This window comes from Malus domestica, chromosome 10 (assembly GCF_042453785.1).
Source record: "Malus domestica chromosome 10, GDT2T_hap1".
Taxonomy (NCBI): Eukaryota; Viridiplantae; Streptophyta; class Magnoliopsida; order Rosales; family Rosaceae; genus Malus; species Malus domestica.
The window spans coordinates 30,814,270-30,926,820 of NC_091670.1; the positions used below are offsets into that span (position 1 = coordinate 30,814,270).

General features: G+C 37.2%; 12 protein-coding genes, 7 long non-coding RNA genes and 2 other non-coding genes across 30 annotated transcripts; 9 read left to right on the plus strand and 12 right to left on the minus strand.

Annotated features, from left to right (window-relative positions):
- Positions 1–9,822: 9,822 nt before the first annotated feature.
- Positions 9,823–11,889, minus strand: BHLH10 (transcription factor bHLH3-like). The gene is made up of 2 exons (NM_001300875.1): positions 11,738–11,889; positions 9,823–11,617 (listed from the first exon to the last, which is right to left on the minus strand). Exon 2 carries the CDS (start codon positions 11,414–11,416, stop codon positions 9,908–9,910), a length of 1,509 nt encoding a protein of 502 aa, NP_001287804.1. The 5' UTR covers positions 11,417–11,617; positions 11,738–11,889; the 3' UTR covers positions 9,823–9,907.
- Positions 11,890–14,526: 2,637 nt separating this feature from the next.
- LOC139188486 (uncharacterized) lies at positions 14,527–20,863 on the plus strand. Of its 3 annotated transcripts, none has more exons than XR_011571958.1 (2): positions 14,527–15,397; positions 20,346–20,863. It is a non-coding gene; the product is annotated as an uncharacterized lncRNA (long non-coding RNA). The 3 variants fall into 3 exon arrangements; XR_011571956.1 differs by lacking the exon at positions 20,346–20,863 and adding an exon at positions 16,691–16,957; XR_011571957.1 differs by lacking the exon at positions 20,346–20,863 and adding an exon at positions 16,031–16,666.
- Positions 20,079–20,979, minus strand: LOC139188487 (uncharacterized). The gene is made up of 2 exons (XR_011571959.1): positions 20,839–20,979; positions 20,079–20,568 (listed from the first exon to the last, which is right to left on the minus strand). It is a non-coding gene; the product is annotated as an uncharacterized lncRNA (long non-coding RNA).
- A 2,885-nt stretch (positions 20,980–23,864) lies between these two features.
- On the minus strand, positions 23,865–26,985 carry LOC139188405 (uncharacterized). The gene is made up of 3 exons (XR_011571812.1): positions 26,530–26,985; positions 25,865–25,923; positions 23,865–24,209 (listed from the first exon to the last, which is right to left on the minus strand). It is a non-coding gene; the product is annotated as an uncharacterized lncRNA (long non-coding RNA).
- Positions 26,986–32,140: 5,155 nt separating this feature from the next.
- On the minus strand, positions 32,141–36,473 carry LOC103445691 (uncharacterized). 2 transcript variants are annotated; one of them, XR_011572311.1, is made up of 4 exons: positions 36,333–36,473; positions 33,018–33,155; positions 32,738–32,773; positions 32,141–32,645 (listed from the first exon to the last, which is right to left on the minus strand). It is a non-coding gene; the product is annotated as an uncharacterized lncRNA (long non-coding RNA). The 2 variants fall into 2 exon arrangements; XR_011572310.1 differs by lacking the exon at positions 36,333–36,473 and having other exon boundaries at positions 33,018–33,346.
- A 4,566-nt stretch (positions 36,474–41,039) lies between these two features.
- On the minus strand, positions 41,040–43,028 carry LOC103445692 (cytochrome P450 94A1-like). The gene has a single exon (XM_070806492.1). It carries the CDS (start codon positions 42,687–42,689, stop codon positions 41,169–41,171), a length of 1,521 nt encoding a protein of 506 aa, XP_070662593.1. The 5' UTR covers positions 42,690–43,028; the 3' UTR covers positions 41,040–41,168.
- A 1,532-nt stretch (positions 43,029–44,560) lies between these two features.
- LOC139188847 (uncharacterized) lies at positions 44,561–46,465 on the plus strand. The gene is made up of 4 exons (XR_011572194.1): positions 44,561–44,698; positions 45,270–45,322; positions 45,436–45,488; positions 46,019–46,465. It is a non-coding gene; the product is annotated as an uncharacterized lncRNA (long non-coding RNA).
- Positions 46,466–52,152: 5,687 nt separating this feature from the next.
- Positions 52,153–58,102, plus strand: LOC139188678 (uncharacterized). Its single transcript, XM_070806341.1, has 7 exons — positions 52,153–52,159; positions 52,213–52,276; positions 52,359–52,419; positions 57,063–57,206; positions 57,292–57,348; positions 57,424–57,503; positions 57,888–58,102. The coding sequence occupies exons 1-7, from the start codon at positions 52,153–52,155 to the stop codon at positions 57,961–57,963; spliced, it is 489 nt and encodes a 162-aa protein (XP_070662442.1). The 3' UTR covers positions 57,964–58,102.
- A 197-nt stretch (positions 58,103–58,299) lies between these two features.
- Positions 58,300–60,492, minus strand: LOC103445727 (cytochrome P450 94A1-like). Its single transcript, XM_070806493.1, has one exon. It carries the CDS (start codon positions 60,170–60,172, stop codon positions 58,535–58,537), a length of 1,638 nt encoding a protein of 545 aa, XP_070662594.1. The 5' UTR covers positions 60,173–60,492; the 3' UTR covers positions 58,300–58,534.
- Positions 60,493–61,824: 1,332 nt separating this feature from the next.
- LOC103445694 (probable myosin-binding protein 4) lies at positions 61,825–66,624 on the minus strand. 3 transcript variants are annotated; one of them, XM_029109258.2, is made up of 4 exons: positions 66,420–66,624; positions 64,234–65,615; positions 62,356–64,139; positions 61,825–62,235 (listed from the first exon to the last, which is right to left on the minus strand). In XM_029109258.2, the coding sequence occupies exons 2-3, from the start codon at positions 65,495–65,497 to the stop codon at positions 62,377–62,379; spliced, it is 3,027 nt and encodes a 1,008-aa protein (XP_028965091.2). In that variant the 5' UTR covers positions 65,498–65,615; positions 66,420–66,624; the 3' UTR covers positions 61,825–62,235; positions 62,356–62,376. The 3 variants fall into 3 exon arrangements, with proteins under 3 accessions (XP_028965091.2, XP_070663033.1, XP_070663034.1); XM_070806932.1 differs by lacking the exon at positions 66,420–66,624 and adding an exon at positions 65,755–65,824; XM_070806933.1 differs by having other exon boundaries at positions 62,157–62,229.
- A 1,758-nt stretch (positions 66,625–68,382) lies between these two features.
- On the minus strand, positions 68,383–68,544 carry LOC114819335 (U1 spliceosomal RNA). Its single transcript, XR_003766392.1, has one exon. It is a non-coding gene; the product is annotated as a U1 spliceosomal RNA (small nuclear RNA).
- LOC103445695 (iron-sulfur protein required for NADH dehydrogenase, mitochondrial-like) lies at positions 68,410–72,785 on the plus strand. 2 transcript variants are annotated; one of them, XM_017334730.3, is made up of 8 exons: positions 68,410–68,770; positions 68,890–69,010; positions 69,510–69,632; positions 70,163–70,260; positions 70,810–70,936; positions 71,452–71,537; positions 71,662–71,787; positions 72,333–72,785. In XM_017334730.3, exons 1-8 carry the CDS (start codon positions 68,744–68,746, stop codon positions 72,507–72,509), a joined length of 885 nt encoding a protein of 294 aa, XP_017190219.1. In that variant the 5' UTR covers positions 68,410–68,743; the 3' UTR covers positions 72,510–72,785. The 2 variants fall into 2 exon arrangements, with proteins under 2 accessions (XP_017190219.1, XP_008382928.1); XM_008384706.4 differs by having other exon boundaries at positions 72,348–72,785.
- A 267-nt stretch (positions 72,786–73,052) lies between these two features.
- On the minus strand, positions 73,053–74,987 carry LOC103445729 (uncharacterized). The gene has a single exon (XM_029109259.2). It carries the CDS (start codon positions 74,985–74,987, stop codon positions 73,053–73,055), a length of 1,935 nt encoding a protein of 644 aa, XP_028965092.2.
- Positions 74,988–76,337: 1,350 nt separating this feature from the next.
- On the plus strand, positions 76,338–79,719 carry LOC103445696 (fructokinase-1). Its single transcript, XM_008384707.4, has 5 exons — positions 76,338–76,886; positions 77,335–77,585; positions 77,676–77,967; positions 78,096–78,248; positions 78,736–79,719. The coding sequence occupies exons 1-5, from the start codon at positions 76,497–76,499 to the stop codon at positions 79,120–79,122; spliced, it is 1,473 nt and encodes a 490-aa protein (XP_008382929.1). The 5' UTR covers positions 76,338–76,496; the 3' UTR covers positions 79,123–79,719.
- A 1,924-nt stretch (positions 79,720–81,643) lies between these two features.
- On the plus strand, positions 81,644–84,984 carry LOC103445697 (uncharacterized). Of its 2 annotated transcripts, none has more exons than XM_008384710.4 (3): positions 81,644–81,728; positions 81,947–81,993; positions 82,365–84,984. In XM_008384710.4, the coding sequence occupies exon 3, from the start codon at positions 82,446–82,448 to the stop codon at positions 84,744–84,746; it is 2,301 nt and encodes a 766-aa protein (XP_008382932.1). In that variant the 5' UTR covers positions 81,644–81,728; positions 81,947–81,993; positions 82,365–82,445; the 3' UTR covers positions 84,747–84,984. The 2 variants fall into 2 exon arrangements, with proteins under 2 accessions (XP_008382932.1, XP_008382933.1); XM_008384711.4 differs by having other exon boundaries at positions 81,646–81,728; positions 81,947–82,117.
- A 2,821-nt stretch (positions 84,985–87,805) lies between these two features.
- On the plus strand, positions 87,806–89,214 carry LOC139188427 (uncharacterized). Its single transcript, XR_011571838.1, has 2 exons — positions 87,806–88,163; positions 88,937–89,214. It is a non-coding gene; the product is annotated as an uncharacterized lncRNA (long non-coding RNA).
- On the plus strand, positions 87,887–87,983 carry MIR166C (microRNA MIR166c). The gene has a single exon (NR_120885.1). It is a non-coding gene; the product is annotated as a microRNA MIR166c (primary transcript).
- A 2,085-nt stretch (positions 89,215–91,299) lies between the features above and the next one.
- LOC103445698 (calmodulin calcium-dependent NAD kinase) lies at positions 91,300–94,950 on the plus strand. Of its 3 annotated transcripts, XM_008384713.4 has the most exons (9): positions 91,300–91,436; positions 91,566–91,733; positions 91,833–92,056; positions 92,204–92,265; positions 92,389–92,610; positions 92,860–92,989; positions 93,469–93,791; positions 93,907–94,051; positions 94,379–94,950. In XM_008384713.4, exons 1-9 carry the CDS (start codon positions 91,427–91,429, stop codon positions 94,616–94,618), a joined length of 1,524 nt encoding a protein of 507 aa, XP_008382935.3. In that variant the 5' UTR covers positions 91,300–91,426; the 3' UTR covers positions 94,619–94,950. The 3 variants fall into 3 exon arrangements, with proteins under 3 accessions (XP_008382935.3, XP_070661866.1, XP_070661867.1); XM_070805765.1 differs by having other exon boundaries at positions 91,427–91,733; positions 94,379–94,840; XM_070805766.1 differs by lacking the exon at positions 91,300–91,436 and having other exon boundaries at positions 91,513–91,729; positions 94,379–94,840.
- Positions 91,338–94,382, minus strand: LOC139188428 (uncharacterized). Its single transcript, XR_011571839.1, has 4 exons — positions 94,188–94,382; positions 93,149–94,102; positions 92,371–93,062; positions 91,338–92,036 (listed from the first exon to the last, which is right to left on the minus strand). It is a non-coding gene; the product is annotated as an uncharacterized lncRNA (long non-coding RNA).
- A 2,182-nt stretch (positions 94,951–97,132) lies between the features above and the next one.
- Positions 97,133–98,551, minus strand: LOC103445699 (histone H1). Its single transcript, XM_008384714.4, has 2 exons — positions 98,217–98,551; positions 97,133–98,097 (listed from the first exon to the last, which is right to left on the minus strand). Exons 1-2 carry the CDS (start codon positions 98,406–98,408, stop codon positions 97,399–97,401), a joined length of 891 nt encoding a protein of 296 aa, XP_008382936.1. The 5' UTR covers positions 98,409–98,551; the 3' UTR covers positions 97,133–97,398.
- Positions 98,552–105,387: 6,836 nt separating this feature from the next.
- Positions 105,388–106,158, minus strand: LOC103445730 (uncharacterized). Its single transcript, XM_008384753.1, has one exon. It carries the CDS (start codon positions 106,156–106,158, stop codon positions 105,388–105,390), a length of 771 nt encoding a protein of 256 aa, XP_008382975.1.
- Positions 106,159–112,551: the final 6,393 nt, after the last annotated feature.

Below are 112,551 nucleotides of genomic sequence, written 5' to 3' on the forward strand. Positions count from 1 at the left end.
CATCTATAAGTATTTAATGTGCATATACTTATATATAGAGAATTACGCACAATAAAGAATAGATGATAATATATGACATTTCTCTTAATATGGGAACTTAATAATAATTATCAGTGATAAATAGCATTTTTATTGTTTATGGCAATCACTATATAACCTACACACACAAAACTCAATAATTATCACAAACTAATTAGTATCCGAAAATTACAATTAAATGTCAACAAACTAGACTCAATTTTTAATCTTACACAAGGTTTTATTCTAAAAGTGATCTTTTTCAAGGATTGAAATTTTCTGTTCATGTAAAGAAATATTTTACTCTCTTAAGTTGAGCTATAAATTTGTTTACTTATTCTAGTATATTTTGTAATCAAGTAGCTCTTGTCGAGTTTTACTTGCTATTTTCTTGCATTGCAATTTGGAAGTGAGATTGGAGCTTGGCATGCAGGTAAAGGCGTGTGCAATGCCTTTGAAGTTTGAACGTTGACTGTTTTGAAGTCTTAGTTGTAGCAATTGTATTGGTGTGTGCTAACCTTTTACGCGACACGGATGCATTGACACACGCAAATTGAATCATATTGCGATGACTCAAGTGTTATTTGACTTGAAATGTTTCCAAGCATGTTAATTAATTAACACGTGTCTAACATAGAGCTTAATATTGAATAAGAATAAGTCATGATGTCTAGAACGGGTGTCTTTTTTTCTAAAAAATTATTGTTTGTGATATTTAAACTCATAATCTCCTCCCGCAAAATGGAAATTTGGTGCCACTAACCCAAACAATAATGAGCAAACGAAGTGCATTAAAATATTATTGTAAGGAAAATTAAGAGAAGGTGATGTACTTAGTGATAAGTGACACATGGCAATATTTCAATGGTAGCTAACATGTCAGAATTATACGGTTGGAGATGGGTGTAATTGGTTGTGGTTAGTTAGAATCTGGAGGTTTTGGTTTGTTAGATAGATAAGGAAGGGTAGTTTCGTAAGTAAAGGTGTAGGATGGTTATAAAAGCATTGTAAACACTATACATACATTCATTCAATACAATCAGAGTTTTTCTCTCTATTTCTCAAACACTTTTCTTCTTTTCTCCTTTCGAATCCTTTTCTTCTTTTTTCATAGCTATGAATAGCTGGAGATACATATGTTATCATGGTATCAAGAGCCGTCGATCTGCTGTGGGTATGAGAAGCTGAAGGTTTTGCAGTTTTGGATCTGAGTACATGTCAATTTCAGGTGATATGTTTCATTTGGTGAATTTCTGGTTGAAGTTTTAGGGCACAAAGCCATTCTTTTTTTGCATCTTGATGAAGTTTTAAGGCACGAAGCCATTCCTTTTTGCATCTTGTTGAAGTTTTAGGGCACGAAGCCATTTTCTTGTTGAATTGATGAATTGTTGAGGCACGAAGCCATTTTCTTGTTAGATTGTTAGGGCGCGAAGTCATTTTTCTTGCTGAAGGTGTGAATCTTGTTGAATTTGTTTTGAGGCGTGAAGCTATTTCGATTGTTCTTGAATACGAAGTCATTCTCTGGTGTTCTGCAATTCTTAGGTTTTAATTGGTGTTATCTCTATGCAATACTTTGATCTGTGAACCATGACTGTTCCTGGTGTGAAAATCACTTTTCTTCTTTTCTTTTTTCGAATCTTTTTCTTCTTTTTCATAGCTATGAATAGCTGGAGATACATATGTTATCATGGTATCAGAGTCGTCGATCTGTTGTGGGTATGAGAAGCTGAAGGTTTTGCAGTTTTGGATCTGAGTACATGTCGATCTCAGGTGATATGTTTCATTTGGTGAATTTCTGGTTGAAGTTTTAGGGCACAAAGTCATTCTTTTTTTGCATCTTGATGAAGTTTTAAGGCACGAAGCCATTCCTTTTTGCATCTTGTTGAAGTTTTAGGGCACGAAGTCATTTTCTTGTTGAATTGATGAATTGTTGAGGCACGAAGCCATTTTCTTGTTAGATTGTTAGGGCGCGAAGTCATTTTTCTAGCTGAAGGTACGAATCTTGTTGAATTTGTTTTGAGGCACGAAACTATTTCAATTGTTCTTGAGTACGAAGTCATTCTCTGGTGTTCTGCAATTCTTAGGTTTTAATTGGTGTTATCTTTGTGCAATACTTTGATCTATGAACCATGACTGTTCCTGGTGTGAAAATTGAAGGAGTTTTGGGGATGTTGACGATTAAATTGAATGATCGAAATTTTTCTAAATGGGCTTTTCAGTTCAAATCAGTTTTGAAAGGGTATAAGTTGTTTGATCACTTTGATGGGTCTGCTGTGTGTCCTTCAAAATATGTTGTTCATCCGGAAAATGGGTTACTACAACAATTACTGAAGCTTTCTTGGAGTGGGAATCTGTTGATATGGCATTGTTAAGTTTACTTCTTGCTACCTTGTCTGATAAAGCAATTGAGCATGTTATTGGATGCAGAACTGCACATGATGCTTGGTCTAACTTACAAGATAGGTATGCATCAGTTTCCAAAGCTAGAGTTAATACTCTCAAGACTGAATTTCAGACTTTGCAGAAAGGAGGTGATTCCATAGATCAATTCCTGTCAAAACTTAAGGTCATTAAAGAACAATTACTTAATGTTGGAGATATTGTTTCGAATAATGATTTTGTCTTAGCTGCTTTATCTGGGTTACCTATAGAATATTCTACCATCAGGACAGTGATTCTTACTCATGATACTTCTATTACTTTGAGAGAATTTCGTGAGCAGTTGTTATGTGCTGAAAGAGAAGCTGAGTCTCTTTTGACTACTCTGCCTCATAATTTCACGGGTTTGTATATGCAAGGATCATCACAAAGTTCATCTCAGGGGTCTACTAGTAACTCTAGAGGGATTCCATGTACGACTGGTGGTGTTTTAACTCAAATGCCAAGTGGGTCTTCATCATTTGGAATGCAAGCTTCTGGTTTTCCCCAAGGCACTATTTCAAATAGTGGTTCTTTGCCATTTACACCAGTTTCAATACCGGCTTCTTCTACTATGCCACTGTTGTATCCTCAAGTTCCTGGACATCAGTTTCCTTCCTTATCAGCTTGTTTCTCGGGCTATTCTGAGTTTCCGAATGCATATGGTTTTGTGGGAAATGTTGCTACACCAAGGCAATTTTCTAATACCAATGGTGGTCCGCGGTTTTTCAAGTTTAATCATAATGGAACTGGGAATGGTAATTTTCGATCCTCACAAGGTGGGAATAATACAAGTCATGTCAGAGGTCAATCTTTTGGTACCAGGTAGAATAATGGCAACTGGAATTCTTGGTCGGGTAACACTGAAACAAGGTCACATGTTGTTCCCGAGTGTCAGATTTGCTTTAAAAGAGGTCATACCGCTCCAAATTGCTGGAAAAGGTCTCCAACTCCTAACTCGAGTGGTACAGTAGTTGAATGCCAAATCTATAGGAAGAAGGGTCACAGTGCTTTGGACTGCTATCATCGGACCAATTTTGCTTATCAAGGCAGTGTACCATCAGAGTCTCTCACTGCAATGCAAGCACAAGTCCAGCCAACTTACTTGCCAAGTGATTCTTGGATTGTGGACACAGGTGCATCACATCACATGACTACAGATGTGAATACTCTTCAGCAAGTCAATGCATACGAGGGTACTGATCGAATTACAATTGGCAATGGGGAAGGTTTGCCTATTCATCACGTTGGATTTGCAAAATTGCACATATTACCTCATTCTTTAATTCTGCGAAATGTTACCTCATTCTTTAATTCTGCGAAATGTGTTACATGTGCCTACTATTGCAGTAAATCTGTTATCAGTTAAACAACTTTGTAAAGATAATTCCTATTGGTATGTGATGAGAATGATTTCTTTGTGCAGGACAAGGTAACCAAGGCTGTGCTGTACCAAGGAATGAGCAATGATGGAGAGTTGTTTAAGATTCCTACCAAGTTGATTACAGACGCTGTAGTGGAATCTTAGAACAAACTCACTGGTTTACTTGGTCAGAAAGTCAAGCATGTGGTTTGGCATCAACGGTGTGGACATCCGAGTAATGAAATGTTGTCTACAATGTTAAAGCTATCTCAGATAACTAGTAATGCAGCTGATACACAACATATGTGTTCTTTTTGTATTTCAGGAAAGATGACTCGATTACCTTTTGTAGATAAGATAGACAAATCTATATTTCCCTTTCAAAAGATTCATTCTGACCTTTGGGGGCCTTCACCTACAAAATCCATTGAAGGTTTCAGATATTAAGTCAGCTTTGTAGATGACTTTTCTCAATATGTTTGGATATTCCCATTAGTTAATCAATCAGAAGTCTTTGATGTCTTTCACAAGTTTTATAGTGTTGTATCTACTCAGTTTAATGTTGGTATTAAGTATAATCAAACTGATGGAGGAGGAGAGTATATGAGTAAGAGATTTCAAAATTTTTTGTCTCAAAAGGGTATCATTCATTAAGTTTCATGTCCATATACCCCTCAGCAAAATGGAGTTGCTAAGAGGAAACATAGACATATTGTAGAAACAGCCATAACACTCATGACGGTTGCTGGTTTGTCTCAAGAGTTGTGCTTTCATGCATGTGCTCATTCTTTTTTTTTAATCAACAGGATGCCATGTAAGATTTTAAGTTTGAATTCTCCATATCAGATGTTATTTGGTGTTGCTCCTAGGCTACAAGAATTGAAAGTCTTTGGTAGTGCAGTCTATCCATATATTAAACCATAGCAGTGTTATGTGTTTTTTTTGGCTATGCGCATGGATACAAAGGGGTTATATGCTATCATCCACAGTCTAGAAAGTTGATTATTTCTAGACATGTTATTCACAATGAGGATGTGTTTCCTTGCAAGATCAAATATGCAATTTTCACAGATCAATCTCAAGGTTTGTCTTATACTCAGGAAGCTCATAGTCATAGATCATATGCACCATTTGTTCTTCCAGTCCTTTCTTCAAATGCTACCATCACATCCGATACTGTGACTATGTCTCCTAGTACTGAGGTGCAACTTTCTGGTTCTGAGTCTACTATTCCAGTGGTCCCGTCACACTTTCAGGGTTCCAGCACTACATTTGATAGCTCTACATCATCTCCACAATCTGAAACAACTTTCCTAGCTCCACAAACAGCCTATGTGTTACCTGTCCTTCATCATGCACAATTGGAGGTAATTCTTCCCTTTGATCCATCTACTCTTGATAATATCTCACACTGTAATACTCACCCTCACAGGATGCAAACCAGGTTGCAAACTGGTGCTATTTCTCGAAATGACTACTCTAGTTATATTGCATATTTTCCTGAATTGTTCACTTTGAGACTGGATGATATGGATACATGTCACAATGGTTTTTCTCTTATGGCTCATATTACTGATAGTGCTGAATCAACATCATTTCGAACTGCTGCAACAAACACACACTGGCAGAATGCAATGCAAGAGGAGTATGATGCCCTTCAAAATCAAGGAACTTGGAACTTAGTGCCTCCACCTACTCACATGGCAGTTATTGGAAGTAAGTGGGTGTACAAACTAAAGAAGAATCCAGATGGTTCGATTTCAAGATATAAGGCGCGTTTGGTGGCTTAGGGGTATTCTCAAGAACATGGTTTGGATTATTTTGAAACTTTTAGTCATGTGGTTCGCCATACTACAGTGAGACTCATTCTTTCCCTTGCAGCCCAACACAAGTGGGAATTGAGACAACTTGATATTAAAAATGCATTTTTGCATGGTGACTTGGAAGAGGAGGTCTATATGCATCAACCCCAAGGATTTATTGATCCTCAGTATCCTAATCTCGTTTGCAAGTTGGTTAAGTCTCTTTATGGCCTTAAACAGGCACCTCGCGCATGGAATGCCAAGTTCACTGGATATCTACCTGCTATGGAGTTCATCATGTCACAATCTGATACTAGTCTGTTTGTGAAATATGATGGTGTGGATGTTATTGCTTTATTACTCTATGTTGATGATATCATTCTAACTGGTTCTAATCCAACAAAGATTCAAGCAGCTATTACAGAATTGGGGGATGTGTTTAATCTCAAAGATATGGGCAGATTATCGTTTTTTTTTTTTTTTTTTTTTTTTTTTTTTGCTGCAGATTACATACAAATCAAATGGAGATATTTTTCTCAGTCAAACTAAATATGCCAAAGATTTGCTTCACAAGGCAGGCATGGATAATTGTAAATCTGTGAATACACCATGTCGACCTCATTCTCAATTTCGTGATTCAGAGGGCATTCCCTTGTCTGATCTAACAATCTATCGCAGTATAGTCGGAGCTTTACAATACCTTACATTCACATGACCTAATTTGGCATATGTTGTTAATACTGCGTGTCAATATATGCATACTCCCACTTAAGTGCACTATGATCTAGTCAAAAGGATTTTACGCTATGTGCAGGGTTCGTTTGAATATGGACTCACTTATTCATCCTCCAGTAATCCGTCTCTTGTTGCCTTCTCAAATTCTGATTGGGCAGCTGATCCCAATACCAGGAGATCCGTTACTGGCTTTGTTGTCTATCTTGGTTATAATCCAATCTCATGGCAGTCTAAGAAGTAAGCTTCTGTTTCCCGAAGTTCAACTGAAGCTGAGTATAAGTCTCTTGCTCATTGTGCTGCTGATATTACATGGATTCGGAATCTATTGAAGGATTTGCATCAGTTTTTGCCTGACCCTCCTCTCATACATTGTGATAACTTGTCTGCTCTTGCTCTATGTTCCAATCCTGTATTTCACACCAGAATCAAACACCTTGATACTGATTTCCACTTTGTTCGGGAAAAAGTTCAGCAGAAGTACATACTGGTTCAATATGTACCCACTGAGGAGCAGACAGCTGATATTTTAACCAAAGGTTTACATAGTCCAGTGTTTTTCAAACATTGTTGCAATCTTAGGCTTCGAACCCCAGCCAAGATTGAGGGGGGATGATAAGTGACACATGGCAGTATTTCAATGGTAGCTGACATGTCAGAATTATACGGTTGGAGATGGGTGTAATAGGTTGTGGTTAGTTAGAATCTGGAGGTTTTGGTTTGTTAGATAGATAAGGAAGGGTAGTTTCGTAAGTAAAGGTGTGTGATGGTTATAAAAGCATTGTAAACACTATACATACATTCATTCAATACAATCAGAGTTTTTCTCTCTATTTCTCAAACGCTTTTCTTCTTTTCTTCTTTCGAATCCTTTTCTTCCTTTTCATAGCTATGAATAGCTGGAGATACATATGTTATCACTGAGTAACACATACACCAAAATTTTGGTAGAAATGAGTTAATTCGACCCTTAAGGAAACATTGAAATAAGAATTGAGGAATAGTTTGGAACTTTGGATCAAATGACATCACTGATGACAACTTGTTATCATGCATTAGTTTCAAATCTTCAAGAGTTTGAATCACCATCAGGACTTTTTCTGTTAATATAAAGTATTAAGATGTTCCCTTATTTATTGAAAAGTTGAGATTTGTTCATCCATCATTTGGCAAGATCAGATTTTTACCATCGTTATGATTCACTCAAATTCAATTATTTTTGCACTACTTATATAACATGGATTCATGGATGAGGGTAGAATTATTTCCGGGTGGATTCAGATAAAATGTATAGAATGAATGCAAATATGGACGTAGCTAAGTTAGTTAAAGATGTGTGCTATTTCATCTGTATCTAAATTTGAATTTTTCTCCCATAGTTTATATGAATTTAGTGTAAACTATATAAAAAAAATAGAAAGATTTCAATTAATATAAAACAAAATCTTTGAAGTTATAATAGTCTCATGGGTTAATCAAACCTTTTTGGACAATTGACACGGTTGTCGCCAAGCAACAAAAATAATGAAAAAATTGGGTTAATACACATGAACTGCTCTGCAGAGATGCTAATCCAGCTAAACAATATGAACATTTTGAACTAATTAAGATCTATTGTTCCCTCCCATGTTTGAGTCTCAATCAAGGTTCTAAAAGAAGTTAGGCGCTAGTTAAACGGCAGGCTGAGGCCTAGTACCTAGTGCCTAGGTGGGGCGGGGGCCTAGAAAAATTTAAGTAAATTTATTATATATTATATAGATAAGTGTTTGTTTATACTTTTATTGGGATACATACTGCAAAATAAAATGACATATAGATTATAAAGTATTAGAACATAATAAAAATATAGGGAACAAACATATAATATGTGTTCATTGAAGTATTCAACAAGTCTCTTACAATTTATTGAACAATATAAAATGTGAAAAGAAAGTTATTTATTTTCTGTCTAAGTGAGAGTTGTAACCTAGGCAAGTCGGGATGGACTAGGCAGTATAGGCAGGAACCTAAGCAGGTTAAGGCGTCATTTCTTAATTTTCAAACGCCTAAGAATTAATCTAAGCCATGACTAGACGGTGCTCGGCACTAGGTGGGGATTTTTGGAACAGTGGTCTCAGTAGCACTGGCCGGAAACGCAAATTCTTGGTATTAGCAGGGTGAGGAATGGCATGGCCAAGAAGGCTTCATGCAGCAGACAGTGGTAAAGCTACATTCATCTCATTCAGGTGCAAATACCCGAGCTCCGCCCGGGGATGTGGGTGCAGGGATTAGGGCCAGTGGGGGAGAGGTCGACCCCTATGGAGGGACTGAAACACAAGAACACCACCGTGGTTCTTAGCCCATTGCTCTGCCTTCAATTGCCTCATTTCTCCAAGTTGTAGACAAGAAAACAGAACAAGAACAACACAAAGAGTTGAGAACAAAGTCCTCCTATAACAGAATCTCATCTCTGATACCCAAATGGAACTTTAGGGTTCGTCTGGTAACATTTTACAGACGGATTTTCAAGGAAAATTGCCTTGGAAAGTGAAAAATGAGTTTTCACAATAGTTTGTAAAGCTCTCTTTAAATTTCAAATATCGTGCCCTTGACTAGTGCCTAAGCTGTTATACTAATTCTGAGCTTGAAATTGACTTGGGCTAACCATGGCACCGCGGTCCATTTGGAATGAATCAATACACACTAACTTGGGCGCCAACAGTCGCATAATGTGTACTTTGAGTGCAAAGCAATTGTTTAAGGTTCATAGTAGTCTACGAGAAAGACGTGAAACGTGATGAGTATTATACTCAGATAGGGACATATCATATAACAGTTGTGACGTGCAAGAATCCGCCTTGAGTTACAAGGCATATAGAACAGAAGAATTAAAAAGTAAATTGTTTTATGGTTGATGCAAGCCCTGAGGAAAGCATAATGCAAAGAGTCAAATTCAACAATATTTTTAACACAGTTGGCGAATATGTGTCACACATGAGCTGGTTTTAATAGACCGAAAACAAATTCCCTTTTTCTTGATTTTGATCGAGTCCTTTATGAGTCTTGACTTGCAGAGAAGCCATGACCAAAGGTTCCCAGCCTCCCCAGTAACAAGGAGTACATATTTATCAGTCAAACTCAACTCCGTTTAAAAACTGGAGTTTGAATAGCAAATCGGATGACGTGCGAAAAACTTAGGTGCAACCAGGATATATCCACATCAGCCTGCAGCACTCATCACGTGACCAAGTCACGCGTACGAATCTCCCCTTAATAGAGAGCTGCCTAGGGGCCAATTCATCTAAACATGCATGCATAAACTTTAAAACAGCAACTCGGAAGCCTTTCAAAGAAAGCCAGGTAGTGAGATAAACTCATAACATAGGTTCAGTGGATCTTCCGAACATGTTCAAAATTAACATGAGATCCTTTGCATATATTAACGAAACAACTTCATTCAATAACCTGAATCTGAAGTTATATAACAAATCATTAATGCAACATAATCAGTTAGTCGATAAGAAAACCCACGTTTTTATCAGGCAGATGCATACAGATACAAGTAATAACTTACAAGAGCAACTTTACAGTCGGATCATTTTGAAAGAAAGGCCACCAGCTTCTCCCTTAACTTCTCAGCATCACCACCTTGAGTTTGAATGGAGAATGTATGAATAACCTTATCATTGTCTGTTATGGAAACATTAGACTCTTGAGGTACAATTTTATGTTCCCTTAGTGTTCGGATGACATCAGAAACCGGGTGAGAATCCAATGGGAAGTTCATCCTGACAACTGCATCCCCGTGGCGTTCCTGAAAATCAATCTCTGGAACCGGCAACTGCTTTCCCTTGTTGTTAACCATCTGCTTTTCAGTTTCAATGACTCTGATCTTCGTCTGGAGATCGGTGATATGGGTAATGGCATCACCAAGAAGAGAGGCTTTATCCATCTTCGATATGTTAGGAACAACAGCTCTTAGTGCATAGAACCTCTGGTTAAGCTTCTCGCGCCTCTGCCGCTCTGCTTCCACATGATTCAATGGTTCTTCTCTCCCATTGGAAGGCTTTCTCCCTCTCTTTCTGGGTTTTTGCTCATCCACTTGTGTCGATGACTCATCCTTAAGCAGCTCCGAACTTGAAACCCTTGTCTGGGTATTGAATCCATCAACCATCATCTGGTTCATTTGAGGAAACAGTTTTACTTCACCACCCTCACTTCGAAATCCATTTGAAGTACCCACTGATTGTAATTCAAATGACTCTGAAGGAAATACAAAATCTTCTTCTATTTTTGGGGTAAAGGAAACGTTAACGGATTGTGATTTTGGACCCCCGAGACTTAGTTCACGTCCAAATATCATTGGAAATGCCTTTGGCTGAATAGGACTAGATTCCCAAAATGCACTTCTAACCATATCCACATAACTTTGTTCTTCCAGAGTTGATTTGACTGAACCAAGTTCCACAACTCCTGATTTCATTGGTACAAACACCACAGTCTGAAACCCAGCCAATCTTGCTAAAAATGATCTCGACTGGTAATGATGTAAACAACTACCTGCATCTGAAACCCAAATTGATTTTCTGGAGTTATACGACTCTGCAGGACCACAGTGTGAAATCGAATCAAGTTGAAATGCATAACACATTGAAGTGAGATAAAACATCTCCACATCTGACACCCCATCCAACCTCCTTGCATAATTATCCGCATTCAAACCACCAAAACATGCATGGAGCTTCTCAACCACCAGCTTCTTCACCTCTTCTTTATTCTGCACTGCCTCCAAACTACTATCCCGACTAGAATTCGCGTCCCCAGCTCCACCATCCTTGGGATCCCTGCAATGCCCATCACCCCAACTCAAGGCAGATCCACCAGATTTCGAGCCAACAGCCTGCCAGAAAATGGCATAATTCCAATTCGACCCGTTGACAAGCTGGCACAGCCCCTGCTGCACACCCAATTTACCCGGCGGCCTAATCAAATCTGACAAAACATTTTCGGAAGCCAGTGAGATCAAGAACCGGCACGCTTCGGTGCCTAGTACTGACTCAACCATGACCTTGTCTTCTTCATTCACCCAAAATTTCTCACCCATCTTAACCTCTCTTCTCCTTCCACAACTAGCTCAAACAACACAAAACTGCTCAAACTAGAGAAATTCACAATACGGCTCTCAAATTTCTTACTCCCACTACAGAAATTCGCAATCTTTTCGCAAAACTTGACGACCGGATCAAGCTACCACCCGAATCACAATTAAAGTTCCGAACTTTGAACACATGTCAGGGAATCATGTCTACACAAATACAACATCTTTGATCAAATATGTCCAAATAAAATTACCCACCTCCTAAAAATGTTCTTAAACCACAAAAACAACGATGAAACTCGAACAAGTTGAGAAATTTAGACTTACCCAATTGGCAGATCCTGAGGATACTTCATATTCATACACAAAGACCATGAATTTACTGCTTAATTAAAGCTGATAGAGTTTTTGGAAGCACAAAATTGGCTCACAAAAATGTCCAAAATCCAGGCAGAGACTTGATGAAACTTGAATTTTCATTCATAAGCCTCCAATGGGAAAAGATAAGGGTTTGACACAAAGTCATGGCAATTACAGAAACGGAAACCTAGCAAGCTCAGCAAACGGAAACGTGACGGAGATAAGGATAATGGGCCTCGTACACCTAATGGGCCGACCCAAAGAACTGGAACCCAAATAGCCTCCTTTTTATCTTTTAAGTTATTAATTTTTTAATACACATATCTCATCATTTGTATAATGACTCGTGATGTAACAGTTCACACTGAAGAATTTCTCTAAATGCACAAAGCCTAAATGTAGAGACTCAAAATCCAATAAAATATATGTATACAACAAAAATATACATACACGGCCAAGAATAAAAATATATAAACGATAAACATGTGCATGAACCTTTTCCAAGTATGCTCGCTTAGAGCATCTGGGGGCTTTATCCTCCATGATGCTACAACATTTCAAGCCTTAGCAAGAAATTTCATCCCCAATAAGCCGAAAAATGGGGCTAGATCCACCACTGGGACTAGCAACTTCCTTTATTGGATAGCATAAAATCGGGCTACATCTAACCTAAAAAAATAGTGGGTCCCACAAAAAAGTAGCAACTTATGTGGGCAAAATTCTATCATTCTCCCTCCATTTGCAAATACACTTATACTATCCTTTTATTATTTTTTTTAATTTTTTTTCTTACTTATTTTCTTGCAATTTGGCTAATTAATGATTGATTTCAAATTGATTTAACATTCATGGGCATTGATGGGTGAAATTTTCAAATATTTTTTTTCAAAATTGTATGATACTAATTTACCAATTGGTGCTAGGTACATTGTTGTGTTATACGTTAAAATTAAATTATTTTAGAGAGCGAAGTATGAGTTTGTTTCTTTCAATGGATGAGTTTGAGATAAGAAAATATGATCCAACAAACGATTCATTAGTGATGAAATCTAACTTTGTCACAATTTAAACTTTTTAGGTTGAAGAGTTCATAAAAAATTAAATTAAATTAAATTAAAAAACATCACTTAATCAAATTACTACATAAATAAATATATATAGCTCCATATAAAGCCCGAAATATATAGTCCCTTATTGGGAGATATTCTTTTATAAAGCTCCAAAGATTCATTGGAACTCTAAAATGGGATATATCTACCACTTTTCCAATCCCATATAGAGTCCCCCACTGGAGATGCTCTTACAACTATATATATATGAAATCTTTAAAGGATTGGATTCCCATTTTTTATAAAAATGGGGATTAGTTGTGAGGTCTACACCAAATTACATGTTATATATATACATATTTACACCAAATTATGCACGTTTCGTCGCTTTCTTGTGATTTTCTTAGAGCAGGTGCTTGAGATGATCTATGATGAGCTTTACTCGTTGATTATAATCAGTTGCAATTACCGTTGCCGCCTCCCACCTTTGGCTTGCATGGATTGGGGCCGGGGGTTGGCACCGACTCTCTAGCTTGTGGTAGAAACGCCGTTTTTGGACCAAAGGTCTTGGGCTTCATCATGCCGCCCGGGGGTCGAGCAGCAGCTGCAACATGATCAGACGGAAATTTGGCTGTGAAAATGATCAAGAGAATAAGCATCATGACTAGCTTCATAGCGTGCATGGTTTATATGGTGACTGAAAAATGCTGTCGAATTACTGCTTTCTCTATATGGAAATATGAAAGATAAGATGCGTGGGATAAGCTTTTATAGAGAGATTATTGAGCTAAGCAACACGGCACCGGAACATGAATTTCCCGTGAATTTCAGCTGCAAACTCTTAGGAAAAGGGGGGCTGAGCTGCATGAAATTTACTCATCACAAAAGAACATTATACCATATATATTAATGAAAAGAGGAATCAGTAGAGATCAAATTTGCATCAAGATGCATAATCATGATAGGCCCTTGTCAGGCATCCGACTTAGCGCTTTTAGAACCTTAGTATTATCTAATTTAGTAAACTTCTAAATTTATGCAGTACCGTAATTAATGGTGTTCATCTAGGATTTTTATGTGGAAGCTCAACATTGTTTTCCAGAGCTAAGAAACGCGGCACCGGAACATGAATTTCCCGGGAATTTCAGCTGCAAACTCCTAGGAAAAGGGGGGCTGAGCTGCATGCAAGTTACTTACAAAAGAACATTACCAGATATATTAATGAAGAGATGAATCAGTAGAGATTATATTTGCATCAAGATGCATAATCATGATAGACCTTTGCCAACCATCCGACTTAGCGCTTTTAGAACTTTAGTATTATCTAATTTAGTAAACTTCTAAATTTATGCAGTACAGTAATTAATGGTATTCATCTAGGATTTTTATGTGGGAGCTTAACATTGTTTTCCATTGATAGGGACATTAGATTAGTTAATCGTAATCATGCAATTAAGTAAACTAAATTTTAATTAAGTAGTGGCAAGTCAGGGAAAATCACTTAACATACGACAGCAGTGGATCCACCTTCTCTGCATTAAAATTACAAAGGTGCGTACGTGCTAGTTACGTTTTGTTTTAGGAATTTACTCTTTCAAATACAGTTTAATGTAAAGCTAATATGCTTAACGACAAAGCTAATTTATATATTTTATATATACTAAAACCCACTGTTCTAGGGCAGTGTGCGGACCAAAATACCCCTGCTTCTTTTTTGTTATTTCAACTTTGCCCTTCAACATTTTTGTCCGGTTCCTTTTCTTTCCTGCTTTCTGCAGTGATTCCTTTTCACTGCTTTTGGTCCAATTTTTTTCCCACTTCTTTTGCTTCGCTTCTTCCGTAGCCGTTTGCTCTCTCCTCTCTTCGCCTCTGCTGGTCTCAAAGTGGATAGTTTTGTGGTGAGTTCTTCTAATCTTGCATCTACAAGTTTTTTATGCAACTGTATGGATTGTGTTCTGTTCAATTTTAGATGTTTGAAGCTTTTAATTTTTTTTGGGTTCAATTTTAAATGGGTTGTTGCTTTCAGAGTTTTTGTTTGATGATAGAGATGGGGTTTTTGGGGAGAAACTTTTAATCCGTGAGTTTTTTTAGTTAGGTTGTTTAAGAGTTACATTCATGGGAATTCTTTTGTTCTTCTTTTTTCCTGCATCTGGAAAATGCCACATGATGTGAGTTTATAATTAAATAAGAATATCAAAATGGGTTTTCTGTGCAAATTTTCTTTTTCTGATTTTATAGAACCGAAGAGGATGTTAACAATAACATTATTGTATGATATGTGATCTAAAGTTCTTTGGTGAGTTATTTGGTTTTCTTGCCACATGGGATTTTAATATATATTTTTTTCGTGGTTTATGCGTGGTTCTCTGATGTGTTTTGATTTTTTATTTCAAGAAAAGTTAACGATACGATCAAACGTTTACTGGTAAATTTTCTATTTTTCTGATTGTGTGTGATTTAATTTTTTTAAAGCTTTGGGTGTACTTTTCTGAACTGCTTTGATTTTTAGTTGCAGCAAATGTTGTTGCTCGAATTTTCCAGTTTTTATCTGCAGCTTTGCAAGCTCTTTATCAACAAGGTATATAATTTTTATTCTTTTTCCTGAATCTTTTGTTGGATGGAATCGTTTTTTAGTTTTTGGTGAGTTCGTCTAATCTCGCATCTGGTACTGTGTTTTTTCCGACTGTAGAGATTGTATTTTGTTGAATTTTAAATGGTAGAAGCTTCTTGGGTTCAATTTAAATGGGTTGTTATCAACTATTGAATTGCTTTCGAAGCTATTTGGCTACTCCCTTAACGCCCTTTTTCCTTTTCTTTTCAACTTCTTCGATTTGCAGCCCCCTTCTTTTTTTTTCCTTTTCCAGATTTAGCTTTTTTCCCCTATATTGTATCTTTTGGCTAATTTTGTGGGTCTTGGTCAGTGCTGTGGGTATTGGTGAATTTCTAGCATGTTTATGCATGCAGTTTTTGTTATAATGTATGGATTGTGTTTTGTTCAATTTTAAATGTCAGAAGCTTTTAATTTTTTTTGGGTTCAATTTTAAATGGGTTGTTGTCAACCATTGAATTTCTTTTGGAGTATTCATTTGACAAGAGAGATGGGGGGGGGTTCTTTTGGGTGAAACTTTTGATCCGTGAGATTTTTAGTTAGGTTGTGTTGTGGGTTTTCGCAAATTTCTATCGTGTTTATGCATGCATTTTTTGGTTATAGATTTGGAAGAACATAGCATTACAGGGTGTTGAGGGTTTGCTGGCGGGAGGAAGTAGCAGCATTAAGATTTTGCAGGTGAGATATTAGGGTGAGAGAATAACGGGACAAAGAGCATCGAAGAAACATTTGGGATTAGGGGTAGCAAAACAGGGGAAAAGAATATGACAGAGGAAATGGACTCTTAATTTTTTTCTTAACTGGTTTGGGATTTTGCTTGCCTTTGGGGTCGTTGTTGGCGTCAAGCCATTTGGTGGTGTCAAGTGGTGTCTGTTTTTTCATAACTTTTATTACTAATTTTTATGTCATTTGCGATTTTGTGTCCTGGGATTTCTGAATTTTATTGTTCATTGTCAGTTTTTTAAATTTTTTTTGTCTTCATTTGTTTGTTTAATATGTTGTGTTTGTGCTGGGACGCAGCGCTAAAGGCCTTTCTTTAATCATGCACTATGGGCGACTTAGAAATCCTTAATACATTTATCTGTGCAGACTGTTTCACCTGTTTCTTATTTCGTTGAGTTTAGATTGTGTGAGAGGTTTTATGTGTTGCAATAGAATAACATGTTAGTAAAGAAATCACAAACTTTTAGAAAAAGTGATTAAGGCAATTGAAAGAAAAGTTCACCATATTCCTAATCAGCACCACTCTCCTGGAATATGCAGGGAAAAAGTGGAAGGTCTTCAGATTGATCACGGCCTCCAACTTTTTCCTAGGACTTTCAACCTCCGTCGTTCTCAATCTGTATACATATATCATCACAAGATAAGGCGCAAACCGCACTTTATCGCAATGACATAATACAATTATGTTTATACATAAGGTCGTCTTTGATATTTCGAGGATATGTGTGAATTTAATAAAAGGTCCCTCCGTATTTAAGAAATAATAATTTTTTAAAATAATATATTAATATAAAATTCAACAATCAACATTCAAATTTAATTTAAATTAGCATCTCATTCTTATTAACTGAATAATTTTCAATTGCCATGAAATTATGATTTTGAGTTCATCCATGAAAAAAATAAAATAAAAAACATAACTAAAAGAGAGATACAGAAATACACTTGTATTTTTGGAAGAAACTAATACAAAAGTTAGTTTTTTATTGCTAGAGAAAAGTAAAGATAGTAATACACAAGTATTTTTATTACTAGAGAAAAGTGAAAAATTAATATATTAAGTATAAGCTTCACTTAAAAAAAAGTATAGGCTGCACTTAATTAGTTGTAACATGGATAAAATCATATGATGATGATTTTTCTCAAACACTTTTTTATTAGAAAATTTATACTCATATGTAAAATATAGGGGGATGAAAAACTTTTGGGGCCCTATGCTACTGCATCTTTTACACAATCGCAACATCGCCTCAGCTAGCATCTAGGCGTACTTAGGCAAGGGGCTAACCGATTTTTGTTAATTTTAATTCAATTTGTTATGTAATGTATAAAGCAACACATAATTGCCTTCGCTTCATTTGAGGAAAAAGAGGAATGTGCAGGGAAAAAGAGGAATGTGCAGGGAAAAAGTGGAAGGTCTGAGATTCATCATTGCCTCCAACTTTTTATTTTCGACTTTTGTTTAGTGGTTTGAAAAAATGCAATTTTGCTTCTCTATTCCGACTAGAATTCGCGCCCCCGGCTCCACCTCCCTTGGTGTCTCAACAATGCCTCAGTGCCTAGTACAAACTGAACCATGACCTTATCTTCTTCATTCACCCAATATTTCTCACCCTTCTTAACTTCTCTTCTTCCACAACTAGCTCAAACAACACAAAACAGCTAAAACTAGAGAAATTCACAATACAACTCTCAAATTTCTTACTCTACTACAGAGATTCGCAATCTTTTCCCAAAACTTGACGACCGGATCAAGCTACCACCCGAATCACAATTAAAGATGTGAACTTGAACACATCTCAGGGAATCATGTCTACACAAATATAACATCTTTGATCAAATATCTCCAACTAAAATTACCCACTTCCTAAAAATGTTTTTAAGCCACAAAAAACAACGATGAAACTCGAAAGAGTTGAGAAATTTACTTACCTAATTGGCAGATCCTGAGGATACTTCATATTCATATTTAGACTATGAATTCACTGCTTAACTAAAGTTGATGGAGTTTCTGGAAGCACAAAATTCTCACCAAAAAGTCCAAAATCCAGACAGAGACTTGATGAAACTTGAATATTCATTCATAAGCTTCCGATGGGAAAAGACAAAGGTTTAACACAAACTCATGGCAATTACGCCACTTAGTACTGGTTTAATGGTATTCATCGTTACTTGTAAGTGAGAAGTTTTATGTTTGATTCTCGTCAAAATCTTAATACAAACTCATGGCAATTACGCCACTTAGTATTACAATCTAGTGATATTCCTCTTCACTTGTAAGTGAGAGGTTTTAAGATCGATTCTCGTTAAAGATATTTGAACCACATTATTGTTAGTCCATTGTAAAGCTTAGCCAACCTCTCTTTCCGTGGTGTAAATAATATCGTTTGTTTAAAAAAAAAAAACCGCTCATGTCAATTACAAAAACGAAAACCTAGATAGCTCAGCAAACGGAAATGTGACGGAGATAAGGATAGTGGGGAAAAAAAACCTCATGTCAACCTAGACTGCTCAGCAAACGGAAGCGTGAGGAAGATAAGGATAATGGGCCTTCTACACCCAATGTGCCGACCCAAAGAACTGGGAACCCAAATAGCCTCCAAGCCCATCGACAAAATATAGTGTAGGACCCGTTAAAAAGTTAGTGATGATTGATGAACATTTTCCCCCTTTTTAGAGGAAAACTAATGAAAATGACTTGAAAACTTTAAGTTTTAATCAAAATGACAAAATGGTGCTGTAAGAAAATAGTACCATGAGTGACTTTTTAGAGTAAAAATGTCTTTTTCATTAAAAGTGAAAATACCCGAGAGTGTTTAATACTCCCTTTTTTTAGTCGTTGAATTTATTTATTTATTCGGAGTTTTTGTCTTTGTATTGAGTAAATCAAAGATAATTAAAGGATAAAAAATACAAAACAAGAAAACAGGCGAAATTGGATCTATTCCAGACGTTAGTGTTTGGAACCTAGGGATCTATTCCAGTCACAAAAAAGGGAGATCAGATCAGTGAAAGAAGAAAAACACGAAGAGATCGAAGGCACGCACAAATTGACAGCAATGGTTAAATGTCAGTTTGGAAATTCATTTTGGTTTTTTATATTAGTACCCCACAAAATGTTGAATGCACTCCACATTAAAATTTAATATTAAATAATTTATTTACCCTACTATACAAAGGCAATTTTGACCTTTTTAGGTTAAAAGAAAAAAAAAATTCTAAATACACTCCAAATCACTTTTAATGTATTATTTATCTTCTTCAATTATCAAAATCCCTCCGACCTTCCATTGTTGAACAAAACCCTAACCAATGAAATTAAAAACATGTTGATTGAGAAAAATTATTTTTGACGAATGAAACACGAAATCGATGTTTTGGAAGCCTCACATAAGGTAAGACTTCATATTTTTTATTGTTTTAGTGATTTTGACGACATCGATAATTATTTAATCTTATTTTTGCTACGTTATTCAAGCTTCTATATTTGTATTCATCTTTTAGGGATCACAGAGATTACATGAAGAATTAAACAACTAAAATTACCATCAAATATTAAAAAAAGACGACATGGGTTTTAATGGTGGAATTGAAAACAACTCACATATGCTTTAAATTTCAGGCGGCATCTTTTGTCAAAATTCCAGTCAGCATTTTTTGTCCAAATTAAAAGCTTTATAAGATTTGAGAAATATGGGGAGTATAGAAAATATGAGGTGCATGTAGAAAATGTAAGGTGTATATTGAGAATGTGAGGTGTGAGGGTATTATGAGGAAGTATGTGCGGTGTATTAAGATAATTTTTCATTTGAAAAAGCAAATGTATGGTGTATTAAGTATGTGGAGTTTATTCAACAATTTGTGGAGTGTTAATATAATAAAGCTTCATTTTTTTTCAATATAAAACTTAATTATAATGGTCAAGATGTAGCAAAATAAGCAAATGCATAGAATCTAATTGTAGAGGGTCCGAATCCAATAAAATACATATATACGACCAATATATACAAACACGGCCAAGAATGAAAAAATATAAATATTGACAAAAAAAAAATATAAATGATCAATCTGTGCATGAACCTTTTCCAAGTCTGTCTGCTGAGAACTATACATATATATCTGTGTGTGTGTGTGTGTGTGTAGTTACACCAAATTATGCACGTTTCATTGCTTTCTGGTGATTTTATTAGAGCAGGTGCTTGAGACGATCGACGATGAGCTTCCACTCGTTGATTATACTCGGTTGCAATGGCCGTTGACGCGCCCCGCCCTAGGGGTGCATGGATTGGGGCTGCCGGTGGGTGGCACTGGACCTGTAGCTTGTGGTAGGAACGCCGTCTTTGGACCAAAAGTCTTGGGCTTCATGATGCCGCCCAGAGGTCGAGCAGAAGCTGCTACATGATCAGACGGAAATTTGGCTGCGAAAATGATCAAGAGAATAAGCATCATTAGCTTCATAGCGTGCATGGTTTTATATGGTGACTGAAAAATGGGGTCGAAACTGCTTTCTCTATATGGAAATATGGATAAGATGTGTGCGATAAGCTTAATTTATACTGAACAGGAATTTCATCAGCTTCGAAACTCCTAGGAAAAGGGGGGTGAGCTGCATGAAAGTTACACAAACCATATTTATTACCAATTACTAGGATTATGTATCTAATTATGGTGATGGACATGTGCTGAACCTTAATCCAAAGCGGTTGCTAGATAGAGTTTTCTTGCCACTTTCGACATTGGAGAGTAAACTAAGGCAGCTCAGCCGCGTACACTTTTAGATGCTTCCTCTGGAAATGCAAAGCAATGAGAAAAAATGGAGAAGAGAAATACGGAAAATATATTCATTTCGTTTCTAAACTTTGTGTTTCTGCAGATACGAGGAAAATATATAGGAGAAAAGAAATAAAGTTAACATTAAAATAGTTTTAGGTTTTAAATAGTTTTCATTTTGTACACTTCCTTATATTTCTCACACCATATTTCCTCCGTACTTTATATTCTTTATTGCCTTCATGTATTTCTCCTAATTTTATTTTAACGTAAAAATTAAAAATCAAAATTAAAAACGAAATGTATTTCTTGCTCAACTTGATACCAAAGTCAATACACGTGAAACATATATATATAAATATCAAAGTTAATGTTCTTTGACAGAAACATTGGTGGTTTTCAGTTTTTTATCAAGTTCTCAACATTAATATTTGGGTTTTTATCACAAATGGTCCCTAAAATTGGCCTACCCCATCAAAATTGTCCCTAAAATAGAAAATCAATCAATGTGGTCATTCCGTCACAATTCTGTAAAAAATTCAGCTATGTGCTGATTGTGGAGCCAAAAAATAATCAAGAGGCGACATGTGGATTTTTAGGTGAAGAGAACAAAATTACCCTCGAGACACACCGGGTTTTCTACACGCGAGCAGCGGAGAATCATCCATCAACCGAGTCAAGAGTGCCCAAAATAGTAACAAGTTCAAATTTATCTCATCCATCTTTACTCTATATCCTTTACAAGGAAATCATTCCATAACCTTCAAAACCTTCCGTATAAATTAAATTAATTAGGCTAATTAATCCATTAATCACCAAATTAATCACCATTACACCCCAATGCTCTATAAATAGGGCTCCATTTTCTTTGAAAGACTAATTCCATACTCTTGCAAAACTCCAAAAACTCTCTAAACATTTTTCTCTCTAAATTCTAATTTTGACATCGGAGGTTCTTCGGCCAAAGCCCCCCCATTTCATCATGGGTGCGTGAGACTTTTGGCCTTGACCCGAAAGTGTAAATTGTTTTGTAGGTGCAATATTGTTCAAGATCAAGAAGGAAGAAATTTGCATCCACATTGATGTGGCACTTAAACGGGTCCCACAAATTAAATTAAATATTATTATGTGAATTAAAATACTAAATAAAAAAATATTAAAAAAAAGAAGAAGAAGATGAAGATGATTAAACACTGTTCATCATCTTCTTCCCGGGAAAAAGTTTAAGGTTTAATTTTTTAAGTTCTTGAAATTTCTTGTTCTTAAATTCTTGAAATTCCCTCCTATTTAGCTTGAAAGTGTTTTTCCATCTGGGGTTTTTCTGGGTTCTTGAAAAATTTCTCAAATTCTTGACTCCGGTAGATTTTTTGTGAAGAAGATGGAGTCGAATTGAAGGCGAGTTAGATTTTCGTGTTAGCTTTAGGTGAAGAAGATGGTTTAGATTTTTGGGTTCTTGAAAATTTCCTGAGATTCTTGAACTCTATCCATGGGATTGTTCCAGTATTCGATTCTATGGCGCCGAAACCGACTAGAAGGTCGTCGAGGGATAGCCACACGAAGGTGGAAGATGGGGTGGGAGAATCCGATGCCCACCACTTGTGCGGCCAGGATTTTTCAACTGACCCGGGAACTCGGCCACAAGTCTGACGGTGACACTCTAAAGATACCCACAACTTCATGGGATGGGAAGGGGTGCGTTAGGGGCTGTAATGGGAGGGGTGGGCGGGGAAGAATATGATGAACAATGTTCAATAATCTTCTTCTTCTTCTTCTTCTTTTTATTTTTTAAGTTTTCAATTATGAAAAATAAAAATTGTGTTTTATTATTTAAGCATTGTTAATTCACATAATAATAGTTAATTAATTTTTTGTGGGACCCATTTATGTGCCACATTAGTACATAACAGAATTTTTGACAAAATTGTGATGGAATGACCACATTAATTTTCGACACCCATTTTCAAGGACTACATTGTATTTCTATGTGAAATTGAAAATCGATCAATATAGTCCTTGAAAATGGGTGTCGAAAATCAATGTGGTCCTCCATCACAATTCTGTTAAAAATTCTGTTATGTACTGATGTGACACATAAATGGGTTCCATAAATTTAATTAAATATTATTATGTGAATTAACAATACTTAAATAATAAAATATAATTTTTATTTTTCATAATTGAAAACTTAAAAAATAAAAAAAGAAGAAAAGAAGCAGAAGGTTATTGAACAATGTTCATCATATTCTTCCCCGCCCACCCCTCCCATTACAACCCCCAACGCACCCCTTCCCATCCCATGAAGTTCTGGGTATCTTTAGAGTGTCGCCGTCGGACTTGTGGCTAAGTTCCTGGGTCAGTTGAAAAATCCTGGCCGCACAAGTGGTGGGCATCAGATCTTCTCACCCCATCCTTCCACCTTCGTGTGGCCATCCCTCGACGACCTTCTAGTTGGTTTCGGCGCCATAGAATCGAATACCGGAACAATCCCATGGATAGAGTTCAAGAATCTCATGAAATTTTCAAGAACCTAGAAATCTAACCCATCTTCTTCACCTAAAACTAACATGAAAATCTAACTTGCCTTCAATTTGACTCCATCTTCTTCACCAAAAATCTGTCGGAGTCAAGAATCTGAGAAATTTTTCAAGAACCCAGAAAAATCCCAGATGGAAAAACACTAAATCAAGCTAAATACGAGGAAATTTCAAGAATTTAAGAACAAGAAATTTCAAGAACTTAAAAAAATTAAACCTTAAAAAGTTAAACTTTTTCCCAGGAAGAAGATGATAAACAATGTTTAATCATCTTCTTCTTCTTCTTCTTTTTTTAAATATTTTTTTATTTAGCATTTTAATTCACATAATAATATTTAATTTAATTTGTGGGACCCATTTAAGTGCCACATCAACACATTACTGAATTTTTTACGGAATTGTGACGGAATGACCACATTGATTTATTTTCTATTGCAGGGACAAGTTTGATGGGGTAGGCTGACACACTCCAACCCGGGATGTCCACTAGGACTCCGAATCGAGCTGTGTTGGCCGACACCTGGAAGATGACGAAGCCATAAAGTATGATGATGTGGAAAAATGTGAATAAATTTAAACCTAAAAGTGCCTAAATACAAGAGTGTGCCGTGAGTGGAAATGAACTCATTTCACACGTGACGTCAGAGCATAAGTAAAGTACAGTAAAGTGGATTGAAAATCATACCATCGAAGGTAATCTCCAATACCAAGACTTGCCACGAATCCTTGTCAATACAAAAGCTCTGCTACTAGACCTGGAGGGATAAAAACAAGAGTGAGTGAGCTAGAAAAATAAGGCTTTAATAAAAACCTTCTAAACAATATAATCCCTCACCGTAACACCTATTTAGCTTCCAGAAAATTATACTACGGATAAACATGAAATCAAAAGTATACTAGCATTAAATCCAGAAGTATACCACATCACAGTATCTCATTAGCAATATAAACTATCAAGTGCTTAATAACCCATACTAGCACATCAGTTGGAGTCACTTATGGTGACCTGTACGATTACAACTATATCTCATCAATCAATGCTAGCCCATAAGTCGGAGTCACCTCTTGTGACCTGTACGACTTGTCCATATCTCATCATATATGCTAGCTCATAAGTCAAAGTCACCTCTTGTGACCTGTACGACTGAATCTATATCTCATCACATATGCTAGCTCATAAGTCGAAGTACCTCTTGTGACCTGTACGACTTATCCATATCTCATCACATATGCTAGCTTATAAGTCGGAGTCACCTCTTGTGACCTGTACGACTAAATCTATATCTCATCACATATGCTAGCTCATAAGTCGGAGTCACCTCTTGTGACCTGTACGACTTATCCATATCTCAACATATGCTAGCTCATAAGTCAGAGTCACCTCTTATGACCTATACGACTTGTCCATATCTCATCACATATGCTAGCTCATAAGTCGAAGTCACCTCTTATGACCTGTACGACTGAATCTATAGCTCAATAAGTATACCTGCATATGAGTCGAAACCACCTAAAGTGGTATGTACGACAGGACTAGGTGTAAATAAATATGGTTAAGTGCTACGATCATGTGAAGACTGTGCAAATAATTGCCGGTCACCTATGAGTCAGAACCACCTAAAATGGTCTGTACGACAGAACTGTGCACCTACCTTGGATCTAAGGTGAGCGTAAGGTGCGAGATGTGAACATTACGTGAAGGACTGTGCCCTGGCCACGGGCGAGAGCACTAACACCGAGGTGCAGGTTTATGAGCTCTCAATGCATCTCAACATAACATGTACGACTCATTGGCAACCTGTACGACAGTGTCGGAGTTGCCTATTAACATAAATATAGTCATGCCATAACTCGATCCTTTCGAGTAACACCATAAACTCACCTGAACTTACATGTGCGTTCGGCGTTCCTTTTCGCACTTCAAAACATTTACAGTAATTAAGTGCAGGTAGTATACATATGAATATGTTATGATGCAACCTAATACTCAGTCATGTCATAGCATATTAAAATATATACATATATATAACATGGCGAAAAATGCATAATCCGTAACGCCCCACTCCTGAATTATATATTTTCGGGGATAATTGTCGCGGGGGGGGGGGGGGGGAAGCCCAACTAAATACTAGTTTAATTTACTATCATTACTTATGATTCTTTACTTCAATTTCTCAATTCCTCACACATTGCTTAATTCCCCAAACAAGGCTTTTGACTCGATTATTTAATCTCATTTATTGTATGGCTGCATCTAACATCTTGTTAGACTGCCTACGTACCCTAAACAGAGATCAAGCCAATCGTAGTTCACATTAATTATTTGTAGGTAACATGCATAAATTAATTTAGAAGCGTTTGTGGAGCTATCACTTATATACATATGACAAAAAAGAAAAAAACCACTCACCTGAGGTCCGCACTGCGACTCCCTAGCACGCATACAGAGACATCACGAACCATCGTTGCCTAGAACAATTATCAAATCACATCTCAGAGTTTATTACCGATAGAGTACATAATTTACATAAAACACATCCCTACGTAATTCAATTCGGAAGATCTGCATCACGGATTTCCGATCCGTTACTTCCAAGGATACACATTATGTTTCTAGAACAACTTCCTAATGTTTCATTACGATCCATCAGTTAGATGTCCGCCAATTGCAATTTCAAGTGACGGTTAACGTTTTATTTCACGAACTTACAATTCCAATTTAGGAAGATCCGTATATTGAATTCTCAATCTGTAAATTCCTATGATCTTCAAATATTATGTACTATAACATATTAAAGTTTGGTGACGATCCAACGGTTGGATCGTCAATTCATGTTTTTACCAAGTAACATATCATAAAGAATTTAAGTTCAAACGATCAACCAATGTCATACTAACATCAAAACTGAACTCAAGACATCTAATTTAGCCTTAAAATAGCATCAACGGCCCCTTGGCCACGTGTCGCCGTGGGTGGCGGTCGATCGTCCCGACTCATCGGAAAAATCAACTATTTCTAAAAATTCTCAAACTTCACAGAAATGAAGATCTCATTGATTGGAACAACTTTTATACCTGCCATGAAGTCCAAAAGTGGACAGAAGATGGTCAATTTTTCCCACAAGGCCGGCGGGTGCCTAAAGCTTTCCAACGTCGATTCGTCGTCTACAGTGGTCCAATGAGGTCAAGGTTGGTTGGAATTTTCTCCTGGGATGATGGGATACAAAGCCCAAGTGGTGGCACCAGCCATTGCTTTGCCAATTCGTTGAAAATTTGAAAAAGAGTAGCCGGACACGGTTTTGACGCGTCGGATTTCGTGGCTTCGCCCCACCACATGTGGTGGTTTATAAAGGTGGTTCTTGGTTAGGTTTTGTAGAGGGGAATGTGAGCTTCAAGATGGTGGTGGAGGCGTCGAAAAACTCCACCGGAGTTGGCCGGAATTGGCCTTGAAAAATGGGAGCTCGCGGTAGGTGTGGGTCGACAAGAAGGCTGCTTTCCCTCTTCTTCTTTTTTTTTTCTTTTCTTTCCTGATTTCAGATTGGGCTCCTCAACCCAAATTCCGATTGGTCACTTATATCCCTTCCTCACCTCAGATTGGTTACCATTCCCACATGGTGGGTGTTCAAAATTATTTAACAAAAAAAAAAAAGTAACTAATTTCAAACGTCTGTAACTATACCGTTATAATCCAGACTCATAAACGGTTTTCACCTATGCATTCGTAGTGATGAGTAATACTTAAATACGTTAAAAGAATAAGTCCTACATCTCTTAAACCGATGGTCAACGGAAGTCAAAGTCCTTGCCTCTTGGGCATTTTCGTAAATTCACGCTTTTAAAGTTAATAAAAACTTAAAATTAGGGACGGGTTGTCACATAGGCCAATTTTAGAGATCATTTGTGATAAAAAACCCTAATATTAATGTTGAGGACTTGATAAAAAAAAACTGAAAACCACCGATGTTTCTGTCAAAGAACATTGACTTTGATATATATTTCACGTGTATTGACTTTGGTATAAAGTTAAGCAAGAAATACATTTCATTTCTAATTTTGATTTTTAATTTTTACGTTAAAATAAAATAAGGAGAAATACATGAAGGCAATGAAGAATATAAAATACGGAGGAAATATGGTGTGAGAAATATAAGGAAGTGTACAAAATGAAAACTATTTAAAACCTAAAACTATTTTAATGTTCACTTTATTTCTCTTCTCCTATATATTTTCCTCGTATCTGCAGAAACACAAAGTTTAGAAACGAAATGAATATATTTTCCTTGTTTCTCTTCTCCATTTTTTCTCATTGCTTTGCATTTTCAGAGGAAGCATCTAAAAGTGTACGCGGCTGAGCTGCCTTAGTTTACTCTCCAATGTCGAAAGTGGCAAGAAAACTCTATCAAGCTACCGCTTTGGATTAAGGTTAAGCACATGTCCATCACCATAATTAGATACATAATCCTAGTAATTGGTAATAAATATGGTTTGTGTAACTTTCATGCAGCTCACCCCCCTTTTCCTAGGAGTTTCGAAGCTGATGAAATTCCTGTTCAGTATAAATTAAGCTTATCGCACACATCTTATCCATATTTCCATATAGATAAAGCAGTTTCGACACCATTTTTCAGTCACCATATAAAACCATGCACGCTATGAAGCTAATGATGCTTATTCTATTGATCATTTTCGCAGCCAAATTTCCGTTTGATCATGTAGCAGCTTCTGCTCGACCTCTGGGCGGCATCATGAAGCCCAAGACTTTTGGTCCAAAGACGGCGTTCCTACCACAAGCTACAGGTCCAGTGCCACCCACCGGCAGCCCCAATCCATGCATCCCTAGGGCGGGACGCGTCAACGGCCATTGCAACCGAGTATAATCAACGAGTGGAAGCTCATCGTCGATCATCTCAAGCACCTGCTCTAAGAAAATCACCAGAAAGCAATGAAACGTGCATAATTTGGTGTACCTACACACACAGAGAGATATATATATATGTGTAGTTCTAAGCAGACAGACTTGGAAAAGGTTCATGCACAGGTTTATCATTTTTATTTTTTCTTTTTATTTTGTCAATATTTATATTTTTTCATTCTTGGCCGTGTTTGTATATTTTGGTCGTATACATGTATTTTATTGGATTCGGACCCTCTACGTTTATATTATATGCATTTACTTATTTTGCTACATCTTGACCATTATAATTAAGTTTTATATTGAAAAATGAAGGCTTATTGTATTAACATTCCACAAATTGTTGAATAAACCCCACATACTTAATACACCATACATTTGCTTTTTCAAATGAAAAATTATCTTAATACACCCCACATACTTCCCCATAATACCCTCACACCTCACATTCTCAATATACACTTTACATTTTCTACATGCACCCCATATTTTCTATACACCCCATATTTCTCAAATCTTATAAAGCTTTTAATTTGGACAAAAAATGCCGACTGGAATTTTGACAAAAGATACCGCCTAGGATTTAAAGCATATGTGAGTTGTTTTCAATTCCACCATTAAAACCTATGTCGTCTTTTTTTTTAATATCTTGTGGTAATTTTAGTTGTTTAATTCTTCATATAATCCATGTGATCCCTAAAAGATGAATACAAATATAGAAGCTTGAATAACGAAGCAAAAACAAGATTAAATAATTATCGATGTTGTCAAAATCACTAAAACAATAAAAAAATATGAAGTCTTACCTTATGTGAAGCTTCCAAAACATCGATTTCGTGTTTCATTCGTCAAAAATAATTTTTCTCAATCAACACGTTTGTAATTTCATTGGTTAGAGTTTTGTTCAACAATGGAAGGTAGGAGGGATTTTGATAGTTGAAGAAGATAAATAATACATTAAAAGTGATTTGGAGTGTATTTAGAAATATTTTTTTTTTCTTTTAACCTAACAAGGTCAAAATTGCCTTTGTTTAGTAGAGTAAATAAATTATTTAATATTAAATTTTAATGTGGTGTGCGTTCAACATTTTGTGGGATGCTAATATAAAAAACCAAAATGAATTTCCAAACTGACATTTAACTGTTGCCGTCAGTTTGTGCATGCCTTCGATCTCTTCGCGTTTTTCTTCTTTCGCTGATCTGATCTCCTTTTTTGTGACCGGCTAACTTAAGTTTTTGGTCCTCGAGTGACATGTTTATGTATTTTTTGTTTTTGTTTAATTGGTACTTTATTTCTGATGGATGGTGAATTTCAGAATTGGATCCACTCAACTTCGGACCTTAGTGTTCGGAGTCTGAAGTTAAAAAATCTGGACCATACAAATTGAATTTGATAGTTCTTATAAACTCATTTCGCTAACTCAACTCATACAAACCAAGGATTCTAATTTATTTTCCACAAATGAAGGCCCATAATTTTTTATCCTTAGGTTCCAAACACTAACGTCCGGAATAGATCCAATTTCGCTTGTTTTCTTGTTTTGCATTTTTTTATCCTTTAATTATCTTTGATTTACTCAATACAAAGACAAAAACTCCGAATAGATAAATAAATAAATTCAAAGACTAAAAAAAGGGAGTGTTAAACACCCCCAGGTACTGTTCACTTTTAACGAAAAAGACATTTTTACTTTAAAAAGTCACTCATGGTACTATTTTCTTACAACATTTTTTTGTCATTTTGATTAAAACTTAAAGTTTTCAAGCTATTTTCATTAGTTTTCCTCTAAAAAATGGGAAAATGCTCATCAATCATCACTAACTTGTTAACGGGTCCTACACTATAGTTTGTCAATGGGCTTGGAGGCTATTTGGGTTCCCAGTTCTTTGGGTCAGCCCATTGGGTGTAGAAGGCCCATTATCCTTATCTCCCTCACGTTTCCGTTTGCTGAGTTGTCTACGTTTCCATTTCTATAATTGACATGAGGTTTTTTTTTCCCATTTTTTTTCCCATTATCCTTATCTCTGTCACGTTTCCGTTTGCTGAGCTATCTAGGTTTTCGTTTATGTAATTGACATGAGTTTTTTTTCTTTTTTTGAACAAACGATATTATTTACACCACGGAAAGAGAGGTTGGCTGAGCCTCACAATGGACTAACAATAATGTGGTTTAAATGTCTTTGACGAGAATCGATCTTAAGACCTCTCACTTACAAGTGAAGAGGAATATCACTAGATTGTAATACTAAGTGGCGTAATTGCCATGAGTTTGTATTAAGATTTTGATGAGAATCAAACATAAAACTTCTCACTTACAAGTAAAGAGGAATACCATTAGACCAGTACTAAGTGGTGTAATTGCCATGAGTTTGCGTTAAACCTTTGTCTTTTCCCATCAGAGGCTTATGAATAAATATTCAAGTTTCATTAAGTCTCTGTCTGGATTTTGGACTTTTTTGTGAGAATTTTGTGCTTCCAGAAACTCTATCAGCTTTAGTTAAGCAGTGAATTCATAGTCTAAATATGAATATGAAGTATCCTTAGGATCTGCCAATTGGGTAAGTAAATTTCTCAACTTTTTCAAAATTCATCTTTGTTATTGTGGCTTAAAAACATTTTTAGGAAGTGGGTAATTTTAGTTGGAGATATTTGATCAAAGATGTTATATTTGTGTAGACATGATTCCCTGAGATGTGTTCAAGTTCACATCTTTAATTGTGATTTGGGTGGTAGCTTGATATGGTCGTCAAGTTTTGCGAATGATTGCGAATCTCTGTAGTGGAGTAAGAAATTTGAGAGATGTATTGTGAATTTCTCTAGTTTTAGCGGTTTTGTGTTGTTTGAGCTAGTTGTGGAAGAAGAGAAGTTAAGAAATGTGAGAAATATTGGGTGAATGAAGAAGATAAGGTCATGGTTGAGTCTATACTAGGCACTGAGGCATTGTAGAGACACCAAGGGTGGTGGAGCTGGGGATGCGAATTCTAGTCGGAATAGAGAAGTAAAACTGCATTTTTCAAACCACTGAACAAAAGTCGAAAAGAAAAAGTTTGAGGCAATGATGAATCTCAGACCTTCCACTTTTTCCCTACATATTCCACTTTTTCCTCAAATGAAGCGAAGACAATTATGTGTTGCTTTAGATATTCTTATATTTCTTAAGTAATTACTAAAAATGAATAGGATATCATTATTATGCTACGTGATGACACACATATTCTTATATAAGTCGTTCTCCTAGGCATAATAAGATGACTACGCTACGTGATGACACGCATGCGTACTTGCTCACGTGCTTATTTCTTATTAGAACTTAGGCAAACATTTGACGAGATTGTTGACAATTGAAATGTTAACTAAGCATTGATTAACGTACTTATTTTCTATTGATGACACATCAAATAATTTGCTTATTTAATTTAAAAATTAGTCTATCTAAAGTCATTATTCCAGCACAAATATGAATAAAACTCTTAAACATTTGCTATTAAAAACTAACGTGTCAATCTGTGTTAATTAAATCCCTAATTACAATTGGTATGTAGAGTACAATGCCCAGGTTCTTAAATCCCTAATTACAGGTGGTGGACCTTATTCAACGACAACGTCGAAGAAGAAGTGGTCGTATCCTATCACCAAGGGCTGGTAGTAAACAAATTTTTGGTTAGAAAGAAATCAAACTTCAAACCAACTCCACCCTACTCACATTAAAAATGTGAACTAAAAATAGAAAAACGAACTGGTTATCAGACAAATCCTTAAACTGCCCAAGAAAAGAACGGAAAAAAAATTCAAATTACCAGAAAACAGAAATGAGATGTTCTACAAAATCATAATTTCATCATTCTTTCTTCAACTCAAGTAATTGGAACTGCACAGCCTAGCCCATACTGCAATTCCATGAATCATGAGCTCCAGGACCAGAAAATCCTCCTTATCTAATGTTGAACATTCTATACCTAACCCGAATTGGCACACCCATAATTATGTACTCACTCACTCCTCTAACTGCGTCAACTCTCCTATTCGCACAACCATATGAACAGATGATCCACCACCTGCTCAAACGACGCCAATGCATTCACGCTCTTCCCCATTTTATTTGCTCCGAATTACGTCAGTCCAGCCAGTTGCCCCATGTATTTCATCACATCCCTGATGCAGATCATGTGCCGACAGTCATTGTTCATCCCATGTTGTTGTATCGTATGCAGACTGGCGTCCCTTCAATCCCAAGCATCCTCTGCACTTCCAGAATGTCATTTCTTGCCAATTGGAAAACTATTCGCAACCAAACTCAGAAATTAGGAGCCTTCGAGAATATAACAAACAAACGAAAAACTTAACTTTGAGAATATTAGTTTAAGTGGTACCTGAATCAGAAGCACAAAGTAAGAAAATAGAGAGACCTATACCAAAATTAGAAGCACATAGCCAAATTGGTAAATATTAGTTTATAGATTTACAAAATATAAAGAGACCCAATTCCAGAACCAGAAGCACATAGCCAAGAAACTAAAAAGAAAAAAAAAACTCGATGGACTGTGTGAAGAAATAAGTCAACCCAGACACATAACCACATAAAGTAATCCAAAAAAACCCAAAAGTCACACAAATTAGTCAAATTCTTTTTGGCAGAAAAGAAGAACATACAGTGGGAAACTTGTTGCTGGTGTAGCAAATAAGCATACAGGCCTTCCCCACAGCCCCATGTCCCAGAGTCACACACTTGATGAACCTTGAAGAACTTCAAGCCATTGGAAACTAAGAAAATACTCAGAGAGCCAAAATCTACATAGAAAACGAAAAGACAAGATGGGTTGTGGTTGGGTTGTTGGGATATGCACAAACAGAATGATCCGATAAAACTACAGGATGCAGGATAAGATTCAAAACATATTAAACCAAAAACCAGTAGGATAAAACTACAGGCTGCATGATAAGATAAACTACAGGCTGCAGGAGAGTTTCGGTTCCATCTGGAGTGGTTTTCTTTTCTTTTTTTATTATTATTTTTGTGTTTTTTTATGGTGAAAAGATTAGAGTGCGATGCAGTAGTTATAAGAAGATCAATCTAAAGGGTGACAATGAATTTTAAAGTGTGGGTGTTTTCATCCGGTGGTCCAGAATGTTCATGGTTAAGATAGGCACATATGCGGAGCATTTCGCTTTTTGTAGATAATTTATGGATGCTGTGATATTATCATTTTGACCCTATTTCTGTGAGCAGTTATAAGTTAGCTTTGTGTGTGAAGTGAGGATATTCTTGGTATTTCAGATTGTTTTACCATTTTGTCCTTTTCACTTTATATATATAGAAGAATGGGTACATTATAAATAAATTAGGACACAAATAAAAGATTAAAAAAATTATGAGTACAAATGAAATTTTAAAAAATATGGGTGTAAAAAGAAATTAATGCATGGGTACAAATTATAACTAAAAATAAAATACTACAAATTTAAAAAAAAAAGTTGCAAATTAAAAGTGGGTACAAACTAAAAATATAAATATATGATACAAAGTTTAGCCATAAAACATAAAAATACCATATGTAATTTTTCTATCACTGATTAATTATATAATGTCACTTGACATTAAACACATGGGCACAAATACAAATAAAACTTTAAAAAATATGGGCACAAAAGAAATTAATATATGGGTACAAATTAAAACTGAAAAGAAAATTGGTACAAATTAAAAAAGGTTTCCAAATTAAAAATGGGGACAAACTAAAAATAAAAATATATGATAAAAAATTTAGCCATAAATATAAATATACTAATTGTCACATTTTTAACACTAAATGAATATTTTTAGGTAAAAATATTTTATTATTAAAATAATTAATGATGTTATTAATACCCAAGAACCTTAATAAAAAATTGAAAATGAATAAGGTTTTAATCAATGCAGTAGCAAAGTTTATTGTGTATGATTAATTGAAAGAGAGTTTGATCAAATATACAGAAAAGTAGCAGTGTAAAATTCTCCTTTTTTATTCTTAACAATTCTCACTCTGTAAACTCTAAAACAACACAAGAACAATACTTGCTAGACGTTTATGCAAATTTGATGATTGGTGGGTGCACAACAAGGTTTCACTAGGTTTTATGATTTGAAGATGAAGATGTATATTCTGGTTATGGGTTGATTTAGATGAAGGGGGGGTGGGTTGGTGGGGACGGGAAAGACAGGAAGGAGGTCTTGGGGTGTGCTTGAGTAAATAAAGTTTCTTTTTATTCAATTTTAATTAACTACCTAATTAATTATGTAGTAATTTAATTTTTAATTAAACTTAATAAGGAAAGTCTTTTATTATTTTGGTTTAACACATGGCAAGTAATGAATGGCATTATAGTACCATTTAGCATAGTCCAATGACAAGCCAACTCCTTAATTTTTAATTCTTCCCCTTAATGCAGATGCTATTTATTATCGATGGAAAAAAATGTTGAACTTCCACCTAAAACCCTAGAAGAATACCATTAATTACTGTACTGCATTAATTTGGTGATGCCCGGGTTTTGCTATTTTGTTTGGTTGACATTTTATATAAATTTCACCCTCAATGTACAATAATAGGCCAACTCAGTTTGCTTTTACTTATAACTACTAAAAATAAGCTTACTAAATTAGATAATATTAAGGTTCTAAAAGACGTTAGGTGCTAACCTGATGGCAAACAAAGATGTAGATGGAGTCTAAGAGATTTTTTTTAATTTTGTATCGGGTTACATAAATTGTAAAATAGAATGACATATAGATTATAAAGTATGAAACATATTAAAAATATGGGGAACAAATATATAATAAACGTTCATCCAAATATCCAACAAGTCTCTTACAATTTATTAAAAATGAAAATACAAAATAAAAGTTATGTAACTTCTCTCTAAGTCAAAGTTGTGGCCTAGGCGAGCTAAGCAAGTGCCTAGTCACGCCCTTCTTAATTTTCCAAGGTATTAGGGATAATCGGAGAGATAGTCAGCCGTCTAATTTTTAGGAGGGGCCTAAGGGGAGATTTTAGAACAGTAGATAATACTTTGTTTCTCATGGAAGGCAAAAGTTGCATCTTTTGAATAATGTATATCTACTGTGTAAACTTCATTATTAAACATGTTTTAACTTTTTAATCTTCATTTGAATCATTCATAAAAAAAAAATCATTCAAATCAGATCATTAGTTATCCATATGTATAAGTTAATCTTCATTAGAAGTTCACCCATACAAAAAATCATTCGAATCAAATCATTTAGTTATTCATATGTATAAAACAAATCGACGATGTAAGTATCATATAATCTATTCATGATTAACCATTTCTTTATTTGATACATTTGAATGATTTAATGGCCTCCGATTCGAATAAAATTTTGTAAGAATGATCTTGAAATGAACTAAAAAGCTGAATGGTTCCGATTATAAAATTATATGACGAAAATACGTTATTTACAAAATGTAGAATATGTGTATTCTCTATGAAAGGAACACTAGTATAATCTAATGGAAAAGGATCTGGATCCCGTGATATTGGTTGTTCATCGTACATTGTGCGGTCAGTTTTCGTTAGATACTATTTATATTTAAGTTTAATTTTTAAATTTTAAATTTCAAATGATTTCTAACCGTACAATGTACGATGAACGGCTACAATCAAGGAATTCCTAGGAAAACGATCCATGGGAAGTAATTTCCTAACAAAGTTATGTCAACAAGGGATCATCGCTTTATGAGCGTGCCGTATAGTCATAAGAGAGTGTATATACTACCAATTGCAAGTAGGTTATGTTGAAGAATGAAAAATTTAACGACTTGAGTTACAAACTTCTTTTAAATCAAAATCAAATTTATCGGTTGTAAAGTTGTAGCAATTTATTCATGAACATTAAAGTGGAAGACCATCACGTAGGGTCGTGGCAGATAATTAGTGAATATTAATTATAACATGTGCTAACCCTACCTCCTAACCAACACGAGGAACCCTAGTGACGACGCCGCGTTGATTAACCCAGACCCAGACCCTATCGCACCTCCAGTCCTTGGTGGTTGCAGACCCTTCCAGTAGCACGATTGCACGAACACCGTGATTCTCTTGCTCTATCTTTGCCGCCACAGCTTCCCCATTTTCTCCCACCACCTCCGGCCATGACTTCTTACCTACACCTACACACACACACACACAGACATATAAAAAAATTATTTAATTAATAAATAACCCACGATGAAATACCAGTAATCCGACTTTATATAGTTTTACCTGGACACTGTGCCATTCTAGCTTCTTTCTCACACACAGATATATTTTGTGTTATCAAACTACTATGGATTGGTATTTATAGATCGATCTGGCATGAAGTTTGGTTTCTAAAAGTTTCAGGCATGCACGCAGTCGAGTCAATGTATGCCGATACATTTGAATTCTGACCATCGCTAGCTGCTCGAACAAGATCTAGATGTCAATCACTTGTGCAAGCCAAGTCCATATGTCTTTCTTCCGTGCATGTGTAATGTTGTTGTCATTTGTGCGTGTTGCCACATGCTTGCTCATCCAAAATCAAATCAAAGTTATCAAACTGATATATTTATCTAATTTGAGCGGTTCCGTTTGGATTCTTCCCCATCATTTATTTGGACTTTATAGCTCAAAGAAGTAAACTTTACGCGACGGAACCTTAAATTTAGTCGTGCAAAGGTTGTCATATTACGCTTCAAATTTTTTCTGGCGCGAAAATTTTATCCACGAATGTATATTTGTCCGCCGAACATTATTCATTGAGCACAAACCTCTGAAGAAACTAAAACGTTGATCTTTTTTGCCCGTTGAACGTCTAAATTCCATCAAGTAAAGTTTATTTGCCCGATAGAATTTCGTCCGTTGGACAAACTTTCGTCAAATATATAATAATTTATGGTAGTAAGAGTGGTTTGGGGTGGAGATTGAGCTAGAACAGTCAAATCCATCCCAAATAATAGCATCTCAATTACAGCCCAATAGACACAATCCTTGGGTTCTAATTTCTGTAGGCCCGTGCCCTTCTCCTCCCTTCCAAATGCCAGATTCATTTCCATCTAATTCACCTAGTCCGGAATTCAGATCGTTAAAATTTGATCCAACGGTTAAAAAGAAATAGTCCATTTGAAAATGATAATAATTGTAATCGTTGAATCAAATTTCAACGATCCGGATCTCGAATTAGATGGATTAGGTGGAAAAGAATCCGAAGATGATCCCTTTCCCCTCCCAAAAACCCTGACTCTGCAAGCCTACTGGCCGTTGGCCCCTAGTTCTGGCTTGAGGTCGGTGGGTAGCCTGCCTTCCACCCTCTCGAGAATCCTAGCCCTCTTCCGTCTCTGCATCCTTCCACTTCCAACATCTTCCCCTATGATTGCTTCCCTTTTTTCCTTCCGACCCCTCTTTACTCTGTTTTCTTTGCTTTCCCCTTTTCCCTTCGACTCCTCCCTCCCTTTTCCTACTTTATTTGACTAGAGCATATCCATTATTTGACCTTTAATTTGTAATTTTCTTGAGTTTTGTCTCTATCTCCCTGAGCTCGTCTCATGTCTAGATTTTTATGTCCCTTTTTACCTCTAGATGTTTATACCTGTCGTCAATCCTCCACCCCCGACCTCTGCTACTTGACATATTGCTTGTCTCTTTTGGCAACTCACTTTAGTGTTGAGTGGTTCTTAAAGTGCATTTAGCACTGTTTGGTAAGATTATGAAAGCGCTTTTTGCCCAGATGGCTTCCTCACCCTCCGTTCATCCAGTTTGTACGTGATTTCTTCTTGATGGTGGTGACTGATCGATGATGGCGGCACTGTTGGCATTGAGGAGTCTGCATTCTTCCAGATTTGGAGTTTTGTTGTTGTGGGCTTGCGCTTTTCAGGATCTTCGATTGTATTTACTTTTGGACTAGCTTGTATTTGTACTGCCTTTGAAACTTCTATTTCTTATGTTACTTTTTAAATGAATGAAAGTTATCTGTTTGGCAAAAAAAAAAAAAACACATAATTCTTGGGTTTCCTTTGCCACGAAGTGTTACTATCTACATCAATGTTATAAATTTACTTGAATTCAATATTTAATAGTATACTTTAGATTTATAAAATATTAATTTTGTTGTTCATCTATATATGAAGACATATGGAACATTTCATCCTCTGTACAATTGAATCTCAACTAAATTTCTTGTTCCACTGCCTTTTCCATAAGCAAAGGATTTCGAAATCGAAAGTTTAAAATAGTATTCTCTGAACAGCTCTCCTCGGCCGTTGGATCGGGTGAAGCCCTCTTGTTATATTCTTGGCTATAGCCTATAGGGAGAAGATGGTGCTGTTTTCTTGGACTCCGAATTTCTTTCATCAAGATTATCGGATCAAGTGATCCGGACTTTTCAAATATTTTTAAATGACAAAAAATTATCACTTTCAGTTTTTTTGTTACTCATCATTTGCCTTGGAATTTAAATAGCTGGTCTTCCATCTTTATCAATCTGCTAAAAAAAAAAAAAAAACCAAATGCTTTGAAGATTGAAGACTAAGTTGCCTTGGAATTTAAATGGCTTGTCTTCCATCCTAATCAATTTGCTAAAAAAACAACCCAATGCTTTGATGATTGAAGGCTAATTTGTTTTACTTTAATTTGTTGACTCTCTCTTCCCCCTGAAAATTATGTCACCTCCTAAAACATATATGAGATCAACCTAAAAAGACTATGTAACATGTGCAATAAACTTGAATATAAACTCCATTATGCATTAACGTTCAACAATTAGAGAATATTAAATTTAAAAGGAATTAAAGAGATGAAAAAATAAAAAAGAATTGATTAGCATGGCTCACCTAAATCAAACCCGCATAAGAAATTAAAAGACCCAAAACAATGTAGAGCGAATTTTGAGTTTGAGAGAGTAAAGTGACGAGTTTTGAGTTACACAGAGCAAAGTGAGATTAAAATCGAGTTTAAAAAAGCATAGCTAAAAATAAGCCAATAATTAAGGAGAAATGTATTTCACGATTTGTTGCATGAGCGAAGCTGGCCATTAAGCAAACCAAGCTGCCCGTCGTCTTGCTCACTACTCTCTTACCAGCTCCACTGAAGTCTCTTGGTTTGAAGAGCCTTCAAACATATTACTTGATGTTTTTTTCTAAAGATTGTAATCCTTAAGTGGCTGGTTTCTTTCCTAACCAACTTACCTGCTATTATCTCTTTGGCTTTTGAAATATATCGTTGTTTTTGAAAAAAAAAAAATATATATATATATATACACACACACTAAAACCCGGTGAATGGGTATTGTTCATTAACAGTGCCCATCCGGTTTTACCCCTCATTTTATTCATGGTTTTTGCTGGGATTGTGCAATAAATTGTCTATTTTGCCCCCGTTTCATTTTTGTTTGAAGCTGTTGCTCTCCGTTTGAAAGGTGCTTTTTGGTGTTTTTGGTTGAGCTTTGGCCATTTTTTCTTTTCCTCTACTTTTCTTCTCTATGTTTTTCCGTCTATCTTTTGCGTTTCTCTGTGTGTCTTGCTGTTTTCATTGCGATCCGATCGTTTAGAAGGGTGGTTGGCCTGTTTTTTCCCGCTGTTTTCCGCGGAGGAATCGCAACGGTTTGGGTGCGTTGGTTGCTGTGTGCCGTTATTTTGTGCTTGGTTGGTAAGACATTTTTTTAATTAATTGTTGTAAAATTCGATTCCTGCTAAGTTTTTTCTTTATTTTTTCCTATTTTGTGTGTGGATCTTTTGTCTAATTTTGTTTTTGGTTGCAAGAAACGTTTATCTTCCAACTTTAGGGTTTTGTTGTGGGAGTTGAAATTTTTTTCATTTATTGATATCATAGTTTGCCATCGTTTGTCCGATTCATTCATGTAAAGTATTACTGCTAATTAATTACAATTGTATTAACATTTTGTTTTAGTTGTAACCTTTTCTTTTCTTTTTTTTCCCTTGATGATCCAAATTGTTTTATTTGCAGTGACTACTTCAAGGAAAATGTGCTCTTATGGGATATTCTATGTTCAAGTAATTATACAAATGAAGCACTGGGATGACTGTCAATAGGGAATACTAGACATACTAGACTAGCCATTTTTGTATGTGAATGACAAGGCATTTGACAATTTCTTTTCTGTAAGTTACACAAACTTAGACAGCTTTGTAAAAATATTTGCTCCATTTTCTACTTAATGTTTATCTTAGTCTTTGGTTATTTATATGTTACAAATAGAGAACTTTAACGAAAAGCTTATGGTACTGTTTACTTTAACTAAAAATTATATTTTTACATTAAAAAGTCAATCCTGATATTATTCACTTTACCTTTTATTTTTTTGTCCTTATCGTTAAAACTAAAAGTTTTCAAATCTTTTTTATTAGTTTTACTTTAAAAATATAGCCTATAGTTATATTTTCGCTCCCGCATCAACGGGCGGATAAAATTTACTAGTATATACTGAAGACCTCTAATAAAAGTGAAATTTAAAAGAAATAATTTCATCACTCTTTTCTCTCTTTATACACTCCTATCTATTTCGAGAGATTTTTCAATATGTTTGGAACACGGAATGAAACATCGCATATCATTATACAATTCGAAAAATATTTCAAAAAAAAGTTTTACACTAATTATATAATAACATGTGGTATTCCGCTTTATGTTACGGCACAGTGAAAAATTCCTCCTTTATTTGTTGCATGAATACTTGCAACAGGCTTCGACTTAAATTACGTACGTACTCATTACAATACACAAACAGTACGTACTCGTTACAATACACACACATTGACACATACATACTTAAACTCTCTCCAAAACGGTGACCGGAAGTCCGCCTTTCATCTTCGCGGTAAGGTAGGACAACAGCTCCGGCTGTGCCCCGCCCTCCCTCTCCCGCGGTACCACCTTAAACCGCTTCAAAACCGCGCTCACGACCCTCTTCATCTGCAAAAACGCCATCTCCCTTCCCAAACAAATCCTGGGCCCCGCTTGAAAAACAGGATAGCTATACGTGTCCCTCCCAACAAACTTCCACTTGTGAGCCCCCCTCTCCTCTCTCTCCAGCCACCTCTCCGGCCTGTAATCCGCCCAGTCCTCCCCCCAGATCTCCTCCATGCGCCCCATCGCGTACACGTGGTACATCACACTCATCCCCTTCTTCACCTTCGTGCCGTCCGGCAAAACGTCGTCGTTTGCCGCTTGTTTGCTGTCGGTGGGAACCGGCGGGTACAGCCTCATGCTCTCGCACAGCGCCGCGTGGGTGTACACCATCTCCTTCACCTCGTCGTAACCTCCTCCCGCTGCCGACTCAGACGACGCCGCTTCGTTGATCTCCCTCAAGATCTCGTTTTCCACACATGGGTTCTGCGAGAGAAGCCAGAAGAACCAGGTTAGAGCCGCCGACGTGGTGTCCCGGCCTGCGAGGGTGAAGCTGATGACGATGTCGGTGACGAACTTTTCGTCGGTGTGGCCAGAGCTCAAGAACCGGGAGAGCAGATCTACAGATTCCAACACCTTCGCCTCGTTCAGATCCCGCTTCTTTTCTCTGACAATGGTTTTCGCGAACTCGCGGACTTCCGATACGACGGCACGGAGGCGCTTTTCGGACCCGATTCCGAGAGCCCTTTTGAGTTTCCATACTGGGTGCAGCAATCTGAGCCTGTCGCTGCTGATTTGCACGGCTTCGTCGAAAGCCACTGCGAATTTGGCTTCGGGCAGAGAGGGCAGGAGGTAATCCGGGTCGTACCCGAAAGCAATTCGACAGATGTTGTCGAAACCGAAGCGCTGAAGAATGTCTTGGAAGTCCAGGACTGAACTGCTGGCGGCGGAGGCGGAGAGAATTGGAATAAGGCGGTCGGAAAGCTCGGTGTCGACCACCTGTTCGACAAATTTACGCAGAGACTTGGTGTTGAACTCGTGGCTGGAGACTTGGCGCTGGAACTTCCAGTTATCTCCATCGGCGTTGAAAATGCCGTCGCCGAAGAGGTCGGCGAGGGTGGTGCGGAAGGTCTCGCCTTTTTGGTAGTTGGGGAAGTTGGTCTTCAGGATGTGCTGGACAACGGTGGGATTGGCGGTGACGACGAAGCGGCGGCCGAGAGAGTGGTGGAGAGTGAAGGTGTTTGATGGGGAGGTGCGGAGGAGGTCGGTGAACCACGGCAGTCTGCGGCGGTGGTTTTTGTAGAGAGATGGGAATGTGCCGATTATTGGGTATGATTTGGGGAGCTTGCTTGTTTTGGGGTTCGGGTCCGATGAAAACCTGAAGAGGAAGAAAAGGATGGGAAGGAGGAGGAGGAAGGCGAAGGTTAAGAGCTCAAGAAACATGGCTGGCCGATATAACGCAGAAAAATGGAAAGGTTAAAGCTGTCGGACAATTTGCAGTGGTTGATGTAGTGCTGCTGATTTGCGGATGATTTGGCAGCAAGATTTGGGGGTCCATTTATAATGTCTGAGTTTGTTTTGTTTAAAGCAAACTATCATACTAATCACTTTTCACTGGAAATTTACAAAAAAATATGGTCTTGTATGAACAGTTTTTAGTGTACTTTTCAATGAGTCAAGTCACTGGCACGCAGAAATCAACGTGGAGCAGATTCTCTGCTCTTTCACTTTTCGTGTCTTTTTGTTTGTGTGGTCACGTTTAAGTCAGGTCAATATTTTATATTACTATTTCTTTTTATCTTATTATCTTTATAATATAAAATGTTGACGTGATTTAACTGTGACCACACAAAACAGGAGCGCACGGGAAGTAAGAGGACAAAGAATCTGCCTCCTAAATCGTTCACAATTAAACGACAATCGATAGTGATTAGTGATATTAGTACGTAAGCGAGGTCGTCAGAGCACCCGCAGGTACATGGATGGTGAGTCTTCGGTCTTGGATTTATAGAATATACTAAAAGTGGAAATAGATGAAATGGATTTGCTCTTCCAAGGTATGGTCTTGATAATTAACCCCTAAAGATCCCAATAAATAATTCCCAATTGAAAATTTTGGAGAAACACCATCACCCACAGTCGTTGATGGTCTCGAGAGAATATTCTGCTCTCATTTGGGTGGGTTCTATCGGAGATAATGAAGGAGTACAAAGGTGTGGCAGCCTTTTGAGGTAAAAATATTTTTCTCTTTATTTTGTTATTTATTTAAGGACAAACTTGGAAGAAGCTTAGTGGAAAAAATTTAATAAACTTTTTTCAAGCAAATTGAACTTAAACGTTGGATAAGATCTGAAATGACGTCTATTTGCAAACATAATGAAACACGATAACGACATTATCTATATACTAAAACCCGGTGGAAAAATACTGTTCACGAGCAGTGTAATGTCTTAAATGCCCCTTGATGTCTTCTTTGTTTTCCATTGTCTTACCTGCTTGGTATAGTTAACTGACTGAAATGCCCCTTATGTTAGTCTTTGCAATGTGCTACTTTCCATTTTGTACAGTAATTCATCGGGTCTGCCGTTTCTATCCACCTGTCCATCATCTGTGGTTCTTTGGTTTTTTTAAACTCACGCACATTTTTTAATCATTTTTTCCCTAACAACCAATTTCTTTGTAACTTTTTATGTTTTTTTGTGCCACAAATCATGTGCCGGTTTAACTTCCGACATTATCTTTTTGGTCCAAAAACCAATTTGTTTATCCACAGGGTAAAACAGGACCAGGGTTCGCTCCCGAGCTAAGGATGAAGATCCTCTTCATCAATGAGTGTAGATCGTTGGATGAAAATTTAATGGCTACAAACAGGTGATCTCTTTAAAGTTATAATAATTATAACCGTTGGCTTTTCATCTAACGATCCACATCCCTTGACGAGGAGAATCCTCATTCTTAACTCAGGAGAGGATACTGGTCCGGTAAAACACTCGGTTAGTATTTATTAACAGTAAAATGTCAGAAGTGTTTGAAAGTGGATTGTCTTTCCTTTGCATGTTATTATTTTATTATTATCTATATGAAACCCCAAACGCTCGGTTACTGTTTATTAACAGTAAAATGTCAGAAATGACCTTCGTTTTTGCCTCTTTTCTGCAGTGAAAAGACGGTAATGCCCCTATTTTGCCTGGTATCTTCTTTATTCCTTCTCCATGCCGTTTCAGTGATTTTTTTTACCTAGCCCACGTGTCGGTCATCGTGAGGTTTGGCTTTTAGTTTATACCCACTTTGCTTTTTGTTCAGTTTCCCATATACCAAATTCTGCATTTCTATCGTTTTGCAAGCTGTGCGTTGTCCTTTCCCTCTTTCCATTCTCGCCTTCGGTCGTCCCTTTCAAATCTCGCTTTGTGTCCGTTTCAGCTCTTTGTTTCCTCACTCAACACCGTATCAGTGTAAGGGTTTTCGACTTTTGATTTTTCTTTTGTTTGAAATTGAGAAGTTTGATTTTGATAGATTCGAAAGAATACAAAAGTTAAATCTTTATTTGGGTGAATTTTTAAACCCAGTTTCTCTTATGGATTTTCATGGTTGGTTAAATTGAATTTGGAGGTTTTTATGTGGTCTCAGATGGAAACAATTATACAAGGGATGCAAGATATAAACGGGGTGGAATGATTTCTGTTAATTTTTTTTTTTTTTTGAAATCATTTTGGGGTTTTGTTTGGTTTTGCTAATTACGGGCTGTTGAACCCCGTAATTTGTCTACACGATATTTTGTTTGGATTAAATTTTAGGTTGTCCAAATTATAAGCTATGTTTTATTCTCATATATCAATTTGGTTGGCTCTTATGTTTATGATGGTTCTGATTCTGATATAGCAGTTCGATTAAATTTTAGGTTCTCCAAATTATAAGCTGCGTTTTATTTTGATATACCAATGTGGTTGCCTCTTATGTTTGTATCAATTTGGTTGCCTCTTATGTTTATGAAGGTTCTGATATAGCAATTTGATTAAATTTTAGGTGGCTGACAAGTGTTGCACTGCTCCAGATTCCTTTTGTTTAAAACCTCTCAGGTCTTACAAGTTCTTACTGGTTATTTTTCCCTTCTTTTTTAGCGTGCGTTTTTAATTTTTAATTTTTAATTTTTTGGTTTGTGTTGTTTGATTTAGTTCTTGTTTATTTTCAGGAAGCGGTGATTGTCGTCCTGCGCTCTAGCAACTATAAAGAACACAGCTTTAGGTACACTTACTCTCCGATGAAAATCTCAAGTTTAAGTCTTAATTGATTTTTGAGTGAAGTGTTTTATGGTTTTGTTGATTTGGCTGGTATTTTTTCATTTGTTTGATTAAAATTTAATTTGGGTTATTGGGTATTTCTTGATTTGAATGATTTCTAACTATTGTTTCTCCCAGTTTATGATATGGATAACTGTAGTTGGATAATAGTATGAGCTCAGTTATATTCTTTGAACCAATGACTGCTATTCAATTTTTTTTTTCTGTGTCTTTTTGAACTTTCATAAGTCATTTAATTTTTCTTAATCAATATTTTGTTTTAAGTCTTTACTCCTGCATAGTTACCAAATTTTGATTTAAGTTAGGTTATCTTTCCTTATTTATCTACATTACTTACACAAGATAGTATTGTTATATAACTGATATCTGAGAAATTAATATTTTTACTTATTGAATCATTTATTTTAAGACTGGCGATAACAATTTTTTAACTCATACAAGTTATGTTTGGTTTAACTCATACAAGTTTTCCAGGACGACGAGTAGTTACTGATCCAGAACTTTTATCCCTGGTCTTCTTTGAACCATCCCTGCGAGGTATACGACTACGGCTTGAAAAACGTGGCAAAGGAATATTAGGTTTGGAAGCAGATGATTTTCGTTGTAGTCCTCGAGCATTTTCTCTAGGTATATAAGGCCTACTGCAACAAGAGCATGGATGGCGTCGGGTGTGTTCTGGGTTTGAAACCAGAAGCCCATGGCTCCGGCATATGGTCTCGTGGCTCGTGGCTCGGCCACACGGGCTGCAGGCCTGGGCGAGCGGCTCGAGTTGCGGCTCAAGGTCATCGGTTCGAAGAAACCTAGTGTTTTCCCATTTCTGTATTTTTTTTCTTTATTTTTTTTCAATTAATTCAAAGCATATATAATTTGAATGAATGAACCTATATTGATGCAATTCATGGTAATATCAAATTCACATAATTCAACAATTATGTATATAATACATACACAATTTATGTAGAATCAAAAATTTCAAAAACGTAAAGTTGAGTCATATATTATGGTGAATGTTCATGCTACCAGGGTTGCAAAAATATCGAGATAAAAGTTGTTGTTTTGGAAGAACCTGATTGTGTGATGATATGGATGAACTGGTTTGATGCAGAAAGCTTCCACGTCAGATTTAGATTACTAGGCGCAGCGGTAGGAACGTGTTGATAACGTGTTGTGGCCTATTTTATCTAACTAAGGGGAAGGGGCCGACGGCAAAGAGAGAAGAGAGAGATGTGTTTGTAGAATTGTAGGGGAATGTGTGTGTAGATGATGTGTTATTTTCCCTACGCAGTGCCTTTATTTATAGTAATAAGAGGGAGAATAATCTCTTCATCCCCAAGGAATACAAGTCCATATAGGAAATAATAACTAGAATCAAATCTAAGGGAAAATTAGGTTTACATCGTTCTTTTTGTTACTCCATTGATTCAAATCCTATTCATTTTTAATTTTTTATCAAGGTCTTTAGGTATTAATAATATCATTAATTATTTGAATAATAAAATATTTTTATTTTTAAATATATTCCTTTAGTGTTAAAAATGTTACAATTAGTATATTTATATTTATGGCTAAATTTTTTATCATATATTTTTATTTTTAATTTGTACCTATTTATAATTTGCAAATATTTTTTAATTTGTACCAATTTTCTTTTCATTTTTAATTTGTACCTATATATTAGTTTCTTTTTGTGCCCATATTTTTTAAAGTTTTATTTGTGTTTGTACCCATGTGTATACCGTCACGTGACATTGTATATTTAATAAATGATAGAAAAATTACATATAGTATATTTATGTTTTATGCCTAAACTTTGTATCATATAATTATATTTTTAGTTTGTACCCACTTTTAATTTGCAACATTTTTTTTTTAAATTTGTAGTATTTTCTTTTTAGTTTTATTTTGTACCCATGTATTAATTTCTTTTAGATCCTATATTTTTTTTTAAATTCATTTGTACTCATAATTTTTTAATCTTTTATCTGTATCCTAATTTATTTATAATGCACCCATTCTTCTTTATTAATGTACCACTTTTTTATATGTGAAATGTACCAATTTTTTTTAACACTATGGATACATTCTTTTGCCATTTATTATTTCTTATTTTTACATAGTTTTTATCCATTTATTCAATCAAAATGTTTGAATTTTTTAATTATAACCGTTTCTAATAGTATTATAATGAGAGATTTTAAATTTATAGGATTATAAATCTCATAAAATATCAAACAATTCATGTCAAAACTATAAAAATATTAATAGTAATAGTAATATAATGAGGTGTACAAAGTCAATGAACTTTGATCAAACTTTGAATACTATTAAGGTTTTAATCAAAGAATGTTAAGAATTAGGGACCGCATCTAAAGTATCCCCAAATCTAAACTATGATTTACACAATCACAATTAAACTAGAAAAGTTTACAACAAAGTCATAATTTTTAGACAATTTGAGGAAATAAAAACTTACTTTTGCAACTCCCTTATAATTTGCTGGAAATTGTTTTCACTAGTTTGCTGGGCCACACGTTCTGCAGACACTATATTTGTTTATAGAGGTATTTGTTGATTTGCCTTCTGAATTTGTTTGCAGTTGCCAATTTTCCCCTTGAACTTGAATTTTAGCCGATTACTCCCTTGAGCTTTAATAAATAGTCAATTCCCCCTAGCGTTAGATTTTATAAAACTTTCCTTTAGTTTTTCATCCATCCAAATTTTTATCATTTTTTCCCTCATACAATTGTCATATATTGTTTCCGTGATCAAGATGGATGGAAAATTGGATGAATTTTTTTAAAATCTAACAATAGGAGAAGATTGGCTATTTATAAAACTTCAAGGGGGTAATCAGCTAAAATTATAGTTCAAGGGGGAAATTGCCTAATTATAAAAGTTCAAGGGGATAATCAACTAAAATTAAAATTCAAGAAAAAATTAGAAGCTCCATACAAATTCAGAGAATAAATCTACAAATATGCCTTGTTTATATATCTCTACTAGTAGAATGTCATAACTCCACTTTGGATCACAAGATTTCACCAAAAATAAGTGGACATACATAAAAGCCTCTCAAACCAAAACAATCTAAAATTGGCCGAAAAAAATCTATGACAAAATGAAGAGATAATTTTGTCAAGAAACAAAATTTTAAAATTCATTTTATTGAAAAAAATTAGGGAGCGGTTGAGCAGAGTAGAAATTATGGGATGGTTATCCACGTTGCAACTGAAAGAAAACTTACTATTCCAATTTTGTAAAACTGGTGTAAAAACAAAATTGTAGCTCCACCCGCATTTTTCAAAACACTGAACAAAAGTCGAAAAGAAAAGTTGGAGGCAATGATGAATCTCAGACCTTCCACTTTTTTCCCTTGCATGTTCCAGGAGAGTGGTACTTGAGATAGGTACAAACCTTCACATTTTACTTGGTTTTCTAATCCTAATCAGGATAATGGTGAGCTCTTCTTTCAATTGCCTTGATTACTTTTCCAAAAGTTTATGATTTCTTTTCTAATATGTTATTCTACTACAACACTTAAAACCTCTCATGCAATCTAAATTCAAGCAAAATAAGAAATAGGCGAAACAGTATGTATAAATAAATATATTAAGGATTTGTAAGTTGCGTGTAGTGCGTGATTAAAGAAAGGCCTTTCACACTGCGGGTAGAGAAAGACTAGTACGTGTGTGTGTATATATATATATTTCTTTTTCTTTTTCTTTGAAAAATATATAGAAGGGAGAAGTTAGAGAGAAATGTGAAAAGAGAGAGGGATTGAGAGAGAAAACGTGGGAAGGGAGAGAGATTTATATTTATATTTTTTATTTTTAAATTAGAGGTACACTATGATGGCATATGGTTGAAGGTGTTGTGGCCTATATTCTACAAAGGGGTGCGGCAAAGGGAAGAGAGAAAGATGGAGAATAGACTTGAGGAATTGTGTGTTAATTCCTCAATCCTTGTGCATTTATTTATAGTAATAAGGAGGAGAAAAACTTGCTCTTCAAGTAATACAAAGTTTATTAGGAAAGATCTTCTAGATCCCAAAGGATTCCTATTTTATCTCTACTTAGGATTTACATAATCACATTAATAATAACATATGTCACAACATTCCCCATTGAGTGTGCAAATACTCAAGTAGATGGTGCATCAGATCTTCAGGCAAATGTAGAAGCAGTTGATGAAGTCGTCTCGTCTAGTCGGCACAAGTAACGAATGCAAGTCTCAAAACAAACGAAAGAATGCATGGGTAGTAAAACCCACAAAACCTCGCTATGGCAAAACCTAAGGTGGGAGAAAAACCCATAGGCTAAGGAGAAAAATGAGAAGTTGCATTAAGTCAAAACTATACATCTTCGAGACACAAGTAGAATGTACATAAGGGTATAACAAACTCAGGATGGGTGCCTCGTTAAAACCTAGTCAGGTAGCAAAAATCAAGTGGGAAAAATGCTCCTAATCGTAGGAAAAATAGTACATTAAGGTCAAGTGAGTATACTTCTGGATACTTTCCCTGAGTTTGACAAAACTTCCAAATCACATTACAAGCATCGCAAATGAGAAAGCTACGCATACCAATTCCTTGGGCAAGTTTCTGGAAGGTAGACTTTGGCAGTGACGTCGTGTAGAGGTCGGCAAGGTTGTTTGGGATCGGACTGCTTGACTTCATTCTTCTGATGCTCATGCTGATGTAGACACAATACGCTTGGCGTTGACTTGTTAGTATGTATCATAATCTGGTCGATACATACAACGTTGTCTTTATGCATCGTTATTGGGATTTAACGATAAATGAAAAACACTGGGATTTTGAATATGCTCAACAAGAGTTCTCGACCATATCTCTCACGTGATGAGATACAATGAGTCTTGGAACGATTCAAAGTTTTCGCAACAAAAATGTCTATCTGGTTTACCTCCAAGATATTGTGGTGTTCCTTAATGATAAAGACTTAACCATTCGGGAACATACCTTGTGCGGTCAAACAGATGGTCTAATTGAGCGAATCCCATAGGGTAGGCATCATTTCGAAGATCAAGGGGGTGTGATCTATTCTGAGATGCATAGGGATAGATAAGCCCAAATCCATAGTAACGGAAAAACGTCTTTAACACCAAATTTGGTGGTGGCGTGTAGGCGCAGTGATATTTTCTGCCAAAAGATTATTAGCACATAAGATGTTTGATCTAGTGCATTGAGCTAAGTACAACAAATGCCAATTATACTTAGATATGGTTGCATCACGTTCCAATATGGAACTTTGTGCTCCATACCCTTCGTAAAGGTCTCATTTGCATCTAGCGTATAGATGATCAGGGTATACTCGGACATAACACCTTTTGGGTCTAGTTCGATTGGTGGACCAGAATACCATTAGAACTAGCTCGAAACTTTAGGTCGAGGTAATGTCGAGTTTTCCCATGATCATTCATCTTAAAGTCTGACTTTAGGTGCAAGTCAGTTTTCTCAACTCTAGCAATTTTGAATTTTGTACACGCAGGGGCATATATCCCTAACTAATCAAATATTCACTTAGACGGGTATACCTCATCCGCCCGGATAGTTCTGCATATGCAAAGTGAAGGCCTCATCAGAACCGAGAGGGTGTTCTTATGGTCTAGAACTATTTGAATCAGTACATGTAAATCTTTTGGAAACTCCATGTAGTTTTTGTATCAAGATCCCAGAGATACTACAACCACGTTTGTAATGCTGCAATTAATCACATGGCGTATGAGAGAAACCTTGCGCTACAAGGCGTCATATCGCACTATTTCATTCATCTCATTCATCATCAATTGATTTTTCTAGTTGACCAATCAATTATACGTTAACAGTAATCAACAGAACGCAGTTCGTTATCGTCGCTTTTCATTTATGTCGATAGTTACCATATAAACAAAAACATCATCTATGATAATCTCATTCCAATTCCATATCTCATCCAAACTTAGTATACTGGACCAAGAACTTCAGGTCTCGGAAGTAATCCAGATTTAATCTCATGAGATGAAAAGGATTGAGACAACAATCGAGGGGCAGATTCATTCGTGCCACATTCCTCCACTTTTAAGGAAGTGAATCCTCGAACTGAGTGATCTGCCATGCTTCTAGTGTATAACAGATTGATTAGCTAGCAGCCAATGTACGAGGGTCAGCCACAGTAGTGGCGTTCCTACTTTCGGGATGAAGATCCGTCATACATTTGGTACACATATTTACAGGCACATTTGCAGCTGGTATATGTGATCTCATCACTTGTTCTTAGATCAGAAGAAGTGTCTGGTTATACTCTAACGATCTAGATTGGGATCGAAATGAGACATAATGAGGACGTCCACGATAATTCGCGTCATTCTTTAGGAATGTTGACGTTCTTATCTCCCCCTAATGATGGGAAGACTATCTTATAAAAGTGACAATCCGCAAAACAAACGATATAGAGATCGCCTGTCAAAAGGTTCTAAGTAACAAATATTAGAAGGAGAATCATAACCGACATAAATTCTCATCCTTCCTTGAGGACCCATTTTTTCTTTTATACGTAAGGGCGGCTCAAAATGGCACATAGACCGCACAACCATACACGTGCAAATACGATATGTCAGGTTCGTATTTGGTAACCAACTAACACTCACTTTATATGGTTGGGTCGTGACAGGCCTTAGGCAGACCAACATAGTTGCTTGCAATATTGCATGGCCCCAAGAGAGATCGGGAACTTGGTACGTATGACCAATCGATCGCGCAATCATTTAAAGGCGTTTAATGAATGCTTCTGCTGGGTCTTTTTGGGTATGAACATAGGGTACTTGATGTTCAACTTCAAAACCCAACTGACATGCAATATCCATCGAAAGGTTTAGATGTAAATTCTCCAACTTATTTAATCAAATAGATTTGATTAGATAATCAGGGTAGTGAGCCCTGAGCTTGTTAATCTGAGCCACCAGTGTGGAGAATGCAGCTTGTGGACAACAGCCACATATGTGACCAACGTGTAGAAGCATCAACCAATACCATAAAGTATATAAAGGGGTGTGATATCCACACACCCCTTTTTACTTCTCTCACACCCTTTTAATTTTCGGCCGTCGGATCGGATGAATTAAAGAAGATCAAAGGATAGAAATTAACAAGGGGTGTGTGAGAAGTAAAAAGAGGTGTGTGGATAGCACACCCCTATATAAATGGTCCGCAAGGTGGTTGAATCAGTCCACAAATGTCCCTTTTTGAATCATTTGTAGAAAAAAATAGAGGGTGCTAAGGCATGATACGCTTCCAGGTATGATGTCATTACTTTTGGTAAAATGATGCCTAAAAATGGTCATCACGGATCATCCTAGATATCCCAAACGTACATCCATAGCAAAAATTCCTTAGGAATCGCGGGCTTCTAGCCGGCCACATAATGGCTTGAATGGGTGTAATTCACTCGTTAAACGTTTCATCTTCTTTAGAATATGCTTCTGGCTATATTCGTAGGAAGTGCAATATGGTAATATGCCAAGGAATTTTACTCCATTTTCTACATTGGTTTCAATATGGTATAATATTTTCGAATATCCTTAAAGCTCAAAAAGGCGTTTTTTTTGGAACGAAGTGAGTATAAGCTTCCCTTTATGGCAAAATTAGTATCATTGGACAATATAAGACAGTGTCATGCCTTATTCGAGAATAATAATGACATCCAAACACCAATCTTAAATATGAGAACAAAATAAATTATTCACAAAGTAAATCAAATATACAAGGGGATTCAACCAATATGGCCTTCCATGTCAAATTTCGCTCTTCCAAATGTGTTAGGCGGAGCAAAATTAGTCTCACATATTGACTACGGGAATAGTACTCCTCAACAACATTGGTAAAGGTACAGAAAAATGCATAATCAATGATCTATTTTGTCAAAACGGAGTTAGATTCTGTAGGGTTGAGGTTCAAGAATACTATCCCTTATTCTTGAAGTTTGAGGTGTCAAGAATCATGCTTAAGGCATGATACCACCTCTTGGCAGACCCAGATTCTATCATTTATTGTAAAACAAACTCGAAATGGGATTGTGAGAGAGAGACAGACCCAAACTTGGGTTCAGTAGGCTCCAGCCAAAACTGGATGAGTCTGTTCGGTAGGCCTCTGCCGAAGCAGAGCAGTACCATTCGATGTACCTCTGTCGAAGCATAGCATGCCATTTGGTGCATTCTTGCCGAATCAAGGCATCACTATTCGATAGACTCCAACCGAAGCTGGATCTATACCGTTCGGTAGTTCCCAGCCGAATTGTTAGGGTACCATTCTCTTACAGGTGTGGTAGTAATCAGATCCGAGAATTTGATAAACTTCCGCTCTCTATACTGCTACTTCAGGAGCAATTTAGATATAGAAGGACAACAAAGATTTTCTTCCAGTTAAAATTTGATCGGATATAAACTTCAGAATTGTTCCAATTCATGGATGTAAAGGTTTCAATCATGTTTTGCTTCGAGCAAGAATTCATCTTTTGAAATGGTCCATAGCGAGTCAAAGAGCCATGGAGTCCTCAGCAGTGAGGTACTTCCATTTGATATGCTTCAGGCATAAGTCTTCGAATAAAAATTATGGCGGAGGCTTATCCAGCTCTTTCACACCATAACTAGCTACAATGATTTTGCAACTAGTAGTAGTCACGCAGGGTGTCACGTCTTGTATCCACATAAAGTAGTTTCTTATTCGAAACTTCCAAATCAGTGAAATCAAACTTGTTACGGTTCGACAATACGCTGAATGGCAGAAATAAGAATGTGATTGGTGTTTTAGGAAATAAAATTTCCATAAACATCAAAGTTAGAACATTCAGGTTCTAAGACATTGTTTGGTTTAAACGGATTTAAGCATTGAGAACTTCGGGTCTCAACATGAGTGTTGCGCATTAAGAAACTTCAAGTTTATATGGCACTTTTCCAAAACTTCGGGTTCGGAAGTATGAATGTCAAGTTCATAATACCTGCAAACAAACGCAATATATACAAAAATATGTAACAAGAAAATATGCAAATATGTATAGAATTTATAATTTAATTATTTGGACTTTGGGCCAAAATTAAAAGTTGGGCGAAAATTTTTAAAAACCCATAAGGCCTAAAAAACAGGCAATATAATTGGTTGCCCACGGGGGCTATAAAAACAGAAAAAAAAGGTAGGCCCAAGCCCAATATTAGATGAGGGCCTAGCGGCCCAAGCCTTAAACCAAGGCTGGAATTAAAAATGGGCCGAGCCAGGGCACTAAGCCCGTATACATAGTTGGGCTACTAGCGCAGGCCCAGATGGCTAAGGCCCAAAATAGGGCGCCAATCAGGTGCATCGCAACGCATATAGGGACACCACAGCTCGAACTGGTGTCGCGGGTTGGGCTGGGTTATGTGTGATGGGCTACGATCTGTAAGTTCGGATAAATCTCTCCAAAGGGCTAAGAAATCAAAGCTCAAAGGGCTAATGATGTGGACCAAAGGCAGTCAAGCCCAAGTGGGCTCGGGTAAAGACCAAAAACAGCCCAGCTTTGCTGGGTGAGGTCGTTGAAGTTGAGACCAGCGCCGCCACTTCAGGTGGTCATGTTCTTAGTGAATTTTTGGTCGGGGGAAGTTCGGGTTCGAACTGGAACTCTATTATGAACGGAGAAATTTAATTTCTCAACGTTGGGTGAAAACCATGGGGATTTTGAATTGAAACCCTAACAATCTTGATGAAATTCGACGGGAATTTCAATAATCATCATCGGAGAGGATGAATTTGTCCCAAAAAACACTTCAGGTGGTGAGTCCTAATGGAAATCGACATTGGTACCATGACTCGTCTACAGGTGAGGGTAGGTTTTGGGGACGATGCCATGGACAGCGTTGTTTGGTTTTCATGGAGAAAGGGAGCTGCTGGCTCTTCGGCTCAGTCACGCAGGCTGCAGGCTTGGTGAGCGAAAATGCCAGGTCATGGGTTCGAAGAACCCGGGTTGCGTTTCCAATTTTTTTTTTTAATTCAATGCATATACAAGTGCATATAATTATTCATATTAATATCACAATATCAATTCACACAATTTAACATGATTATGATTATAATGCATACACAATTTATGTAGAATCTAAAACTCGAAAAACATAAAGTTGAGTCATGCATTATGGTGAATGTTCATGCTATCAGGGCTGCAACAATATCGAGATAAAAATCATTGTTTTGAAAGAACTTGATTGCGTGATGATATTGATGAACTGGTTTGATGCAGAAAATTGTTTCTTCAATTTAAACTTTCCATCTTCAAAAACTTGTATCATGTTCAAGAAAAAAATAAATTGAATCAATAAAAGTATATGAATTCAAGAAAATTAAAATTTAATCAATTAAAAATAATTGAAACATAATACTCCCTTGATTAAAGACGAATAAATTCTCTTTAAATTATTCTTAGCACAGCGTGAATAGTGTGTTGATAACGTGTTATGGTCTATATTCTACAAAGGGGTGAGGCAAAGGGAAGAGAGAAAGATGGAGAATAGGCTTGAGGAATTGTGTGTTAATTCCCTAGTCCTTGTGCCGTTGTTTATAGTAATAAGGAGGAGAGAAACTTGCTCTCCAAGTAATACAAAGTCTATTAGGAAAGATCTTCTAGATCCCAAATGATTCATATTTTATCTCTACTTAGGATTTACACAATCACATATTGATAAGAATATATGTCACAACAGAAGGAAGAAAAAAAAAGGCAAAATTAAGTTTGTACAAAATTAAATTACTACCCATTATTTTACTTTGTGATATAAGACCAAATTTTCTTTTCACCCTTTTCTAATTGATAAAGAGAATTTTATTAATAGCTAGTTTAGATTATAAAAGAATGGAAATAACTTCCACACAATCATCTTCTCTCCAATATACATCTTTGTTAGTGTGTTTTTTTTTTTTTTTTTTGAATTAGGTAAATCAAGAAAATTAAACAAACAAATGTGTGCAAAAAGATAAATTAAAAAATGAGCAAAAAAAAAGTGTGTAATAAAGCAACAAGTTGAACCTTGCTGTTGATAAAAGAAAATTGTAACAATCATCTCTCAAGTTTAACCCAATTAGAAGAATAGTCATTCAACTAAAAATTCATGATTATCAATTCCCTTAACTCATCAAAACGTGCAGTAAACTTTACGTGATGGAACCTTAAATTTCGTCATACATATTACACTCCAAATTTTTTCTGGCGCGAAAATTTTACTGACAAATGTATATTTGTCCGCCGAACATTGTTCATTTGGGCACAAACCTTTGAAGAAACTAAAACATTGATCTTTTTTGCCCATCGAACTTGTAAATTCCATTAGGTAAAGTTTATTTACCAGATAGAATTTCGTCTGTTGGACAAACTTTCGTCAAATATATAATAATTTATGGTAGTAAGAGAGGTTTGGGGTGGAGATTGAGCTAGAACAGTCAAATCCATCCCAAATAATAGCATCTCAATTATAGCTCAATAGACACAATCCTTGGGTTCTATAGGCCCGTGCCCTCTCCTCCCTCCTAAAGGAAAGGGATCTTCTTAAGAAGGGTTGGAGCAGAAAAGTTGTTTCTAGGCTAAAAGCTAAATTGTTCAGGCTAAAAAATTTGGCTTTTAGCCCAACGGTTGGAGATGGTCTTAAGAAGGTAAAATTTTATTTTCTTCTTTTCTTGATGGATATGCTTTTGTTTGTAGGTTGATCATGTTGTTTCATTTTGTGAAACAATGTAGCCTTTGTCAATCAAATGTTTTGCTGAAACATCCAATAAGAAGAATAAAATAACTATGGTAAGAAGCAACCTAATTTCAAAAATTTTATGTGATTTAGTTTTTAAATTATAATCTTCTAAAAACCTTTTGTAGATTGCAGAGCCATTGGAGAGAGGACTTGCTGAGGACATTGAGAATGTATATAAGCTACAATGTTCGTTTCTGCAATGCAGGTTGAGTATAATTTCCTAGATTTCATTTATGCCTTCCATCGTGTTAAGTCGGTTAAATGTACTATTTGGTTTTTGGGGTTGAATAGTGCGATCTGAATCTGGGGTTTAAAATTTTTGTAGCCTTGAGTTGAACTTGATCCAGAGCTAATGCAAATGGATTTTTATTATTCCTATATATAAATGATGGCTGTTGAAATTTTTTTTCATTTATTGATATCATAGTTTGCCATCATCTATCCGATTCATTCATGTAAAGTATTACTGCTAATTAATTACAACTGTATTTTTTTTTTCCAAAATTAATTACAATTGTATTAACATTTTGTTTCAGTTGTAACCTTTTCTTTTTTTTTTCCTTGATGATCCAAATTGTTTTATTTGCAGTGACTGCTTCAAGAAAAATGTGCTCTTATGGGATATTCTATGTTCAGGTAATTATACAAATGAAGCAGTGGGATGATTGTCAATGGGGAATACTAGACTAGCCGTTTTTGTATATCAATGACAAGGCATTTGACAATGTCTTTTTTGTAAGTTACATAAACTTAGACAGCTTTGTAAAAATATTTGCTCCATTTTCTACTTAATGTTTATCTTAGTCTTTGGTTATTTATATTGTTAAAAATATAATCTATAGTTATATTTTCGCTCCCGCAACAACTGCGGGTAAAATTTATTAGTATATACTAAAGACCTCTAATAAAAGTGAAATTTAAAAGAAATAATTTCAACATTCTTTTCTCTCTATATACACTCCTCTCTATTTCGAGAGATTTTTCAATGTACTCGGAACACGAAATGAAACATCACATATCATTATATAATTGGAAGAATATTTAAAAAAAAAGTTTTACACCAATTATGTAATAACATGTGGTATTCCGCTCTATGTTACGGCACAATGAAAAATTCCTCCTCTATTTGTTGCATGAATACTTACAACAGGCTTCGACTTAAATTACGTACGTACTCATTACAATACACACACAGTACGTACTCGTTACAATACACACACATTGACACATACATACTTAAGCCCTCTCCAAAACGGTGACCGGAAGTCCGCCTTTCATCTTCGCGGTGAGATAGGACAACAGCTCCGGCTGTGCCCCGCCCTCCCTCTCCCGCGGTACCACCTTAAACCGCTTCAAAACCGCGCTCACCACCCTCTTCATCTGCAAAAACGCCATCTCCTTCCCCAAACAGATCCTGGGCCCCGCTTGAAAAACCGGATAGCTATACGTGTCCCTCCCAACAAACTTAAACTTGTGGGCCCCCCTCTCCTCTCTCTCCAGCCACCTCTCCGGCCTGTACTCCGCCCAGTCCGCCCCCCAGATCTCCTCCATGCGCCCCATCGCGTACACGTGGTACATCACACTCATCCCCTTCTTCACCTTCGTGCCGTCCGGCAAAACGTCGTCGTTTGCCGCTTGTTTGCTGTCGGTGGGAACCGGTGGGTACAGCCTCATGCTCTCGCACAGCGCCGCGTGGGTGTACACCATCTCCTTCACCTCGTCGTAACCTCCTCCCGCTGCCGACTCAGACGACGCCGCTTCGTTGATCTCCCTCAAGATCTCGTTTTCCACACGTGGGTTCTGCGAGAGAAGCCAGAAGAACCAGGTTAGAGCCGCCGACGTGGTGTCCCGGCCTGCGAGGGTGAAGCTGATGACAATGTCGGTGACGAACTTTTCGTCGGTGTGGCCAGAGCTCAAGAACCGGGAGAGCAGATCTACAGATTCCAACGCCTTCGCCTCGCTCAGATCCCGCTTCTTTTCTTTGACAATGGTTTTCGCGAACTCGCGGACTTCCGATACGACGGCACGAAGGCGCTTTTCAGACCCGATTCCGAGAGCCCTTTTGAGTTTCCATACTGGGTGCGGCAATGTGAACCTGTCGCTGCTGATTTGCACGGCTTCGTCGAAAGCCACTGCGAATTTGGCTTCGGGCAGAGAGGGCAGGAGGTAATCCGGGTCGTACCCGAAAGCAATTCGACAGATGTTGTCGAAACCGAAGCGCTGAAGAATGTCTTGGAAGTCCAGGACTGAACTGCTGGCGGCGGAGGCGGAGAGAATTGGAATAAGGCGGTCGGAGAGCTCGGTGTCGACCACCTGTTCGACAAATTTACGCAGAGACTTGGTGTTGAACTCGTGGCTGGAGACTTGGCGCTGGAACTTCCAGTTATCTCCATCGGCGTTGAAAATGCCGTCGCCAAGGAGGTCGGCGAGGGTGGTGCGGAAGGTCTCGCCTTTTTGGTAGTTGGGGAAGTTGGTCTTCAGGATGTGCTGGACAACGGAGGGATTGGCGGTGACGACGAAGCGTCGGCCGAGAGAGTGGTGGAGAGTGAAGGTGTTTGATGGGGAGGTGCGGAGGAGGTCGGTGAACCACGGCAGTCTGCGGCGGTGGTTTTTGTAGAGAGATGGGAATGTGCCGATTATTGGGTATGATTTGGGGAGCTTGCTTGTTTTGGGGTTCGGGTCCGATGAAAACCTGAAGAGGAAGAAAAGGATGGGAAGGAGGAGGAGGAAGGCGAAGGTTAAGAGCTCAAGAAACATGGCTGGCCGATATAACGCAGAAAAATGGAAAGGGTTTAAAGGTGTCGGACAATTTGCAGTGGTTGTTGTAGTGCTGCTGATTTGCGGATGATTTGGCAGCAAGATTTGGGGTTCCATTTATAATGTCTGAGTTTGTTTTGTTTAAAGCAAATTATCAGACTAATCACTTTTCACTGGAAATTTACAGAAAAACATATGGTCTTGTATGAACAGTTTTTAGTGTACTTTTCAATGAGTCAAGTCAATGGCAAGCATAAATCGTTCACAATTAAATGACAATCGATGGTGATTAGGGATATTAGTACGTAAGCGAGGTCGTCAGAGCAGCCGCAGGTACATGGATGGTGAGTCTTCAGTCTTGGATATACCAAAAGTGGAAGTAGATGAAATGGATTTGCTCTTCCAAGGTATGGTCTTGATAATTAACCCCCAAAGATCCCAACAAATAATTCCCAATTGAAAATTTTGGAGAAACACCGTCCGTCACCCACAGTTGTTGATGCTCTCGAGAGAATATTCTGCTCTCATTGGGTGGGTTCTTCTACCGGAGATAATGAAGGAGTACAAAGGTGTGCTAGCCTTTTGAGGTCAAAATACTTTTCTTTTTTTTTTCTTATTTATTTAAGGGTATGCTTAGAAGCTAAGTGGAAAAAGTTTAATCAACTTTTTTCACGCAAATTAATCTTAAACGTTAGATAAGATCTGAAATAACGTCTATTTGCAAACAGAATAAAACACGGTAACCACATTTGTAATATTGAAACCACGATGACCAAAGTCTTTTTCTAACCTAATTGTCGCATTATATTTGGGTCAGTAGGTCTTACCAAAAATTCCAACACCAAAGTACCCAAATCGGAAAAAGAAAAACACTAATTACTCTTATCTCCACAATTTGTCCATAGTATAAATTATGCAATTATTTAAGGGCGTTTTAACGAAAATTTCGCGATACTGTTCACATTAACGAAAAATCACATTTTACACTAAAAAGTCAAATCTGGTACTATTCACTTTACCTTTTATTTTATCCTTATCCCTAAAACTCAAAGTTTTTAAATCTTTTTCTTTAATTTTCTTTTTATTTAAGTGGTGGACCTAGAAAATGGAAGACGACGTAAGCAAAACCGTCACCCAAAAAGACAATGAATGGTGCATGTACGGAGGCTTCAAGGGTAAATCTACGCGCACGGCACGGCAGAATGGCTTGTTGAAAACCAAGATCCAAGGGTCCCAGCTCTAGGATGACTCTATAGCCTTCCCGGAAGTGGGAAGCAGATAGAAATCAGAGGAAATCCAATTTCAATGTTTATGTGCATTCACACCCCACAAAAGCTTTGTTCATACTACTCGAATCGATTTATTAGTTTGATTGTCTAGTTATTCACAATCGTATAACGACACGTTACCAGATTAGCTGGATCGTCTAATTATTCACTATCGTATATCGACACAGTTACCAATTATTAATACATTGTTGATATTATTGATATTATCACTTTGTTATCAAAATCGTACATGATAAGTAATTAATAATGTGACATCAATTTTATGATCACGTGAACACCTACATGACCAGAGAGGGAGGCATATAGACATGATGCGCACATGTAAAGTTACTCCATTGCATCCTAGTTGGTGTTAAATGACGAGGTAGTTAGAGAGACGTGTTGTACACGCTTGGCATGTAAGTTCCTCTCATCTTTTATCATCCATAGCAAGAAATTTCTAACGAGGAATATGCAGGTACCTGAACAATTTGGGAAAACTGTGGAGAAAACTTCTCGAAACTTACTAGAAAAGATCTGCTTGAATTTACAATGGAAGTGGTTTGGCTAAAAATGGAGCCTTAACCTTGACAACAAGAAATAGCAGCTACACAAAAATGCTAATTTTACAGCCTTATCAATAAATTTGAACTTAAAAATACCTGCCACTACTCCAAACAAAAACAATGGGGAAAATCGGCCCCAACAGAGGAAAAAGAAGGCCGATGGAAAATTGTGCGCTTGCGAGATGATAACGCTATGTCCTGGTATAGACGTTTTTTCGGTTTTTCCTTCCAAGAGTTTTGGCCGGCTGGTACCTGTACATGAAATCATTTTGATTGTTTACGATTGTGGGTGACTGAAGGAATGCAACTGATTTCTACACTTTTGCACCAAAATGCTCGACTGTACCTGACAAAAAGAATGCATGAATGGTAAAGCAAATGTTGGAAAACACATTAAGCAGACGAAAAAGGGAGGGAAACTTGAACAGAGCTAAAGCACATTTTAGTCCTCGGATAACATACGTACCGTGGAAATCTCCATTCGAAGTTAGGGAGCGGACGGATTTCTGAAAGCTGCGCCAATTTTTCGCAGTTCTCGCAGCTCCTGAGCTATCTCTTGAACAAACTGTAGCCCTTCCTGTCCATTTTGAAGAGAGTAAAGCATGTGCTCAAGAAAATCGTGATCAGTCTCGAGCGCCTCCAACCTGTCGTTAAGGTCTGACATTTCGTTTTCCAGAACATCCAATTCAGAATCTTTTTTGTCTTCACGGTCTAAACTATCGCAATGAATTGGTCCCTCTTGTGGAGCAGCGCTTCCGTTAGATATATGTAAATCGTTTGGCATCTGCACAACTTCCTCTTCAATCTGACCATTTAATAAAAGCCTAAATTTTTTAGGCGTCTCTACTTGATTCGGTTCATCATCTGTATGCTTTCTAGAATGCCCACCATCAGGCATGTTGGCGGAAGCCCCATTGCAGGAAATTTCGGAAAGCTTCCTCTCCAAGCTCTTCAAACAATTTGAAATGTACAATTTTTCATCTTCAAATTCCAAAAGTGTTGTCTCAGAAAAAAGGCGTTCATTGCTAGCTTTAGGTACCTCAGTAACTGTTGAGTTACCAGTAGCTTCGACATCACTTTTTACGCAGGGAACAACGGCTTCAGGTACCACAGTACTCTCCACTGTGTCAATCTTTCCCTTCAAATCATAACTTTTTACCGGCAATGCCGGCATTGGCATACTCTCCATTGTCGATTCATCTGGGATATCGAACTTAGAAAATTCTAGCTCTGCTTCCAAGTCCTGTATTTCTTTCTCCTTTTCAACCAGGAGATCATTGGCTTTTTCGAGTGCATCTACATCAAACTCAGCCTGCTCTTCCATCATTCTTAAATACTGAAGGGCCTCCATATGGATTGCAGCTTTCTCTTCCTGTAGCTTTGTGATCATGGCCATTGCCTGATTTGCAGCAATTTCAGCGGCATTCCTTTCTTCGTCTAATTCCCTAAACAACTCCTTTATGCACTTTCTATAATAATCAACCTGTCGTTTTAACCGATCGACAATACTTTCACCTTCAATTTCACTGACATATCCTTCATCCAGAGATTCAAGACCAGATTCTACTGACCATGATGTTTTAAGCCCTGGATTTGGATTAGAATTGGAAGCATCAGTTGCCTGTTTTTCATCACCACCACCACATACCCCTGAAATTGTATTATTTGATGATGAATTACTCTTCCGAGCAGAAGACTTTGAAGCATCAGGTACGGGCTTTTCGTCACCAACGCCACGTGCCGCTGAAATTGTGCCATTCAATGATAAATTTCTCCCCTGAGCAGAAGATTTGGAAGCATCACTAATCGGCTTTTCATCACCAACACCATGTACCCCTGAAATTGTACTATTTGACGATAAATTACTCTCCTGAGCAGACGATTTGGAAGCATCAGTTACCGGATTTTCATCACCAACACCAAGTACCCCTGAAACTGTATTATTTGATGATAAATTTCTCTCCTGAGCTGAACAATTTTGTGAGTCCGTTGGTTTCACTTCCCCATCAACTCTATCAGGTACCTTCACTGTAGGTTGTTCTTTAATAGAATTGGATGTATCTCCTTCCTTACCAATGCCTGCTGACTCAGACACAGCATTTACATTAATATGATTTGGCTTCGTAAGAGGCGGATCATTGATGATAGGATCGGTTTTAATAGGTGCTCCATCTGTTGCACTTATAGACTTCAAAAGTTCATCATTCTTACTGATGGGTGCATCTCCAAAGTCGCTTGTCCCAGTAAAACCTGTTCAATAATTTCAAAAAAGGATCAATGTAATAAGTAAAAACTCATAGAACTCATATTAACTGGAATCTGAAAAGCGGAAAGTTGAGCTTACAAGTTTCAGCAACATTAAATGATGGAGGGATATCATCTAGTGAAATAAGCTCAGGGAATGCATAAGGGATGGAATTCTGACTCGCTTGCTGCCAGTTAAGCTCACCCAAGCCATTCTTTGAAGCAACATTCGAGCCTAAGAATTTTATATCAGACCTCGTGCTACCATCTGGCTGCACACTTGGATCAGAAAGTCTAGGCTTGTGGTCGGTGGTAACGTTGCTCTGCTTTGCTGGATTCAAACCATTTAGCGGTGCTTTGAATGGTTTTTCTGAAGTATATTGAGCTACTAAAGCTTCCTTCTTATGCTCCTGATTTCCAATGATTATGCTGCTACCACCGTCTTCATCAGAAAATGGAATCTCAGAATCGGTATCAGAACTAATCTTCAACTCAGTGTATCCTACATGAGACAAGGGATCCCAGCCAAGTTTTCCAGCACGACGAGCGGATTCAGTATCGGAATTAATCCTCAACTCAGAGTATCCTACATGTGGCAAGGGATCCCGGCCAAATTTACCAGGACGAAGAGTGGAGTCAGTATCAGAACTAATCCTCAACTTGCGTCCTCTATGTGGCAAGGGATCCCAGCCAAGTTTTCCAGGATGACGAGTAGTTACTGATCCAGAAATTTTATCCCTGGTCTTCTTTGAACCATCCCTGCGAGGTATACGACTACGGCTTGAAAAACGTGGCAAAGGAATATTAGGTTTGGAAGCAGATGATTTTCGTTGTAGTCCTCGAGCATTTTCTCTAGGTATATAAGGCCTACTGCAACAAGAGCATGGCCTTACACCCACAGAACTATGAACAAACTTTCTGTTCTGCATGGACCTCCTAAAACCGGAACTTCCAATATCAGAATCCGACTTGCCAGCCGAAAACATGTGCTTTTCGGGGTTTGACTTGCCCTTTTTGGCATATGACACGATGCAATCTTCACACATTCCATTGCCATCATGCTTACCATAAATTTGACAAGACAACCATGACGAGAACTCAGATATGTGGTTGCTGCAAAGTAGATCCTGATAAAGTTGAGGTTTTGGTTTTTCACTGCCTATAACATGTTCAAACCTGGAGCAAAAGATGCAAGGCTTTTGCAACTTGCAATATTCTGCAAATTTAGTAAGCAGATAGGATAATAGTCCATCGACAAGCAGAAGAAAGATCAAAACCCACTCACATGCTGCAGATGTTAGAATGTTTACAAAACCCTCTAAGTTCTTATGCACATGTACAGATGAATTTCCCTTTGCTGCCATCTGCCTACCAATTGCTCTACAATCTCATGACCTTCCAGTTACAAAAACTCGAGGAGATCACCAGTCGATCAAGGTAATAGCAGCTCCTATCCACCCAAATCAGAATTAAGCATCCCATCTTCAATCACCACCCCAAGCAAAGAAACCAATGAAGCAATTAGGAACATCAAAATAAAAATAATTGAATCACAGAACTGCAGTTAAGCTAGAAACTATACCAGATGAAATTAAAAACATTAAATAAACTCAATGCATACAGATGTGAGTTAGGCAGTGTGTATGTACTTTAGCACCCGAGTTCAAATCCCCCTCCCCAAAAATCAGAGTAGTTCAGAATACCGCATTGTACGAAAATAAATAAGCAAATAAACCATACCTAATTGTGCATCACCAACCATGACAGAAGCTAGCTACTAACAAGAAGTACCAGAAGACAATCAAACATTAAACTCTTAACCATCCCAACTGTTCTAAATAATGACAAATCAACAAACAACGATATACCTTAAATAAAACGAAACGAAACTCACCTAACATAATTAATGTGAGAAACCCAGATAGAGTTCAAGAACACCAATTCTGTGTGAATAAAAAACAAAGCAACAAACTTTGCTGCAAATTCTAATGGTTCAAGCATATGGAAGGTTACCCAGCATATTAATTTCTTCTAAAATTCTATAAAATTAAGGAACTTCAAACAAAACAAACCACAAAAAAAGGATCACGAAAAGGGCATCATCCAATCCATCACAATGTGCATTGCGATTTCAGAAAACAAATTAATCCCAGATTAGTGTTATTCTAAACAGAAATAAATTTTACATCTTTCATGCATTTCTCGGGTTTAACTCATGAAAAATGTAATGGTAAACAAGATAAACACAAAAAGGAAAGGGAAAGAGGTAGAGAATGTGGGTGGTACCTGGAAAATGGAGCTTATGGAAGATCAAAAGGTGAAAGGGGAAGAAATGCAACTAGGGAATAAAAACTTAATGGCAAAAAAAAAGGAAAATGAAAATCTTGGGGGAATTACGAGCAGGTCCTTGCGTGGGAAAGACATTGACCGTTCAAACCAACCGCTTGAAGATTTGTTTGGATGCCAAGAAAAGCGAAGCTCCAAGCTTTAGCTGGCTCATGAATTAACACGTAATAAAATCTGGTTAATTATACATACACTCACGAGGTTTTTTGTATTTTCACAAAACGCCCTCAGATTTTCAACATATCACAAACGTCTTCTTCTGTTTTAAAATCATTTCACAAAACTTATTAGGATTCCGTTAATTTTATGCTGACATAACATAAAATAATTTTAAAAATGATAAAATTAACCTTGTATATTCCACCGGTAGCCAAACACCCCAATGACTAATATTTATTTTTCTCCCCAAGTAAGATTTTGGAAATGTTGAAAACTGGGTGCCGCTTGGGATCTTGCCAACCCAGTGATTGCGTGAGAGGTTCAAGAACGCAAGGAAATGGAGTTTTGAGAATTCTGGTGGAATCTGCGCTCTCAGGTTGTTCACTGAGAGATCGAAAGACTCGAGGTTTCGCAAGTTACTCAATGATGATGGGATTTCATCAGTGAAAGCATTGTTGAAGAAGTCGAGGATATATAACCATCTGATTTCTCCGATATCCACCGGTATTTGTCCGTAAAATTTGTCGCCTGAGAAGTCAACCGCGGTGAGGGTTTTTTATTTAGGTGTATGTGTAATTAACCTTAATTAAATCATAGAACGTGGCAATAAAAAAATGTTTGCAATAAGTTTTATTTTTTATTTTTTGATATAAGTGATATTGGGAGTTGTAGTTAATACTTTGGCGTCGAAAATGTTAACTAAAATTTCTCATTCAAGTAACGGATTTAGCATTGAAGGGATTCTCTGATCAATTTAGAGACCAGTAAGGAAGTGTCACCCAACTATAATTTTAAGTGTTATGTTCTTTTATTTTTCTTTGAACAAAAAGAGTTCTCTTTAAAACAAGTTTAAAGTAAAATAATATTAGTTTGTTATTTAACATTGCCAAAAAATTTATTTCACTACAACTTTAATTAATAAAAAAAAAAGAGAAAAAAGAATTTGGTGTTTCATGAAGAAAGGATGGGTTGTTATTATATACTTGTGATATGGAGAGATGCATTGCTGGGGGCACGAATGGGTTCACCTCTCAGAATGTGTGTGTTGACAGCTGCTCTCACACGAAAGATTTTTTTAATGTGTTTAGAATACGAGCACATACGTCATCTGTCATTATATAAATGGAAAAACACTTAAAAAAAATTTCTCAATTTGTATAAATAACATATGACGTACCAGTTACCACCATATAGTCCAATCACATTGAAAAAAATCTCTTCTCTCGCACATCCAATGGGGGCTCTTTCTTTCCCTTTACTAAATTACTAATACCAATTTCATTGTAATTAGTGAGTTAGTAATTATGCACAATCACAAATGCTTGTAACAACGTAATGTGAATTAGGTCGTTTTCAAGAAGTTATTCTTATCTACTTGTAAATTAACTTTTTAAAAAGGAAATTGTTAATTGTTATGGACAGTTGAAGAAAAGTAATACTAATTGTAGATTGGGTTGTTTTATTGAAACACAACTAGCACAATTACGCCACTTAATATACCGTCTAATGATATTTTTCCGTACTATCCCACACTAGGAAAACAAACACAAGCCCATCTCAATATGCCACTTAATATATAACCGTCTAGTGGTATTCTAATGGTATTTTAACGTTCAATCCCACGCTAGGAAAACAAACACAAGCCAATCTCAATACGTAGCACCCACGGCCTAAATTAGTCTAACAGATTTACAGTGAACACCCCAAGTTTGGTGGGTAGAGTAAAAAGTTGAACTCGGAATTGGAAGGGGCCGCGCGAACGCAGGCCCCCACTGGCACAAATTATGACGTTGGCTCTCCCACTATGGGGAGACCATAGGCGGGCACCCCTCCTGAGTGCAATGGAGGTCACCAACCCAGGCCATGGGCCTTCTTGATCACCCATTGACCCCGTCCAGGTAAGTATGGAGAACGTTCCCTCCCCCTCCACTTTTCTACTCTCTCTTCTCTCCCCACACTCCTTCCCTCCGTCGATGTGGGACTCCATCCAATCTTCCAAGTTCCAACAACAACAACCGACTCAAGATCTAAATTCTAACCCCCTTAAAAAAAACACTAAACACAAAATCTTACAGTCTACCATTTGCTGAAGAAGCTTGGAATTGATGAAGGGGCTGCTCAAATCCTTCACTGTGAGTCTTCTGCTTTGTGGGCATTTCGAAAGTCGTCTGCTTTTTTTGTTTTTGTTTTGGAGTTTATTGAAGGAGCTGATTGTGCTGTGTGATTGAATGAATTGTGTGCGTATGCATAGAGGGTTGGAGGAGGTGTTAGGGGTTATAGCGCGGCGAGGAAGGACCTTCGGATTGAGGGGGTTAAGCATGCCATAGCTGTTGCTTCTGGTAAAGGTGGTGTCGGCAAGTCCACCACTGCAGGTACCATTTTGTTTCTTCACATTTTTCGAGTTTTTACCAATATGGTTTTCGTTTAAGTGTTGATATCTAAAAATGGTTGAACGTTGTGGAGTTTTTGAGCATTTTAGTTTTCTGGGTTATGCGAAAATTGTGTAAAGAGGCATCCTTTTTTGTGATTACAGTGGTCTCCAGTAGGGTAAGTTTTCGGATTGCGGTGAGCTGAAGACTACGTTCCTGAACTTCTTTGATTATTTTCAGCTGTTTTGGTTAATTTTGTCATTAAATGTTGAAGAAAACAATGGATTTTTAACCTTATTGTGTGCTGGAGTTGTGAGGTAGTTATAAGCGATTCCAATTTTAGATTGTAGAATAAACATCAAAGTTTAGAATTTTCCATCTCACTGATTTCGCATTTTGAATATTTTATTGTTGCAAATGAAATCTAATCTAATGATGTTCAAAATAGTGACTTTCTGATTGCTTATTCAAAATAACATATGCATAATGGTGGGAATTGCAGTTAATCTGGCTGTTGCACTTGCTAACAAGTGCCAAATGAAGGTTGGCTTGCTTGATGCTGATATATACGGACCAAATGTTCCTATAATGATGAAGCTTGATAGAAAGCCAGAAGTGACTGAAGGTATATGTTAAGTTAATTTTCTGCAGATTTCACTAAAGAGATGTAGAATTTATTTGGTTAATTTTAAGGTTTGTTCTAAACAGAGATAAACTGGTAACTAAACTTTCCAATCAGTTTGAGTGTCTCGATTCCTGTACGATTCTTTGCACTTCATGTTTTAAGCAATATTACCTCTTCATTTTGCTAAACAGTCCTTCCGAAGCAATATGAGAATTTAGGTTTTCAAATTTTGTGATCAAACACGATATAAGGTATAAACTTCTGTGTGTCATTTCATAGTCAAGTCCACTTGTGGACTCTGCAGAAGACAAGTCCTATAAACAAGTATCCCTTTACATGCTTCACACAGACACACTAGATAATGACTTCATAATTCTGCGTCTTCTGTTACATCTTGTATCATCTCTATTGTGAAGGCAACCTATATAAACTCAGACATGCACAAACGCCAGACATATACTCTCCTTACTATTTACTGATTCCATAATGCTAGACTGGAGAATATTAACATTATGGTCATCTTCTACCAGATAAAAAAATGATTCCAATCGAGAGCTATGGAGTCAAGTGTATGTCAATGGGACTTCTTGTGGATAAGGATGCTCCGCTTGTTTGGAGAGGTCCCATGGTATAACTTTGATATTATAAGTTTTATTGCTTAATTGTTTATTTAATTTCATGTTCCTTGTATAGTTTGATTCTTGGCGCTAACTACTAACAGTTAGTGCTGGTATGCAGACTACATCATTACTTTTTAAGAGATTTCATTTCCAACTACTGGTATAATTGTCCTCATTATCATGAAAGAATGCAAATTAGTTAACTGAAGTGAGGTTCCTATTGAAATTTAACCAAGCTGGTACTTTTCTTGTGTTTGTGTGCGTGTGGACGAGTCTTCATATATAAACATATATATCACTTATTTATTAATTGTTAAATATTTGGTTGCTATGAGTTTGAAATTATTGTGCTGGGGTTTAAGAAATTTTGTTATTATTGAGAGAAAGTAACAAAACACCCAGAAGTAATAGAAAGTTTGAAGAAATTAGAAAGGCCAGGGTAAAGATAGCATCAACATCACTAATTCAAGTCGGATAGCATCAACATCGCTTGTGGTAAGAATAATGTGCTGTTTCCATTTGTTTTTTCTCATGATTTTTTGGTTTAATTCTTGCAGGTATCTAGCGCTCTTGAAAAAATGACTAGGGGCGCTGACTGGGGAAATCTTGATATTCTTGTGGTAGATATGCCTCCTGGCACTGGTGATGCTCATATAACTGTATCCCAAAGGCTGCAATTATCAGGTAGTTGAAGAACATAACCACAAAATGCTTTGTATTTATGTTCAAATTTCCCGCATTTGGTTTGGGTAGTATCTTCTTTGATAGCTGAGGTTCGTATCTCGTGCCTCAGAATCTTGTGCAATCTTCGATCTATGTTAAATGCATTTAGCAAACTATCAAAGTACCACAATCATTTCTCCCACCTTCAGCCTCTAAATGGCCTGTAATGTTTCAGCATGGTTGTTCAACTTGGTCTAATCATTAAAACTGGAGGACTGATATGGTTCATTCATTAAACTGTACAATAGGCGCAACTGGTGGATTTCATATAAGGAATTTATATGTAAAACATAATGCTAGTATAGTTATAGATATTAAATATCAAAATTTTCTGGTTTCTGAAGACATGCAGATTAGTGCCCCTAGACCCCCTCCCCCAGAACATCCGAGTAATATTCCAGCTTTACCTTTCCAATATTAACTTGGTTTCACAACTATCATTTGGTTTTCCATAACCATGACTGGTTTGTTGGTAGGTGCATTGATTGTTTCAACGCCTCAAGATGTAGCATTAATGGATGCCCGTAGAGGAATTAACATGTTCTCTAAAGTTGAAGTTCCCGTATGATTTTATTATTCTTCAGAACCCATATCATCTTTGGACATGTTTGCATTGGCATTGTAAGTTTGTGGAGATCATCAGTGACATAATTGTTAAGATAATTAAATTTGAATTGCTGTTGTAGATTTTGGGAATTGTAGAGAACATGAGCTATTTTAAGTGTCCGCACTGTGCCGAATGTTCCTTCATTTTCGGGAAAGGAGGATCTCGTAAGACAGCAACTGAGATGGATTTGGAATTTGTTGGCGAGGTATGATTTGTTAGTTTCATCTGTTTCGTAGTTTACTGTAATATCCGTAAATTCCTTTGAGGTTGCATCAGTTTGGGTCTCGATTCTTATCTTTTATCTCCTTCCTCTCCATCTCTCTTCTCTTTCACACAGAGTCATTTATTTTCATTAGAGTAGGAGGGTAGAAATTTTAGATCTCCATAGTATTGAGACTCCTCTTGTCACTTTCCATAATCTCTGCTGAAGGCATTATGTTTTGCTGCAAACCAGATTTCTGTTCTTGCAAAGATACCATGAATGCCAATCTGCATAACATACATACCTCATGTTAGTTTAATGGAACCCGTATTTGATATAATTTCAACTTGTAGTTTATGAGTGCCGTGGTGTGTCGCGCACACGCCATTTGAAGGAGCTTTCATGACCTTTTTTGTTTTCATTTTTTCTCCATTTGATCCTATATTTAAACAAATTCACGTAATTGGATTTTTTTTTTTTTTTTTTTTATGTACCCCAATAAGCTGAGATGAGTTGCACCTATGTTAATTAATCTCTCTTGATCAAAGTGCTTAATGTTTCAGATACCGTTAGAAATGGGGATCAGAGAAGGCTCCGACAATGGTGTCCCAATAGTAATATCAGCTCCTGATTCTGATGTCTCGAAAGCATATGTGGACGTGGCTCGGAAAGTTGTAGAAAGATTGTCGAAGGAAGAACAATCCCGTCCACATATATGCCTCTGATTTTGTGTTGTCCAATTTCAGCAAATGAATGGAGTCTCTGCTGTACCTTCTGCACTAATGGCAGATTCCCTTGTTCATGCCTTTGTAATCTTTCCTCAGCATTGTCACAGAGTACTATTAGTCCGTCGGACGAGTACCGCGGCAGTATAAAGTCGAAACAAAAGAACAAATTATCAGAAAACTCTTTATAGTATCGGATTATAATTTATTAGAACATATTCCGATCATCTGAAACTTGTAGTGAGCAGAGCTATTGGAAATTCAAGTTTTGAAGCACTTTCCATCTCTTAACATCATTGAAGGCAGGGCCGGTCCTGTGGGTGCCCAGTGCGAAAGTTCAAAATGTGCCCTTTTTAATACAAAAACATATGTTAAAAAAAAATATTTAACGAGGGCTGGAACCCAGTCGAAGCTGGGGGGCTAGGCCCTCACGCCCAAATTATATTACCTGAGAAAATATACAACGGGAGGACATAGTACCTAAACCCCGACAATCAAAAGTACAATCATATACAACCACTCCTAGCAAATCTCCTTCAAATTTCAACCTTTAAGAAATTGTCTTCTAGTATTTTTTGAAGCAAAATCATCAATTATATCATCATACTCCAAGTCTTCAATCTCATCCTTTTCAATGCATAAGATTGCTAATCCATTTAGCCTATCTTGAGTCATAGTGGTCCTCAAATAAGATTTTAATAATTTCAATTTTGAAAAACTTCTTTCTGCAGATGCCACAGTCATAGGTACAGTCAACATTACACGATAAGCAATCAAGACATTAGGACACATGTCAATTTCTTTGACAAAGTTTGCTATTTCCATGGATGTCCAAGGGTTATTAGAGAGAAATGATTTTTCAGGTAACATCATTTGCAAAACCTGTAATTCGGAACATAAGTCGGCTCCATCTACATCCATGGTATTTCCATGTTTCAAATGTGCTTCAAGATTCATACAATTTTGTTTTAACTCTTGATCATCCAATGAAATTAACTTCGATGCATCAAACAAGAAGCCAAAAATATATTCAAAAGCCTTTAACTGTTCAAACCTGTGTTTCAGTTGAGAAAGAGCAATATCCACTATAACAAGAAAATAATCTGTTCTAAATGATTCTTCAGCAGACTGTTGTTCCCTCTCATTACCATCAACTTCATCATGATGTCTTTTTCTAGGTCTATGACGTTTAGTTTGAAAAACAGGGTCAATTTCTGAATCAAGTGCAATTTCTTTAGCATCACTCATGGCAGAAGCAAAACCAGTTTCTCTATAGTTTTCGAAAAACATAACAAGTGATTCCAATGCCTTTACAGCAACATCAAGACGCATGTCTTCAGATTGTAATTTTGTACTCACCATGTTAATCTTCAACAAAATGTCATACCAAATAACCAAACTTAATACAAAATCAAAACTTGAAAGTTCTCCTGATGCTAAACATTCTGCATCCCTACTCAATTGGGGATTTTCAGTAATTTCCACCAATTGAAACAAAGCATTTCTAACCTGGGCTACTTGGGACTTAATCGCTTTAACACTTTCAATGTGACTTTCCCATCGAGTAGTTGACAATGACTTCAAAGTTAAACCATCAATATGTTCAAGCAAAATATTCCAACGCTTTGTAGAGTTGGAAAACACTGTATATATGCATTGACACGCTCCAAAAAAAGATTTTGCTTTAAGACATGAACTTGCCATATCACAAACTATTAAATTAAGACAATGAGAACCACATGGCATGTAAAAAGCTCTGGGATTTATGTCTAGCAATCTTTTCTGGACACCTTGGTGTTTCCCTCTCATGTTAGATCCATTATCATAACCTTGTCCTCTCACATTATCAATATCAAGATCAAGAGACTTTAGGACATCTTGCAACTCATTAAAAAGTCCTAATCCTGATGTATCTTCTACACTTAAAAACTCCATGAAATACTCCCTTATATTTATTGACCTACTTGACAAGTCAACACATCTCAAAATTAAAGTCATCTGTTCCACATGACTTGCATCAGGAGTACAATCAAGAATGACAGAAAAAAATTTGGCTTCTTTGACTTTTTTAATGATTGCGGTTTTGACTTTTGAAGCTAAAGTAGCTATCAACTCATTTTGAATTTTATGGCTCAAATAGTGATGATGAATCTCTTTATTCTCAATGAGTCGAAAATGCTCTTGCATTATTGGATCAAACTCTGCAATCATTTCAAGTAAACCTAAGAAGTTGCCATTAGAGTCTTCATAAGGTCTTTCATTTGTTCCACGAAATGCTAAATTATGTATGGCAAGACATTTCACAACAGCAATAATTCTAAGCATCACTTGTTTCCAATGATTTGTCTGTTTCTTGATTCGCATTTGAAATTCTTTGTCAATTGTCTGATTTTTTGTCAATCTACTTTCGGCAATTTCGTTATCCTTTGCCTTTTTTTTCCTTTTCATATTACCAGAGAGTTGTTTCCTAAAAGACATGGCTTTGATAATTTGTTTGCAAAAATTACCTACACATGATATAACAAAAATTTCCTATTAAAATTATCATTGCAAGTCTAACACATATTATATATTATAAAAACACTAACATCTATACATCAATTAATCAAGAATTCAATTCATCAACAACAACAATTCTATACATCAATTATCATATAATTCTATGTCACTTGCAAAATTTAATTTAAATTATGAATTAATAATTCAAATTTTAAAAATTAGTTTATCAAATTACCTCAAAAGTTACTCGGGTTGGTGAATGCACAATGGCAACCGGCAGCAAGGATTGTGGCTGAGAAAGACAAAGACCTGTGGTGGGCACTGGGCATGTATCTGACTGTGTGTCGGAGTTGGAAGGTTGGAATAAGCAGTGCTGACTGATGGCAGTGAGGAAAAATAACAAACGGCTGGGAAACAAAGGGGGGGAATTGGGAAAAAGGAATTAGGGTTAGGTGGGAGGGGGGACCGGGGAGGTCCCTTTACATTATTATTATTATATATATTTTGGTTAGGTGGGAGGGGGGGGGACCGGGGAGGTCCCTTTACATTATTATTATTATATATAATTTTTTTTTTTTAGGCTAAAACCTGTCGGTTCAATTATATATATATATATATATATATATATTTTTTTTAATCCTGAAACTTGGGCATTTTCCTTTATTGTCAAATTTGGGCCTCTTGCCCTCCATTCTTTATTTTTGGGCTCTGGACAAATTTTTTTTTTATACCTAATTATTTGGATTTTTTTTTTGGTGCCCCTTTAAATTTTGGGCCCTGGACAATGGCCCTGGTTGCACTGGGCCTGGGCCGGCCCTGATTGAAGGAAGAAACATTTCATTGCACTCAGAATTCAAGCTGGTATATTAGCGCGTGCCCTAAAAGGGGAGGGACACTAAAAAGCATATCATCTCTCTACTTATATTATTACATTTGATATAAGGGCTTGTATTTCAAGCTACTGTATGAGGAGCAAGGAGGGGTATCCAGTTTTTGACTTGTGTCTCCAACCCATCATTTTCATCATGATGGAATAAGTTTCATTTTCTCAGATGAATGGTAGAGTTCAATTCAAAGGAACATGTAGAAGAATATGCATCTTCCACATGCACCTCTTATAGTGGCACCTATCGCTTTCTAAACCACTATTATTAGGATAGGGATTCTTTTCGGATTTCTTCCACCAAATCCACCAAGTTTGAGAATCCGAACCATTGAAATTTGATCTAACGGTTATAAATAAGGAGCTCCTTTAAACGTTATAATAATTGTAGTTGTTAAATCAAATTTTAACCGTCTTGATCTCCGAACTTAATGGATTTGATGGAAATGATCCGGAGATCCTTTTCCAAAATAAAGCTAGAAGAACAAGTCAAACCCACTTGACTGCATCCAAATCATTTTCAATGTTTCCGCCATTTTCCCACCATCTCTCAGTTCTTCGCTTCCCCGTCCACTCATAATCTCTCTCTCTCTCTCTCTCTCTGAATGCATCACTGCACCGTAACCCTGAAACCCCCAATTCCACACCATGTATCCTCCTCTCACTCCCACTTGATTTTTCCCCCCAGCCCTGGGCTGACCAAATCCCAATCCCACCCCATCTTCGCGCCAATATACATTCGCGCTCATTCCGTCTCCAACCGCACCGCCAGAGGGCTCGATGTCTCCGTCTCCAAACACTCCCCAAACTCCAGCACCCCAAATGGCTCCGTACACGATTGGAAGCCGAAGAGCGTCGGCGTTAAAGACGTAGATGTCGCCACTCTCGGCAATCTCTGCGTGGATATCGTGCTCAATGTGCCCAAATTGCCACCGCCCGATGTCCACGACCGCAAATCTTACATGGACCGGTTGTCCGCCTCGCCGCCGGATAAGGTTTGGTCCTCTCGCAGCCTCTGACTATGCCGAAAAAATTCGTTCTGTAATTTAATTTCTTGAATTCTGTGCATTTTCTTTACAATTAAAAATTGGACCCATTTGATATTTTGCTGTAGAAGTGAAGTAAAAGAGTTGAATTTGTGACAGTGACTGCTAATTTCATCTCTCTAGCGCAATTTGGAGTATTTTATTTGTTGGGATTCTTTAATTTCAGGTTGCAATGTGATCAAGTTTATAACTTTCGACCCATTACAATGGTTATGGTTTTTGCTTCTTAATACTTTCGTTTCGTCGTAATTTGAGTTTTTAGTTTTTCCTTTTGTTGATGTTGTTTTTCATTGTGTAGTAGTTTCTATGAAGAAAAGTGTAAGGTGCTTCCAATATTATATGATAAGCATCTCTGCCGATAAGTTTTCCAAATTTGATTATATGGTTTGAAATGTAGCAATACTGGGAAGCTGGTGGAAACTGCAATATGGCCATAGCAGCTGCAAGATTAGGACTTAAGTGCACCGCAATTGGGCACGTGGGTAACGAAGTATATGGACAGTTCCTTTTAGATGTCCTTCAAGATGAAGGAATTAGCATGGTTGGAATGAGTGACAACAATACCAATGTTGACAGTTCTAGTGCATCGTATGAAACACTTTTATGCTGGGTACTCGTTGATCCATTGCAAAGACATGGTTTTTGCAGGTAAATGTTTTCCACTTTTTGCTTTTCTTGTAGTAATTCCATCTTCTTTGTAAAGAATGGCAATTTGAATCGACCTGGTTTGTTTATCAGCCGAGCTGATTTCAGTAAGGAGCCTGCATTCAGTTGGATGAGCAAATTATCTGGACAAGTAAAGACAGCTATAAAACAGTCAAAGATTCTGTTCTGCAATGGTTATGGCTTTGATGAGCTCTCTCCTGGTGTAATAGCCGCAGCTGTAGAGTATGCCGTTGACGTTGGTACAGCAATTTTCTTCGACCCTGGACCACGTGGAAAAAGCCTTTCTGCTGGTACAACAGAAGAACGAGAAGCACTTAACCTGTTGTTGAGGATGAGTGATGTTCTTCTCCTAACGTCTGATGAGGTTGGATATATTGTTAACCACGATTCATCTTTCTTCTAGTTTATTCCATCTTATCGTGTGCAAAGTTTTCCTTTTGTCTTGCTGCTTTCAACCATCTAATACATTGTGATGATATTAATGATTTCCAGGCTGAGTCATTGACGAGCATTAAAAACCCAATATTAGCAGGGCAGGAGCTGCTCAAGCAAGGGGTGCACACAAAATGGGTGATTGTCAAAATGGGTCCAAGGGGTTCAATTCTAATAACTAGGTCAAGTATTTCTTTTGCACCAGCTTTCGAGGTATCATTTTCTAACTTTACATTTTCTTATGACATTGCCGTGAACTTGTAGCTTACTTGTTTATGAAATCATACTGGTACATGTTTATTAATTCTTGCTAGATATTTTTGTTCTACATCTAACTTTGGATCAAATTCAGTACATCTTGCTTGTTGTTTGCCGTCATGCACACCGTTTCACGCCAAAATCATATTTGTTATATTTAAGTTTTAAGCACAACATTAGACAAAAAAAAAGTTATCAAAAGTGTTGTACGTGCTCAAGATATGTCTGTTTGCTCTGTGTGCTCGTGCTTGTGTATGTTTGTTGTAGCTTGAACCTTCCTACAAATAAGAGTATTAGGTAGATCATATCTTTTGGCCAGAAGTAATTCTGCATCATAGAAGTGCCTTCATATTCTGTTGTATCCTGTTTGAATTCAAGTTCCAGCTCTCTTTATTGGCTGATACACCGATGAAACCTTAGTTCTTGTGCTGAAATGTGACAGGTAAATGTTGTAGATACTGTTGGATGTGGAGATAGTTTCGTGGCTGCTATTGCATATGGTTTTATCCACAACATGCCGATGGTTAACACATTAGCAATTGCAAATGCAGTAGGTGCAGCAACTGCCACAGGTTGTGGTGCTGGTAGGAATGTGGCAACCTTGGAGAAAGTAATAGAACTTATAAGGGCATCTAATCTCAAGGAGGATGACAAATTTTGGAATGAGTTAATTGATGAAAATTTGGGTGTCGAGGAAATTACGTCCCTCTCAAATTTGGTCATCAATGGAAGTGATAACCAGTTAAATTGTGTGTCCTTGCAGAAGGTGGTATCCGAATTGCTTCCTAAGCTCAAATCTGCACAGTTAGAAAGAAAAGTATCTTTTTGATAGATCGTAACAATAGTAGGTTTTTAGAAATTGGAGTTATTTGATTCTCTGGGTTTAATTACACCCTTGGGGTTCTTCTTCTTCTATGAAATTGAGTACTTTCGGGGAAAACATCAGTTTTGAGCAGGAGTCAGGTGAGCTTGCATAGCTTGAAGTTCATCTATTGGATTTAGTGAAATATTGTAGGTGACGGTATCGATTTGGTGCGTCTAATATATGCTTTGGCAATTGGCATGAGATCGCTTTTCTTTCCAGCTTTCTGCAAACATATTTTTTACTCTCCTGCGCGAAGATGTTTCATTCTTTGCACCTTTTCAACAGATTGTTCGGGAAGTTATTTAACACGCTCTTTTTCTCCTCTTGCACTTTCTTGTATGTTTCTGGCCCTTGGATTGAATGAATCAAAAGGGAATCAGGAGACAAAATAAACACGAGTATGCAAAAGGGAAAAAAGGGTGTGGCGATATCATTTCCCATTTGTTATTGATGAGGCATCTTTATTGGTGCTTTTTAGCCTGATATGTGGTGTAAACAAAGAAAAAGTGAATCTTATATGTTATGGTTTTTTGAAATTGCAATTCTAGAAATTGATTGTCACTTTGGCTCTTCTTTATTCATACCACTTCTTCACCATGTCTTTTTATGCATATCCTTTTTAAACGAGAAAAATCAGACCAAATTAATTACGAAAAGTGATTTTTGCACTTCCTTTTATACTTGGTGTACTTCCCCTCTTTTGTTCTAACGATTCAGTAGAATGGCGAGACATAATTGAGATGGGTGCATAACGTAAAAGATGATTGCGAAAATCACTCTCCATAAATAACTTTACCCTTCCCCTCGGTTTTTAAGTGGCAATGCTATAACCCTACGACCATAAACACATACTATATAGGATTTAGCATGGCCGATTGAACAAGACAGATGAAGGTTTGGCTAGGTGGACACGCTACCGTGCCGAACTTTTTTAACTCGAACTAGAATTGCCGTCCATGTCATTGAACTCAAATGAAATGAGTTGAACACATATTTATATTGATCAACTGACTAAATTCTCGTTTAAAAATAATATTTTTAATATTTGATTTTGCAAATTTAAATTAAAATTTTGATCCATTTAATTTTATTCTTCAAAAAATGTTATTAATAATGTACGATGAATGACATTGACTCATCGAGTGTAGTAAAAATTAAAAAAAATGGATTTGATAGGTTTTTTATGTGGGAAAAAAAGTAAATTACCAAAAAAGCCGAGGAGAAGAAGAGAGAACTACACAAGTGCCCTGACTCTCTCCTCATTTGTAACTGCCCCTATTGGTCGTAGCCCTCATCTTCCACCAAACAACGCTCATACCACTCCTCCATCACCTCTTTTACTTTTATGCCCTCCTACGGTCCCACCCCCCAACTCAATTATTTCTCAAACTCTCTCCATCTTATGTGGGTGAAATGAAGGCCCCCACACAAAATAAAAACTAATAAAAACACTTTTTTTTTTCTTGATATTTTAATATTTATTTTTATGTGGTATTTTTTTCTTTTGAGATAATGTTTTTCAAAAACACTTTTAGTTTATCACTCCTCTCTATTTATGGTCGTCAGATTAAATAAATCAAATGAAATAAGAGACATGATTAAACATGAAAGTATGAAAAGTTAAAAAGGTATGTGATTATCATCTCTCTTTCTTTTAAATAAAATGAAGATGTTTTAGTTTGAATATTGTACTATGGCACTAAGATTTATGTGGATTTTGCGATTGAATGTTATTGCATTTTTGTAGTTGTAGGTTCACCTGCAATTTGTAATAAATTTAAGACATTCTTTTATAGTAGTAGCGTTTACATGAACTTTCTAGTAGACTGAGTTATCACATTCTATAATAGTAAAGTTTACGCGAATTTTATAATGGACCGAGTTATCACATTTTTTTTTATCCTATTTCTTTAAAAGAAAGCGAAGATTTTATAGTAATGGTACAAAAAAAAATCTAACATTTTTTATAGTAAAAAGATTTACGTGAACTTTGTAATAGATAAAATTATCACATTGTTTAACAACAAGAGAATTTATGCAAACTTTGTAATCAACTAAATTATCAAGTTCTTTTATAGTAGTAGATTTTACGTGAATTTTCTAACAAACCAAATTATCAAAATTCTTTTATAACAGTAAGTTTTACGTAAATCTTGTAATATAACATTTATTTTTCTATAATAGTAAAATTTACGTGAACTCTAAATTATAAAGGTTTAGTGAACTCTAATGACCAAATTATCACTTGTCTCTTCATATCTACTTGTTCTTCTAATTAATTAATTGTTAATTCTAGTTTTTTTCCTTCATCACAAATAAAATTCAAAATCCAAAACAGGAAAACCCAAAAATTTAAATGATATTTCAGCTACATTTCTCAAAAGATAAATGAAAAGAGAAATGGGGGCAATATCGGAATACCAAAAAGTTGGACGGGAAAGGAAAAGAGGATGACATAAATACCCTCCAAATTGGCTAACCCTAGAAATTGCCGAAGTCCAGTCGCTGCCCTCGGTTTGCCCCTGCAAAATTTCTGTGCCTTCCCCTTCTCTACCCTTCTTCCCTCTCAGGTTTCTCTCTCCCCCACCTTCCAAACTCGAACACTTCTCTCTCTCTCTCTCTCTCTCTGCTCTTCCTTTTCTTGGTTTTCTTAGAAACAATTATTTATTTATTTTCTTTTATTAAACTGTATTAGATGCAATCTCTACTGATTTTTCGTCCATCTCTGAAGTTTCTTGATTGATATTTTTTTAATTTTGATTAATTTTTTTGTTGTGATTTTTTGCAGGTTCAGTTTGTAACTTCTGCTTGAGCTTCTGGGCAGACTTTGATTCTGTAAGTTCCGACGCACTTCAGCTTTGTTTTTCGCTGTAAATTATCTGTTTGGTTGCTGAGAAAATATCAGAAGCTTTAGGATTTGTGAGTTTGAAGCAGCCTAATTAGAGTATAACGTAGCATGGTAAGTTTCATACTTCAGTGTAAAGCCTTTTTTAGCTTATTCGTTAGGAATTCCTGCACCAGCGGGTACTGTGTGCTGATCTCAATCTGCACTTACTGTAATTTTACTGATTCCCGAATGAGTTTACATCAAAAAATTGTATTTCGTAATGAAATGGTGCTCTAAATTGGACTGTATGTCCGTTCTTTTGGGATCAATGGTAAAAAGAACATAAATTTGATCCAAATGTGCATTCTTTGTGACACAGGTCTACTCAGAAACGCAAATTGAGTTCTGTTTTAAGTTCTGTGTTTGATTGTATTGGTGGGGGTTGGTTTTTGGACCTGTAATGGCGGACCATAGTTTGGTTCTTGGGCAGAATGGTGATCTGCCATTGAGGCAGAATTCACATCCGGGACGGGGGCTGAATCACAATCTGGTTCCGGGTCAAAGTCATGGCCTTGCATTGAGGCATGCCCCTGATCAGGATTTGGAATTAGGGCATGGTAGCCATGATGATAAGCAGGGTTTTAGACATCCCCATGATCATGGATTAGCTTTCGATCAGACAAATGAACAAGAGATAGCCCTTCAACATAGGCGCATACAAAATCTTGAAGAAGAAGGTTTGGAGTTGGAGCAAGATATTGGTGTTGAAACTGATCAGGAGAATGTTGATGTCAATGAAAATGACAATGACCTTGCTCTTACTGTGGCAACTCATGAGTTGGGTTTATCAGATAATCATGCATTGTCATCGGTGGAGGGCCATGATCTTCACGAAAATTTGGATTTAGCAATGGATCAAAATCAGGAGATGGGTATTGTGCCTGACTCAGACATGAGTTTGCAGCAATCCCAGCTTTTAGATACTCCTCCTGTCCTTCAGTATCGATCTCATGCTATGACAACTAATCACCAGCTGGCTGTTGGGCAAGAGTTTCCTGATGTTCAGAGCTGTCGAAGGGCACTGAGAGATGCTGCTATTGCCCTTCGCTTTGAGATGCAGACTGTCAAGTCTGACAAAACTCGTTTCACTGCCAAGTGCGCAACAGAAGGATGCGCTTGGCGAATTCATGCTGCAAAGCTGCCTGGTGTCCCTACTTTCACAATAAGGACCATCCATGAGGAACACACCTGTGGTGGAATCACCCATCTTGGTCATCAACAAGCCTCTGTCCAGTGGGTTGCAGATTCTGTGGAACAACGTTTGAGGGAAAATCCTAATTACAAGCCAAAAGAGATACTAGAAGAGATTCACCGAGTTCATGGCATTGCATTATCGTATAAGCAGGCATGGAGGGGAAAGGAACGCCTCATGGCAGCTGTTCGTGGATCCTTTGAAGAAGATTATCGACTCCTTCCTCAATACTGTGACCAGATCAGAAGAACCAATCCTGGAAGTATTGCACAGGTTTATGGGAGTCCTGATGATAGTTCCTTCCAACGCCTATTTGTTTCATTACATGCATCTATATACGGGTTTCTGAATGCCTGTCGACCTCTTCTTGGGCTTGATAGGACTCATCTGAAAAGTAAGTATCTTGGGACTTTGCTTTTTGCTACTGGGTTTGATGGAGATGGAGCTCTGTTTCCATTAGCGTTTGGGGTGGTTGACGAAGAGAATGATGAAAATTGGATGTGGTTTCTCTCTGAGCTGCGTGTCCTGCTTGAAAATTATGCAGAGTACATGCCTAGGCTTACCATTTTGTCTGATAGACAGAAGGGCATTGTTGATGGGGTGGAACTAAACTTCCCGACTGCTTTTCATGGGTTTTGTATGCGCTATTTAAGTGACAGTTTACGGAAGGAATTTAATAATCCTCTGCTTGTTAACCTTTTCTGGGAGGCTGCTTATGCTCTTACTGGCATTGGGTTTGAACAAAAACTTATTGAGATTGAAGCTATATCACAGGAAGCAGCCCATTGGATTAAACAAATTTCTCCTCGCCTGTGGGCAACAGCATATTTTGAGGGGACAAGGTTTGGGCAGTTGACTGCTAATATGGTTGAATCGATAAATTCTTGGATAGTAGAAGCATCTGGGCTTCCAATAATTCAGATGATGGAGTGTATCAGACGGCATCTGATGACTTGGTTCAACGAGCGTCGTGAAATGAGCATGCAATGGACGGGCATACTTGTTCCTTCTGCCGAAAAGTGTGTTTTAGATGCAGTTGCGCTTGCTCGTACTTACAATGTGATTCGTGCAAATGAAGCCGAATTTGAAGTTAGAACCCATGAAGGATCAGTCACGGTGGATATTCGTACCCGTTGTTGTTCATGCCGTGGATGGCAGCTATGTGGGCTGCCATGTTCTCATGCTGCAGCAGCCCTCGAGTCATGCAGGCAACTTGTATATCGGTTCACAGAGAGTTGCTTCACAGTGGCAAATTATCGGAAAGCCTACTCAGAGACGATTCATCCAATTCCAGATAGAACTCTGTGGAAGGAGATAGCTGGATTCCCAAATGAAGGTAACCCGGAGATGTGGATGGTTATTAACCCGCCAAAGTCGCTTCGACCACCTGGACGACCAAGGAAAAGGCGAATTCGCACAGAAGATGGTAGTCGCACGAAACGAGTTGTGCATTGCAGCCGCTGTAATCAGACCGGACACTTCCGAACAACTTGTGCTGCCCCCATATAGTCGCCAATACCCAAGCTCATACTGTGCAAAGAAGATATAGGCTTTTCTCTGTTAGTAGTGTCTTGATTTGTATCTTTGCGTGTTCATAGGCCTTCATTAGACACAGGATCTTCCCGTAGGCTTTTTATTTCGGATAGTCGATGTCCAGTTGATGCTTCAGTCACATATTTCGATCGTTAATTAGCAACGTAATCAGTTAATTAAACATTCTTAATCAATTAGTTCTATGAGCTTCTAATTTTTGTTTGTCTTTTATTTCTTTCCATGGTGTTTTTGGTTTTGGTATTCTGAGATTAAATCCTTTTTTTTTCTATTTTTTTTAGCAAGCGATATTATCAACACTAAAAGGATGAGGAAGTGGGTTAAGCTTCACAATAGGCTAGTAATAATGTTGTTCATGTTTCGAATTCTTTTGAAGTCAGCTCAAGACACGAGTTCTAAACCCTAAATCATAAGCCTTGTTTAGAATGACAACTCTAAACCATGAGTGGTTAACTCTAGTTAAACCCTAAATGACAACACCAAACCCTACAACCTTTGTGCTTCAAAAAAAAACCTAGTAAGTTGGTCTATTTATTTTCAGTGGATTGATCCTTGTTCAATGTTTGTATCTTTTCCAGTATGTGTATTATACCAAACTTGCAGACATTATCCTCCATATAACAAAGTTGAGACAAAACTTAAAGCCAAATACTTTGAGGTAGTCCAATCTGCATGCAAGTCAAATATCTCAGCTAGATATTTGTTTGCTTCATGTTTTTTACTGCTTATGCGAATTTCTAACAAAATTAAGCATCGTAAAATATATTTCCAAAGCATTTTTCAAAGCTTCTTTATGGCGCCCATAAATCTTTTCTACGCCTTCCCTCCTACAGTCCTACTCCTAGTTTCTTTTATAATTTTTTTTGGTTAAATAGCTTAAAAATCAATAAAAAAAAACACTTAAAAGATTCAATAAATAGTAAGACCCTTTTTTAAATCTAAAATATTTTCCTCACTACATCATTTTGTGTTCTTTCTCTTTGACATAAACCATTAAAGCTTATAGAAAATTTCAAATTCAATATAAATACTTACAGAAAGTTCAATAAAAAATCGCTTTTAAACTGTAAGACCGCTTTTGAAAATTTAATAAAAAATAAGTAAGGAAAATTTCAACATAAAGCCTTAAATCTCATGTAGATGAATTCATGTATTTTATGTCTAACCCCAAGAAATTCTGCAACAAAATGAAAACGGAAAAAATGCCTACTTTGTGAGATTGTGTTTAGGTTTTCAAATACCAAGATGAAAGTTGGCACCACTTTTTGAGGAGAACATGCTCGAAATGTGGGAACAGAATGGCTACTCAGGAAAAGGGACTTTGACTTGTCATAAATCTTTCAAATATGCATATGGTATAGAGGTAATGATTCCATTAGCTTCTGGTATTAAACTTGATTGTGATTTTTTATTTTTATCTTTCTGTTACACGATAATATGACGGCTGTTACAATCAGCGTTCTGCATTTATTATACTCTAGAGTTACTTGCTTAGTTTTTGCGCTAAACAAGTCGGTCGGGAAAAAAAATAAACTTAACTTTTATTATTTGTAACCGTTGAAACATGAGATGTTGAAGAAAGTCGTCTAGGTCTAGGGACTATAGTGCTCGCCCTGATCAATCATAGAGTATTTAAAAAATCATGTAGGGCCTAATTGGAAAGTTGATTTTGATTCCAAAATATCTACTAAGGACTTTATTAATTTGTAGTCAATCAAAAATTATCTTAATAATTTGTATACACATTCTTCTCTTTTCCATAGCACATAGATGTGTGGGCTAAGTTTGACTCGAATATGAAATTAAAACTGTTTTTTTATGAACGAATCGATTCCAAATAAAACTCTTTGAGGAATATCAAGATTTCATACATTGAAAATTATTTTCAAAGATGCAAAATTAGGAAAATTTTAAAACTAGACTCCGAGTTAAGAATAATTATATTCTAAATTGGTTAAAAAGGCTGCCACAAAATTTCCTTCTTGATATTATATATGCAACTGATTGACAAAAGAACTTTTGAATATCTCTAACTTGTGACAAAATAGACCAAAAATATATATGAAATTGAAACATGGATAGGAGATCTTAAACTTATTATCATCAAGTCAAGACAAAAATAAAATAAAATTGGGGAGTGCATTATGCATAATAATGCACTTTATATTCCACTTTTCTTTTGTCCCTTTTTCCTTTCTGCTTTAAAATTTGTTGGTTGGTTGTCTGTAAATAGCTTTAACATACCAATCTGTGTTAAGCTTGGGATTTAAGCTTGGCATAAATCACATATGCATGCCATCATTGATAACTGAAGGTTCTCCACCTTCCGTCACCGTCCCTTTACCCAAGTGGCAAGCAAAAGGCATATCCTTTGCTTGTAAGCTGCAATCAACACCAAGGTCAAGATCCTTGCATGAAAGCAACACACCCTCCTCAAACTATTCATCACTTCATCAATTATTAATCAGTCTCAATAGACCCGGTTACAAACTTTTAATCACAATATATAGAATTGGAGGGACATCAATTTAACAGACAATAAGAGTACTAAATCGTGGTGTTTGTATTTGTTTTATTTGTGCATATTTCCACTATTTTAGGTATTGGTGCAGGTTTTACATAAGTTGATTGTTAAAAAGCAACTACAAAGTCTGGACCATATACAATTATACATTGGCCTTAGCAAAGGTTTAGGGCAGAAAGCTTTTGAAAGTAGAGGGTAGCTTGTTCCTTAATCTATTTTTAAGTACCTAAAGAAGCTATTTAAGTTGACTTTAAAACTACTAACTAATATATTTTCTTGAGGAGAGAAAAAGAAAATCTTGACAATTTCCTTTTACTTTGGATGTTTATTATTACAATTTGATATCCACAAAGAACCTTTGGCCAGCTATGTGTGCAATTGAAAGCAAGTTTAGCAGTATTAGTGTAGAAGGTGGACTCCATGTGTCATGTGACATGGGGAAAGAATCTTGTTTTCATCCTTACGTATATAAGGACCCCATGAAAATATAATGCATGGCCATATAAAATCTCTCTCTCTCTCTCTGTATGCCATCTCTCTCTCCTCTCCTCTCCTCTCTCTCTCTCTTAAGAACAGTTGTGGGGAATGTTGTCTGGTTCGAGATCTTTCAATAAAACTTGAAGATCGTTATCATCTGAATGATCTCGGACCAGGCTTCATTCCCCTCAACTTGGAGGAATATACAGAGTCTAGAAACATATCATGCATTAAAATGCAACGAAGAATTATACAGGTACATCAATTTGTTGTTTTAGTACACTACTGCCTAATGATTCCTGTTATGTGCAGAGAAGCTGGCTGCAGATTTTCAATCGTGGCCGGAATCGGCAACGGGAGCAACCCAGCATCAGGTCGGTAATGATATATAGTTTAATTCTTTCTTTTTCATGCTTAAATGTTGACAAAGATGTTTAGTGCCGATGCGAACTGCAAATTAAAGCTTTCCTTCTGTCCTTTTCGTTTGTTTATTTCTTTGATGTTCTGATAAAGGATATAAAGATCTCTCTCTTCCATGCCAAACTATACCTTACAAGATAAGTGAACCCTAAATTGGAAGAAAGACTTGTATGAAACTGAGACGTTATGTGAGAAAGTTAAAACGTATAATGACGCTGATAAACTTGATATATTGACACTTTGGTGGCCTCATTTCATATAAGTATATGCTCAGATTTACGTGTGAAGTTCATAATTTCAGATCTGCTAAATATAGATAACTATATAGCTTCTCAATTGGCTGCTTGATATTATTTTACTTTGTGAGATGAAAAAATTAAAAATAAATCATGTCCAAAAGAAAAATAATGCAATTGAAAGTGGAGCATGAAGTATGCTGATATGAGAAGAATACAATATCAAGAGTTATAAGTGTGGGTTCTAATTTTCATGTTGAAAGTAAAAGCTAGGTTGTAAAATAGGAATCAAAGTACTTATTTGTTTTGTGGGGCTTTTGATTGGACTTCAGAGGGATAAAAGAACCTATTTGGGGGGTTGAAATGAAAGATTGCAGGGAGAGAAATGGAGAGGGGGTGCCAGCTGCCTACCAGTGCGATCTTTGTCTGCTTATGTGTATTATATTCTCATGCATATGCTATCCTGACTCTTTTTTCATGCAACATTGTAGGGTATTGTCTAATTTTCAACAAATTATGGCACGATTTGGATGGTGGGATTTCTTGTTTTTGGAGAACTGGTACCTTCAAAATACGGTAAAATTGTTTGCTAACTGTTACAAAGTTTTTTAGAGAGAGAGAGAGAGAGAGAGAGAGAGAGAGAGAGAGGGGAGGGAAGAGAGTGTCTGGTCTCTTTTAGTTGACATCCATCAATCTAAATTCATTTGGCAATGTGGTTTCCTTCAGAAACAGAAACTAATTGTATGTTTGTGCATGTTTTCAACCGTCATGGTGGGTATCCAATTCTCCTCAAGAATGAACAGCCGATGGTACAACTAAAAATAAAACCATAAAAAAAAGGTCGTACCCAGTGCACAAGGCTCCCGCTTTACGCAGGGTCTGGGAAATGTGAATGTCGGCTAGCCTTACCCCCATTTTATGGAGAGGCTGCTCCCCAAGTCTCGAACCTGAGATCTACCGCTCATAGGCGAAACTAAAAATAAAACCATATTCTACAAATTTCTTTAGTTTTGTAAGTAAAGCATGTGGAAAGCTGATGAATGTGACAACTGCAAAAGTTGAAGTATTGTATAAGTATGCAGACTTGGGCGTAGCCAAGTTAGCTAGAGGCTAGAGCACCCAAGCTCGAATCTCCTTCTTCGCTAATACGTTAGAATATGGTTCAAATAAAGAAAAAGTATTCAACAAGTAAAAATATATACAGAAACATTCATAGACATACCCTTCACAATATGACCCTCATAGCACAACTAGTAAGGCCAGACTCTCAAACCATTTCAGTTCGGCTTTTTGACATGGGGGTAGATGTTTTTTCGTTCTATAAATAAATGGAAAATATTTTGAGGTCATAAAAAAGAAAGAGAACAAAAGGCTCGTAAAGTATCGCAGCAGAAAATTTTAGTGAATAATTTGCAGTTCTTTTATTGAATTCTCAACATGAACATTTGACAGAATTTAAGGTTTTCATGAAGTACAAACAAGTTTAATATCTGTATTACAAAACTATGGAGGAGAACGGGGGGCGGACTGATTACAACACACTCTTTGATCATGTTCTCTCATACTTTGACGAAAGATTAACGCTGAAGCGACGTTCATAGAATAGTACCTTTCAGAGGTAAACTTCTCTTCTTCTTTGACACCATGTCATAATCTGCGAGACCAGGAGAAAAATGCAACTTTGACATGCATGCACAAGCACGCTGCACTAGGTCTTGTTTCTTTGCAACCTTGATTCAGGTGAGTCACACGCGCACTGCAGTTGAATGCATCTTCAATCCTTTACTCCATCGATGTGATCTCCTCTTGTACAGAGCCCCGTCACCCCACCACTGAAGATTTTGTTTTGAATACAGTACAGATCAGCCATTTAAGACCATAGCAATGCACCTTCACATTTTGTAACTTAGAAGATAGCATCAAAAAATTCGAAAAACCTTGTTCTTTGGAAGATCTATCTCATGTCTGATATTGTATGGTTTCACTCTGCAAGAACTCCAAATCATTCTCTTGAATTAAGAGTCCTTATGTGTTTCCATGCCCCTTCGAGACCCTGAAAAATGAACAACTTCCTTTTCTTAGGAACACATACAAGACCTTTACCATACTATTGAAGCGGGGTTGGTGCCCACCATAGCCCAAAGTTGACTCCCTCCGTTCTTGATACGAGCTGAATCAATAAGAATTGTAATAATATCACGATCTCACTGAAAAATTTCTTACTTGCAAATTGTGTGAGAAATAAATGCTTCGCTACTTTAAAATAAGAAATAAATTTAATCGGCATTCTTAAGACATGCATTATGATATTATTTGTCAACAAAAATTCGTTAAATTTAACATAAAATGCATAAATAGATTAACATGCCTGCCTTTTGTGTGAAAAGCATTAATATACATAATGGATCACAAGCGTTATAGAAAAAAAAAGTGTACGCTTTTTTTTTTTTTTTTTTGGCTTTTGACAAGCCTAATACTCTATATCATTTCTAACTTATGACAGAAAATTTGAACTCAAATGCAATAAATTTTGAACTGAACTGATGTAATTCACCTAGGCAAAGAAAGTGAATGTTTTTTTTTTTTTTTTTTTTTTTTGCTAATAAAGAAAGTGAATGTTGGAAATTCTTAAAAGTGGGGAAATTATAATTGCTAAAAAATACTTTAGTTTATAAAAGTGTTTAATGAAATAATTAGATTAGTTGGCCTTTGCCATGTTATATATTTGGTTAGTTCCATTAATAATATTATTATTAATTGACTAACAACGTTCTCTCAAAGATAATATCGACGTGTGTAACCACTCAATAGCAACAAACTATCACGATTAACATGCAACGACAAAAAGCATAACCAAATCCCAAATTTTCCTTCATCTTTTTAACAATCAAATGAACAAAAACAAAAATATATAAGCAAAAATAAATAAAAATATTCATTCATTCTTCAAATCTGAGCAATTTTCCTGGAATTTGTAAGACATGCAGAAAGGTAAGAATTATCATGCAACAAAGCTAGTCAGCCTCTTGATATTGGCCTTTTCCGTCGCTCTTTGCTTCCATCCTTCATGCAAAAACCTATCTCATTTTTCGTTCCTCATCACCTCTCCATTTTCTTCAGATCACACCTTCACTCAGATCCTTGTAGCCTCCTCAATCGGCATCATCATTGCCGCCGCGCTGCATTACCGCCTCCGAAAGCACAAGGATCAGAAGGTCATCCCCCGCCTCAAGGTTTCCGACTCGAACCGCGTTCATCACAAGCTCGAGAGGTTCCCCCACTATGTAGGTAATGATAACATGATCATCCGCTTATTTTCCGTGGCCTTTGTGATCTGCAAGGTGTTTGTGATTGAATATTTTTGGCTTTGTGTTGTTGTGGATGCAGCTAGGCAGCTGGGATTCAAAGACAGAAGAGAATGTCCACAGCTCTGCAAGCTAGCCACTGAATACATTAGAAAGTTTGAGGGGTTTGAGGAAGATATCTACAACTTCTTTTCCAGTGAACCGGATGCGGATTCTCTGTTTGTGAAGCTCGTCGAGGAGTTTGAGAGATGCATCCTCAGTTATTTTGCATTTCACTGGAGCCAAGCTGATATGATGATTACTCAGGTGATTAAGATCAAAAACAAAATATATGGATGATAATGTGATAGTGTTCATGATGCATTTTTTTCCATAATTTAACCATACAATGTTGAATTCCGGTGATTTATTTCTCCGTGGAACTGAAAGTAACAACAATTTATAAAATTTCAGATCTTGAGTTGTGATGCTGAGCCCAAAAAGAAGCTCAAAAACATTGTCATGGCGGCAACCAGGTGGGAAATTTAATTCTTTTTGGTAGGGTATGCGTGTGCGTGCGTGTGTTAGTAAGACATGGAAATTGATATGCAAATATTGAAGTTTATAGGAATACTAATTACCTGCAATTTGTGATACAGAGAACAGAGATTCGAGAGAGTGACGAAAAATTTGAAGGTGGCTAGAGTTTTCACTAACTTAGTGGAGGAGATGAAGGCGATGGGACTCGCACAGCCGGATGACTCAACGTGCACAGAGGTGATGGCTCCGGTGGCTCATGCTGACAGAAGTCCGGTCCTCCTGCTCATGGGAGGTGGAATGGGAGCAGGAAAGAGCACTGTGTTAAAGGACATTCTCAAAGAGTAAGTATATTTGAATGCAAAATCTATATAAACCAACTTCTTTTGGAAAACTGTTGGGTTTCTAACCTTATTCCACATGCGGATCATCTTCATTTCTAAAATTTTGATTTACCAACCACATTATGAATCGGGAAATCAGAAGCGAAACTTTATTTTCTTACCGGCTGAGGAGTAATTTCCAAATTAATGAACACGAAAAATAAAGTGGAGAGAAGCTAACATGGTATTTTTGGATGAAATGCGTTACAGACCATTCTGGCACGGAGCAGCGGGGAATGCTGTAGTGATTGAGGCAGACGCCTTCAAAGAATCAGATGTCATATACAGAGCTCTCAGCTCCAGAGGCCATCATGACGACATGCTTCAAACCGCTGAACTGGTATATATCAACTCTTTCTTCTCTTTCTCTCTAACTTCAAGAGCAGCATCATCACACTTTTCCCGGAAGTTCCCTGCAAATAGCGTAGACTTGACCCGTAAAATTGACGTATAGAAGTATTCGCTGCACATAGCTTTTTTATAGCCCGAGTTATATTACCTGAAGGGGCATCTGATTACAGTGCATCTCTATCCTTGATCTGGATGAAGAAGTTGATCCTTCACGACACGAATCTAAACAGGTAGTACTTCTCTTAACCACACTGACGTAGGAGGATCTCCAGCCATTGCCAGAATCCTTAGGACAGATGATTATATGAGGCCTTAAAACTTTCGATACGAAGCTACCTTCAAAACTCAGAACGCTACCCACCTATCTTCTCTACTTTCAGCGTCTGTTTCCTGTCTCTATTACAATGCTGCAGTGGAACTTTAGATGCACAGAATTTACTCAAAAACTGATAAAATAGCGTTAAACAGGTACACCAATCATCTACGGACGCAGCATCATCCCTCCTCGTCACAGCGCTTAATGAAGGGCGGGATGTCATCATGGATGGCACACTCTCTTGGGTACCATTTGTTGTGCAGACGGTAACAATGGCCAGAAATGTTCATCGCCGTCGTTACCGCATGGGGCCTGGTTACAGGGTGAATGAGGATGGAACTGTCACTGAAAACTATTGGGAACGACTTGACGATGAAGAACCAGAACAAGTAGGAGGCAGAAAGAGAAAACCGTACAGGATAGAGCTTGTTGGAGTCATGTGTGATGCTTATCTAGCTGTTATAAGAGGCATCAGGTAACATTACATGTCAAAGATATCCTATTTTTCTTAATTCTTGTTCTTTTCGCTCTCAAATTTGTGGCAAGAAAAAACATTGATGCATGAAATTGGGCATTCTCAATGACAACAGGAGAGCTATCATGGTTAGAAGAGCGGTGCGAGTAAACTCACAATTGAAATCCCACAAGAGATTTGCTAATGCATTTCTAACATATTGCCAACTGGTTGACAACGCGAGACTATATTGCACGAATGTACTGGAAGGCCCGCCTAAGGTACGCCTGCTACCCTTCTTTTCGTTTATCTTCCTTTCCAATAAGAAAAACCTGCAGACCTTCACATAAGCAAGCTCAATAAGGACGGACTTTCTTGGTCAAAGCTCGGATACGTAACATAATAGTACAAACTTACAGTTTCCTTTGATGGCTTTGATTTCCACATCTCCTAGCCTCGGAAATCATAGCCGTTGCACCCTGAACCCCGAAACACGTCTGATGAAGTCCGGGCGTCCATCTGAATTCAAGATGTATAGAATGAATTTACTAGTCAATGATGGATATAAAGCACGCTTATAGCAATCTAAGATAATGATTTTTGTGAAGTTGATAGGATGGAAAGACAAAGACAAAACATTGCTCGTGGATCCAGATGAAATCGATTGCTTAAAAAGGGTGGGCAGGCTAAATGACACAGCGAATTCCATATACGAACTTTACAAGCGCCCTAACCCAGCTTATGAAACCGGGTCAGTCTGGAAGGACATTGTCTTATCACCTTCAAGATTAAACATTCAAAAGGAGCTGAAGTACTCCATTCAGAAAGTCGAAAGATTGAAACAATAAGCCAACGGTCCCAGCCAGGTAGCATTTTAAACTTCTTATCTTCACAGCTCACAAGACGGGAGGAGACATAGCAAAGGATCGGAGTTTTCCATATTTGCAACCAGCAAGTATTTGTCAGTGTTGTAGCAAAGACGAGGAGCTTTCTTGTCTGTGTTGTATCAAAAATGAGGAGCTTACTCCTAACGTTTATATATATAGAAGGTGAAGATTTGCAGGTCAAAATTCGGATTTATCTTCACAGATGATCATAGGCATATATATGAGATTGACAATGTCTGATTTCCTTGTTGTATGAACTTCATTAGGCCAGTTTAGAAAAGATATTTCCTTTTTCCTTGTGTTTTCTGTTCTGATAAACCTAAACTTACCCTTAACATAAACATACGGTGTAATCGAAATGAATTAATGACTTTGAATTCAGATGTTCCAGGATGTACTTGAGTAGTGAAATTTTTTTGTTATTCAACAGAGAAGAGTGGTAGCGAAGAAACTATAAGAATTAAATGAGTTGTGTATTTTTCCGGTAAAAACGAGTTAAGAAATGAACATTCATACAGTTATATCCAATATAATCTATAACAACGCAACTGTGAAATCAACACCTGCCTTAAATAAATCTATAGATCCACAGCTAATTGGCAAATAAATTCGACTCCAGATGGTAACCTAGAGTTTCTTAAAAGACACTGTTCGACCCTAAATGGCAGATGCATTGAGGAGGGCATTAGAATATAACCAAAACTACATAGCCATAGCGTAAGGAGAAAGAAATAATCCGACCAAAAACATTCGTATCTTCTAAACCAGTATTTAATGCTACTTTTTGTGATTCTTTCTACTATCAGAAGTCATAGGAACAATGATTTTCGAAGCTAAAACAATGCATCTGATGCATCAATTGAAAATTCAACGTACAGATGACAAAAACGAGTACCTGCCTGATATCAGCCTGCTACATTCAATGTTTAACCTGCATTTGAGACTGAAAACCTGCACTCCATTAGGTAGAAAAAATAAAAATAAAGAGAGAGCGCTCTCAAGCCAAGTTCAACAGTAAACATGGTTAAACCTTAAGGGAAACAATGGTAAAAGACATGCCTGCATGTGTCTCTACTCCCTGGTCGTCGACTCATCAGCAATAACTCCTTTATTTTGGTTGGCATTGTTGTTTCACAAGTCCAATGAATTGTTTCACACATCTCTTGGGTAGCTTGTGAACAAAACCCTCCACCAAACAGGCAACATAAGAACTTCTCCATAAGTTCATCCAACAATAGTAGAACCGAATGCCAAACCTCTATGTTATCTCTCTTCTCCAGTTGTCCAAATCTTACTTCCACCAAACAATTTTGTAAATTACACAACCCAGGACCTAGTTATCAAGAGTTTGTTGTAGTTGAAAACTAGTGTGATGCATGAATAACCAAAGTTGTGGAAGAAACAACAGGTTCCTCGACAGGACAATTTCTTTCACGGTCTCAATTATGATGGGCGAGCAAACAGAAGAAGGGAAGTGCGTATTTTTCATGGCATTAAAATCGCAAGTATATCAATCTAACCAGAACGCTGAAAATGGAATTGATAACAAAAAAAGGAAACACGAACCAGAAAAAGCAACTGCATATGAATGAGGAAAGAAATTCTGAATGAACATGGAGATTGGAACAGAGTTTAGAGAAACAAATTACCAGCAACCGAACGTATAACTGAAATGGAAACTGCCTGGGAGATTCATGTCTAGGTCTCAATCTCTTTAATTTATCACCTCCATGGTCTAGAAAGCAAGGTAATGCTTTAGCTCAAAGCAAACACATTTCATGTTTCGCGCATCTCAACTTCTTCTTGCATGAAGAATCATCATGGATAAGGAGGCCATGTTTTCTGTAACTCAGTTGTTCCATGAGTTGAAACTCTGTCGCACCTGGTTTCTTCAACTCCCAACCGCTTAAATTGTGTGTTTCGCCTAAACAACTCGGGTATGGTTTCAGTAACTCAGTTGTTCCATTGTACAGTATGATCTTACTCAACAGATCATTCAATGTTGGTATCCCAACAACCATCTCATGTTATGATAAACATCTTGTGTGTCTATGACCATGACATAGCACTGACTCCGAACCCTACTTATTGGCGTCATTCATCTCCAAATCTCGGACATATATCAAAAGATTTCTCTTGCCCAAATTCGTTTCTACGATCTTATCAAGCACTTCACATGTCTACACTCGCGCTATTTGCTTCCATGTAAAACTAAGAAACAAGATTTCATAGGATGAGTATAGCCTCCTTAACCGGGCACTTCAATTGTTCAGTATCCCACCCAACTCCATTAAAGCAATGTAATCCCACTCTTAAAAACACGCCAAACATAAGCTATGCATTCAACATCCAATCCAAAACCAAACAATTTTTTTCTACACAAGCAATATTCGACAAGTTGAGATTCAAGTCTATGCAAACAGATGTTACTCACGCCATTGGAGTATACACACAACAATGCTAAAATGCGCAGGCTGGAACACGATAACTCTTCATCTTCTCTATTTCAACTCAAATGTACTCAAATTTGTTACAATCCATTCCCAAACTGTGTCCCCCACAAAACCCTAGACAAACACAAATAAAATAACAGATCCATTTTCCGGCAGAAAATTACTCGAAAAAGGAAAATTAAAATAAAATCCGGATTATATATTCTTCCTTTTTAAACTGCAACGACGAAGAGATTTACAAGACTACCCCTACGGACCCACTAGACTCTCTTCCTCTCTAAACTCTCTTCACTTTCTTCCCTTGCGAGCTGGAGCTTTCTTCGCCGGCGACTTCACGCTTCGTGGCTTAACGCTCCGGGCCGGAGCTTTCTTTGGCGTCGCCGCTTTCTTCGGGGCAGGGCGGGCGGTCGGAGCCTTCCTTCCGGGTGATGACCTCGTCAGTGTCCTCGCCGCCTTCGCTGGCTTCTCCTTTGCCTTCGGCTTCGGAGCAGCCGCCTTGGGCTTGGCAGCGGCAGCTTTTGGCTTGGCGGCGGGGGCTTTAGGCTTGGCAGCAGGCTTAGGCTTTGCCGGAGCAGCCGCTTTGGGCTTCGGAGCAGCAGCTTTTGGCTTAGCCGCGGGTTTTGCCTTCGGTTTCGCCTTAGGCTTGGCGGCAGCAGCCTTTGGCTTTGCCGGAGCTTTGGCAGCTGGTTTTTTCCCTCCCTTAGGCTTGGCAGCAACAGCTTTTGCCTTCGGCTTAGCGGCGGCCGCCGGCTTCTTCTTCTTCACCGGAGATGCAGGCTTCGGCACCGAGGACCTCACAGGCGGGAGCTTGAAGGAGTTTTTGACCTTGACGATCTTATTAGAACTCACAAGCTTCTTCAAATGGAAGAGCAGAAGCTTCTTGAAGTTGGGCGGCAGCTGCTTTTGCTTATCCTCGATGAACTTAGTGATCGCGTACTGGCTCGAACCAGTCCTCTCCTTCAACGTCACAATCGCGTCCTTAACCATCTGCAGACAACAAAATCGAACCGGAAAAATAAGATCGGAAACCCTAAATCTCGAAACATGCAGAACACGAATCGAGAAATTGAGAATTCAAATTTTCGAATCCGAGAAAATGCGTTTACCTCTTCGTACGGAGGGTGAGCTGGAGCGCTTCTAGGCTTCCTCGGAGCAGGCGCCTTCTTCGCCTTGGGCTCCTTGGCCTTGCCGGTCTTGGCCGGCGGTTTTTCGGCCGCCGTCTCGGTGGTGGCCGGCTCGGGAGGAGGATTCTCGACCGTCTCGGTCACGACGACCACGGTGGCTTCTTCGGTCGCCATGAACAATTCGAATTTTAGGGTTAGGGTTTGAAAATAAAGGGGAAAGGGAAGAGGACTGGAATTTGAAAGAGGGGAGGGAGATCTGGACCGACCGGCAATGTACGTGTGTGTGGAATTCACAGGTAATTTCGTTGTGTGGGAAGATGACGGAAATTGGACTCTTTAAATAGTCAAGTGCCTGAGGGACGATATCCGAAAGCTGGGCGCTGATTGGTCGTCAGGACCAGCACGCGGATCGCTGCCTTTCAGAAATTTGAATGTGGGCCTTTGGATGAACCGTTGTGGACGGTTGTGGATGCTCTGGGTGGGAGAGGTGTAGATGGCTGGGTTAGGAAAATGAGGTGTTCATTCTTGGCTTGGGTGTGCTTTTGTGCTCAATTAATTTGATCATATCTTGATATTAACTTGATGGATTTCATTGAAATTTTTTTTCACCTTGTAGGAAATTATCTAAGCTTTCCAACGAGTATTTTTTCCTTTTTTTCCGAGTACGGGTTCGGGATTTATTGGAGTTTGAAGCCACAATGGTCAAGATTAGGGTTTTTAGTGATGTTATTGTCGTCTCGAGCGATTTTCAGAGAATGCTCGGAACCTAACCCGGATTTTTTTACCTCATCCGATACAAACGTAGTTAAGGAATGCGTCAGTTCAAGAATCACAGAAATCCGACTAGATTCGGGTATAGAAATGTGGATGGGAACGCAAATGAAGTTGCACAAAACTTTTGCTCATTGTGCAAAGGTGTGACATATTACATGTGGTATGTATCCTATCTGTAAAACATCAAATGACCTAACAAATTAGCACTAAATCTTCACATCCTATGACATCAAAAGTGATCTTGGAACATAAATCCAAGTGAAATCCAAATCCGATGGTCATTGGGTTGATTTAGAATTAAGTATATATGTTCCTTTAGCATGTAGAACATTGACACATATGCCACTTGCAACTTATGTAACTTGACATGATAGACTTCTTGCTCATCCTTTATATACCTTCAAAATTAAGGACAATACTGTATTTTTACTCCATATGAAAGCAAAATTTCATGTAAAAGATGCAGTGGATTAACAATAGTTCTTAAGTTTTTGCTTAACTCACTCATTGGTTTGCTAACTGCACCTATCAAAAGGGTTTACATACCCAGAAGTTGCTTGCAGCTTTTGCAACATCTTATATATTTTCCAGAACTTCTTAGATATGCTGCATCAAAACATGTAACACAATTGAATTCACATGTAAAATAACAAACAAATGTACAAAAAACACCAGCTTTCAACTTAAATTTGTGAAAGTTACTAGCTGGTTCCCTTATTTCATGCACCGGTCGAAATCATTTGGTGGCTCGATCGAATTTTGCAGTTTCTTGCTAACTAATACACATACAGATTGTGATGCTATCTAAGTCAATCTTGTCCTCCCATTGCATATAGTAAGAATCTCCTAAGCCCCTCTAACACAGTTCTCTAACCCCTTCTTTCTTAAACAACTAATTACATAAATAAGCACACATATAATATGTGTGTACATCCAAATTCCTCTTTCTCCGTCACTCTAATTTCTCCCCTAATCTCTTTCTCTTAATTGATTATAGTTTTTCTTAATTGTCATTATCGTTGTGTTATTCTTTAATTAGTTCGTTTTATTCCTTAACAAACAAGCACAAGCAATTTGAGTATCATTGTAGTCTTTCACATGAAGTTGCAACTCTTCATTTTATTCTTGTGACTGTGTCCAAAACAATTTCATTTCGGGGTTTACGGGTGTTAAGCATTTTGGATTAAGGTTTTCGTGTTCAAGATTTATATCGGAAAGATAAGTATATAAAAGTCTGAAACAAGGTAGCTTGAGACATAAGCACAATATCCAAACCAAAAAGTTAAGTGGAGGATTAAAACTTTGTGGGAACATATACGCCTAGAGTGCATTAAGTTTGATCCTAAAGTTGACTCATTCAAATATTACTATAATCTTAAAGACTATGAACAATCCTTGCAAATTAAAGATGTGCTACAAGATAATATCCCTCATTCATGTCAATACTCACCTCCCACAACTGGGAGTTACCTATTTTTACGGTGATTAACCATCAATCTATATGGTGCTACTTGAGACATCGAAAAATCTCTCAGCTTTTGGTTGTTATTGTGTCCATTTTGTGTCAGATTTCAAGAGGGCTTGAAGCCTAAAGCCAATGGCTTGATCAAGAAATTACGAACGCGATAAGTGATGTGATTATGCCATTGCAAGTGACTGTGTTCATCAACAATAACCCTTGATTTCAAGTAGAAAACCAATTTGGTTTCAACCAATTGTATTTGATTGATTAATTCAATAAGGTGTACAACTCAAACTTATATACATAAGTATATGCTAAACTAGGTAATTACACGTTGACTTACAAACCAAGAAACTAAATAATACAGAGATATTTCCTATAGGACCAAATCTTCATCCCTGATTCTCGCAATCTTTAACACTCCCCCTCAAGTTGGAGTGTATGTTGATTACACTCAACTTGCTAATAAGACTTTCAAACTGGGAGGTACTCAGTGCTTTGGTGAATAAATATGCCAATTGTTGTAGAGTTCGTACATGGGCAGTTTTGACAACACCTTCTTGTATCTTTTCTCGAACCAAATGGCAATCAATTTCAATATGTTTCGTCCACTCATGGAACATGGGGTTGGATGCAATATGGAGTGCAGCTTGATTATCACAAAACAAAGTAACAAGTTTCGGATGATGAACATGTAGATCATTAAGCGCATACCTCAACCAAGTTATCTCACAACATGTAGATGCCATGGCTCTATATTCTGCCTCAACTGTTGATCTTGCTATTGTGGTTTGCTTCTTTGTTCTCCAAGATATAAGTGAGTCTCCAAGCATGATGCAATAGCCCTAGACTGACCTTCTTGTATCTTTACATTTTGCCCAATCAACGTCGCAATATGCTCTCAATTAAAGCGAGCTTGTGGAGTAAAGCATCATGCCTTGCCCTAGCGTCCCCTTTATATACCTCAAAACTTGATGTGCTGCATCTAAATGCGGTAACCTGGGCTTGTCCATAAATTAACTCAAAACGTGGACAGAATAAACAAGTTCTGGCCGAGTAATTGTCAAATAAATTAGACGACCAACGAGTCTTCGATATGTGGATGGATCTTCCAGCCAAGGTATTAAATATCGATGATATCAGAAATATCGGTAATCCAAAAACACGGAAATATTGATGGAAATATCGGGATATTATCGATATCGATAAAAATAATATGAAAACCACGGAAATTGTAAGAAAAACTTGGAAATTTTTATTGAAACTTTGCAGGATGTTTATTTAGTCAATTATCTATTAGTTTATCACAAAAAATTGGAAGGAAATGCATTGCATGATGGATTTAACTGATTTAAGTTGATTATATAACAAGCTGGCAAACATTATGAGTGTATTTGGAACTATCAAATTAGTCCTTTATCCTAAGGGTTGTGATTTTCACACACCCTTAACTACTTTTCCCACACCCCTGCCTATTTTTTAGTACTTAATTGGTATCCTATTATTTAATCTTCCATATATACCCCTCCCTATTTAATCTTTCATTAATTACCATCAAAAAGTAGGAAGGGTATATATGGAAGATTAAATAGTAGGATACCAATTAACTATTAAAAAATAGGGAGGGGTGTGGGAAAAGTAATTAAGGGTGTGTGAAAATCACAACCCTTATCCTAATTAAATCTGAACTCTATATCTGGATTTCGAAACCATCTCAGGCTGCCACGTGGCAGCCCCCAGCATTCCTCACGTTTTTCTCTCTCTCTCCCTTACCCCGATACCCCATTTCCTTCTCTCACTCACTTTGACTCTCTCTCTTTCTTCTCTGCACTGTCTCTCTCTCTCTCAAAACCCTCTTACCTCTCTCATTCTCTTGCCGTGACCACACACACACGCGGCAGCACCATCTGCTCGACTCGAGCAGATCGAGAACACCACTATCATCACACATCATCAGTCTTCTCTCTCCTGCCTCTGCGAGAATGGCGGAGCCCATAAACTCTCTGGCGATTCTTCTTTGATTTTTCGGTTAGGTAAGTCTCGAATCTCTCTCTCCGTGTTAGTGTGAAGCTCAAATTAGTTCGATCTGCTGCACTGCACAGCAGCAGAAGTCCTTCGTTCACCACCGCAGAAAGAACAGACAATGAGCGAGCGAGCGGAGGGGAGACACACCACGCCCACCCCACCGTGACCTCCACCACAGTGGCGCATACTCCGGCGAGCACCATCACCACCTATGAGAGGCGCAGATCTTGGCAGCTGCGACGACGGAGCTCGGTTGCCGTTCCGACGATGGAGCTAGAGCGATATTATCGATAATATTGATAATATCGCAATATTATCGATAATATCACGATATTTTGACAAAAACTAATTAGATACCTATTAAAATATCGATAACGCGAAAAACCGATAATATCGGCGATATTTCGCTGATAGTATCAGCATTTAAGACCTTGCTTCTAGCAACTCACCATTTGTCTGCATGAATGCCAATTTTTTATCCATAGGAAATCGAGTTGGTTTTGCTCCAAGAAAACCAGTGTCATCCAATATTTCTAAGGCATATTTTCATTGTGACAATGATATGCCTTGAGATGATCTTGCAACTTCAATGCCCTATTAAATATTTCAACTTTCCTAGATCCTTGAGTTTGAATTTGCTAGCCAAAAATTCTTTTGTCTTCTCAATAAATGACAAATCATTACTTGCCAATATCACACTATCCACATACACAAGGATAGTAGTAAGGCTTAAGCCTTTGGATCGGACGAACAAAGAATAGTTCGTTTTGGACTGTTGATAACCTACGGCCTTGAGCGCAGAAGAAAGCTTAAGGAACAACTATCTCGAAACCTGTTTAAGTCCATAAAGAGATTTCTGAAGTTTGCATACTTGTGTCTCCCCCTTTCATCTGTATCAGGGAGTCGCATGTAAACATCTTCAAGTAAGTCGTCATGGAGGAAGGCATTATTGACATCGAGTTGATACAAATGCCAACCCCGAGCAGCGGCAATTCCAAGTAATAACTAAACCGTGACCAACTTAGCAACGGGAGCAAATGTTTCTTTGTAATCAAGACATTCGACTTGTGTATACCCCTTGGCGACCAAGCGTGCCTTGTAGCGTTCCACAGAACCATTTGGATTAAGTTTAATTTAATAGACCCATTTGCATCTGATGGGTTTCCTCCCGAGAGAGAGATGTTGTAGAATCCAGGTGTTGTTGGCCTCAATGGCAGAAACTTAATCTCTCATGGCTAGACGCCATTTAGGATCCTGAATAGACTACAAGTAATTTTGGGGATCTTTGGCAATGGAAAGAGAAGTGGTAAAAACATGGTGAGTGGGAGACAAACAATCATATGATAAGAATTGAGAGAGAGGGTGAGAAGTACTACCTTTATGTGATCCAACGTTCGAAGCCGATGATTGGTTAGGATGAGAAGGCAACTTGACACCTACATGAAATTGTCATAGGTATGGAGGTGGTCTAGTGGCTAATGTGGAAGAGCGACTGGATGTTTATGCAGGCATGGGTGGTGTGTTGTCAAGCGTGCGAAGAGGTTGTAAAGATTGGTCGATGTTTGGCAAGGTAGGTGGAGGCATTGGAGCAAGTTCATGGACGGTATGTTCAAGAATTAGAGAGGGAGTATGATGGTCTTCTATGGTGGTAGTTGTGAGTGGAACAAGTGGCAGATCAAATGAAGGATCAACCAGGGTAGGTAGGTATGAGAATGGTTGTTGTGTACTTGTATCAGAGTGTGATGTGGAAGGTTAGGTAAAAGGAATGTATTTTCATGAAAAAGCACATCACAGGAGACAAAAGTTTTTCGTGTGTTGAGATCATAAACTTTGTACCATTTCTTGCCATATGGGTAACCAATAAATATGCATGGTATAGACCTAGCATCAAATTTGGATGGATGGTATGCGTGCGTGGATGCAAAGCATAGGCAGCCAAAAACTTTTAAATGTGAATATTTAGGTGGTTTGTGAAACAAAAGTTCGTAAGGCATTTTACCATGCAAGACTGGAGTGGGTGTACGATTGATGAGAGAAGCTGTCGTGAGGATGGCTTCTCCCCAGAAATTGGTAGGCAAGTTAGCTTGAATGAGTAGTGCTGAGGTTAAATTATGGGCCCTTGTCACTCCTAATTGTCTTCACTTTGTGAGAAAACTGATTTTCAACAAGATTGATAAAATTGGTCCAATAATGGCCTGTGTCAGATTTGTGCTTCATTAAGTAAATCCAAGTGCAACGAGTGTAATCATCAACGATCGTGGGGAAATATTGTGCTCCAGTGAGTGAAGCAACACGAAACCCCCCCCCCCCCCAAATATCCATATGTAAGAGCTCAAAAGGCATAATAGTTGAAATTTCACTTAATGGAAACTAAAATCTCATTTGTTTGGCTAAATGACACACAAAACAATTATTGGAAACACAAGAACTAATGTCATTATTAGAGAGTGAAGTATGATGAAGGGCTTGGTCAGAGAGGCAGCCTAAGCGTTAATGCCAAAGGTGTGGTGATGTTTTCTTGACAACATGATAGGTTGATAAGGTGGGTCTTCTGTTGGTGTCGTCCAAAAAATATAAACCTTCTCGTTCAGTTCCCGTCCCAATCATCTTCCCCGAATGAAGGTCCTGAATCACACAAAAATGACTTAGAAAATTGGTGATACACAAAGACTGATAGGCAAGTTTACTGATGGAGATTAGATTGAGTTGGAACATTGAGACGCAAAGGACATCATGTAAGGCAAAATCTGTGGAAAATTTCATGGTTCCTATGTGTGTCACAGTGGCATAAGAACCATCTAGCAGTTTTACTGTCTTATTTCTAATACGCACAAAAGAGGTCAACAAAGTATGTGAGGTAATTATGTGGTTTGTGGCACTGCTATCCAGGATCTATGATGACTGCTGACCATGAGAAGTGAAAGAAAATGCTTTACTTGAGAGATTATTCAGAGAGGAATTTTTACCAACATTGTTCGCCTTGGCTTTGTTGTTGTTGAGCAGGGTCATGATTTGCTTGCACTGGTCAGACGTGAATGGAAAAGAGGTCGTCAATTCTTTCCTTTCAAGGTTACTTGATACATTGTTACCTCTTGGTCGCTCATGCTTAGAATGGCTCATTTGTTGCTCCGGATCTGCCCTTTTAAGTTTCCGACAATAATCTATCGTATGACCTTTCCAGCCACAATAATCACATTTTAAAAAGGCACGACAATCTTCAGTGGTGTGATTGTTTTTGTTGCAGTGAGCACACTTCATATCAGCACTTTTCTTGCTAGAGTCGGGTCTTTTTGCGGCAAAAATAGCAGCCTCCTGAACCGGTGCTTTTCCTGTAATGGTGTTGTGTTGTTTCTCATGGCGTAGCACAAGGGAATATACCTTGTTGACGGGGGGAAGTGGATCCATCAATAGAATTTGATCCTTCACTGCACTGAAGGTTTCATTAAGTTTCATGAGAAACTTAATTGCCTTTTGATTTTGCTGAAATGCCAACACATGTTGCAAAGTGTTGTAGTCGCAATCTGGTAGGCTGATTGCAACATCTCTTTCATCCCACAACGCCTTGAGTTTGGTGAAGTAAGAACTCACAGTTATTGTTCCTTGGACGCAATCATGAATTGCACTCTCAATATGATACAGTTGCATATTGTTCGCTTTGCCCATATTTGTATGTATTTCCAAGTGTATTCACCATAGGCAACACCAACGCATGATGTTTTGGTTGAATTCGTGTTTGATACTAGTGTCGAGATAATTCTATATGTGTTTATTTTTTTAATAATCATAAGAAGTTTATTATTGATAAGCTTAAGTTCGAGTTTAATCTAGATAGTTGGGTACCATTTTCTTTATTTGAATTGTCAATTAATGTTTCGCGTTGATACTAATTGTTTTTAAGAATATAACATGGTGTGATCTGCCCTTGAATAATAAAAAAAGTGGCGTGCGGATGCTGGAAACTTACTCTTGGGTTACATGAACTCTCATTCGGTTTGCACTGCTACCGTTATTATGTCTTGTAAGTTTAACTTCATGCAGTTTATATTACTACCAATACAATAGAAAGTTTTCTTGTGAGCTAAGATACTACTACTGTAGATGAAAAAATTGTTGTTGAAATACGATGTTCTTTTGTGTAACAATTTACGCAATTATTGTCAAAACATGTGTTTACATTTATCGCTTAATTTTTACACTCCGTGACATGATTATTGCACCGGAGATGATGGATGGCATTATCGGTGTATACAATGGGCAAAAATCATGTTGACATCAAGCCTGCAATTAATTTATCTAGCTGAGTTTTCGATTAGTTACAAGCCTAATAAAAGCCATTCCTCTCAAGTAAAAAGACATCTACACATTGTGATGAATAACTAACCGCTCAATATTTTGTTTCACTATCGACTCATGCAAGCTTCGTGATCAATTGCAATTCCATTCAGATGGGAGGACCATTTGGGCCAGCCTTGGACAACATCAACAGAGTTTGAGTGTTGGACATGCTAAGATGGGACTGGATTGGGCTTTGAATCATGTCCTATTGTGACCCATTCCTCCTCAAGGGACAGTTAGTCCTGGTGTATTTGGAATCTAATTTAACATTTGTCCACACTACTTAACAAGTTCATCCATGTTTATTTGTCATGGCTAGATCCCAAATCCAACTCAACATTCACCTCCACTCATTTATTCGAGCCATTGTGGCCAAAGAGTAGCATAACTATAGCGACATGTTCTAAATTAATCTTATTCGTTGAATAATTGATCAATAGGAACTGCCATGACAATATTCACTGTAGGAGATGAGTGGTTATGAGAAGCCAAGACAATTTACTACTTGAGTAAATAGTAAAGGCCATAAGTCTACTCCTAAACCCGCTCCTAAACCCACATCAACAAACCAACAGGATCCTCTCCGGATCCTTTTGGTGAGGATCTTGAGGATCCATGAATCTTGTTTGTTCATCGTACATCGTGCGGTCAGTTTTTATTAAGTATTGTTTATGTTTATTTTTAAATAAAAATATTTAAAATAATTTTTTACCACACGATGTACAATAAATGGACACGATTCACAAATTTCCAAATCCTCACAAAGAAGATCCGGCAAGGATCCGGACTCATCAACAAAATGGTGAAATCAACAAAATGGTGAAAATGCTCTTTATAGTACTCGTATGGTGGATCCAATTAGATAGGATAAGTCTCTAACCATATAACTTATCAGGTTGCCTTATTCAAATTTTTTTAGCAAGACAAAACCTCCCATCTCTTCTAATACAAGCTAAACTACCTAAGCATTTGTCTGCAGTCAAGCATGTAAGATTGGCACGATCTAAGGACCAGCCATGAAGTCTACCCTTGTGTGATCCAACTTGCTAGCCTTAGAGCATCTTCAAGAGAGTCCATAAAACTAAATTTGAAATGCCACATAGGAGTTTATGTGCTCTCTCAAAGTTGTCAAATGAGTCTTCAAAAATATCGGTGTTATCCACATAGCTATTTTTATCTCTTACTCACCTCTTGTTAGTTTCTGTTTTTTTATCTTTTTCAATTCATTCAATTCGACAGACAAAAATTGAGAGGAGTGTGTAAAAAATAAAAAATGATCTATAAATAGCACCACCCATTTAGAAAATGTCCTACACTCTCTACATTTAAATACTCTTTATGCCACTCTTCAAATGAAATATTAAAAAAAAAAAGTCATATGCTGGAGTAATAAAAAGTACTAAGGTTTGTGCAGTCCGTCGGAGCAAAATTGTGAATCAACAAATTTGATTTTCAAACTGTCATGTGTGTCAACAAATTTCTATTTTAAAGAGTCATATTTAGAAAAATTGTTAAAGATACTCTTAGCCGTCATATAACCAAGTAGATAATTTTATAAGATGACCGAAGATAAAGTCATAGGAATAATGTGATGAAATTGTCCCATTCACAATTTTTTTCACTAAGCAACAACTGCTCTAACGAGCACAATAAACTCTATATTTTGGTTTGACATCGCTCTGTAAATTTATTCCAGCTTAAATAAGGGGATGAAGAAGAAGTAACTTGAGGGGCAGAGGCCATAGAGACGGCTAGTGCGTTGGGTTTCAGGATTAGAGAGAACCGGGCGTCTAATATCATGTAGAAAAGCTATTATTGGATTTCACATCTTAATTCATTCCAAGGTTACATAATATATAGAATACATCTAATTCACTAATTAATTACAACTCATTCATTTCTCTGTATCACTTACTAAACTTAATTCAATCTAGAGAATATGGAGCAATTACTATTGGTTCATTTTTCCTATACGATTTACCAAACTTGACTCAATCTAGAGAACTTAACCGATGCTAACAGATGCTTATATGAATTTATTGAGAAATGCTAAAGGGACTCCTGAAATTGAGACACTCAAGAGGATTCTCTGCTACTTTACAGTTTAACGTCAATTTTCGTGTCAACATTATGAAATATTATATAAAAAACATGAGCTGACAGATAGTCTATAGAAAATTCCACTTCTAAAAGAGTCCCTTAAAACATCTACACCAATTGATGAAGACCAGAACAAAAGCAACAATGTTGCTCTCTCTAACCCAAAAGAACCCTCTCCAACAATCTATAAAATCAAAGCCAAGTTAAGCACTAAGACCATCTCCAACTGAATGGTTCAGAGGGCCGAAAATTGCCCAAAAACCATCTCCAACTAAAGGCTAGGCTAGATGGCTCGTGGGCCCCACGGAATCTGAAATTGCCAAAGGGCCAACCGGCTAACCCAAATTTTTTATTAATGTTGTTGGATATAACGACAGGAATAAAAGCAATAGTCTTGGTTATAACCAACACGAATAGTAGGCAAAAATTTGAATATAACGACTAGCTGACTATAGCTAGCCATTGTATTCAAAATTTATTTTTTTTAATGAATTTAAACATTTTTTTCCCTATAAATACCTAAGTCATTCCTACACCATTTCTCACATAATTTTCACCATTCCATACTATCTCACCTTATTCTATTTCAATTCTTCACATTATATTTTCTTACATCTTCCAATAATATTTCCTTCAATTTTTTTCAATAATTTTCAAATGGCCTCATCTGCAATGAAAGGTAGGGTTTGGACCTGAAAAGAAGATGAAGTTATTTGCAGAGCTTATAGATGGGTCTCGGAAGATAGTGTGAGGGGTATTTCTCAAACAAGTGAAGGTGTTTGGACTTGTATGGCCAAAAAATACTTAGAGTTCTACAAAGGCACCATTCCACCGAATACCCGAAACCACGGGAGTTGTTATTCAAGATGGAAGAAACATCTTCATCCAAGTTTGAATAAATGGCATCAAGCACTGTTAGCATCTGCAAGTAGACATGAAAACAACGTCAATTACTACGACAAAGTTAGTGTTTTAACAGTTTATTTTAAATGTTTAATTATATTACATTTAATTTCATAAATTAATTTCCTTTAATTTTTGTAATTATATTTTCTGGATACGCCAAGCGAAGAAATTGTATATAGAGGGCAACTCAAAACCCTTTCAGTTTCACGGTTGTTGGGAAATTTGTAAAGGGTGGGTGTTATTTGAAGATCCACCTCAACATAGAGTAGGTCTTATGCCGGTGTTCGGAACTGCATCCCAGCTGTAGATATGGATGAAGATGGATCTCCTACCATTCAACAAATAAGGGTAGAAAATCCATCACCGGACGAAGGTTCCTTACCTAAGGCTATGGGACGAAACAAGGCCCGAAGGTTAAAGGAAAAGGGCAAGGCAAATGATGAATACGCTGCTCAACAATAAGTGGCGGCCTTATTGCGATTACTGGCGGATCAAAATGCCATTGTCATGGAAGAAGGGAACCGTAGGCATGATGAACGAGCCAAACAAATACCAGAAGAGATGGATGATAAGAATATGGAAATGAACACTACAAATTACACTCCAATAAGTAAGGTCTATTTTGATAAGAAAATAATAATAATAATTATGACCCGGCGGCATTTGTTTACCTCTGACTATACTTCTACAATGGCAAATGATGAAGATGATATTGATTATAGATATTAAATTTAAGTTTTTGTAGTTTTTAAATTTAAGTTAATGTTGTTTTTAAATTTAATTTGTAGTTTTTAAATTTAAATAATAAATTATGTTTGACCCTATGATCCTTTGGCCCTCGATTGAAGATGAAGGCAAATATAATCATGTACTGTTCATTAAAATATTAATATCTTGAAATATCAGAAAGCTAAAATGAACCATCGAACCAACCATTGGTTAGAGATGGCCTAATAGTCCAAATGCCTACCTTCTCAAGCCCGGCCTACTCCCTTTGGACAATCTGACGTTAGCATTTCTCAAATTTCTTCCCGAATAAATTGTGATTTTTGTAGGTTTTTAATTTGAAAAGACAGGTGACGGACGGTGATCCACAAGAGAAAGGTAAAAAGGGTGAAAACGTAAAAAGGGGAGCAAGTGTGCGCGTGAAATTGTCCTGTAGTTTTGTGCGGTGGGCTATGACACCGAGGCGGGAACTTTGAAGCTTAGGTAATGATAGAGTCAGTGTTGTCAGCCGTTGAGAGACAAATATAGGGCCCCACAACCCCCCATTCACTGCCATTGTACACTTCCCCTCCACGTGCTCCTCAACACCTCCTCGTCTTTTCAAAAACCCTACCATCACTTTGCCGCCGTTTCATTTACTTTTGCTTGCGGTTCGCCCTTTGACCCACCAACCAAATGTTTGACCCAACATCACGACAAGTTTTTATTGTTTTACATGGGAATTTAGGGATGCTAAATTGCTAATTGCTAATGCAGTGCAAGTGGATTAGCTTCGGGACTTGTTCGTTGCATCTTAAACGCTTTCACTATTTGTTCTTATCTCTTGCAAGGTTAGGATTAGATAGACTATATTCACGAATTAAATAATGTATCACAAAAATTTACGTACTATTAAAAATTAATTCGTTGCATCTTAAATATTTTTATATTATTTAGTTTATAAAATTTTATCTACAATTTTATTTCTAGCGTTAACCTTTTTAAAAACTCAAAACTTAAACAGTCGTGTATTATATTAACAAACTTTTGGTGACCCTTGTTATTGTCGTTATCCTTGCTAAAATGGCGACCCACGCCTGTCGACAGAAACTTTCAGTAGCTCCTGGTGCTAACCAATCTTATGTAGGTTTATGTGTTTGTGGTTGCATTATGATGATGATGGTGGCTCAGAGTATCCCATACCACCCCTCCCTTATGTTTGTCGTTCCGGGCACTACTGGAAATGCTTCTCCAATGTGGACACGTCATCAATCTTTTGTTTTTTTTTTATATTTTGTTTGTGTTGCTTTGGAAAGTTGTTTGTCGCTACGACAACTATGTGGTTTGCTGCTAGTGATGGCTTTATGTGAGTGTTTCGGTGCTAGGTAGTCGTGTTTGTCATTCTGTGACATATCTACTTCGGGACTCCTTGTTTTAATGATGTGGTTTTTGTGGTAGCCGAATACGAGTTTGAAATAATTTACGTTTTGTACGAATTATCTTCAGATAACGAAATTGATCATTAAAGAATATGTATCATCTGACACTTCTTGTGATCTGTGTTCTTATTAATAAAAAAACTATCTCTTATCTAAAGAAAGAAATATCAATATGAGTCTATTTGCTTCTGATCCTCGTATATCAAATCTGAGTCCCTATACAAAGTCGACCCTTACCGCACCAAAACCTAGTTGATAAGCAAAATGGTGAACCAACAAACAATGCATTAAACAAAGATAATAATTAAGATGATGTTATCGACATTCTGAAAATTATATTTTGCATGCTGAACTTTTTATAATTTAAAAAGAAAAATACAGTTATAAAGAGGGTAGAAAAAATTTTCTATAGTTCTAATGACAGTTCCATGATCAAACTTGATCACATGCATTACGAATTTAGAATTAGCCGTAAATCGTTCAAAACGAAACAACTTTGTTTCTCATATCACACATTAATGGATTGGATTTCCACATTATCCAATAAAAACTTTAAAGCGTCCACGATAAT

What these genes read in the sequence shown, in the direction of transcription:
- LOC103445699 (XM_008384714.4), bottom strand. Translation starts at nt 98,408, where the DNA reads ATGGCGACCGAAGAAGCCACCGTGGTCGTCGTGACCGAGACGGTCGAG. An exon ending in CTCACCCTCCGTACGAAGAG is followed by an intron (nt 98,098 to 98,216) that starts GTAAACGCATTT and finishes TGTTGTCTGCAG; the next exon opens with ATGGTTAAGGACGCGATTGT.
- BHLH10 (NM_001300875.1), bottom strand. Translation starts at nt 11,416, where the DNA reads ATGGGTGAGAAATTTTGGGTGAATGAAGAAGACAAGGTCATGGTTGAG.
- LOC103445730 (XM_008384753.1), bottom strand. Translation starts at nt 106,158, where the DNA reads ATGGGCAAAGCGAACAATATGCAACTGTATCATATTGAGAGTGCAATT.
- LOC103445697 (XM_008384710.4), top strand. Translation starts at nt 82,446, where the DNA reads ATGGCGGACCATAGTTTGGTTCTTGGGCAGAATGGTGATCTGCCATTG.
- LOC139188678 (XM_070806341.1), top strand. An exon ending in ATCCATCGAAAGGTTTAGAT is followed by an intron (nt 52,420 to 57,062) that starts GTAAATTCTCCA and finishes TGGGTTCTATAG; the next exon opens with GCCCGTGCCCTCTCCTCCCT. An exon ending in TTGGAGATGGTCTTAAGAAG is followed by an intron (nt 57,207 to 57,291) that starts GTAAAATTTTAT and finishes GAAACAATGTAG; the next exon opens with CCTTTGTCAATCAAATGTTT.
- LOC103445692 (XM_070806492.1), bottom strand. Translation starts at nt 42,689, where the DNA reads ATGTTTCTTGAGCTCTTAACCTTCGCCTTCCTCCTCCTCCTTCCCATC.
- LOC103445696 (XM_008384707.4), top strand. Translation starts at nt 76,497, where the DNA reads ATGCATCACTGCACCGTAACCCTGAAACCCCCAATTCCACACCATGTA. An exon ending in CAAAGACATGGTTTTTGCAG is followed by an intron (nt 77,586 to 77,675) that starts GTAAATGTTTTC and finishes TTTGTTTATCAG; the next exon opens with CCGAGCTGATTTCAGTAAGG. An exon ending in TTCTCCTAACGTCTGATGAG is followed by an intron (nt 77,968 to 78,095) that starts GTTGGATATATT and finishes AATGATTTCCAG; the next exon opens with GCTGAGTCATTGACGAGCAT.
- LOC103445727 (XM_070806493.1), bottom strand. Translation starts at nt 60,172, where the DNA reads ATGGAACCCCAAATCTTGCTGCCAAATCATCCGCAAATCAGCAGCACT.
- LOC103445694 (XM_029109258.2), bottom strand. Translation starts at nt 65,497, where the DNA reads ATGGCAGCAAAGGGAAATTCATCTGTACATGTGCATAAGAACTTAGAG. An exon ending in ATTTAATGTTGCTGAAACTT is followed by an intron (nt 64,140 to 64,233) that starts GTAAGCTCAACT and finishes ATTATTGAACAG; the next exon opens with GTTTTACTGGGACAAGCGAC.
- LOC103445729 (XM_029109259.2), bottom strand. Translation starts at nt 74,987, where the DNA reads ATGTCTTTTAGGAAACAACTCTCTGGTAATATGAAAAGGAAAAAAAAG.
- LOC103445698 (XM_070805765.1), top strand. Translation starts at nt 91,427, where the DNA reads ATGCAGAAAGGTAAGAATTATCATGCAACAAAGCTAGTCAGCCTCTTG. An exon ending in CTGATATGATGATTACTCAG is followed by an intron (nt 92,057 to 92,203) that starts GTGATTAAGATC and finishes ATAAAATTTCAG; the next exon opens with ATCTTGAGTTGTGATGCTGA. An exon ending in TGCTTCAAACCGCTGAACTG is followed by an intron (nt 92,990 to 93,468) that starts GTATATATCAAC and finishes AGCGTTAAACAG; the next exon opens with GTACACCAATCATCTACGGA.
- LOC103445695 (XM_017334730.3), top strand. Translation starts at nt 68,744, where the DNA reads ATGAAGGGGCTGCTCAAATCCTTCACT. An exon ending in CGGCAAGTCCACCACTGCAG is followed by an intron (nt 69,011 to 69,509) that starts GTACCATTTTGT and finishes TGGGAATTGCAG; the next exon opens with TTAATCTGGCTGTTGCACTT. An exon ending in ATTTGGAATTTGTTGGCGAG is followed by an intron (nt 71,788 to 72,332) that starts GTATGATTTGTT and finishes TCTTGATCAAAG; the next exon opens with TGCTTAATGTTTCAGATACC.